General features: G+C 40.2%; 6 protein-coding genes across 11 annotated transcripts; 1 reads left to right on the forward strand and 5 right to left on the reverse strand.

Annotated features, from left to right (window-relative positions):
- Window positions 1–2,627: 2,627 nt before the first annotated feature.
- fyna (FYN proto-oncogene, Src family tyrosine kinase a) lies at window positions 2,628–45,646 on the reverse strand. 2 transcript variants are annotated; one of them, XM_041812780.1, is made up of 15 exons: window positions 45,595–45,646; window positions 44,797–45,013; window positions 37,701–37,836; window positions 35,643–35,840; window positions 19,807–20,066; window positions 14,756–14,852; window positions 13,164–13,262; window positions 12,853–12,956; window positions 12,343–12,492; window positions 10,033–10,197; window positions 8,679–8,858; window positions 8,303–8,379; window positions 7,693–7,846; window positions 5,018–5,149; window positions 2,628–4,129 (listed from the first exon to the last, which is right to left on the reverse strand). In XM_041812780.1, exons 5-15 carry the CDS (start codon window positions 20,054–20,056, stop codon window positions 3,921–3,923), a joined length of 1,617 nt encoding a protein of 538 aa, XP_041668714.1. In that variant the 5' UTR covers window positions 20,057–20,066; window positions 35,643–35,840; window positions 37,701–37,836; window positions 44,797–45,013; window positions 45,595–45,646; the 3' UTR covers window positions 2,628–3,920. The 2 variants fall into 2 exon arrangements, with proteins under 2 accessions (XP_041668714.1, XP_041668713.1); XM_041812779.1 differs by lacking the exon at window positions 45,595–45,646 and having other exon boundaries at window positions 44,797–45,076.
- A 106-nt stretch (window positions 45,647–45,752) lies between these two features.
- marcksb (myristoylated alanine-rich protein kinase C substrate b) lies at window positions 45,753–48,626 on the forward strand. The gene is made up of 2 exons (XM_041811946.1): window positions 45,753–46,139; window positions 47,125–48,626. The coding sequence occupies exons 1-2, from the start codon at window positions 46,044–46,046 to the stop codon at window positions 47,692–47,694; spliced, it is 666 nt and encodes a 221-aa protein (XP_041667880.1). The 5' UTR covers window positions 45,753–46,043; the 3' UTR covers window positions 47,695–48,626.
- Window positions 48,627–56,786: 8,160 nt separating this feature from the next.
- col10a1a (collagen, type X, alpha 1a) lies at window positions 56,787–60,727 on the reverse strand. The gene is made up of 2 exons (XM_041813318.1): window positions 60,548–60,727; window positions 56,787–58,621 (listed from the first exon to the last, which is right to left on the reverse strand). The coding sequence occupies exons 1-2, from the start codon at window positions 60,672–60,674 to the stop codon at window positions 56,787–56,789; spliced, it is 1,962 nt and encodes a 653-aa protein (XP_041669252.1). The 5' UTR covers window positions 60,675–60,727.
- Window positions 60,728–95,282: 34,555 nt separating this feature from the next.
- Window positions 95,283–101,510, reverse strand: si:ch211-266g18.9 (transforming growth factor-beta receptor-associated protein 1). The gene is made up of 11 exons (XM_041812285.1): window positions 100,800–101,510; window positions 100,459–100,653; window positions 100,115–100,269; window positions 97,416–97,498; window positions 96,963–97,310; window positions 96,770–96,827; window positions 96,551–96,694; window positions 96,242–96,376; window positions 96,012–96,156; window positions 95,521–95,942; window positions 95,283–95,440 (listed from the first exon to the last, which is right to left on the reverse strand). The coding sequence occupies exons 1-11, from the start codon at window positions 101,461–101,463 to the stop codon at window positions 95,297–95,299; spliced, it is 2,493 nt and encodes an 830-aa protein (XP_041668219.1). The 5' UTR covers window positions 101,464–101,510; the 3' UTR covers window positions 95,283–95,296.
- Window positions 101,511–104,146: 2,636 nt separating this feature from the next.
- On the reverse strand, window positions 104,147–110,357 carry fhl5 (four and a half LIM domains 5). The gene is made up of 5 exons (XM_041812293.1): window positions 109,985–110,357; window positions 109,617–109,791; window positions 105,243–105,412; window positions 104,909–105,095; window positions 104,147–104,771 (listed from the first exon to the last, which is right to left on the reverse strand). The coding sequence occupies exons 1-5, from the start codon at window positions 110,144–110,146 to the stop codon at window positions 104,620–104,622; spliced, it is 846 nt and encodes a 281-aa protein (XP_041668227.1). The 5' UTR covers window positions 110,147–110,357; the 3' UTR covers window positions 104,147–104,619.
- Window positions 110,358–126,254: 15,897 nt separating this feature from the next.
- On the reverse strand, window positions 126,255–142,760 carry fut9a (fucosyltransferase 9a). Of its 5 annotated transcripts, none has more exons than XM_041812290.1 (4): window positions 142,614–142,760; window positions 142,213–142,299; window positions 130,897–131,126; window positions 126,255–128,926 (listed from the first exon to the last, which is right to left on the reverse strand). In XM_041812290.1, exon 4 carries the CDS (start codon window positions 128,916–128,918, stop codon window positions 127,836–127,838), a length of 1,083 nt encoding a protein of 360 aa, XP_041668224.1. In that variant the 5' UTR covers window positions 128,919–128,926; window positions 130,897–131,126; window positions 142,213–142,299; window positions 142,614–142,760; the 3' UTR covers window positions 126,255–127,835. The 5 variants fall into 5 exon arrangements, with proteins under 5 accessions (XP_041668224.1, XP_041668225.1, XP_041668223.1 ...); XM_041812291.1 differs by lacking the exons at window positions 142,213–142,299; window positions 142,614–142,760 and adding exons at window positions 136,352–136,384; window positions 137,220–137,704; XM_041812289.1 differs by lacking the exons at window positions 142,213–142,299; window positions 142,614–142,760 and adding exons at window positions 136,352–136,411; window positions 137,220–137,704.
- Between the last annotated feature and the right edge of the window lie 558 nt (window positions 142,761–143,318).

Raw genomic sequence — 143,318 nt, forward strand, 5'->3', positions numbered from 1 at the left:
AATCTTTGGGGATTTTTCTTGATTGATTTGATTTGATTTGATTTGATTTGGAAATGCTTTAGATTTTATCTGGTATTTTTCCCAGTAACTTTAAGAAATCTTTTTTGATACATTGCTGGAAATTTAACCAGGCCCCTCTGGCATAAGGAGTATTTACTTAACAGGAAACTCTGGATATGGTTCCAGGGTGCACTCTAGTGTCGCTTTGAGCGCAAACCCTGGAAGTACCTTTTACAGAGCATTTCTCCCTCATTACAAGAAATACATTTATGTAACCAAGCGTTGGTTTTCTGTTAAGTAAGTACCCCTTATGAGGTGACGTCTTTTTTGAAGAGTCCTCAGTTCAAAACTAGAAGTAGATTAGGCCGTGGAGGTGAGCACTGGAAATACCAAGTGTGGGGGTTTCCATGTTACAGAGGTGAGTTTGGGCGATTTAACTCACAACCTAAGGCCATGGGTGTATTTTTTCTTAGTCATCAGTGTCACTTTTGAACCAAAAAAGTGGGGCCCTGGGGGGCCCTGCTCCTCCCTTAAAAATGTCTAAATGGTGTAGTCCAGCGTTGCGAAATAATGCAAGCAAATTTAATTTAGCCACAAGTTTTCTCCAGAGGGTTTCTGGGCTCAGTGAGACAGGGTGAGGAGTTCAGAAAGTTGAGATGGTTCGAGCATCTGATCAGGATGATCAGGAGGTTGCAGTTGTGCGAGCCGAACCACAGCCAGAGAATGAAGGCTAAGGAAACGTCTGCAAATTAAACTTTTCCACTATAATCTAACATTTTAACATAGTAGATATGAGATGTTTTATGAGCTGTAAGCCATAATCATCAAGATTAAAACAGAGTCTTGTAATAGTTTCCTTCAGTTCATACTATACGGAAGCAAACTGACACATAATCACTCTCAGAACAAACAAGGGCAAGAGAGAGAGAGTAACAATGACCTACCTGTTGTCTGCTGGATTCTTCACACTCCTGTGGGTGCAGAGGCTTGTGCAGGTTAGCCTGCTGTATGCAAATTCTTCACACTTCAGCGTCATCCAATCAGAGTGAAGAATGCAGAGTGTGTGCTGCTCAGCCAGACTGTCGTGGAAGGGCGAGCTGCTGAGGAGGAGAGGACTGAAAAGTGGAGTACTGCAAGGATTCAGCCTGAAGAGAGATTAAATAATCGGCACAAAGCACAAGCATTTCTTTGTCCTGACAATAATCTTATACTGTTGTAAAGCCAGTTTATTTCCCTTCTAAATGGTGCCACAATTGTTAGGAACATGCATTTGGGGGATGAGCAGCAGAGCTGAGTATGTTGGATATATTAGCAATTTAACAATTAATTTAACAATTAGCAGCCTCAGTAGCATGTGGAAGAACCATAGCATCAACAGCCTGGAACCTCATCCTCATGCTGGTCACAAGCTGCTGTGGAATGGCATCCCATTCTTCAACCAGCATTTGTCAGCAGTCAGCCAGTGTGGTTGTGTTGGTCACTGGCATGATCAAGCTGATCCCACAAGTGTTCAATGGGGTTAAGGTCAGGACCGCTGGCAGGCTGTTCCATTCTCTCCTCTCCCAGATTCTGGAGGTAGTCTCTGATAAACCCCGCTCTGTGGGGGTCATCTTGGAGGATAGAGTTCCGTCCCTGACAGTGGAGATATGGGATATCAGTGGTTGCAGAATCTCATCTCCATATCTCTCTGCATTGAGATTTCCTCCAGTGAAGGAGATGCCACTCCACACCATCACACTGCCTCCACCAAAAGATGTTACTCTACTGGTGCAGAAATCAGCATAGTGTTCTCCACTTCTTCTCCACACTTTGACCCTACGATCCAACTGCTGTAGGAAGAATTTGGAGTTATCACTGGACATAATGTTGCTCCACAAGTTCAGGTTCCAGTGCACGTGTTGCCTAACCTTGCAAAGCCATGAATTTGCCAGACTCCATCTCTGTCATCAGGCAAATCCATCTTGAAAAGCTCCAATCCATGTTTATGAACACAGTTCAGACCAATCAGGGTCATTTGAGGAGAACCAGGCGGTAGCTACGGGCCGATAGCAATGGCTTTCGCTTAGTGTAGCTTTAGTATAGCAGCAGTTTCATCAGATCTGGACAACATTTCTTTAGGAAATAAAGGGCAAGGAATAGCGCTGAAAGCTTTTCATGATGTTGAAGATGCTTTCAATCTTCTGCCAAGCTGCTTCGGCATGAGTTTGCAATCATTACGGGTGAAAGGGGGCTAGTACAGAAAGATGGTAGTGTTCAGCTTGGATGTAGCATTAGGAAAGCAGCAGATTAATCAGACCTCAGCCCTATTTCTTTATTAAAAAGAGAGCAAAGAGTCACACTGTATGTAGTATGACAGTATGTAGATTTAAAGATGGCTTCATTCTCCTGTGTGCTGCCAGGTAGACACCCCATAATGATTTGCATATATTCTGAGTTCAGTCATGTTGTCTTTGCATCAAGTTTAGCCTGAGGTGAACTACTCTTAATACCTCTCACAAACACTATGCTCATTTAACATGTGATTGATCCCTGCTGTCAGCGCTGTTGTCTGCAGGTGAAGCCTCCGGTGCTGGAGGAAGATCCTGACATGCTCACTGCTAATTACTAAGTCAACAGGACCATGATGGCAAGATTGTTTATTTCAAAACCAGTTGTGTACAAGTAACAGACAGAGACAATAAATAATGCAGACACCAGGAACATTTTCTGTATATCTACAGAATTCGGGAACACAAAGTGATGCAAAAACAACATTTTTGCTCACCTTTCTGCCCATGAAAAGAAACTTAAAACACACACAGAGAAATGGAATTGTCCTGGAATGCACCCTCTCATTCACAGAGAGAAGTTTGACACTTGAGGAAGATAAATTTCATCCATAGCTGCAGAAAAATACACTATTATGTTAATTAAACGACATAGAAGACTCAGGCAAAAATAAGACAGAGAAATAAACATGTTTGGTCTCGTAAACAACATGTTCTTTCCACATTATGGAGGGACAAACACAGGTATGCATCCTTCATTCCCGTCATGTGAGTGGCAGTTTGTCTGAAGCAGAAAGACAGAATTCTTACACAGCCTGCTGCCATACAGTAATGCAACATACATTTTAAAATATTGCCGTTATATAAGCAGTCAGGCCGCAATCGGAGAGGATGTCTGCCTCCTCTGCAACTACAAAAAAGCGAAAGTAAAAGTTTCTCGAAGCCGATCTTAAACTCATTGGCTGAAGCTGAAATGCAATGAAAGCACTTAATATTAGTGCAGGGGGCGTATAAGTTTGGCTGGAAGAGTCCATGATTCACTAAGTTAGTGTGTAGAAAGCATGAAGGCATTCCTTTACATTATAAGAATATTACTAAACATGAAAAGGCAAGAACAGGTGTTATAGTACATCTAAGTTCCTTGAGAAGAGGAGAGCAGTTTTGTATAATAACCTTGTAAAAAAGGTCGCTGGGCTTCCAGAAAATCTTCTGAGATACTTCAGTCCACAATTTTCTAACTATTCCTACAATTATGTCACCAGCTGTGAGCCGCACACGGTTTTCTACGAGCCGTAAATCTGAAATAACTTTGGATTAAAAAAAAAAAATCCACACATTTCCAAAATATCAAAAGTAATATAAAGGAAACAAAAAGAGATAAGTAAACAAGCAATTTATATTTACATTACATACAAGTTAAACAACACGACTTGTCTGGTTCATCCATGGCAGTCAGTTTAAAGTCTTCAGTCACCTCATCTCCCCGTCCTCCTCAACATCCACTCATTTATGTCAAAGAGGCAGCTGTTGCTGTCTGAATCAAGCTTGAAGTCAGTCGATGAGAGAGCCACAGGATGAGAGAGAGAAGAGGTGGCGGTCTGGCTCCCCCTGGTGGAGACATGGTGAAATGACATGACATGAAGGCAGCAGTGCTCAGAGGTTGTCCCCCGGCTGATACTGAGGCTCTGTGGCAGTGAAGTAGTCCTCCAAAAAGGCCTGCAGGTACTCGAAGGTGGGCCTCTCCTCTGGGTCTTTCTTCCAGCACTGCACCATCAGCTCGTGCAGCGACGACGGGCAATCCTGCGGGCACGGCATCCGGTAACCTCGCTCCACCTGCTCCAATACCTCGCGGTTGTTCATGCCTGAAGAGAGAGAGGAGGAAAAGACGTAGTTAAGAATGGACTTCTCTGACATCTCAGGTTTTTAAATAAAGGTAATTCAAGAAATTTAAACACATTCAGAGAGAGAAAGAGAGAGAGAGAGAGAGAGCATACTGGCAAAAAATAAATCACGCTTAGAGTCATGCATATCAGTCTACACACTTCTGGTGAATAAAAAGGTAGCACCTTTAACAGAGCTTTGAGTGTTAAGTTCTAATAGTTTCATATTAAGATATTATTATTAACTTATTAACATTAAAATCTTATTTAAAGCAATTATTAAGCAATTATTTCAGAAATTCAACTATCATAGCATTATAAATGAATTTGAATTATTGATCTTAAAAACAGCTGTGAGACAGAGACTCTCCATAGTATGATTGTTTTAGATTGATCTTGTGACAACAGACTCTGAGGATCATGTGGGCGATACAGAATGTGTTTCACTCTCTATAGCTCTGTCAGTAACATATATTATTTTTATTGCATACACTTTGGTGGAATTGTGATTCCCTTTACGGCTTTAATCAGTCAAAATAATCCCAAAACTTACATATTCCTGAATACAAAGCTGAATTTTGAAAGCTGATACTTCCCATTCTGTTTAGGTTTTATCATAAATCTTAAATGGTTTTAGCTGATGAGAAGGAAGCCTGTCATTTCACATGTTCACACATCCATCTGGGAACACTGCTCTGCATAATGCACAGTGTTATGTACATTATGCAACACGCCACTCTTTTTTTAGCGACCGTGGCTAAGGTCTCAGAAGGCTCAGATGCTCTTAAATGCAATCTGCATTAATGAAACACGAGCAATCATCCAGAATTGATTAGGATTACATAACCAGCAGGGGTTTATCACTCTCACCTGGATATGGCACTCTGCCTTTTGTCACCAGCTCTGTGAGCAGGATGCCAAACGACCACACATCCGACTTGATGGTGAATTTCCCGTAGAGAGCGGCCTCAGGAGCGGTCCACTTTATGGGAAACTTTGCACCTAAAATAAAGTTACAAACATCAGTTTTAGTTTTGGTTAAGTAGGGCAAACTCCGTGCATTTGCATTCCCTTCATGTGTGATTTCATGAGGACAAGATAACATCCACCAGTAAAAAAAAAAAGGACTAATCCCTCTCTCTTCTTAGTTTAAACTTGGCCGAGTTGAACGAGTAAACATCTAAATTGCTTACAAGTGAGGTAGTGATTATGTTGACACAGTGACTAACAGAGTCTGGAAGTCATCCTGATGTAGTCCACGTCTGCCAACTAAGTCAGGGAGGAACCCTCAAACCAGAGTCTGATTTTAGTGTCAAACATGTGCTCTGATAGACGTTAGGATTCCTCTAAAATCTGATATTGTGCTGTCTTTGCTTAACCACATGTGCTCCTGTTTTCCACTCCTGTCACAGAGACACATTCCTGCTCTTTCACTGCGCTTGTATTGAAAAGAAATGTGTTGGTATGAAACGGTTCTTGGAATCGACAAAATGGAACAAGATATTTGCCAGTTCACCAACTTTTTCCTCTGACAGAGAGGTTTTTAGAAGAAGCTGTGGTTGGGGCATGAAGAGGATACTACAAAAACATTGAAGTTAGACAGCAGACATGCACAGAAGTGACAACAACATAACACAACATTTGTTTTAATAAGGAAAATGTATTTCCAAAGCAGAACTAAAATATTTTCACTGCCTGCTACTGGAGCTGCAAGTTTCCTTTAAGCCTGGTTAGATGGTGCCACTAAAAAGACACAGAGACACCATGACATTTCATTTCAACAGCTCAGCACACGTAATGCTGCCATAATTTTCATTTCAAGATCCATCTACATTTGAATGCATAAATTCTACTGCCAGGAGCCCTCAATCAAAACAACAAAAGACTGCGGACTGAGAGGTGCTGATCAGCTGCACCCACATCCGTTGCTTACTTCTTCTTAAAATCTGCTCACCGTATTGGGTTTTGACAAAAGAGTAAACCACTGTTTTGGTTTAATAGATGAATTTCACATAATGAGGAAGAAAAGCTGTTAAAAGTGGCCTATCTCCAAGTGTGAGTGATGCCACAATGATTTGCAAGCAGCAGCAGCGGTGGGTAGAGCTGAGCATCTCTGTACTCGACTTGGAAATTTCAAGTGGGACCACAATGAATGGAGGTCAGGGGTGAGGGGGTGCTTGGATTATTGGCAAATTATCGTGGTTCTTCACAAGTAACCAAAACAAAAAATGAACAGTATAAAAACAACACAACTGCAGCTTCCAATAGCAGCTTATGCATGCTTATGTAGCAGTCTGGCCGGACCGACATCAAGCGCAATAAATGTGAGGATAAGTAGATGGGACTTCAGCCCAGACTGGATTAAAAACTAACCTTGCAAAGCAGATGGATTTGTCAGATTTCATGTCTGTCATCAGGCAAATCCATCATGCAAAGCTCCAGTCTGAAACGATTGCACCGGGACTGAGTACAGACCTGAACAATCAGCATAATTTGAGGAGAATGAGGCGGTAGCTACAGGCGGGGCTTAGTTGTGCTGGAAGCCGACAGCAATGGCTGCCTCAGGCGTAGCATTTACCTTGGATGTAGCTTTCATGTAGCAGCAGTTTCATAAAAAGTGGAACACATTTCCTCATTAAAACAAAAGCAAAAATCCATAGTGAAAGAATGTCTTTGCAACAATGTTTTTGCATTTCTTGCGACTGGCCTCAGCACGTGTTTAATCCAACAAGCTCGGCTGATCATAGCCAGTGACAGCAACTTTCTGTTGAGCTCAGACAACTCCTGGAGCTTCACTTGTCTACTAACTTGTTTTGCCCTGTCTCTCTGATTGGCCTGTTATGAATTATACAGAAAGAAAGCTCATCCAATCACGTTCTGAGAATTTTCTGAAAGCGCTTTATGGGAGGTTTCCCAGATAGACTGTTTCATATATCCATGTGATGGGCGTATGAAACAGTCAGTTCATGTTTTATTAAATGTGGCGGAGGGTTTGGGGCACAGGTGGCCTGGTGGTTTGAGGCACGCCCGCCCCATGTATGCGGCCGGCTTGTGGCACTTTCCCGCACATCTCTCCCCAGCTCTCTCATCCCTGTTTCCTATTCTATCCACTATCCTCTGCTGTTATTAAAGGCATAAAAAAGCCCAAAAGTAAAGCTTACAAACAAACAAAAAAATGTGGTGTGGACAGGTAAAGCTCCACATTGCTATAGTTTTGTGTTCTATTCTATGGCTTCATCTGAGCTATTTGCTACAGCACTGGCTTACAAAACCCCACCTGTAACGAGCAGGTCAGGAGAAGAACAAAAACATCTCTCTCATCATGAAAACTTCTGGTGTGGCATTTTGCTCGTTTTAATATGTGGTCAAGTTCTGATAAAACTGCCACTGTGGCTACATCCAAGCTAATTTCTACACTGCTGACAGCCATTTCTATCAGCTTCCACTATAACTAAACCACCAGGGAACAAGGAAGGCTTTTAAAGAAGCTCAGCTAACAATATATGCCGAATGATGTGACTGAATCCAGCAGGTCTTGGCCGTACCTTGTCTTGCTGTGTATTCGTTGTCCTCGATGAGTCTGGCCAGACCGAAGTCAGCAATCTTACACACCAAACTCTCTCCAACGAGGATGTTTGCAGAGCGCAGGTCTCTGTGGATGTAGTTCATCCTCTCAATGTATGCCATGCCCGCTGCAACCTAAAAATGGAGTCGTTTTCTTTTCAGTCAACCTTATAAACTGAGCGTGGTGTTTTCATCCGTGCTTAGCATGAAAGATTTTTACTCAGATAAACTGGCATTTCATTTCCTAAAGAAAGAGGAGCTGCAGTAAAGAAGAGTCTGTAAAACAAACGGGTAGGTTTGGTTATCAATCCATGAGAGGGGATAAATCAGAGCTTTAAAGGAGAGTGCTTCAAACACTAATTTAAAGCTTCAGTGAAGGAAGGAAATCACTAACTTCAGAAAATATCGTTAGTTTTTGGACCTTATTTTGAGCATCTGACCAAAAACTCTGACTTTGAGCTGATGGAACAGGAAGAGCTAAAATGCAAACACATGACTCATGACTATTGAAAACTACAAACAGCTGGAGATTATTAAAACATCTGAAAGCCTGCAGCATCAGCAGTATTTGCATGAAAATCATCTGCATACCTGAGCTGCCATGTCCACTAGATTTGGCAGTTTGAGGCCTCGTCCTTCTCCGTCTTTTAGGAAATCAAGCAAACTCCCTGAAAAGAAACAGATGATGAATTAGTCACTGGCTATTTTCTTCTGCTGCAAACTCAGCTTGTATTAAAACTAATACTCAATCCTGGGATTATTGCAGAGGGACTCTTGGAGTTGTTTGTGTTTTGACTGTGAACCTTGTAATCTGTCACAGTTTAACTATGTAGACATGAGATTCCATACTTTAAAGTAGGACAAATACTACCCTGTCCATACAGATGCATTAATTATGCAAACACTGCATAAGTGTTGCATGTATGATACATGTAAAATTTATGGTGTTTCTTTAAACAGCCTCTACCTTTGCTCATGTACTCAGTGACAATATAGATGGGTTCTTCAGACACCACTGCATATAGCTGCACCAGCTTGTCATGTCGGAGCTTCTTCATGATCTGAGCCTCCTCCAGGAACGACTCAGGCGACATGGTGCCGGGCTTCAGAGTCTTTACTGCCACCTTGGTGGTGCCGTTCCATGTTCCTGAGAAGAAGAAGAACTTCTTTCAGAGGGATACACAAGGTAGTCAGTGGGTTAGAAACCAGCATTTTAGTGGGCTTTTATTTTGAAAGGGGAAAGAACAGGTTGTTAACTTGTAAATAAAGGACATAGAGGTCATTTAGATTGATCCGTGGGCTGCAGTTGTACTTTGAACCACCCTGATTTAACCCATTCAGATGACTCTGATATTAGGAGAATGACAAAATACAACCACATTTCATAAAAGTTGCTGCTGCTAATTAACCCAATCAGTCAGTTTGCATTAGCACCACTTAATTTTGAAGCCTTTGTTGCCCTGTTCCTACTTTTTTGAGATGTGTTGCTGCCATCAAATTTAAAATTAGCTTATATTTTTCATAAAATGGTAAAATGTCTCATTTTCAACATCTGATATATTGTTTATGTTCCATTGTGGATAAAATACGAGTTTATCAGATTTGAAAATCATTGACTTTTGTTTTTTATTTTATATTTTACACAGCACCCCAACTTTTTTGGAACTTACAATACCCTGATCATTTTGGTCAAGCAATAGACCAACAAATGCCGACTTATTAAGATCTTTTCCATGATTATAAGAGGCAGACTTTGATCCAAAATAAAGGTTGGGGGGGGGGATAAAGTTTGTAAAGAGCAAATAAGAGGAGCAAGTGTGACTAAAGGTTAGAAAATGCTAAATCCTGCAGCTTCATAAGGCAGGATGTGGCGTAATAGAACTATCTAATGATAAGTGAAGGGATATTTGGACTAAAATCATGTTTGTGGGACCAATAACATGTTTATTTCTAAGGAAATTAAACACACATGCAGCATTTCACAGTTCCAGTCAAAAAACTAAAACAGTGTCTGAAGTGAGACAAATACTCCCCGGTGATCCTTATTTGACCAAACAATTATAATGTTTACCAAACTTTAACTTCTCTAAAGCTGAGAGTATTTTTCCCAGTGAGAAAGGACACTGAGATTACGGAGAGATAATTCATGTAAAAGTCTGAATTCCTGAGTGAAATCACTGCGAGCAAACACTCCACCCTGTGAGAAACATGAGCTCAGTGTTAGTTTAAAATGATCCAACACATACAGTATGTTTTGCTCACAACTGTTCAGCTTCTCCTTAGTGTCAAAAGAAGACAAACACAGAGAAATAGACACGCACCCATCCAAACTTCTCCAAACTGGCCGTTTCCGAGACGTTTGATGAGCTGCAGCGACTCCCGCGGGATCTCCCACACGTCTTTGGTTTTGACGGACAGGTCGGTCAGGCGGGGCATGCCTTTGTGGCACGGCACGATGAGGCGGCAGCACAGCCCTGCAGCCCTAGCTGGAGCAACAGAAGAGTCCGAATATCAGGGAAGAACTAAACACTCAGACCTCTTGTCTTTGATAGAAACGTATGTATTATACAGCTTTACTAAACCTGCTTCCATCATATATGTGCGATTTTAATCATGTGAAAAGTGCTGGATGCTACAGTCTTTGCTCTGTGACTCTGTCACATGACTTATTTTTGCAATCTGTTCCCAAAGTTGTTCTGTTAATGGGGTAAAAGGAGTTACAGGTACGTTGCTCCTGCAGCCTGGAATCTGCTGCAGGAACATTTGTGTCTAGGTGAGCTGATCTCTGTAAATCTTTTTAAAAGCAGATCAAAGTAGTTGGAGGAAGAAGCATCAATGGCTGAGGCCACCCACTTATTCTTCACCTCAAACAAAAGATACTTGTTTTTTTCTGTGCTCTCAAACAGAGCTGCTACTACAGCAGCTAAGATGGACAAAACACATGTTCTCTTAGAAAAACACCTTGATGGGAACAGAGCAGTGGTGTGGAGTGTCGTAAGGCAAACATGTGCATCCCGGTCGCCACCACTGTAGGTTAGGTCATAGAAAACAATAACGGGGGTGATTGTTTGGACATGCATCGGTGTGTTTTGGGCTTAACACCTCCTCTCAAAATAGTACAACCTTTTTTTGGAAACAAAAAAACAGTTAACATAACAACAGTTAAGGCTCATGAAACGTGACTAAGAGTTAAATCTGTATAGTCGTGAAAAGAAAGGATAAGAAAATGACCCCATTGCTAAATTGTTGACTAACTTTTTTCTACTTCAGTTTCAGAGCTGAATGTTGAGAAGGAAGGTGAATGTTAGCCAGGAGGCTAGTGCTAATGCTGCTGATCCATGCTTTGATATTATTAACCCTCCGGGGACCCTGGGACCCAACTGGGTCCTTTCAGCCACTTTAAATCTTAATAGGTGATATTTTTGCCTGCGTTAACGCTAATGGCATGAGATTTTCCAAACGTTAATGGTTTGGATCAAGGTTAAAAACTGCAGCCCCACTTCCTTTCATTTAAAAGTTACACGTACAGGACCCTCGTTGACGGCCATTCAAACCACTTTTTTAATATACTCTAATTTGGCAATCACATAAGGTGATACCTGTGACTGTTGTTTCAATCTGAGCCTCTGGGTGAAAATTGATTTTCTGTTTTACATTTTTCATAAAAATACATATTTAACCACTAGTTGGCAGCAGAGCTAATGCAGGGGTCTAAATGTAGCCCCTCTAATGTATTTTGTTGTATTATTGCATGAAAATAAAATATATCATCGCAACAAAAAAAAGTCCAAATGAGTTGGTCGTGTGCTAAAGCTGTGCTATAAATGTGTTTGAGAAATTATTTTGTGTGTATGTGTGAGTGTGTCCAAAGTCATGCCAACAGAAATGATTCATGATGACATTTTGATTCATCTACCACCACTGTAAAATGTAAAAAATATTATAAAAATAAATAAAAACATCATAGTTCTAATTAGGACTGAAACTTATTTAAAGAGTAAAGCTTTGAAATTGGAAAAAATATCAATTTATATCAGGGGGGGGGGGCTTTTTCCTGCTCGGACCCGTTTGGGTCCAAAGGGTCCTAAGTGTGAGTATATACACCTATACTGCTCATCATTAATATTTTCTGTTTTTCTAGTTAAAATAGGAGGTGTTATTATGATAAAATATTTTTTTAAAAATCTCAAAAATGAGTAAAAAATTTTGAGCTCTGATTAGGGTGATTAAAAGATTAACCTTTGAAAGGGGAAAATGTTTTAATGTATATGATTTTTATAGCACTTTTTCTGAAAGGACCTGTTTGGGTCCCAAGGGTCCTAAATGTGAATTTTCTAGGGTTAAATTACATCTGAGGAGAGGCTCTTTAATGTGGTCTATAAAGGGCCCAGAAATTTCTATGGGCAGGCCTGGGGACAGCACAAAGGAGTGAGAGAGTAAGTCTTTTCCCTCCCCCTCCAAGCACTGGCCATGATGTTTTAAAATTCCAGAGTAGATACACCTCAGCTGAAACTCTAACGTTCAGTGACTCTTTGAATGAAGTAGTATAAAACCACCGGACTGTATGATTTTAATAGAAAGAGAGTAGACTTAGATCTGTCCTGACAGGATCGGCCATACTGGAGTCTCACCAGAGTAGTGCTGCACCAGCTGCTGCAGCGTCTCAAACTGCGCCCTGGTGGTGATGTAGTAGCCTCCGCTGTCCAGCTTACGAATCTTGTAATGTTTGACGTGGTCTCCCTTGATGTCATCCCAGTCCTGGATGGAGAGGGAGTAGGCCCCTTGGAACAGAAACAAAATAATAACAATAAGAAAAACCTGACTGATCTGAGCAGGCAAGAAGAGAACCTCTGGTTAACTAAGTTTGTTTTCATAAGAGCACATTTGGAGCTGCATGACTGCACATAATGCACAGCTTAAGGGCAATGAATATAGAGCAGCTGCATATTAAACATGAGAAATAAATGAATTTTAAGTGGATGCTCTTGTCTGAAATTTTAATTTCTCAAGCTTGCCTATAAATAAAAACCTACTATCACCACATTAACTACATCTTTATTTATTCACAAACACTTCTGCTTGTGTCCTTAACTAGAAGCATCCAGCATGTCTGCATGTGAGCTGCTGCTGGGTTGGAGTACCTTTGGTTGTTTCACTCTCACGGATGAGGAAAGTGCCTCTGGCATTGCCGTTGGAAAGAAGCTGCCTCTCTGCATCCTTTCGGCCTAATTTACCAAAATACCAGCTGCAGGAGAAGAGAGGGATAAAGCTTTGAAGTGTTTTACCACTGTAATGTGTCTCAGATATACTGTCTTGTATTGTTAGTGTTTGTGCCACATTTTAACAAGAGGTAGTGAGATGAGCTCTCAAATATTCATGATACACCCTCGGCTGATGGAGCTGCCGCGCCTCAGAGAGGGAAACTCTGCATGTGAGTGAAGTTTTTACTCACTCCTCAGCTTGGATGGAGTCCACTGGAGCGACGTAATTGCTGGGAATGTAACCGGTTCCACCTGTAGTGAGGGAGCGAGCCTCCCACCAGTCGCCCTCGCTGTGGAGGACAGGAGAAGGAGAGACGGAGCGATGAGGGACGGATGGAGGCAGGTTGGAATAAACAGATCAACAGTCACACATAAACACTCAGAGAATCGCTGGTTGTCTCATCTCACAAAAAAAAGCAGAGCTTTCTCATGCGTGGGCCCCTCAAGCTTCAGTGAATCATCTTGTTAATGTCCAACTGAAATCACAGTTTGTCATCTCTGTTTTTGACTCAAAATTATGTTTTAATTTACTGTCAGTTACTTCTTAGAAGACAAAAAGGTCCCTAGGGGAATATAAAAAAATCCTCCTTTAAGCTGGGCTGGCTGGAGGGGCGTGTTCGTGTTTGACTGACAGCAGCAGGCAGACCGCCAGAGTATCTGTGCTACAGCAAGAGACTAAGTAAATAAACTGAAGCCACAAATGGTCACACAGATTGTCTTTGGATGTGAGTAAAAACTGCATCATCATGTAGGCACTGAGGGGAATTCTGCAGGTATTTACACTCTGTTGTTGTAGCTTAATCTCCAAATGACCAGCATAACACCATAAACAGGACAAACTCCACAGCAGGTGGCGCTAAATACACTATATGGACAAAAGTTTTCGGCCGCCTGCCCATTACACCAATGGGGACTTTAATGATACATTCAAATGCATGTACTTTAATATGGAGTTGGCCCCCTTCTGCAACTACAACAGCCTCCACTCTTACAATATCAAACAACCAAATACTTTTGTCCATGCTGCCACTACTGGTAGCAAGCATTTAGCACATTATATTAGCTTGAGGACAAAGGATTAATCTAAATCCACTGCATAACTACTTCTAAGTTTAAGTGTACATAAAATCTACTGTCATTTCATGTTTTTTTTTTTGCTGAATTTTGTTGATTGATTGAATATATCAGAGATCCTTTGTAGTAATACATTAAATTTACCACCTGAAAATCCCTCTTTTGTCAACTCAACACCTAGAGAATCCTTGGTTGATATTTTCCTTCACAAAAACTACAAACTTTAGTTTAAGTCTCAGCTTAAAACACGGTCATGGAGCTGTTTTTAAACTGGCTGTAAATGTGTGCCTGGAAAAAATGAGGCAGAAAGTCTAATGTATGGGAGCCCCAAGCAGACACACCAGAATTTAAATGCTATCATGGGAAAATCTATAATTAAATGCATGCTTGTGTTTCTTCCCAGCTTTTCTGTAATGATGGGCGTTTGTTTAGTCCCATCTTGATCAGTCATCTGTTTGAGGAGGTGGTGGGTCTAGGGACTTGACCAGTTCAGAACCACCAATCTACATGGTCATTAAAACCTCTGCAGACTGGAGATGTAGCCAACCCCTCATAAACATGGTCAGATCTTTAAAACAGAGCGGTTGTCTTCATGTGCATCTGTTCAACAACATCCCAGCATTCAAACATTAACTACTGATGTAAAACAGAGGAGGAAACCTCGCCGCCACCCCCCACCCTTCTGTCATCCACATGTTTTCACACTTACGTGCTGTTGAGGATCTGGAACCTCTCCCCCTTTCTGAAGCTGAGGTCATCCTCAGTCCGGGCCTCGTAGTCGTACAGAGCAACAAACAGAGTCACTCCTGGAGGGAGACACAACGGGGCATGTGGTGGTTAGAGATGAGGTTAGACGGAAAATGAGTGGGGGATTTTAATGTTGGTTTAATTGTTGAGTTCTGGGCTTCATTAGCGACTTTGTTTTTGAACAACATCTGCCAGTAATTCTAAAAACATCAAAAATAGTTAATGAGGTTTCTGATTTTCTTTCATTGACTTTAAAAACACAACACACAAAGGACCCAAGAATTTACTTTTTATTTCTATTCAATTATTTACTAAATCAAACATGTAATCTTGATCATTCCCGGTTAAGAAGATCAGAGGAAATGGCAAACCTAAAAAGATAAGATATTTAGAAAACTGTATCCAAATAAACCAACAGACATAAGGTTGCAGTTTCACTGAAACCTTTAACATAGTGGCCAAGAGTGGCCAAGTTTCTGTTTGAATCGTATTTAGAAAATTAAGACAGAAAGAAACAGTAGAAACCCAGGGTGAACCCAAGAAGTCAAATATTTACTGGTTTGTTTGAAAAAAAGCCTCATTTAACAGACATTAACAGACAATCTCAGTCAAATAGCTGCTTATGACACAAGGATCATAATCGAGTAATTTGCCTGAAATGTTGGAAGAATATAATATTACATTTTAGGATTTTTTAATGGACATTGGAGGTTATTTTAAATATATATTTCGAGTATTTACTAGGAAATTTTCAGTTGTTTTCATGGAAATTTTGGGGATATTAAAATAATAAAATTTGCTTTGCATTGTTTTTGGCATTTTCATTGAAATTTATATGGATGTTTGGGGGAATTTGATTTGAAAATTTTCAGGGCGCCTTAATGGAAATTCTGTAATGTATTTGTAATTGGATTTTTTTTTTGGGGGGGGGTTGCATTGTATTTTAAAAAAATATAAAATATTTTCATGGCAATTTGGGGAAGTTATTTGCAATTTTTGGGGAATGTGGTAAGGATTTGGAATTTTCAAGAATTTTCATGGAAGTTGTAGAGAATTTGTTAAGATGTTTTGGGTTAACTGGAGTATTTGATTGGATGTTTGGAGGGAAATTTGCAACAGATTTTTATTTGGCATTTTCATGGAGATTTGGGGATAGTTTTTGGAAGTTCTGACTGAATTTGTTTGGAAATTTTCAGGCATCCTCATAGAAATTTGTTTTTTTTTTTAAATTTTGGGGAATTTGCTTTGAAATGTTGAAATGTTTAGGTCTTTTGAGGAAAACTACTTTCACATTTTTGGGAAGTTGTGAGGGGGTCCTTTGAAATTTTCAAGAATTTTCACTGAAATGTCAGGGTCTTTTGATGTTTGGGGGAATTTTCCATCATTTTCACTGAAATTTTGGGGAATTCATTTGTAAATTTTGGGAAATATGGCAAGAGATTTTGGAGGGAATTTGCTTTAAAATTTTGGGGAACTTGCTTGAAAGTTTTAAGGAATAAACAGGAATTTTGGGGGGTATTTTTTTATCAGAATGTTAAGCTTTATTATTAAAGTTATCTGATTCTTCAAAAATAGTTCATAATATTTCTGACTTTTTTGATTTACTTTTATATCATAATTAAGACCTCAGAACCTCTAAGACTTCTTATTTCTATTCAATCATCTCCTAAACCAGACGTTTAATCTTCATCTTTTCCAGTGAAGAAACCGAGAAAATTAGAGAAAATAGCAAACATAAAAGTTGATAAGTTTGTAAATCTTAATACAAATAAAGCAAATTACCCCCAAATTTCAAAATCGAATTCCCCAAAATTACAAATACATTTTCCAAATTTCCATGAAGAAGCCTAAAAATTTTCTGCCAAAAATTCCCCTGAACATCCAGATGAATTTCCCAAATGTCACTGAAAATGCCCCCATGAAACTTTCCAAAATATACAAAAAAATCTCCCAAATTTGCATGAAAATACTTACAAATGTCAAAAGAAATTCTCCACAATTTCCAAGAAAAATTCCTGAAAATTTTTACTGCTATTTTGAACAAATTACCCAGACTTTAAAGATTTATTTTTTTGGGCCTTTTCATGCCTTTATTTGATAGAGGAAAGACAGTGGATAGACCCAGAAACAGGGAAGAGAGTGGGGAGAGACATGTGGTGAAGGGCCACAGGCCAGATTCGAACCCGGGCCGCCTGCATACATGGGTAGAGCCTTAAACCACTTGGCCATCTGCGCTCCAAATTACCCAAACTTTAATGGGCTTTGACGACAATTATCTCCAAAAATTGTGAACACCAACAAAGATGTAGAAACAGTCTCTTTGGTGTCTTTCAGCTCTAGTTTTCTTGAAAAGCCCCATTTTTGGACTGCTCCATACTCTCAGCGTGTCACCTTCTTGACACAAAGCCTTGGACAGATAGACGCTGTAGTTGGTAACCAGATGGTTCAGATATTACAAGGTTAAAGGGCACCTATGATCAAATTAACTGGATCAAAACTCAGCTCTATCACGGTGAATATTGGGCTCACATTTACTGGCTGTCTGTATCTACTGGATATGTAATTTGGCATTTGTTTGCTGAAACATTTATTAAAAAACAAATGGATGCTAGCAGTATATTGATGTAGTGATAAAAGCTTAAAGCATTCTCTCAACAATCAATAAGAAAACGGACAAAAACCCAATATTTTGGGGTTTAAAATGCACATAAATGAAGCCTACTGTTTTGCATACTAAAATAATCTTCCTCTAAGTCTAATCAGACAGAACATCCTCCAGGAGTGCTGCAGCCAAACCCATTTATCAGACGGCCCCGGAGTCCCTGTATCTCCTAATAAGCCTGAAACTGTTAAAATGATTTCATTTTCTGATCTGATCTGAATCGTCCCGGGACAGTCAGTGCCATGGCACTGGAGTAAATCTTTGTGCATTTCCCTGTCAATGACGTGACCTCCAAACAAGCCTGACTGACCAGAACTGGCCTCGGTTTCAGTTTTCTAACAGAGTTCTGATGAGGTTCCTCCTGTCTTTAAGTCTTCTCTTTACTCAGATATGACTGTAGCTCTCTGCTGAGCTCTTCCAGTAATCTCTTATTCATATATGCTGCTGGTGCTGACTCCACAAATGCAAAGTGTTTATCCGTGCTGAGGAAATAAAACTAAGTAGTTGACATCAAAGCCAGAAAATTCAGTTAATTTAAAAGTGTCGTCACATCGTATGAATCTTTGAGACTGAACAGCAAGCTTCTCCACCACAGGACAGAAAAAACATGTTTGCTCTATTCAGCAAAACGTCTGATCTTTACAGTCAGGGCTTATGGTTTAAATTAGGTCACTCTGTTTTTCATTAACTTGAGGCCCGTGGACATTTATCCACTGTAGGAGCATAAAATCATCACAGCAACACAACATCAACACAAGCTGGGGGAAATAATTTCCTATGTCAGTTAAATACTGTAAAACTAGACGGAAAGTGGACTTACTAAACTGAAATTCACATTTTTACTGAAACTGAATAAACACAGAGTAGTTCTCTGAGATGTTTACAGCTTATCAACCAAAGACTTCACTTCACTTTGATTCTTTCTGTATAGAAACATAAAACAGAGTTTAGGAGAAAGCCCTAACCTGAGCAGAAAGAACTTCTTTGAAACTATTAGGGAAATCTGTGAGTCAAGGCAGTCTGTGTGAAGATATTTAAATGCACCATTTTATTGTAACTTTTGTATATGTTCCTGCATGGTCTCCTTTATAAAATAGATCAATTTTTCAAGCAGTTTAAGCCTTGTAAAACTTGGTCAATGTATTCATTTTATTACTATAAAACCCAGATTATAGCTTGCACCGGTATATAAGCAGCAGCCGGTTTTTGGGTCTCTCCCAGAAGGAAAAAAAAACAAATCGTTCTTCCTGTGTTCAGCAAAGTCCACACCTTTCAGATTCTGTGCAGCTGTGTAGCTCTTCTAGTCCTATTCATGGAGAGTCTTCACCTCTGCTAACTAAAAGTATGGGGGTTGTGCAGCATCTACGCATGGTTGGAGAACCCAGTGAAGTTTGAGAAACCTCCTGGCGTTAATAACACCCTGGACACCGAGATTGTCCCAAAGTCTGACACTAAGGAGGAGGAGACTCACATTACAATAGGCAGACTCAAACAGCTTTTGAAGCCAATCCGCGGTGGCTTCCATATTGAAATTAATAATTGATAATCCCTTCAAAAACGCAACTGATATCAAATTTGCAATATGAGCGAAAATAACTAGTTCATCCTATCTAATATTGATGAAGTTTAGGATTAGTTCATGAAAATCGAACCTCCAGCTGTGGTCAGCTTATAGCCAGCTTCACCTCCTCCACCCCAGCTACCTCCTTTATAGCTTAAAGCTTGTTGCACCCTCATATTCAGATTCATGCTACTATTTATTAATTGCTTCTGAAATAACTTAATTGTCTTCCATACACATTGTTATATCTGTATGGGGGTTTCTAGCCATGCACTCCCTGGAAAGTCACGTCTGGTCCATCTATTTGAAACACAAGAGCATCAGCAGTAACAGTGATAGTTGTGAGGTACTGACCCTCAGCTAATGAGTGACTCTGCCCACCTCTTCTTGCTACTTTTTTATTCTAGCCATTTAAATAGTGCTTCAGGTGCTGTTAAAGGGACACTACAACAAAAATAAACTAAACGCTACAGGAACACGCTAGAACCTGCAGCTATTGCTCTTCTAAACAAAATTAGCACAAGATAAAGCACATCAACTTACATGTACCTGTGCACATTTCAGGTATTATTTTAGAGTGGATGTCTTCAAAGCACTTTATCATGACTAATTTTTAATCATTAACAGTAGTTTTTTATGTACTTTGTCTAAATGTGTCTCAAATTTACACGCATTTGGCCAAGGCCTGTTGCTAATTTCCCACCCTGTCCTCAGGTAATAGTAATCCTGTGTGCTTTACACACCAAATGTTACTAGATCTATATTTTTCAACATATTCAGAAGACCTCACCTGTTCCCCCTCGAGACCGCAGCGTCCCAGACTGCGAGGACGTGTGGACTCCCCCAAACACGGTCACTCCTTGTGTGGCAGCGGTGCTGTGGAAGTTGTTGTAGTTGGGGATCGTGGTGACCCCGAAGCTGGGGTAGTGCTGCGGCGTGGGGTCGGACCCATAGCGGTACCCCGAGTTGTGTGAGAGGCTGGTCTCCCGGTCATCAGTGAGTTTTGCTGCTTCTTTATCCTTACATTGGACACAGCCCATCCTCTACTCTCTGTGGGGGGAGAGAGACAGAAAAAGGAGGAAATTATGTAAAATAATAGCTCAACAGATGGCTCCACTGGGGACATTATGATTCAACATTCCATTATTTCAGCGTTTCCTCTGAGAGTTAAACAGAGTCGGTGAAATATCTGTCGAATTAGGTTGAAATTAAACAGCATCCTTTAAAGTCTAACACCAGTTAGATAGACCCTAATGTGGCGGAGCTACTAGAGTAATCATCCTGCGAATGTACGTACGTGTTGATGATGCTTATGATACTTTAGACTGAGAAAGCTTGGGAATAACAGCACTACTTAACAAGCTTTACTTTCCTGTCTTATTGCCCAGCCACACTAGTGAGAAGATTTTACACCCAGCCACTGCATTTACAAGCTGGCATGCCCTTTATTTTTGTTTTCTTTACAAGGAGCCACACACCCATCAATAGATTTACAACCCAGAGAGAGAAACTTAACAGCAACGCTCCCTGCCTTTACTTTGAGACTCATAGAGGAGCATTTGGCCTCACTACACCAAAGCTACACCAGCCTCTCCTGTAAGTATGTCAATCTGCTTTTCCTATAAAAAAGGGCCAAACCATCTTAAAAGACCCAGTCATACTAATGCACATTTGGTCTCACGGTGTGCCCCTTTAAGCCAGTTCAACGGGACTACGCAGAGACCGCTGTCAGCACGGTTGTCTTTCATTAGCTTTAGCAGCCAGCTGACTTTGGAGACGGTTAATTGGAAACAGACTTGTTTTCGGATGGAGAGAGGTGGCGCTGGGAGCAAAGCCCAGGGCTACAGCAGATGGAAGAAGAGGGAAAGCTATCAGACCACTTTCCACCTCAGATAAATCCACATTACTGGGAGAGATGGTCACAGGTGGGGCCTCTTTTCTGTCCAGGGTAAATTAACATATCAAGAAGAAGAGTAAGGGGTCATGGAAAAATGTTAATGCTAATAAAAAGACAAAATAACAGGTCAAGAAAGGTGAAAATGACCATTTTTACCCCATTTCTTGAAATATCCATTAATTTTTTTGGCAGTTTTTGAGATCTTGACCTATTTCTGTAGTTATTTAGAGACAACATTGATAGTTTTCTTATGATAACAAGTTACTTTCTTGAGATCTTGACAACTCGCAGATAGCAGTGGGGGTTTCACAGTCACAGTCTTGCCATTGAGAGGGGACGCCAGAGACAAATCTGGATCCCTAGACTGTGTGTACCAGATACAGCCAACAGGAGTTGAAAACAGAGCTGCACTTTCTATCCACCTGTCCTTTATACAAGGACATCAGATACAAGATCTTTACACTTATCGCCAGCAAACAAGAAGTATTCAAGCATTAACAATGATCAGAAATTTCCATATTTGCAAGCAATGAGGTCAAAGGAATGGCCTGCAGAGCTCAGAGACAGCATTGTTGACAGGGACAGATCTGGGGCTAGACAGAAGCCTAACCTCACTGCAAAACACATGAAAGCCTGATTTGAATTTGCAAAAAAAGCACCTGAAGGACTCTCAGACTGTGAGAAACAAGATTCTCTGGTCTAATGAAACCAAGATTGAATGTTAAGACTGGAGGAAACCAGGCACCGCTCATCAGCTGTCCAATATCATCCCTACAGGGAAGCATGGTGGTGGCAGCATCATGCTGTGGGGTCGTTTTTCAGCAGCAGGGACTGGCGGACTGGTCAGGGTTGAGGGAAAGCTGAATGAAGCAGAGATATACTGAACAGAAAACTTTTTCCGTAGTGCTAAGGACCTCAGACTAGGCTGAAAGTTCACCTTCCAACATGACAAAGACCCTAAGACCACAGCCGAGGCAACACAGAAGTGGCTTAACGACGACTCTGTGAATGTCCTAGAGGGGCCCAGTCTGAGCCATGACTTGAACCCTACCTCTAAAGAGACCTGAAAATGGCTGTCCACTGACGGCCCCATCCAACCTGACTGAGCCTGAGAGGATTTGCAAAGAGGAATGGCAGAAAATCCCCCAATCCAGGTGTGTAAGGCTTGTTACATCATATTCAAAAAGAGTCGAGGGTGTAATTGCTGCCAAAGGTGCTTCAACCACATACTGAGTAGAAGGTCTGAATACTTGCAAAAGATTCACAGAATATCAGCAAAAATCCAATATCACACATCTCTAGAACAAAGGCCAAAGAGTGATCCCTTTCAGCTTCTTAAAAGTGGAAATGCTTTGTTTTTCATTTATATTCTATGACATAAAATATCATTTAAAATATTCAGGCAATAATCTGACATTTAAGGCATTTCAATATTCTCTTAACTTGGCTCATCTTCATTGATAAGTAGAATAAACTTGTAGAACGATCCTTTCTTTGGGAGCCTCTTCTCAGCTTAAACTGAGCTTTTCTCAGAGGTCTGTACTGGAGCTTAATGGTTACAAGGAACTCTACGGAGTAAACGACTAAATTCTTTCAGGTCCTGTTTTACATTTACCAGCACGAAACCTCAATGTCTACTTTGAAAAAAAAAGTGCAAACAGATGTGTCACTTGCTGCACGCTGCAAGTCAAGAACAGTTAAGAAGAGCACTCAGAGGGATCAGTATTTAGCTGTCACGTCCTGGAGGAGTCACTTTCTGACACTAAGAATGGCACATTCATAAATCATTGTGTTTTTTTGTAATGGATTGATCTGCAGATCTGAAACTTTTATTGGAAACCTCATTAAACCAGACTCTGTGAAATGCATCAAAAAGGCTTTGGTGGCAGGAAAAGACACAAAACAGATAGATAAATGCACTATCAATGTCCTAATATTCATTAAGAGGGAGATAAGGTCAATCCAGATATGACTGTGCCTCTAAAAGGCCCAGAGAGTGGACCCTCCCTGGATCAGATATAATAATACCAACACGTTTACACTGGATAAGAAGCATTAGCATTAGCATTAGCATCTTGGCTAACCACCAGTCTCCTTGACCTGGCTTGGATCAGCTTTTGGATCCGGCTGATTAAGTTTGTAACTGTTAAGGTCAAATGTCTGATCCAGCTCCCTTCCTTTCTTCTCGTTTGTTTTCTAGGATCCAGACTTTAGTGCCGGTCCTGGCATGGCTGGACACAGCCTGACTCTGCTGGCAAAAAAAAAAAAAAAGATTCAAGCTGTTTTAAAGCTACAATACATTGAATTTTCACACTGAAATGAAATGAAATGTCTACTATAATAAAAAAGACTACTATCTAATATATACCTACATAGATTTTAGGTGAGTTCTTATATTTCCTCTCATAATTCAAAACAGTTTTCCAAGATAGAGAGAGTCAATTTTTTTATTGTTAAGGGGACGTGTCCTCTTACAGCAGCTGCCCCTTAATGTGAAACCTGATCCCTTGTTACACTGCAGCCCTACTGGGCAATTCCAGGTCAAGTTAGGGCCAGGCCTACTGCTAAACTGGCATTACATATGCTATATGTACTAAAGTAAACCAATGTTTTGGTTTCATGGAGAAATTTCTCCTAATGAGGGAGAAAAGCTGCCAAAAGTGGCCTTCCTGGTTCATGCTGTGAGCAATCCCAGAATGCTCTGCAAACCAGGAAGGCCACTTTAAACAGCTTTTCCCCCCTCATTTAAGCCAAAACGTTCTCATGGAGAAGATCTCATGGAGTGTGGTTTTTGTTTTTCCTTGGAAAATTTAAGCCCTCCAGAACTGACATGAAAATTATAGTGATGCATTGTGGTCAAAATGATCATTTTGCATAATAGCCCTAAACACAAATCTTCTTACCCAAACCCACTGTATGAATTTATTTATAAGAGTTGTATTAGATTTTATTCCATATGCGCAAATCTAATATTAACAACCTCAGAGCAGACTGAGCCTTATGAGTGTATAGCCAGGGGGGGCAGACAAAAGAGATGCCATTGAGCTTGACCTAGACTGCCAAGTGATACTCTGGCCACCGTCCCCTACTCAAGCCCTGGGTTGTGAGCCATGGGGCCTAATAATAAATCCTGAGCATCACATGAATAGAACTTATGCACATGACTGTATTTTGTTATTATTTTGACTGAGAGCTTCCTAGAGGAGGAATTTACATACCAAGTGCTTAAAAAGAAGGGTATATATTTTGAAACGAGCACATAAGTAAATAAAAATATGTTTTTTGCTTAAGTAAGTAATGTTATGTTTTTCAGTTCAAAATAAAATGTAATGGGGCACTGTTATCCTGGTGGCTGTGCCCCATTTGTGGAGGCTGTTGTCCTCAAGGTGGGCAGCCCAGGTTTGGGTCTCACCTGTGACTCATATCCTGCTCTGTCTCTTCCTAGTTTTCTGCTCTGTCCACTGTCGCTTTAGGGCATAAAAAGCACCCAAAATAAACCCTGAATATATAAATGAACAAAACTCAGCTATGATTGCTTTAATTTTTGATGTGCCATACTTTTGTTAACCTCTTCAGTCCCACACCCTGCTGGGGCCTAGAAAGCTGTGACAGTCACTTATCTCTGCTGTGCAATCTGCAGTCAAAAAGTACATTCAAGAAAAAATGTATGCAGACTTGATGCTCCGTCCTGCACCTGCATTTCCATCTCTTTTTGTCCATATTTGCTCCACATGCTTAACTAAAAGAAGAACAACCCCGCTGCAAAGAGAAGATGATCATACTGATTTATTACAGCCAATAAAAACCACATTAAATAGCCAGAAAGGAACAAGCCCGGTGATAGCATTACAGTATAAATCCAGACCACAGACTGAAATATAAGACAAGGAGGAGGAGGACTGCTGCTTCACCAGTAAATCAAATAATCCTACTTGACATTTATATCTACATCTCCTTTCTCTTGGTATTTACAGCACTCCCTTTCCAGAACAGGTATATTTAAGGGAAAAACAAGCACTCAGTTTCCATTCTAGGAGGGGTGCAAAAACCTGCAAAACTGCAGGAATTAGTCTTTTTATTGTCATTGTGGTAGGTCATAAAATCTGCTTTTCTTACGTGTTTGGGTAAAAAAGCAATTGCAAGACATTACTAGAGACTCTTGGGACACTTTGATAGGCATTTATGTGATTTTTTTGACTGTTTATGGGATGCACAGCTATTAACTAAAAAGCTGCAATTCAACAATTAACTAGTGTTTTAAAATGGTACCAGTCAAACCACTTTTAGTAAACATGCAGGGAAATTTTAAGGTAAGAGACTGCGAATCACAGGTGAAGTGTGTTTTCTGCTCTTGAAGCACAGTGATTGAAATAGCTTCCTCTCCTGTAAATGAGGGGAAATCTCACGTCTTCGTCCTGCTGCCTGTGAGGGATTATAGGAGAGAAAAACTCGTCCTTCCCTTGAGGTAAAAGGCCAGGGACTGCTGCAGTTTTAACATGTCTGTAAGCATTCTGCTGCACTGAAAAAACTAGGCCATGTTGTTTTGTTTAGACATACGCTCCCTTTGTGAAGTCTTTTTTGGCAGTGTTAGCTCGGTAAACATTTGCATATGAATTGTGTTTGTGTGCACTTTGTGTCACTGCTATTAGTGAATGGGAGCTATTTTGATTTATTGACTTTAGCTTAAGTGCGTTTGCAGCAACAGGCAGATTTATGCAATTTTCAGACAGAATAGTCTAACAGGAGCGTTCGTCACATGATCCAAGGGATGACTCCTCTCTGTTATTCAATTACACGCATGAATCAACACTATGGATCATATCAGAATGTCACGACGACACTGCAGTGAGATGATTTCTGTCTGGGATAGTAACTAGACTCAACTTTCTACCCTTAAAACAGCACACGATGGCATCATAGCCGCTGGGGTTTTTTCTTCTTTTCGTGGCATTGCCTGGGTATCGCATGACCACCTCAGCCTGCGAGAACGCTCGTCACGCTATTTTCAGACCCAAATGAACAGCTTGCCTCCGAGAGGACTACACTGGCGTGATAAAGAGGTCCAGTGGGGATGGAGCTGTTGCTTTGTGTTGTAACAGTTAATCACAAAAGGAAGAGATGGAGGAAGAGATGGGACACAGAAACACAGAGACAGACTGGGGTTTTCACACTAAAGCCCATCCTGATGGCCTCTGGATGCAGACTGAAATCTCCCTTTCAAGTCTGGCCAGATGAGCTTAACTGTATTTGTCAACTCTGACTATGGTTGCGCAATAAATACAGTTCTAAAGATGGAGCCATGTATTTCTAACAAGATAATGAGTAGGATATTTGGGTCACTTAGATTTGTTTTAGTTTATGTTGTGTTACAAAAGCATTTCTACTGACTTCGTCTGACCACTGATGAGTGCAATGAGGATGGATATTACCATTAGTAAAATTTCACTTGATACTGATACCTGTTTGATACCACAGCAAAAAAAAAAAAAAAAAATCCAAGTCTAAGACACCCAAAACTGGTCAATTTAATGTTTTTAATTTGCAAAAAATGCAGGCAAACTCCTGCACACTATTTGAATAGCACTAATTTGATGGAAACATTAGGAAAAGTGGTTGAAACTGGCAAGAAGCGAGGGAAACCCTTGTGCCATCCACTTGCAAATGTTCACTATATGGACAAAAGTATTTAGCCACACCTGTTAATGACTGAATATAGTTGTTTCAATCAGACCTGTTGCCACTGGTGTGTTATTAGAAACTGGAAGCATTTACGAACAACAGCAACCCAGCCATGGAATGGAGGACCACGAAAAATCACAGAGCAGGGTCAACAACTGCTAAGGTGCATGATGGGTCTCCAATGTTCTGCTGATTCCATAGCTAAAGAGTTCTGGCCCTTTTCTATTCCAACATGACTGTGCCCCAGTGGGTCTCTAAAGACATGGTTTGATGAGTTTGGTGTGGAAGACCCCTGACCTCAACCCCATCAAGTACCTTTTGGATGAACTGGAATGGAGATAGCAAGCCAGGCCTCCACCATCATAAATGCTCTACAGAATGAATAGGCACAGATTCCCACGGAAACACTCCAAAAGCTTGTTGAAAGCCTTCCAAGAAGAGTGGAGGCTGTTATAGCTGCAGAAGGGGCGCCAACTCCATATCAAAGTACATGTATTTGAATACAATGGCCTTACAGTCCATGCTGGTGGAATGGTCAAGCAGCCAAATACTTTTGTCTATATTGTGAATTTATGCAAATTTAAACAGTGCTTTTATCCATTTGTTAAAAATATATAATGCCTGAAGATTATAAAGTTTCTGCACTTTTAAAACCAGCAATCATTACATTAATGGAGATTTTGTCATTTAAAAACATATTCAAAAGGACAGAAACCATTGACAAACTGAATTTACAATAATGTTGCCAATTTGTTTGAACAATTTAGACACTGATTAAAGATTCTGTAAACGAAAAATATATTGATACCTGTTTGATATCACAGCAGCTAAAGAAAATGTCTGAGACATCTATTGCACACTTGTTCCTTTTTGATAATCAAAATTGCAGAAAAAAATGCCGGCAAGAAATCCTTCCACTTTTTCACATGTTGCCAACATATTTGTGCAATTTAGACAGTGCTCCTTCTTTCTCTCTCTTGGTTAAAATATGAGGTTTAATCATTCACAAACACATAGCAGGATGGAAAACAGAAATGTTGTCAATGTATTTGTACAATTTAGACAGTGTGTAGGAGTTTGCCTGCTATTTTTGATGTTTGTTATTAAACTAAATTAGAAGCCAAAGACACTTAATACTAAGAACTTTGTACTTTTAATTACCAGGCAAAATCACTGACTAAAAAGCGGCTGGAATTGACAACAAGCTTCGAAGTCAACAATTTTTCCAAATATTGCCAACTGATTTGTGCAATTACAGTTCTTCCCCTCTCTCGGTTCAAAATATGTCTAGAGATCCTTACACTTCTGTGGTTTTTGATAACACTGATCATCAGACAATGGATATTTTATCACTTTAACATATTTAGGAGCAATTTAGACAACCTAGAAAATATGGAAATATGTCTCCAATGTTTTTGTTACTAGAATATCAAAATGAGATATATTTCATTTATGATCCAGCCCTATCTCTGCCTCAAACTTAAATATTTTTACCTGTTTTGAAATATTACAATCTTCATTGTTTTAATGATCAAGAGAATAAAAATGCATAACTTTTTTCTGCAACGTAGACAGCGATAAGGACTTTGTCTGCATTTTTCGGTAGGCTAATAAAGGATAAAGAAATGACCCATTATTTGTGCCTTGGACTTTATATCTGTAGTTGTCATTTATTTTTACTCGTATCATACTGAAGTATAAATTTATGCACTGTGACAGCCCTGACGGCAATATTATCTGAGCACAAAGTGTCAGTAAAGGGTCGTCCTGGCTCATACTGAAGTTAATTTCCTGGATCAAAGGCTTTTATTTTGAAGCTTTAGAGCTTGATCATCTCTGGTAACTCTGAGAGCCGGGGGCCATAACGACATCCTCAGACATTTATAGTAAAGCTGCCTGATCAATACTGTAAATTAAAAGGACAGACGTGTCAGGGTCACACAGCATGACTGATGGATTTAACAGACGACAGTTGGACAGCCTGAGAAACACACATATGTGCAGTTGGAGAGAAAAACAATGGTTTGGGTACAAATGGAAATTTAAAGAGTGCACGCATTTATATATTTATTTTACTCCCATTTTCCCTCGATCTTGAGAAATTAAATATTTATCACAGTTTGTTATTTCAAGTCAAGTATCTATAAAAACAACCTAAAATGACATTATAACAGAAAAACAGTCAAATATGATGCATAGGTGAATGCCCACTTCAGGCTTCCATAAGTACAATATAAAGAAGATATTCTTGGTTCATTAAAGACTTTCCTAAGAGTAAAGTTTGTCTTATAGGAATTTAATTTGAGTCAAATAATTCTTAGTGTTATTGTTAGTCAACAGCACACAGTATATCAAACATTGGTGTTGCTCTGACCTGTGCTTTTTCACTGTGATAATTTGCATCTCTTTGCTGCTTAATTTGCAGTAAATTTAACATTTTTTTGGTTTTAGACTATAATAATTAATTTCAGGTTGCAACCTTGCACTTTAGTTAATCATTTATGAACATATTTCAAACTTTGATATGATACTAGTGAAAACAAAGCAATATAATTCCTTCACTTCCAGTACAGCCCTAACTCCGAGGTGCAACTTAACACTTGTTTTGCTAACGTGGCAACAAAACTAGAAATCCTCAGTCTCCTCTATTGAGTCATTTCTTGTTTTCAATCATCAAACATTGCAGGAAGCTCTTGCAAACAGCATATCTTTTGCACTGGTTCAACTCATAATACACATCTTTCTTAGGACATTTTTGTAGAGAAAGTACAAATATTTCAAAAGAAGTTGAACGCCAAGGTACTTTTTGCTACTATTTATCTTTAGAACAGAAGACAGTATTGTTTCAACAAAAGGTGTAGTAGAAGTATCAAAGTATGGAACACTGGTATCTTATTGCGGCATGTCATTTCATGATGTTGGCCAATTTATTGAGAAAGAAAAACATTTTTAGTTGTTTCTCTGTTCTCAAAATAAACCATTAAATAATAATCATTTACAAGTACAATGGTCCAGTTCTTTTTCTCCTTAGCCCAGGTGAGATGCTGGTGACAATGTATGTGGTTCAGGATTGACTCCACACTGAGAACACCACACTTGTAGTCCATTTCCTGGACTCGTCTGTGTGCTGGCTCTCTATCCACTGACTCCAGCCTCAGTCCACTCCTTATGCTCCCCTAAGTTCTTGAATCTGCTTTGTTTGACAGTCCTCTGAAGGCAGAGCTCATCCCTGCTGATTGCGCTCCTCTTCAGTCAACTTTCCATGAATGTGCTTTGATACAGACTCTGACAACAGCAGTTGTGTGTACTGAACCAGAGTGGGAGAAAGAAGGCTGAGGAGACCTTTGTAAATGGAACTTTTCCACGTTATTTTAATATTTTGCGATAGTGGATTTTAAGTTTTGTGAGATGTAAGCTTTAATCATCAGGATTAAAACAAAAAAAAGGTCTAAAATATTTCCCTTTGTATGAGATGAATCTAGAATATATAAAGGTTTAATTTTTTGAAGTCAATCATGAGGGAAAAAACAAAACTTTGACATGATATTCTAATTTTTCTAGATGCAGTAGTCCCAGTGGTCCAAAGTCTTGTTTTCAGATGAGAGTAAAGTTTGAACTTCATTTGAAAATCAAGGTCCCAGAGTCTAGAGGAAGATCAGAGAGGCCCACATCTGAGGTCTTGAAGTCCAGTGTTTCCAGTCTCCAGAGTCAGTGATGGTTTTGGGCGCCATGTCATCTGCTGCTGTTGGTCCACCAGTCTTTATCAAGTCCAGAATCAACGCTGTCAGCCATCTACCAGGAGATTTAAGAGAACTTCAAGCTTCTATCAGGAAGCTTTATGGAGATACTCATTTCCTTTCACCTGACCACAGTGAAGCCAAAACTACCAGAAACTGGTTTACTGAAGTGTTACTGTGTTTGATTGGCCAGCCAACTGGTCTGGCCTGAACCCCATAGAGAATCTCTGGACTCAACAATCCAGACGTGCTGAAGGCTGCTATCAGAGCGATCTGGGCTTCATAACATCCCTGCAGGACCACAGACAGATCGGCTCCATGACACGAGCAGAGATGCAGGAATTGAGTGGAATTTTCCAGAAGGTCATCATTTCTGTATTATAAATCCTTTCATGACATTGTAATATTCTAAGATAGTGGATTTTTGAGCTGTATGCAGGTGAAATATTTAACTTTGTATGACATGAATCTAGAATATATAAACTTTTTCAAGCTATTCTTATGTTTTGAGATGCACATCTAAGCTCCATGGTTTGATGGATGCAGTCTTTAACAAGTCTGCTCTGTCTGATTTGAAGTCTCTTTATCATTTTAATGACATGACAGAAAACAGGGTCAAACCTCCCACACCCCTCCCACTGAAGTCACACTGCCATCGACCTTATTAATCTCCAAAATAAAACCCTCTCTTCATTCAGACACAAAGCTGACATAAAAGAGGATCGTTAGCGGTTTGTGTTGCAGATTTCGATACGTCAGAATCCTGCTCTTGTGTCTGCTGGACTCGGTACAACTGGGACAATCTCCTCCTTATGGCCACCATTCTCTGGATAGTTACAATATTTGCTTGTGTCGGACAACTGAGTTCATTCAGTGTATCAACAACAGCACAATGGGCACATTTCACTCCGCTACGAGATTATCAGCACAATGAGACGCAGTGTTAAGGCTCTCAAAGCATTCTTCACTTTCTCAATGAGCTTGTTATATAAAGCCCACAGCTGAGCTTCATACGTATGGGTTAATGCCTAACTGTGCTTTGGTGTCACAGTGTTCACAGATCATGTTGAGTCATGTTGTTGGGAAAATGACCATTCAGTCGCTGAGATTTGAGTCTGGTGGATGAAGATTTTCCAAATGGGAAACAACAACAACCTCTTCTTCTTCTCCCTGTCAGTCCGCACTCAGGGTTTAAGTGGTTCTTTCCAGTTGTGGTGCCAGTGGAGGGTAATGTTCAATGTAAGAATGCACTGGAAATAATGATGTGGTGGGTCTGCAGTGATGGAGGATGGAGGTTTTCTGCTAGATCTGAGTAATAAACCTCCAACTGTATCGGTCCTGTACATAAAGGGTTCATTTTTAAGCTACAAAGCACATATTCCCTAAATATGAAGCTCTGCTACCTGTTTATTCTGCTTTGTTGTATGATTAACACAAAGTCGTTGTGTTGTGGACCGCTTGGCACTCAAAACATCTGAAATTTCGAACATTTAACATTCAAGTATGACTCACAAGGAAAGCAACTAATGAGGCACATGATGCTATTAATTCATAATAGTCTTTTAAAAGTCACTGCATTATTCATGCTGATTGAAAAGTCCAAAACCAAGGAGACATTCTGGAATCTGGGCCATGGTCTTCTGCCCTAAAATGGCAGATTGCCTCCTCTGGTTGGTGAGTGAGTCTTTGCCCCAGGTATCTCAGGGTTTTGTTCATGAGTGAGGGTAGAATGGACCGTGAGGGATTGGTGCAGCGCTGAAGAGGGAGCTGAGTCAGAAGGCAAAGCTCGATCTTCATTCCAACCTTCACCTGTGGTCATGAACTCTGGGTAATGACTGAAAGAATGAAAGGGGTTCAAGCAGTGGAAATGAGATTCCTCATGAGGGTGTGCTCAGCCTTAGAGATAGGGTGAGGAGCTCAGACATTCGGTGGAAGCTCAAAGCAGAGCCGCTGCCCCTCATTGCAAAAGGTTGACGTGGTTCTGACATCTGATCAGGATGCCTCCTGGTTGCCTCCCCGTGGAGGTCTTCCAGGTGCGTCCAACTGGGAGGAGACCCCGGGGTGGACTCAGGATTTGCTGGAGGGACTATGCATCTCATCTGCCTTGGAATACCCCAGGAGGAGCTGGAAAATGTTGCTGAGGAAAGGAATGTATGGGCTGACTTGCCTCACCAACTGCCACTGCAACAAGGCCCCGGATAAGTGAAAGAAAACAGACGAATGGGTGATCAACTAAATGATTGATCTCTAAAGTAGGAATCTCACAAGACCAGAATTTGATAAATAGTAAAAAATCAAACTCTACTGATACCTGTTTTAGCAATAATAGCAAACAGAGGCAGATCTCCTAGGCATCAATATTTGGTCATTTCTTTATGAGAAAATAGTTGCAGGGAACCTTCTGAACACTAGTAGGAATTCTACAAATACATTGGCAACATTTGGAACTAGTGAGGAGCAAACAAAGCCAGTGTATATGGTTGATTCAGCCCTGTCTCCCTTCTGGAATAAGACTAAAGCTGTTAAAAGTTTATGCAGTTTTTATCACCAATGGTCATTAAAAAATATAGATATTATCCCCTTCAAACATAGGGTATTTGTGAGCAAAGACAATTTGACAGCCTCAGAAATACTGGCAAAGTTTTTGTAAAATTTAGACCATGTGTGTAAGAGGAGTTTGTCTGCAATGTTTGACAATTATAAACAAAAAAAAATGCCGGATTGGGTGTCTGTAGACTCTATTTTTGTTGCTGTGGTATCAAACAGGTGTTGGTATGGTTCGGTTTTTACTAGAATCATATCACGGGTAATAATGTGACAACCATTTATTATCCCACTCTGTCTCATTTTGTAGCTTACTTTCTGAGTGTTTCTACTCTTCACAGTATTCATTAGCGGTACAGTGTATAAAGATGCCCTTGCCTTTTGAGACGCCTCAGTTGAAGTCAGATAATTATTGCAGGTGAGTTGCATGTGTGATGTTTGATGAGGTAGTACAATATTGCAACCATCATCTTAGAGTGCAGGAGTACAGGATAATACCAGCAGCAAGCAGCTGCAGGAAAATGCTAAAATGATGGCATTAGATACTAAATTTTAACATGAGATGTCCTTAAACAGTGTGTTTATTGGAGGGTTGTACTAGTGAAAGCCTCTCTTCTGTGCATAGATGGTGATTATGTATGGATTAAAAAAAAGAAGAAGAAGAAAAGGGGGTCAACAAATACACTTGGGGGACCATAAATATAGCTGGGTGGCTCGGCCAAGTATGGTTAGGACTGAAATTTGTTAATTTGTTTATCACCAAATTTTAAATTTATGTTTTAAGGGTGAAGTTTTGGGTCTGAACTATATTTATATATCAGTATCAGCTTAAATTATTTTTCAAATATCTGCATATCGGATGTTGAAGTTCACCTAAAATGGGCCTTTCATATTGGCACACTTTTATTTAATTTCAAATTTTTAAAATATATTTTGCAAACATAAAATGTGAATCAAGTACCTGCTTGAATCTTATTTCCCACAGTTCGTGACCCCTACATACAAAACAACAACAACAAAACCCATAGTCAAGCCAACAGAGCAACACAATATATTTAATGTTAAAATTTTGTAAGTCAAAGTCCATACTAGACTGCCATACAAGTCTGAGGTTCTTTATTCTTACAATACATTTGGTATAAGACAAGGCAGCTTCAAAGTTAACTCCATTAGAGGGGTTTTGCTGGGGATGTTGATGCCTTCCAGTATGACGATATGTATTTCCTTGCTGCTATTAAGGCAAGATCTACATATCTATATTCATACTTATCCCATTTGTCTGACATATTTGTTCCAAGTAGACATAAACGGGGTGAAAAGGGAGTAAAGACATGTAAATACTAAGATGATAGCAGAGGTCCAACATGCTAAGAGAATGTCACATGACCAAATTATGAAAGGCAGTACTTTTGTGTTTCTTATAATGCCAACAGAGAAATTTCATCTCGCTGTTCATTTTGATAAGTTTCCCTTGAGTATAACAAACTCAGTAGATTACCTTAAACAGAGTTAGTTTATACTCTATTGATACTTAATTCCTACTGCTTCAGGAGGTAAGGATTATTGTTAAATTAGCAGCCAAAGAAGGGCAGATTCTATAATCATCACTGGCCCTGCAGGCTGGGATATCCAGTGCACTACACAATATTCCTCAGCAATGTTTGGGTTAATGCAGTAATGCATTACAAAGCAACAAACTAGAGTACCTTTATGTAGCATTTGCATCCGATAGGAGGGGATTTACCTGCATATACCCTGAAAATAACTCAGGTTATATTGCTTCTTAACATATGGTTTCAAAATAATCGACAACTTCATTCTTTTAGTGCAGCCCACTGTTAATGGGACATCTGCTGGCTAACACAACACACACGTATACCATATATCTTGTAAATAAACATTCTGCTTTAATATTAACCCATTTCTGTGCTTCATTTCTTCTTTTTCGTTTGGCATGTTTTATGTACTTGCAGTAAAGCCTTGTGTGCCAGCTCGTCTGATCAACAGAGAGCACCTGAGGAGAAATGAACATGGTTCATGAACCGTAATATGCAGCTCTTTTCTTCCCATTTGAACGATATCACGCTAACTGTGAAGTCATTCATGGACCAATAGGAGGCTGAAAAGAGCTTCAGGGTGCTGGGTGCATGTTTGTAAATCTGGCTAACTTAACTGATGCTTTAGCCCCCCCCCCTCCACCCCCACCCGCTACACACTCCCTTGTCAACCCCGGTGTTTTCCAACAAGATGGATGGCTGCAGCTCAAGACTCATCAGATAACCCGATTAGCACAGCTTTAATTGGATATTTAACGAGGTGGCAATGCAATTACCCTGTAGCATATGACAATTATTTAGAGATGAATCAATAGGAGGGAGTCTGCAGGCCTTTGTGGCGTTCATCATGTGTTTGCATGGCCTCAGTGGTCAGCACAGTTCTGCAGCGCATCCATCCCTGCTGCTGCTGCTGCAACACAAGAGGAGCCCCCTCTTCACAATCACAGCACTGCAAAACACCAAGCACAAATACGAGACCACCACCAACACTCCTCTGTTTTTACGCCTTCTTACCCAGTCAAATATGGCCCTACATCTGCAGAGAGACTGGGGTGAGTGCTGCCTTGACACAATGAGTTATTTATCTCCTCTGCTCCCTCTTTCTCTCTCTCTCCGGAGATGAATTCATCTCGCAGCCCACAGCGCAGAATAGGGGACAAGGCGGGTGCACCAATTGAAATTCAGCACAAGAGGGAAAAATAAGGGTGCTTACCGGAGAAAAATCAGACTAATCCATCGGAGTTTCCAGAGGGGCTTTCGTGAGGGGGAGCCGCCGATGGTTTTCTACTCTCTGTCACTGTTTTTTTCCTCGCATTGGTGGAGAATAGCGGTGGGATACCCGTCCCTGCCGATTCAGGAGCTCCTGTCGCCGCCGTGCGTACAGATGATGACGATGGCGACTGGAGCGAAGCTAACAACAATAGCACACACGGTTTCCGGTTAAGCCTGTCACAATAAAGGTCTTACACGTTGAAAGCTGGAACATGTCATTTCAAGGTAAGCTACTTATAAAAAAGAAAAAGGGACTATTTTATCAAGCAGTTTATATTTTATAAAAGTAAATAATTCACCCATAATGTAAGGACGATTTTACTATTATGCAACGTTAGGCCCCTATCAAGGGCCTCAAGGCATAAGGGCATAACCAAAAGTCTGCATATAATGTGAGGTATACGTCAAAAAATGTTTTTCTAATTAAATATCTTTATCATAGACGGAGCAGGGTGGCTTATGGGACTTACACCTTGAATGTTTTCTTAAAAGCCCCGAATCTTTCAAGTTGGTTAAAAGTATGTGGCTTACAAACAACTGGGATGATAACAGAAAACAAATTCTTAGAGCCAACTTAATTTCTAAAAAATCTCATTTTTACTATGAAGAACTTAAGTACTCCCTGCAGCATTAAAAGTAGTTTTAAAATTATTCTAAAAATACAATTTTCTGCATTTTTGTGAATAAATCAGTATCTGTAACCCCATGTCTTGCTTTTTATTTTCTTTAAAAATACAGTAGCAATTGTACACCATTACACCACCTCCTACTCTACCTATGGGGTGTAAATTTAAAAATAAACAAGACATTTCTAAGAGGTAGAAGTGAATATTACACTACTTCTTCATATTATTTAATAATAATGATTCTATTTTAGAATGTCAATGACACTTTTTGAAATTAGATTAAGAAAAAAAGACATTCTTTTTAAGTTGAACTGCATATTTTTTGCCCATATGATGTATAGATCTGTTGGTATTTTAAATCTAAATTTGTGTTTAAAATTGCATATAAAATAGAGCATAATTGCCCAATAAGAAAAAAATCTGGGAAAGCAGCCCCATGGACTTTTCTTTGTTTGGGCTTAGCCCCTTCTGACTCCACCCATGTCTATACCATAAATAAGATGGCCAGAGGGCATCAAATTGCATCCAAATAGAAACTGATAGACCATAATTATTCCCTGAGAAGGGCCCCTGGACCTCCTACTGAGTTCAAGCCCTTCAAAACCCCCACCATTTCATATGAATTGCAAAGGTATATTCATAGAAATGTTAAATCAGTAAATGTTGGATTTCTGTGTGGCACAATGGCATAGAAATAAGTCTTGATTTACGGCAGGGTAACTTATATTATACCAGTGATCATTTTGTCGACTGAAACTATGGCTTAAAATATTTGCATCTATTTTCCATAAGGAACAGTCTATTAATATGAGTCTTTTATACTGATTTTAATTTAACGATATGACTTACTAAATTAGTATGAGAAAAAATAAAAACTTGACTAAAAGACGACTAAAATGTAAGGACTTTTTACTGACTAAAACTGTGCTTAAGTGTTGAGTTATGTTGACTAACGCTAAAGAGAGGAAAAATAATTTAAATCTGACTAAAAACAAAAACATTTTAATCTAGAAACTAAGACTTTATTTACAATTAACACTAATAATGTGCAAATATTATTTTCCTTATGTCACATCTTAACTGAAATGTTAAATTTTGCTCTAAATGTAACTTCCAGCGATGTTTTTTACTCAAAAGATGAAGAGCAAATACTAAAAGCTAACATCTGTATCCGAAGTTATGAAGGTTAGTCATGTAGCTTTGAAAATAAATGCCTCAAATAAGGCAAAGGGGAGAGGGCCTCGTATTGTTCAAAATGAATAAACCCACCCTCGTGCTTCACTACGTTAAATACGACAAGAAAAACGTTTATACATTTCTAGCGCCACGTACTTTTATTTTACTCTGGTCTCGCTGTTTGCATTTCCGGTTACCTGCGTGCGTCTTGACGTAGCTGTTGTTGCGTACGCCTGATGCGGATCCACACCGACCAGTAGCGATGATTGACAGCTCTCTCCTCCAATAAGAGGTTACAATGTGTACTGGGTCACCTCCTCGTCTGTGGAGTGACTGAAAAACAGGGCAAGGTTGGCAGATTGTCTGTGTTTGTTCAAGTGATCAGAGCTCTGTACTATTTCTGTGTTCCAATGTGGAAAAGAAACAAAGAGCACATACAGCCTTGAACAGGAGGAGAAACAAATAATAACTCTTAAATTCTAATTTACATTTTTTAATCAACTATGGCATTTTCAATTGACCCCCAGGCAGATTTAGTCATTTGGAGGCCCCAGGCAAAGACCAATAAGAGACCCTTCCCAATTACAGCATGTGAACAAATTCTATTCAGTTAACAACCCAGAGAACTATAGAACAGTCCCCAATATGAAATATAAATACCAAACAGTTCATGCCCATCACCTTGTAGGAGAGCATGTGTCCATGGGTTTCTATTTAAGTATAATTTGCTTCACATGAAAACATGTTGGGGCCTTTTGAGAGGCTTGCACCAAACTGTTGAAGCCAGGGGTCCTCCTCAGGGGCATTTATGGATGATCAAAATCTGTTCTGGTGCTGTTTTATTCACTCTAGGTCCCTTGTTTACAGTCGAAAAAAATCTTTTAATAATCAGAATTCTTTAGGAGATATTCATGTGATAAAATGTTCTCACTTAACTTGAAAATATCTGAACCTTGAAAACACAGGCTCTTTCTCACACATGTATAACTTCCATCCACTAAGAGGGAAGTCTGGGTGCAAAATGCAACATGATGCTTAGGGAAAACAATTCTCGGTGAGTCTTTTTGATACTTTCCAAAGATTTGCAGCATTTCAAACCTGCTCAGGAAAGTAATTATGAACACAATGCTGACCTCTGACCACTATGTGCTTAAGAATTCTCTGCTAATGCTCTCCAGGATTGTTTGGTTGACTGAATAAGCTTCTTAAGAGCAAAAAAACATGATGACTAAAACAGACAATTAAAGAGGTAGAAGGTAGTATTCATTCTTTAGAGTTTATTCTGTTTTACATGTTTGTAAGAGCAGGGATACACAGTAGTGCAGTGGTAAAAATGTTCTTGGTTTGAATCCCAGTTGATTTAGGCCTCACTATGTGGAGTTTGCATGCTTTCTCTATGCATGCATGTACTCTTGCTTCCCCTGACAGAGCAAAAACATGCCCTTTAGGTTAAATGGCGATTCTTAATGTGAATGTGCCTGGCTGTCTGTCTATGTCAGCACAGTATTGACTAGTGTCCAGTCCAGGGGTGTACACCACCTCTCACCTCAAGGCAGCTGGGATTTGTCCAGCCCCAGTGACCTCGAATGGCACAAGCAGTATAGATAATAGATGAGTAAGTGTTTGCAGTAGGAATAAGGAATTAAACTACCAATCCTACTATTAATAGCCAACCTACTTTCCCACCTTAGACCCCATGACTGGCTGCTGATCAGACTGGAACTTAATCAGAATAAACAACTGGTTATTAAGCTGCTGAACTCTTTAAATGCTTTGTCCATACAACATTAGGAAATAGTACCAAAGCGGGTCGCTTTCAGGATAGTTTAAACTGTCCAAAGCCTTAAGACAGTAAATGACATCATTATATTTCACAATAAGATACTAAACTTTACATTAAACACTCTACAAGAAGTTTATGTATATATTTTAATGTGCAAATGATACAACAATTAACCAAGGATCAGTATTGTCTAGCCTTTATTTGACAGGACAGCTTAAGAGAGACAGGAAACATGGGGAGTGGGGAAGACATGCACCAACATGCACCAAGACTGGGACTTGGCCCTGTGACCAGTGCATTGAGGATTATAGCCTCTGCTTATGGCACCTTCTCTACTAACTTAGCAACACCACCGCCCTCAATTAAGACTTTTCAAGACCTTAATAGACTAAAACCAAGAAAAAAATCGAAACTGTTTTGCACTGTGGAGCAGCCACGCTTTTCTGGTTATCTGTGGTACTCAACAGCATAGGCGGAGTGTGGGGGCGGCTCACAGGGCTTTAGATCCAAGTGTTTCAAAACGGTCTGGCTGCAGAGCACAGGTCTCTGATGGCCGCTTAAACAGACGGTTCATCTGAAATGCTGTAACTTGCTTTTGCAATGTTTTAGACTTTATAAATTAAACTTTATTCATAAACAAAGTCTGGCAGTTACATCATGAAATAACTACATTGCAAACACTACAGACTAAGAGACATTTCATAAATAAAAACAGAAGTTCAGAGGCCTAATCTGGGATTAAATTATGAATGGACCTTTTATAGAAGTAGTTACATGAACAGTGGCTCGCTTTAGCTTTGTTAGCTTTAGCTAAAGCCAACATAGCTACATTAGCTCACCAGACTTTGTTAGCTTTAGCTAAATCCAACTTAGCTACACTAGCTCGCTTTAGCTTTGTTACCTTTAGCTAAATTGAACATGGCAACACTAGCCTGCTTTAGCTTTATTAATACAAGTTAACCTGGACATTTTGATATGCATCTTTGCTACATCATTATGTTTGTGTGAGTCATTTATTGTGCTTTTATTGTTTCATCGAAACCTGTAAAGCAACTACGGTTGTTTTGTAAAAGTGCTATATAAATAAACTTTGACTTGCCTTGACTATCTTAACTTCAGCTAAAGCTAACATAGCTACACTAGCTCGCTTTAGCTTTACTAGCTTTAACTAAAGCTAACATAGCTACACTAGCTACGTAATTAACAATACTGCATATGCCAATGCAGCCAAGTTAGCTTTAACAATGTGAGCTTTGGCAACTGTAGCTAAAGCTAACACAGCCATGTAGAGAACATATCTATGTTCTATGTAGCTACTTAGCTAACATAGGTTACAAAGCTAACGTTGTTACGTTAGTTACACTTGCTATGTCAGAGTGTTTTCACGGAGGCTGAGCTTTTTTCCTGTTTGCAGACGGTTTACCTGGCTCTTAAATGTTTTATGATCAGGTTTTGTAGGTCATGTTTTTAACTTTTGGTATCTTAACCCTTACCTGTGCCCTAAATGGGGGTTTAATCCAGTTTTACTTTGAAATATTTGGATGGTATTTCCGTTCTAAAAGAGACGGTGTCTCAGATGAACGGTCTGCAGCTGAACCCCTTGAAAATATTTTCCCAGAATCCCTGAATCTTGTAGGTTGGTAATTTTAGTAATTTTCTGCTGACTTGCAAAGAGAAATAGATGATGACAAACAAATGAACCTCGTTGGTCAAAAAATCAAAATCTCATTCTTGTAGCTGAATTAACCTTTTTTTTAACACCTTCTACACATACTACAGAGAGAAGACTTCATTTGAACTTTATCTGCATTTTCATTAATACACCTTTTCTGGAATCACACAACTTGCTTGTTTTTTTCTTCTCAAGTGCCATTTTTAAAATGCTGAACTTAATTCCTTAACCTTTGTTAAATACCATTAAAATAAATAGTTTCTGCCGTTTTTGGGGGGGCAGAAGTGGAAATTATTGATCATCAAAGTGTTGGTTTTAAAGGATTACAACACTTTGATCTACATTTGTGTTTAAGATAGCTTAAAACAGTGCATTCAACTGCCTGATGAGCAATTTCTAGGTTGCTTTCCCAAGTTGATGTTTTTTGCATCTCCCCTCATAATCATTGTTTGCCCCCTGAAAAACTCAGTTTTTTCCTGTCAAAGCAAAATTTTCTTGAACTTGCCTTTCCCATCTTCTCCTTTTTGCCCTGAATTGTCACCTTAACAAGCAAATCAGCACAACTAAAGACTCCTCACTGGCAAAAACAAGACTTTTTAAGATGTTTAATAGCCGCATATTTAAAACAAAAACACAATTCAAGACATTTAAAGACATTTAAGGATCTCCAGGAATGCTGATGGTTGTGTATTAATCCTCGCTCTCATCTTCTATGTGACTGTGTCAGGACAGTGGCTAACATTATTTTATTAAGATTAGGGCTGTAAAAAGAAATATTTAATCCTTAAGATTCCACTATTTTGCAATTAAAATAGTTCTTTGTTTCATTTTGAAAAAATGACTCACAGTGATTCACTTCCTGTTTGGAAACAGACAATGACATGAACTTAACCTCAGAAAAAGGATCTTGTTCTGGACTGAAAATTAAATATGTGAACAGTAACAAAAAATGCAGACGGTTCAGATGTCACCTGACTTATCCACTGACCTGCTGTGACTTTTTAAATGAAATGAGACAATAAGGAGCAGTGGCAGACTTATTTTACATCACTGTGGCTGCAGGGATACGCTGATGTGGCTTAACCAAAGTGTGCTGAAAGGAATAAATCATGTGATTAATTGAAACTAATAATAAACAATGCACTCATTATAGATCTAAATTAATCGTGATTAATCTAACAGCCCTTGCTAATAAATAAATATGCTCAAAAGTATATTAGAAATAATCAAGGAATTTTAAGATTCTTTAATCTTTGCTGTTGTTTCCAGTTTGAGTTTTCTCTAATTTCTACTCTTTCCCCACAGACATGACTGAACCATTTTTTTCAAGCAGGTCTGCCCACAAAAATAGGCAACGGCCCTCCGCTGATGGGATTTATTGATATCAGTGCATGTATGTTGGATAAGTAGAGTCAGTGCTAGCCTCCAGGCTAACATGCGCCTTCTTTAGGTGATGAAAAGTATCTTTATATATTAGTTTTGGGATCAAAAGTTCCCTAGAAAGTTTCTTCTCCTTTGCTATAAAGTTGTATATTACTTCAGTTTGCACATCCACTTTGTTAACACTTCCAAAAAAAGGGGTTTCTCTTTGAAATAGGCTAAGTTCTCTGGAGGCAGCAATAAAAATGTGCTTTTGTAGTATTAATAAGAATGGAAAGTATTTAGGTGGAAATAATACGGTCATCACAGCTTAACTTTGCAGTGGACTATGTTTTTGCTGACCTCCATGGATCCCATGGACCCTAAAAATCAGATTAAATTTGATATTTTGGGATGATTTTCAGAAATGTAAATTAAAGTTGAAGCAATTTGCTTGAAATGATGGGACAATTTGCTATGATAATTTCAGAAATTTTCCTGAAAGTTTTAGGGAATTTATTTGGATTTTTGGGGTGAAATTTGCTTGGAAATTTTCAGGTATTTTCACAGAAATGTCTGTACATTTTGGAGCATTTTATTGGAAGTTTTGGGGGAAATTTTCTTTGAATTTTTGGGGGGAATTTTCATGTGACTTTGGAAAAATTTTTTGTGATTTTTGAGAACTGCTCTGAAATTTTTACATATTTATGAAGATTTGGGAAATGTATTCTTAAAATTTTGGAAATTTTATTTTTTAGGGGAGTTGTCCTTTGAAATATTTGAGAATATTAATGGAAATTTCAGGGAATTTTTTTAGGATGTTTGGGGTAATCTATCATTTTCAAGGAATTTTGTGGAATGCATTTGGAACCTTTTAGGATTCAAATTTTTTGGAGGAATTTTATGTAAAATGTTCAAGAATTTACATGAAATTTGGGTGATTTTTTTAATTGGATGTTCAGGCTTTATGTTAGTATGAACTTAACTGTTAACTTAAGGCAGGCATGGCAAACTCAAGACCAGACCAGGGGGCCAAATCTGGCCTGTGGTACAGTTATACAATGTCTACAAGATCATATCATATTTTTAGTCTAACTGGCCCATCAGTATGAGGTCTGCAAATTTCCAGCAGTATAAAAATGTAAATCTAACCTTGATGTAAAATAACCTTGTTAAGTCATAAAAAATGGATAAAGAGTAAAATAAATTAGATGAAAAGTCAAGATATGAAAAAGAACCTCATTTCATATTTTTGAATTTGCATCATACAGTTATGACTTTAACTTATGATTTTGACCTTTTTATCTCATGTTTTGACCTTTTCAACTCCTAACTTTGACTTTTAATCTCATATTTTGACCTTTTGGGCTTGCGATGTAAAATTTTATCTCATTTTTTTTTACCTTTAACACATAATTGTGACTCTCTTTCATATATTTGCCTTTAGTAAAAACATTTTTTGACATTTAATTTCATATTTTGACCTGTTTAACTGTTAAGTTTGTCTTTGAATCTCAGATTTTGAGCCTATAAACTTCTTTTTGGCTCTCAGGTTAAAACTAAATTCAGAATCTGGGCCCACGTTAAGACTGAGTTTGACTTAAGGCATTAAGGGGTGTAACTGTGAACCGTTACACCTCAATTGAACATGCAGAAAGCCTCATAATATCTGCTATACAAGCATGAAAAAAATCTAGGATTTGCTTTTATTATTCTTATATGTGAAGATATTAGACATAAAATTCATTAATTGCTCTAAAAAATGTTTATGTGCATCATTAAATGCAGGAAAAAGGCAGCTAAAGTATTAGATACTAAAATAACCTGATTAATGTCAAAGCATTCAACAACAGTTTACATTGGCTTAAGTTCAGCTGATTAAATTAGGCACTGCTACTTGCATTTGAGTTAAAAATACAAATGTTTTAAAAACTGTAAAATTATAGGCATGTAATTATCAAATTGAGAGTATCCTGTATTCTGTACAAATTAGGCCCTCTGTCAATGAGAAAAAAAAATCATGTTGGCCTTTTAGTTACTAAAGTCACCCATCCTCGAACCATATGGTGGATGTATTACTTATATCTTATTCTGTTTTGCACTTTTACCCTTCTATTTGACATTATTTCCCATGAAGACAAGAAGAAACCTGCCTGTTTAAGATGCACCGACGTGTGCCACATTTCTACCTTGCTGACACACAAACACGCTCCACCTGGGGTGCAGCATCTTCCTGACAGATGAAGTCTTTATGTCTGCATGTCTGGATTGCAGGGTGTTTGTTGAAAAACACTTCATGCCCTCCAGGCTTTGTCCCCTGGCTTACATATTCATGGCGGCCCTCCATAATAATCACAGCTTTGCATGTAATCAGAATATCACAACAATGAGCGTGGCCTAGTTAGCCTGATGAAGGGAGGGCGGCTGAAAGACATTTAATCCTCAAACTGTCGTCTGTGCTGCTCGGCACCACTCTCACCCTACTTTCTTCTCCTCCATCACCAGGAGTCATGATCGCCAACATGCAGCTCTTTCTTCCTCGGAGCCATTTTGGACTGGTAACCATGGAGATGTGGGTCATGCAGTGATGGCTGAGAAGAGGAGACTTGTGGCTGGTGGTGGAGTCGGAGCACTGCAGGCTGCTGGAGCAGAGGGCCATAAACTCTGATTATATCTGGGTCATCGGGATGCTCCAGCTGCAACAGGCAGACAAGACGCTATTATGCAAGTGGAGGGATGAGGGAAGAAGTGGGTACGAGGGCTTATCGATGTAAGGGGACGTCTGTTTACAGAGAGAGACATATGTCAGGAGGGTGCCTGGTGATATTACACAAGGCCAGCTGAGCAGAGATTTCTCATGCTGTTGTTTTTTACCCTTTACTGTACCAGTCAAACTAATGTGACCCACATTAGTGCAGCTTTCCATCCATGCATGTATTAAACTCAGGAAGGTGCGGGATATTTAACATTTTTAAAGGTTTAATCATTGCAGAAAGCTCTCTGGGTGTTTAGAAACCAATGAGGATCAAATATATCAGGCAGTAGAGGATGAATGTTTCAATAAAGCAATGCCAAAGCAGCATTTACATCTACGAGCCAAATGTTGGCCATTTTGCCCCCTTTTAGAGCATGCTTCAAACGTGTTGTTTGTTATCATATTCCGTCTCTATCACAGATTTCCCGCCTCTAAATCATTTCCTGTTTGATGCATTTGGTCCTCGTGCAGCCAAGTGAAGCTTTAGTGGTAGTTTCAGTCCAAAACAGATCAAGTTCTTACCCCTGAAGTGATTTTAAAAACAAGTTGCTGGCCATGTTGTTGTGGCTCTCCCATTGTCCACAGCCCCCCGACTCCATGACCCCCTCCTCCTCGCTGGATCGGCGACTTGTGATTGGTGGAGACGAGGTGGCTTTGTCGTCATAGCCCCTGCGCCCATTCATCAGTGGACTTGGGCGTTGTACTCCGCATCTCATTTGCGGCGGGGGCCAATTTCTCCATTTACAAACTCCGCTCGAGAAAAAATTGAAAGAATTCGCGTTTCTTTTGCGTCTTTTGCCACATTTTTGCGAGCTCTCACGCGTCCCTTTGCGGTCATTTCGGTTTCGGGCTGATTCCTGGGCTTCGGTCGGAGAAGGAGGTGTCGGCGCTTGACTGGGAATTTTGGGAGGAAGCTTGCGGTCTTTGTTCATTCATTTTGATCGGTTGGGTTCCTTTGTTGTACCAAAAGCATGGGAGCACAAATCTCCAAAACCGCTGGAAAAGACGAGGCTGCGGTGGAAAAGCCAGCGGAAGGCGCAGCTGTTGCGGCAAAGTCAAACGGACAGGTAAATGAAGTTTGAATTATTTAAACCTGTAAGACTCGGGCTGGGTTTTGTCTTATTTTAGGAATGTGTTGCGTCAATGGCGTGCTCCTTGTTCATCCCCACGCTCACCGGCGTTTCAGGGAAAGTGGCCACATGTTAAATTTCACCCACGAGGCTTTTCTTTCAATTTTATGTCTTTTGCATAGAAATCTCACGGAATATGTGCGCCCTTTTACTGGTGCTTCCAATTTAAACGTGTTAATTTTTAATCCATCTTTTGAATATGAATGAGGCCAGCCTGCACAACTAATCCTATCAATATTTTAAAATGAAAAAATCCCTTAAATGTCAGTTTTATGCATTTTTGCACCATTTTCCTGCGCCATCTTCTTAAATTTGGCGTCTTTTTGCGCATAAATGGTTGAAATGTGTGCAAACGGGTGTGCGGCCGCTCTCACTGATGGTGGCATGGCCATTTTAAAAAAACGATACCACCACGCCTTTGTTGCCAGATTCAAGAAAGGAGCCATGTTTTTGCACACACATCACTCAAAAAAACCCAGAAAATGCACAAGGAATGTGAAGTTCGTCGAGGGGGGAATATGAACATTTAAATAAAACTCATGTTTTGATTGCAAAGGTCGTTAAAAAACGAAGAAAAACATCCCAAAATTCCTCTGCTATCCAAAATCCCCATTAAACGCCCCCTGGCGGATCCTGGCGGCACCACAGTCTCCCCATCTAGCCTACTGCTGAGGGCCACAGATCTGTCGTCACTCTCCTAGTAACAGATGCTGCTGCAGTTTTAGGACTATTTTCCCATTGGTTACCACTCGAGGCTGAAATTGATTAAATACCAAAGCACGCCAGATTTTTCATGGCCTAGTCTTGCAGCCACATGTTCAAATGTAGGCCAGTGCTGGCCTAGGATGCATGATTACAGGTTCCAAAACTCATTTATATTTATATGCATCACCAAAACTGACATCTCTATTCTCTTTTCCAGGAGAATGGACATGCTAAGACCAATGGGGATGCCTCTCCAGCTGCAGAAGAAGCCAACAAAGCTGATGTCCAGGCCAATGGAAGCACTCCTACTGAGGAGGCACCAAAGGAAGCTGGCGAGAAAGCAGAGGGGGCTGAGGCCAATGGAGAGAAGGATGCTGCTACAAATGGAGAAGCCTCTGCCAAGCCAGAGGAAGGCACTCCATCCACCAGTGAGGATGGCAAGCAGAAGAAAAAGCGCTTCTCCTTCAAGAAACCCTCCTTCAAGCTCAGCGGCTTCTCCTTTAAGAAGACCAAGAAGGAGTCCGAGGAGGGAGCAGAGGAGGGAGCAGCAGCGGCGGCGGCAGGAGGAGAGGAGAAGCCAGCTGAAGGAGAGAAGGCTGAGGAAGCCCCCGCCGAGGAGGCCAAGCCTGCCGAGGCCGCGGAGGGAGCCAAGGAGGCCGCGGCCGAGGAGCCAAAAGCTGAGGAGGTGAAGGCAGAGGAGCCGGCGGCAGCAGGAGAGGAGAAACCAGCTGAAGCTTCACCTACTGAGCCAGAGACGGCAGCTAGTCCAGAGGCGGCTGCTGAGTAATCCCGGACGCCCGGAGTGAAGGAGGGGTTGGAGCCCGTGTGAAGGAAATGCGAGGACTTGTCTAAAACCAGGGATTTTTTTTCTTTTTGTTCATTTTTTTTGTTGGTGTTTGTTTACTATTCTACAACCATCTCATCCATAATGACTGCAACGTCCTTGGCAGTGGTGGACAGAAGGTGTACTGGAGAGTGTGCTGCTTCCTCACTGCTCATTGGTGCTTGCATTTGTGACGTGGGTGAGTGTGAAGGTGTGAATGTGAGTGTGAATGCTTTTCTACATGAAACCATGACTGTGTTGACACATACCTGAATTTGACATATTTTATCCAAGTATTTGGTGCTGGGCAATTGGATGTAGCAGCTAAAGCTGTGTCTGCAAGAATTGACACATTGTGATATTTAAAGGGAAAGTCCTAAACCAAGTCTTAAATGTTGTCTTTGCAGTGCACAGTTGTTTACAACTCCTAAACTCAATGCTCCTGTGGACACAACCATTCCTGAATGACCTAGATTTAGTGAACTGTCAAAACTATAGGTGCTCATCACTTCCCATTATTAGCTCCCACCATTTCAAATCTCTGTAGTAATGCACGTTGTATAGACTTTGATATTACTGGTTTTATGACTGAGATGTACCTAAATGACTGAAGTTTTTAACAGATTACCCATTGTAAATGAAGTTTTCTTGTTTTTCACCATTTGTAAGATTGAATAAAATTGGGAGATGTTTTAAGCAAATTTTGTATCGCACTGTGATGACTGAAACACAACTTAAAACACAAAATTAGGGGTCAGGGGTGTAATGTTTGAACAGCATCTTTCTGTAAATAACTAGGCTTCACCTTATTCAATTTAAAATGTACATCACAAACTGGTTATAGGTGTTATGTTTATTATGTGTGAACACTACAGAATAAAGGAATTAAGTTTGAATTGGCACTCTGCTCTCATTTACTGTCCTACTTATTTTTTCTGGGTAACGCTTTCTCTGTTTTTGTGATAAATATGCACATCAGTACACTACTCTACAGCACCCTCATGTGTTCCATTTAAAAAGATGGATTTTGCATCAATAAGGGCATAGACAGCACTGAGCTGAATGAGGGAGACTCCATTTTAAAGATGGCTGAACATCACATTTTTATGATAATGAAGCAATAGATCCAACTGTAAGGAGAAGGACTCATCTAGAGAGGGTTTTTCCACAATAAAAGGCTGAAGTTAAAGCAGAAATGATCAACATCCTCAGAAGCAGCCTCATTAGCTTTTAGACATGATCAGCCACCCTCTGGAAATTTAAGAACTATTTTGACTTTTGCTACAGTAATTTAAATGAATTTGCATGGAAACATTGGAATATATTTAGTCATTTAGGAGAATTTACTTAATTTAAAGTATTTTCATGGAAATTCTAGGGAATTAACTTAAATATTTTGGTTTGAATCTTTCAGGTATTTTCATGGAAATTTTAGGAAATATTTTTAAATATCTCTGAGAATTTGCTTGGACTATTAAAGGAATTTCATGGACATATTAGGGAATATATTCAGATACTTTACAGAAATTGATTTGGATTTTTTCCAAGTATTTTCATGAACATTTTAGGATATTCACTCAGATATATTTGAGAACTAGCTTGGAATCTTTTAAGTATTTTGCATGGAAATGTTAGGTAATTAAGATATTTTTGAGAATTTGCTTTGAATCTTTGAAGTATTTTGCATGAAAATAAAAGGAATTGATACTTTGGAGAATTTGCTTGGATTCTATCAAGTGTTTTGTAGACATTTTAGGGAATTAATTTAGATATATTTGAGAAGTAGCTCAGAATCCTTTATGTGTTTTGTATGGAAATTTTAGGTAATTAATATTTTGGAGAGTTTGCTTGGCAGCTTTCAAGTATTTGCAAGGAAATTTTAGGGAATTAATGTAGATATTTTGGAGAATTAGCTTGGATTCTATCAAGTATTTTGTATAGACATTTTTGGGAATTAATGTACATATTTTGGAGAATTTGCTTGGGAATTTTCAATGATTTTCATGGAAATGTGGATATATTTTCATATTTTGAATTTTTTTTATTGGAAGGTGGTGGGAAATTTGCTCTGAAATTTATTTATTGCATTTTTCATGGGAATATGATAAATGTATTTGTAATTTCTTGGACTATGATTTGAAATTTGGGACATTTATAAGTAACATTTGTGAAGCTTGATTGGGAATGGGTTTCTTTTCACATTTCAAGTCTTCATGTAAATTTCAGGGAATTAATCTGGATGTTTGGAGGACTCTTTCCATATTAATGAAATTTGGGGGATGTATTTGTAAATATTTGGGTGATTGATAAGACATTTTGCAGGTAATTTTCTTTGAGAATTTGGAGAAATTGCTGAAAAGAATTTTGGAGGAAATTATTTTGGGATATTAAGACTTTATGATGAAGTGTCACTCAAATATTATGGGAATATTTAAAGAAATTTTGGGTCTCTTTTTATGAGACGCTTTAAAAATAAGTAAGAATTTTCACCGAGATTTTGGGTTATTTCTTAGTAAGTTAGGAATTGTTTGTACCTTTTGGAAAGGAAGATTTCCAAGAATCTAAGAACTTTTGGTAGAAATTTTGCTCATACTTGGCTTTAACCAGTCCTTGTGGTCCATCCCTCTCTCAGTGACAGACACCATTCTGACTGCCTGAAGACCTCAAACAGCTGACAGCATTGAGCTGAATGAAGATGACTCTTTTAAAGATGGCAGAAGATCACATTTAGATGATTTTAAAGCAACAGATCAGACTGTAATGAGAATGACACATCTATAGAGGTTTTTCACAATAAAAGGCTCAAGTTAAAGCAGAAATGATGACCAACATCCCCCAAAGCAGCTTCATTTGCTTGCAGACATGTTCAGCCGCCCTCCAGTATTTTTAGGAAATTACTGACTCACTCGTAGAACAGCCGCAGGCCAATTATGTGACGAGGTTCGAGGTAAGTTGTGTTTGTTTCAATGACAGAGCTCCAGCTTTTGCAGCCTAAATGATAGCGTTTGAAACAAACATTTTTACAGTGTCTAGAGTTTTAGTATCTGCAGCACAGATCTCTGATTGATGCCTCAGCTCGCTGTCAACATGTTGGGATTCCTTTGACAAAACCCCAAACCCCCATATAAACGCCAGTGTCTTTTTAAGAGTAGTAAGGGTGTTTTCAACCACCCACAGCTGAATCCAAACCCTCTATTTCCTTTTACCCAGTTTAACCCTCTCTACTGCTGCTTTGGCCGCCACAAGAAGGGTGTGTTTTACACATAATATTTCTATTCCTGTGTCCTGGTCAGCATGTCCATCCTGGTCATTCTGCATCTATGTCTGTCTCAAGTGCCATAAAGTACACATCATGCTGCTATGCCCTAAAAGTTGTGAGCTTCCTTTTCAAAAAAAAACTATACATGTGAGTGAAAACATCCTTAAAAAGTTAAAAAATTCCTTTAACTGCTGCAGATATTTTGGAGTGTGGCTTGTGGAGCTGACCGAGGGCAGTGCTGCCTGTCTGTCCCACCTCGTGCATCAACCGCAGGCTGTCTCTGAATGGCGGTCCCCCTCAGATGGCAGTCCTCGGTGGTTTCCTGCAGCCAGCCTCCTCTCCGTCCTGTCCCTCAGGCCTCTCACCTAACCACCGCTCTGCTCTCTCTCTACCAGGAAAGATCAAACAGCTGCGGCCCTGCCATCCCTGTCCCCCATCCCACAAGCTCCCTATTTTCAGTCTACCCACACTCAGACTCACATGGTGAAGTAGCTCTTGTAAACTCAGGCTGCAAAACAGGCAACCATATGGGGAGAAACTCTAAGTTTATGGTCCTTGTCCAACCCAGCATCTATCCACTGACTAGAGGAGTGGACTCATGGGCTTTATCCTTAATGCTCCTTCATTCTTTAACTACACTACCTTTATTTTACGGGTAATCGAACAGCCTTATTTTCTGATTAAGTTGATATTTCCTAAACATAAATGAGCTGAGAAAATAGATCTTCCATTAAAAATATGGGACCATGCATCTGACCTACAGGTATCTGATGCATACCTTTTTGGTGTTTTAGGGTTAGGGTTAGGGTAACCCTCCACTCCTTAAATAGACCTTTGCATGTTGAGACATACTGGCCTCATTAAATTAGCATTCATGTCTTTTATATGCATGATGAACAAGGAAAAACTACATTTTGGAGAAAAATTCGAAAGAAATGGGTGCAACTGTAGGCTTCCATTATTTGTCTGCATTGTCCTATGGAGTGTCACTCTCAAAACCTTTTCTTAAATTTACACCTGAGTTAGCCTTGCAAAGCAGATGGATACGCCCATTTCCTTGTTTTTCACTGGCGAATCCATCTTGCAAAGCTCCCATCTGAACCGTTTGGGCCCGGTTAGAAAGTGACAGGACCAATCAGCGACGAGGGGCAGTACTTTCAGGCCAAGTGGCAACCTCCGGTCCTAAAAAATGAAGCCAATGAGGAAGTGCAAAAAATTGTTATACCGTGAGTGTCCACTTGAGGCTGGCTGCCGGAACACTGGTTCCGTCTGCACACGTTAAACAGCCGGTTTTGACACACAAAACAAACTGGTTTACATCCTGGTTCAAAACACCAAATGTGTCTCATTAGCTCATGTCTTATTGTGCTCTCACTGTATGGGGGGTGGATTTTTTTGTACCATGATTGTTTGGATTATATTTAGGATGAAAGCTGATTGGCACATCTCATTTGATTGACAGATAGCTCGGCAGGCAGAGGCTCCGTTTCAGTCAACTGGAATGCTAGCCAGCAGGCTGACAGGAAGTCACACTTAGTGGGCGGGCAGTTAGGTTGATCCAAAGTTAGGTTGAGACCGCGATTTCAATAAGGAAGCGTCCACGAATGGGCTTCAAGAACCGTTTGAGTCCACCTATCATAAGCAGACAACTGACGTCACACGGGGTTTGTCCAATTCTTTCTACAGTCTATGTTTCAGGCGCAGCAGAGTCGTGATGTAAACAAGCAGCAGCAAGAGCTGGTGCAGTTATGGAAGAAGAGACTAGCGTGGATGCTGCTAAAGCACCAGTTTTATCAGAACTTGACAACATTTCCTTGTTAAAAGAAGAACAAAGAACAGCAGTGAGTTGTTTTCTTTTCAAAAACGAAAAAAGTCGAGTACTCACATGTCTATAGTTGCCATGATTCACGTTATTCCTCAGTAGCTGCGCACGTGCAGCTCGATAGCATCTACGTTGTTTTGTTGCTCTTAGAGATGTGATAGAACGTTCATCCCATCACACTTGGAGTTTTTGCTTTTCTCAAACGTTTCTTATTGAAGCTGGATGGATGTGTGAAACAAATCCATCTGGCGTGTCAGATTACACCTGAGTACCATTTTAGAGGACAGAACGATGAGGAAAACGTCACTGCAATGTAGATCGAGGTAAGAATAAACAATCAAGAACAAAACAGGGGGTTAATGCCAGTTTTGTTATTATAATTCCAATCTGAATGATAAAAAATCACAAATATTGAATTACTATGTGAACTTATGAGGCTTACAATAAAAATTAAAAACTGATTTATTCCATTGAAGTATTAAAAAAAAGTTACAATGTTGTAAAACTAACTAAAATCACATGATTTTTAGTATTTATAGAATGAATTAATCTTTATGATTTAATCAGAAAACAAAAACAACAAATTCTAAATGTCTGCATTAATTTAAGCAGAAATGAGACTTACAGTAAAGTTGTTATAAGGGTAACAAACTGACCAATAATCACATCTATTTTATGAGTTCTACCTTGAAAATTTCTATGACTAAATAAAATTCACCACTGGTTTACTCCTCCATTTTTTTTACAAACCTGGGCAAACATGTTAAATATTGGTTTGAGAAGGGTGTATCTGCAGGTTCCCAGGCAACAGTTTCAGTTCCGCATATCTAGGACCCTGCTTGCACACAGTTGCATTGTTTATGGGTATTTCCATTCTTTTTACAGTCTATCTATTAAATACAGATTGCTATCTATTGCTATTGCTACCACTTAAGACACCGATGAACGACAATCAGGGCATAGTACTTTATGAGTTAAGTGCTTGTGCTTGTGTCCTTTAGGGTGAATTTTTTTGATTAAACAAAAAATACAGTTAGTAGAACAAAAACATGTTAAACCAAAACAAGAATTAAATAATTAAGGAACTTGAGAGTCAGTACCCAAAAAGATTCGTATTTAGCCTGTACTTAGCGAGCAGTCATAATGTCAGTGGAAAAAAATATGGCTTACACAACTAAACATGCATGAAACAGAATATAAAATTAAAGGAAAACAATAATAACTTGGAAAAAGTGCTTCAAGTAAACTTTAGATTTCTGCCAATCAAAGTTTTGCCAACTCAGGTGAAAAACACGAGTCCTAGATCTATGGTCCTAAATCTGCTGTCTATAAACTGCTGCAACTTGTTTAATTGCAATGCTCCTCCACTTCGCTGGGTTGCGCTGTTGCGGAAAGCACGGTTCCTAGAGCTGTGGTTCTGAAACTGCTGCCTGCGAGCCTGCGGATATGTACTATTGGGTTGGTTCCCAACCTGGGATCTGGGACCTCCTAAGGGGGGCACCAAAGATCACACACAGGGCAAGAGGCTGTGCCTGCTCTGAAGCTGCCAAAATTAGATCTGCCCATATCAAATAAAACCCCACAATGAAACAATTATTAAGTAGTTTATTTCAAAAAGGCCCTTTGGAGAGAAAAAAATACTTAGGCATATTTTCTTAAGTTTTCTAAAGTAAACAATTCAAATAAATTGTTGATAAAAAGCCAAGATGGCTAAGGAGTGCTGCTTTCACGTATTTGTAAATATCATGCCCTGATGAAGACTTTGTGAGTTGAAACGCGTAGGCGCTTTAGCCCATTTATTAAAGGCTTTTTAACCTTTTCAACACAGTGTGCCTTAGTTTTTTCTGGTTATGACTCTTTTTACCATACATAATACAAGTCTGACCTCCCCCCCTGTTTTTGGTATCAATTCAAATAAATGTTGAATTTGGGCAGAAATTTGTCATTCTTCTTTTCAGGTCAGTCTTGGGGGGGCGCTCAGGTTTTCTCAGGTACATGAAGGGGCAGCTCTTTGGAATAAAGGTTGTGAGACACTATCTGGTACTATTGTCCTTAGTTATTTTTCAATAATAATATATCTTAGTCTGGCCTACCAGATTAATTGGGTGTATGCCTTAATATGGACGTCATTTTACACCCCTAAACGGGCATATGATTAAATACGGTGCCCCCATTTTTCATGCTGATATTGCAGTAATTGCTTAAAATCCTATGCAAACTAAACCTCTCATGACGTAGTTCTACCATTCACCTACTTAATGTGAGTTTCATTAACTTACCAGAGATGTCAAACTACATTTTACAAGTTCTGGGGGAAACAGGAAGTTTATGAGGCTCTGAGCCACTGCTGATTGGTCGGATGGTATGATGTCACTTTCTGTGACGTTATGATCTCCGGAGACATGACACTAGTTCTACTGTCTGCAGAGAGTTGCAAGGAGGCCATGAAGGAAGTCAACCGAAGTGACCATAAAGGGTTAAAATATTAAGATATGGTGAGTTGGAGTTATGACGCTCTGATAAGAGATGATGAGTAAGTACTTTTGGGTATTGACATTTCAGATTCAGGTGTGTCCTGTAGTCGTCTGGCTTTGTTACCTGAAAAGAGATGCTTGAATGGAGAAGGGCCTCATACAGCTGAATGCCAGCTGATCATAACTGTCACCTCCTAGCTCCCACAGCCAATCACAGCTCTTTCTTACGACACAGTGTTGTATCTAAATATGACGTACTTCTCAATCCCCGCTTACATTAATGCTGATGCACCATGCTGCTGCTGCTGCTGGCAAAGCTTAGCCTCCTCCACCCCAGCCTCCTCCTTTATAGCATAAAACTTGTTGCACCCTCATATAGAGATTCATGCTACCATGGATGAATTACTTTTGCACTGATCTTACTGCATTCAGTACGCATTGTCATTAATGTATCTATCCACATGGAGGTTTTTTAACCATGCGCTCCCTGGAAAATCAAAGGAAGCTGCTTGATTAACCCAGGGAGAATCTTTTGAGCATAGCCTTCTCCGCCAAGTAAAACTTTACATCCATTTTACAATGAAACGGTTAAATGTATAACAAGAGAATTCCTGATTCAACAAGAGCTAAAGAGGCTATTTTGCATGGAAATAGATATAGGGTGCCTCTAGTTCAGTCAAATTACTTGGAAGGAACTCACCATTTTTCACCATATTATGAATCCAGTGCTACAGGCTTGTAGAAGGATTTTAAAATCATTGTTCTTGTATAGCACAAGATCAAATAGACTACTAGGTAATCTGCAGGAACATATTAAGAATAGTTATTATCAGAAGAATCACATCAAAAATGCTCCTGAGACAAAAACATTTGTTTAGACACCTTTATTTTGGTCATTATGCTTTACACGACATAATGCATGTTCGGGTATACAACCATGTTGCTGGTAATTTATGTTTGGCTTGACAGCATACTTTGACTTGTTTTATTATAATGATCAATTTGACCATTACCATTTCACAATATTCAAGTCACAGAAAGGATAACAGTTACAACATGTTGCACAGGAAGTATTTGTGTACTTTTAATAAGATTATTAATTACCCAAACAAAAACAAACTGGTACAAAAACAAACAAAAAACAGACAAACACTTAAGGATCACCAGTTGAAGTCAGTATAAAAGAGTGGAAAAGAAACTTTCAGGACACAACACAGTTATAACACCTGCATTTCACATGCTGCCTCCATTACAAAAGCTCACTGATCACTTTGTGGATTGCTTCCCCCATCCCTGATCACCTGTCTTTATAAATTAGTTTTCCTTCTTCTAAGCACCTTTATTTTCTTGTAGTTTTCAAGTCGCACTGCTACTACTCCTCAAAGAAGGGTGAACTTCCTGTCTGCTTGTTGAGGAAAAATGAACAGGGAGTTTACTTTAGTTTGAGAAATAGGTGGCAAATTTAGTTGGTTGGCTTTATTGGAACTACTGTATCAACGTATCACGTCGAAGCAATAAGGAAGCCAGAGAAAGAGCAGTGGACATTCTCAGCAGCAAAGACACCATTGGCCTCATCATCTGGGATCTGGACGTAGACTGTGTCCTGCTCATCGAGCAAGAGGACGGCGCTACCAGACATCTGGTCCAGGAAGCCCTTGTTGTACTCATCATAAGTGAACATAACAGGCTGGCCATTCTTGTACAGAGCCACCAGGGCATGAGCTCCATTCACATGGATGCTGTAGGAGAAGTAGTAAACTCCAGGGATCTGGCAGGTGAAGATGCCGGTCTCAGGGTCATAGTGATTCTCAGCATTGTACACAATCTGGTCAAACTTGATGGGGCTGCCAGCAGCAGGGTATGGAGTGGCCAGGGAGGCAGTGAAGGCAGACATGGGGGACTTAACCATAACCTCAGCCATACCCTTCCCCTTCTCAAACACAACCTCACCAGGAGGACCAGGGGGGCCGGGAGGACCAGCTGGGCCCTCTGCTCCATCAGCACCAGGCTCACCAGGCATACCAGGGGGACCCTGAGGGCCGGGAACACCCTTAGCTGCCAAACCAGCGGGTCCAGGTGCACCAGGAAGACCTGGGTGTCCCTTTGGACCAGTAGCACCAGCAGCACCTTGAGCCCCAGCAGGTCCTCTGGGACCTGGAGCACCATCAGCACCAGCAGCACCTGGCTCACCAGCACGGCCAGTATGACCCTTGGGTCCAGCAGGGCCTGGAATACCTGGGGCACCTGGGGTACCAGGAGCACCAACATTTCCCTTGTCACCTTGTGGTCCAGTAGCACCTCTGGGTCCGGGAGGACCAGCTGCACCTGGATAACCCTGTTTACCCGCAAAACCCTGAGCTCCCTGATCTCCCTTGTTTCCTTTAGGTCCCTGAGCGCCAGTTGGGCCTGTGTCACCTTTAGGGCCAGCAGGGCCGGCTTCACCTGTGAAACCTCTTGGACCCTGAGGTCCAGCAGGACCAGTGGGGCCAGTTGCACCTGTAGCACCAGTATATCCTGTTGGACCTTGCTCTCCCTTTGGACCTGTGGCACCTGTTGCACCTGTAGGACCCCTCTCTCCCTTCTCTCCATTAACACCTGGCTTTCCATATCCGGGGACTCCAGGAGCACCAGGGCCTCCAGCTGGTCCCATGTGACCTTTAGGACCGACTGGTCCGGGCATACCTGGGGCACCATTTTCACCTGGTTTACCTGGAACACCTACACCTGGGGCACCAGTATGTCCCTTGGGTCCCATTGGTCCCATGGGGCCTGTGGCACCATCTCTACCTGGGCTACCTCCCTTTCCTGGCTCACCGGGCATACCTGGTTTACCTGGCTTTCCAACTCCAGGCTCACCTGGTGCTCCAGTTGGGCCCATGGCTCCTACAGGTCCGGTTGCACCCTGAGGTCCAGGAGCTCCCACACCTGTGTCGCCTTTAGGACCAGGAAGTCCAGGGACACCTGGGTGTCCTTTCAGACCAGGCTCTCCTCTGGGTCCCATTGCTCCAGGCAGACCAGAAGGTCCAGGCTTGCCAGTGGCAGAAAGTCCAGCAGGTCCCGAGCTACCAGGAGCTCCACGAGGTCCCTGAGGTCCCTGAGGGCCAGTGGCTCCAGTGTCTCCCTTCTCACCAGGTGCGCCATCACTGCCAGGTTTTCCAGGTCCACCAGGAGATCCAGGTTTGCCAGCAATGGAGCGGCCAGGTGCTCCTGGAGAACCAGGGGGTCCTTGAGGTCCGGGGAGGCCTACAGCATCTTCACCTGGGGCGCCAGGTGGGCCAGCAGGTCCCTCAGGGCCGGGCTCACCTGGAGGACCAGGCTCACCTGCCACTGACACAACTGTGAAGAAAGAACCCAGAGAAACCCTCATCAGTGGAACCAGAAACAAACAACAAACAGGCAAAACAATAGATAAATAAATAGATTTAAAAAATGATAATAATAATGATAATGAAATAAATCCAGATACCTCCCTACATACACATATATCACCACCAAACCAAGACACAAATCAGGTTGTGAACAACAAAGTACCTGGAAGAGCTCCACTCATTTACTGTGTTGGATTTTTCATAGACAGAGACTGTCAGAGGAGCAAAATCCAAACAACTGTTTATATTGTGTACTCTTAGGCAGGGGTATTTCTATCTAGAGTTAAAACCCTCCAAATGACCCTAAAAATGCTTTCAGTGTCCATGCATGAGTCTGAAAAGTGTAAACATCCAACTTTACCAGTCAAATTCATAATACATTTTTTAATGTTAATTTTTGATCTACTATGTGTCCTATTGTACTTAAAATGATGGATGCGCAATGCAAGCATTTACTCATTGTTGCAATAAACTATAGATTTATACAAATCAATCTTGAGACCAGCAGGGGGCGCATGTCATATTTTCACAAGGCAGTATTGAGGTTTAACTTCAAAGATCAGATTAACAAGCAAATTTAGATTTTATTCTTTAACTTTTAAGCTTGAACCTTTTTACAACTTAAAACCCTAGATCCATTAGAAAAAATGCAAAAAAGAAGTCTGTCTTTGCTTTAAAAATAAATAACCTTATAATCAATTTAATTGTTCAGGCCTCATTGTAATTTAAAATTGTATGAATAAAAATAATCATCTCATGTAAGTTATAACAATTAAATTGAAATAACAATATAAAATATTCAATATAGATAATACAGAAACATCTCTACCATATGTCAAGGAGCTTAAAGAGACATCTTGAGTTGCTGAAAATGGCCCAAATTAGCAGTCTCTTTTTATTTGCTGCCTTCATGTGGTCACATGTGTCTGAGTGTAAAAGGCTCAGTGCCTGGCAAACAGCAGCCAAGTTTGGATAAAGCCAAACAGATGTTTCTACTTCTGAGTGAAACAGGCACACCCAAAACAAACCACACCGCTGGGTGACTGCACTGTAATTGTCAGTGTCAAAAACTAAAAATAATTCACTAACAGCTACTTTCCCAAATAAAAAAGCAGCACGCTGAAACAACATTTCATATTTTGTATTGCACTCAAGACCACAGCATAATTAATGCTTTACGGAGTAGTAAAATAAGCTTTTGCTGGAATCTTAAAATCCTTTAGACTAAAGAGAATAGACCAGAAAAATGAAACCCATAAAAAGAAAGGGGCTTAAATGATACTCTCAAAGTGTTACAGTTTTAGGACTAATTGCACATTGCAGCAAACGATATCAACATCAAACCAAGTCTTTAGCAATGCTGAAAAGCTTCTGAACATTTACAACCAGATACCAAAGCAAATAAAAATCCTTAAATTATTGAATTGAAAATGTATGCTCTAGCTGATTTAAAGAGAAAAAGGTTTAAAAACGTCTAAGAATATAAATCTATATTTTTGGGATGTCTATCAAATGAGAAAAACAGAAATCTGCATGGCAGTGCAAGGAGTAAATAAGCGTAAGCCTTAGTTTGAAAGGCTGGATTTGATTGGACAGCGGCGCGCACTGTTTCAGCCAATCAGAGCACGGAACTCTTCCAGCGCAAGGTGGAGACTTTTCAAAGTAAAGCGCCGCTGGCTGTGGCTAGCATCCGTCTGACTGCTTCTGCTGCTCGGTTTTACTACAGAAAATATGTTCATTTGTCGGTGAAAATTCAAAGGTAAGGCAATGAGGGAACAAACAGATGCTAGATATCATATCTAGAGAGGAATATTTAACTTTATAGGGCGGCAGAAGACGAAAGAAAGATGCTAGCAGTTGTGAAAATCAGATTGTAGCTATAAAGGCGTCTTACCGTGGCTCTTCACAGAGTAGGGCTGGTACTGAGGGGCCTTTACCATCTTCTTCACCACATAGCCTTTCCCATGGGCTGCTGCGGAGGCCACCACGAGGAGGAGGATGCTTGCTACTCGTATGTCCATCTTACAAAGTCAAACCTGCAGGAGAAAACGAGGAGAAAGTCAGCAAAACCACTCTTAAGGTACAAAGTTTCATCAAGCTTTCCCTTTACTTTTGAGCCACTTTACAGAGCATACAAAACTCTTTTAGTTAGCGTAAGGCTGTGTTTCTTTAAAGAAAGCCAGCCTTCAAAAATAAAAGGAAGAGTCAGGGTATGAGGCTTTAAGTTTTCAGTCAGAGCATCCTGAATCCTGCTCCAAAACATGAGCCAAATCTGCCTCCTTTTCCCAGCCTGCCATAGAAACACCACCAGGCCCAGAAAAGCCTGGATGTTGCCTACACTCCTCCAGAGTTAGAGCTCTTTGAATGGCAAGAGAAAACACGTACCAGCATCCAAGGGGAGGGAAAAATCAATCTCTTCAGCACCAGTGAGCTCCTGGTGCTGCTGTATATCCTTAGGGTAGGAGCACAACTGAGGATATGCTGCCCTCCAGTACAATGATGAGGGTATTTATACCATATCTACCCCTAGCATCATTAAGAAAAAAAAAAGAAAAGCCCCCACCACGCAAGTACCTCCCTCCTCAGAGCTAGGCTGTAATTAGCAGACAGATCTGCCCAAAGCAGGCATGTCACATCAGGGGTGCCTCTGTGTCGTGAATATCCAGACACATGATTATCACTTATTTCAATCTTTCTTCTGAACTAGAAAATAATCATGTTTGAAGCAACAGAATAAAGCCAAACAAAGAACACAACAAGCCAGCGTAATCCAATAACACCTTTACGCTTTCAGAGCACTTTTTTGTCAGCAAAATTCAACTTTTATTTTTGCCCAGGACATGTTTATACTCATGTCTGACTCATTTATGATATAAATATGAAAGCATCTTAAAATAGAGCTTGAAATGGCACCTGTGTTACTTGCACAAAGCTTGCATTGAGGATGTACAGCACCAGACTCATCTGCAAATTTACATCTTGTCCAGCTGGCTGCAAGAGGCTTGCCTTTACCTTTCCTGACTGTCTGGGCCTCTGCACGCTTGCCATGATAAGGTAAACAAGGGAAGTGGTGGGGAAAGGTTGTGCAGGGTGCCATGGATGAAAGGAAGAGTGGAGCTCAGATTGAAAGCAAATAAATATGTCTATTTCCGCCATTTTTTAAGGGATTTCCTGGGTATTATTTAGCCAGCTTGTCACTGTGGCTAATGGAGGACAAAACAGTCTTTATTTTAGGCGTTATTTTAGGATGAGTGCTTTAAAATTGTGTATTTTTCAAGTGTTTCACCCTTATAACAGCTAATGAAACTATATAAAGGGCTGCTGGAAAAGACATTTAGGCTCGCCTTTTCAATGCATCCCAGTGTGCAACAGTCCTCACTAGAAATATTTATATTTGGCCACCAGAGGGCAGGTTTTTACTGCTGCACAGGAGCAATATTAGATTGCTGCTGCAGAGAAGGGTGCCATGCCCCTGTGGTCACTTGTTATTTTTGGTCCTTTCTGTGCATATACATCATCAGAGGTTTTCAAACCTATTCCTACAATTACAGCCAGCTTCTGTCATGATGTTGTATTTCCTCAATCAGCGCTATCCTCCTGTATTATCCTCCTTCGCCCTCCACCTTGCCCTGCTTACTTTGAGATCCTCCAACTGTAATTTCTCAATTTCAGCCCAGCCACATCGGAAATGCATACACCCAAATAATCACATGTTCTCAAACACACAAGTGGCCATAAACGATGTGTAGGGTACTGTGTATTCTATCCTAGAATCCTCCTGAACAGGGCGACCATTTATGGTACATCCTGTGTTCCCATAATGCATAAACATACAGCTGATAACATGAGCAGAAAAGGTCCTCAGCGAGGCGTCTCTCTTTTTTAACAACACGTGACTCTGACAGCCGTCTTTCACCAGAGCTGTAATTAAAGATCCTAAAACATGGGACTCGTTTGAACCCTTTTTTTTTTTGTAAATTAGACCAAATTATCTGCAATTTTCATAAGTGGTACCTTCTCTGGTTTGAAGCACTTAATCATGTTTGGCAAGCATTGTTTATTCTTCAAATCAAATTTGTGATCTTCATTTCAAAATGTCTGAAATTCTCCTCGTAACCGAGACAGGTTTGACGGCTGAGAGCAAAAGGAGCAGACTCGCTACCTGGGGCTGTGCGGTGAGAGAGAAAAGCCACATTACAAGTGCAGGTGTCATGTGCAAGTCAAGGAAGAAGTAGATAAGTTTTGTATCATAAATGCGTGTCATATTTCTCACTTTAATTGCACGTGTTTGGTCTTGTTTTGTCAGCTGAGTGAGATCTTGTGTACCCACTTTTCTGCTACTGTTGTCTCTAATTTGATTCTCTCTTGCCACTGGTTTTGATACATCTTAGTTAAACTATGATATTTAAAATCCTCTTTATCCTCATTCCCTGAGAGGAGGCCCAGCTTCACCAGATTTGGTCAAATTTAGATGAAATGACAGAGAAGAGAGGGTGGAGTCGGGATTTATAGGTACCAATGATGCCAGTTTATTTGTGTTTTTTCTCAGCCGAACCGCTGCAAAAGAACAATGATTCATCTCTTTATGCATAGAAACAGAAGCCACTATCTGCATCTGCAACAGGGCTTGTGACAGAGCTCTAACTGTCCCGCTAGGCCTTGAAACCCAAAATATTCTTTGGCTCAAGGAAAACTTGAATTAACGGAGTACTTTGGATGTTGTTTATAACCTTTCAATGTTGTTACCAGGACTCTGCATTTGTTTGGGAAGGACTCTGAGTTCTTGTAGTCACATTAGAGGAATAGAGGGCTGTGAAAGTGCATGGCAGGGTGCTCTCTGCTCAGCTCATTACAGCGCCGCAGCAGCTTGATGTGGTCGACAGGCTTCATTGTAATAACCATTAGGAATTAGGTTAACAGCCTTCAAACTGACGTCGCTTTGCTCCCCTAATGTTAACAGACCGTCGCTGTTAAATATGCACATGCTTTCATTTTCATCTCACTTAATAAATGACATGAAGGCTTAACTGAGTTTAGAGTGAAAGGACTGTTATGAAGGAGACACACCCAGAGTCCATGAGATCTGCTCAGTCTCTTCAATCAGGATCAACTCAAAGGTTTGATGTCTGAATATCAGTCTCTGTAGATGCAGCTTGAAAAATTAGAATATATGAAAATTCATTTTTCCTGTGATTTAGTTAAAAAAGTCAAACTTTTTTTACATTCTAGATTCATCTTATACAAAGTGAAATATACCAAGACTTTGTTGTTCTTGAGGATTACGGCTCAAAGCTCACAAAAATATAAAGCCCAATAACTCAAAATATTGAGGAGTCCACTGCCCCGACCATAGACACCGATGCAACCCCATACCATCAGAGGCTTTAGAACTGTGCCAGGATAACGAGCTGGATTGCCCCTGTCCTCTTTAGTCTGCAGGTTACGTTGTCTGTGATTTCCAAAGGAATGTCCAATTTTTGATTTTGATTCATCTGACCACAGAACAGTGGTCTGAACATTTTGCCTCAGACAATTTTAAATGTGTTTGGTCCAGAGAAGATGGCAGCATTATTGGATTCTGTTCACATATGGCTTCTTCTTTCCATGATCCAGCTTTAACTGTTGTTTGTGCATGGCATGGTGTTGACAACAGTGATTTCTGGAAGTGTTCCTGAGCCCATGCAGTGATTCCAGTACAGAATCATACCTGTTCCCTTAGCCTTGTCCCTTGCTCAGAAATATCTCCAGCTTCTCTGAATTTTTTGATGATATTATTGACTGTAAATGGTGGGATATTCAAAGTCTATGCAATTTTATGTTTGACCTCTGCCCATCTTTACATCTGAGAGACTCCGCCTCTCTATAAATGCCTCTTTAATACCCAGTATACATAGTTGCAAAAAGCTCCTCCATTTGTTTTCATTAGCACCACTTACCTTTTTTAACAGCCATCCAATTCAGCTTATATGTTTAATGAAATGGTAAAATGTGTCATTGTCTTCATCTGATGTTGTTTACGTTCTATTGTGAACAAAGTTTGGGTTTGTGAGATTTGACAATCATTGACTTCTATTTGCATTTTACACAACATCCCAACTTTTTTGCAATTCGGTTTGTAAATAGTTTCAACAACATTCAACTCCCATCCTAAACGATGTAATTGTGTAATATTGGTTTCCCAATCCACTTTCCATTACTGCATTGCAGAGCGCTGAGAGAGGGCGTGAGAGGCGCCAAGTTTGAGCACACAGAGAGAACTCTGCAACTGTACAACTCTTATTAGAGGTTTACTAACTTTTTCAGGAGTCGAGTTTCAAATGCAGGCTTTTCACATGACTTCTACCAGTGGTATCGGCTTAAATGGATAAAACTGTACAAGCTTTTATGATTTCTGAAACAGATAAAAAAAAAACGATTGAAATAAGCATGGGAAGTAGTGACGCTGCAGATTTTCTTTGTCTGACCCTCTTTAGAGGACATGTTCTGGCTCCCTCAGGTCCTGCTTGTTGTTAAAGGCCTTCGACTGTATCCAAGAACAGCCCATAGATTTCACAGAAATCCCCGGAAAGCACTGCTGGACAGTGTTACTGGCAATGTCACTGATGTTTGTGCTTGTATTCTGCAATGATAACAGTGCTCGGAAGGAAAGGTTTTCGCATTTTGTCTGTTTTTGGTTGCTCCGCAGGCCAGGAGTTGATGTTTCTGGTTTCTCCGCCGTGCTGACCAAGGCTCAGCCCACACCCAAGAGGAGAACATAATTGGCGGTTGATGTAAGGGGACCCGAGTGAGCACGTGAGTTAAGCTACAGCTAAAGATAAACCATCACGGCTGGGATACAAATTTAATGTTTCAATAAACTCCACGGACCACTAAGAGCTACTTTAGACTTTATGAATGGCAGACTTGACGGGGGCCCTTGTGAGTGATTGGTGGGGAAATTACAGGGTCCTGAAAACAAACAGGGACCCAAATGGAGCCGGAAGTGTAAAAGTAACTGAAAATGGCGGTGGTAGCTGTAGGGTTGGGGCTAATGTCTGGGAGGTCACCAGTTTGAAACCCCAGAATTGTAGGGAGAAGATGAGGGAGGGATGAGAAAGTCACGGGTGGATGTTACTCAGCTTCTCTGAGGTGTGAACGCATGTAAATGTTTGGTGTGTTGCAAGCTCTCTTTAGGTTCAGCAAACAAAAAGAAACCAAAATAAGGGTAAAAACCTAGCTTGAGGAAGTTTTATATGTAAATGAAAGACACTGGGTTCCAAAAAGTTGCTGAAAATTTGCACTTTAAAGCTGCTTGTGATGTTATCACCCGTCTGCTGTCACACTCACTTCTGAACGTGAGAATTGCAAGTTGACCGCTTGAACCAAATGCTGCTTTATCTGGATTGTGAGATTAGACTGGTTCAGTTTGCTGTAGATTTATTTCTGGAAAGGTCTGACTCAGCAGCTGTTTATAAAGAAATCTGAGTTTCAGAGTTATAAGAGCCAGAAACTCAATTAACTCAGACCTTGGCCAGACACTTTATGAGGTGCTGAAAACAGCACTTGTGCACACAGTGTATAACAAAGGTAAAAAGTTCAGGGCAACATAAATGCTAATCCTCTTTCCAAAAAAGTTGGGACACATTAAAAAGGAATAAATAAGAAAATGGTGATGCATATCCTTTCTAACCTGCATTCAGGTGAATGCAACACAATGACAGGATATTCAGTGTTTAAACTGTTAAAATTTTTAAGAATATGCACACATTCTGAATCCAATTTCTACAGCAAGTACAAAAGGCTTGGGACAGGGGCAAGAGAAGACTGGAAAAGTTGTAGAATGCTCAAAAGCACTAGCCACACACAAGACATTTCAGATTTTTTTTTTGGAAACAACAGTTGAGTCACCTGGGTCTGGTCTCTGCCTCAGGTGAGTGAGTAGCTGAGCCAGAAGGCTAAACTTTTCACTGGCTGAGCTACCTCCTAACCCTCACCTATGGTCATGACTTCTGGATTACGACTGAATGAATGAGATCGCAGATACAGGCTGCTGCAATGAGTTTTCTCTGGACGGTGTCTGGGCTCCGCCTTACCTGCAGTTTCCACATGGTTTTGCTCTGGTTTTGCTTAGGAAGTTAGAAGGTTAATGTTTGCTTAAGGATGTGTGGTTTTATGTCAAATTATTTGGCTAAATGTCCATAAAAGTTAACTTTTCCTCGACAATGGCGCCATTGTAGCTCTTTGACCCACTGACCTCCCGGTGACCCTTTGCTGGCGCTGCAGGATGAGACCCAATGTTGATATGGTGATAATTTGTGATCAGGAGTTCATGCATTATGTTGTATTTTGAAAGAACTGGGTATTCTATGCTTTTGACTTCCTGTTTTTAGCTCTCTGATTGTCAGAAACTGATGTGGTTTGGCAGCGGCTGTTACTGGGACGTGCCGGTGCTAGACTGGAGCACAGGCAGTGGGACTGCTCTGATTGACTAGAGAGGGAGCAATTTGCTCCACAGTACGATTCGCAGGGCACAGACGCCGTATGTGGAAATTGCGGGTTAGAGACATGGTAAGTCCAGACATCCGGAGAGAACCAAGAGTCGAGCCGCTGCTCCTGCACATCGAAGAAGAGCCAGTTTGGGTGGATTGGGCATCTGATCTGGATGACTCCTGGACCTCCCTCTGCGGAGGTCTTCAAGTCATGTCCAGCTGGGAGGACAACCTTGGAAAGACCCAGAATGAGCTGAAGGGATTGTATATTCTGTCTGGCCTGGGAATACCTCAAGATCCCCAGAAAGAGTTGGAAAATGTTGCTGGGAAGACGGATATCTGTGTTGAGTCACTCAGCCTACTACAACCAAAACCTGGCCCTGGGTAAATGGAAGAAGATGGATCCCGTTCACTATTGAAATCCAGTCCTAACATAGTATTGGAACCATCACACCCGATACCTACTGCACCAAATTACAAGGCAGATTTCAGCACCTGGCCACCCTAATGAGATCTCCATCACTATAAATGAAAGGCAAAAAATACTCTATGCAAAGAAGTTAGACCTGTTTCCATTACTTATATGTTCAATTGGAATCTTATTTCTGAATTATTTATGATGCAGAGACAGCTTTTTATTCAGCTGAAACTTTTAAAACACTTTTTTCTTAAAAGTATGATGCTGTTGGGCACTGGCACCTTTTAAAAAACATCAATTTAGCACCAGTATCAGAGAAAACCCAAACAATTCCCAACCCTACTTTTCACCTAAAATGTGACCAATGCTGCAGACACTCACTGTTTTCTACAGCAGCTGTTCTCAACTGGTCAAGCTTCAGAACCCACCCCCATATCCTAAAAGGCAAATTGCACCCCAAAGTTCCTATGTTTTGCAGTCATATCTAAATGCTTTTTAATGGAACAGTGGTGCAGTATGGGTTAGAAATGAAACAAAAATAATGAAGCAAAAGGGGCTGAGACATGCCCTTCAAAATAAAAGCACATCACAGGCTTGTAGCTCAATGATTGTTTACTTTTGATTATCTTGTTTTTATGATCATAAGAAGCTAAAATCATAACCGTAATTGAAACTAAATCAGCCAGCTCTGCAGTTGTCCAGGCTAAAGAGGAAAAGGCCCATGCAGATCGTTATCCATGCATAGTTCAAAGCCAACATATGTGATGGAGTGGGGGGTGTATTAGTGCCCATGGCATGGGTCACCTGCACATCTGTGAAGCCACCATTTATACTGAGAGGTACATACAGGTTAAGGAGCAACATACTTCCTTTTAGCTGAGCCAGGTGCAGATGGCCTCGTGGTTTGAGGTGCACCTCATGTACGCAGGTGGCCTGGGTTCAAGTCTGGCCTGTGGCTGCTTTGTCTTTCTCCCACTCTCTCATGCCTGTTTCCAACTCTATCAAATTTTCATTCTCTATCAATAAAGTCATTAAAAAAAAGACAAAGAAATGAAAAAAGTTACAAACCCCGTTACAGCAGCATGGCTTCACAGTAAAAGAGGGCGGGGCCTAGACTTGCCTGCATGCAGTCCAGACCTGTTTCCCAGTCAAATTTTTTAATGCATAATGAAGCAGAAAATATGAAAATGGAGTCCCTACACTGCTGAACTTGAGACTGAGACTTACATCAAGCAATAACGGGAAATAATTTCACTTAATCACTGTCTTCAGTCCCCAGATATAACACCATGGCAAACATGCTGTTGTCCCAGGTTTTGTGGGATACATGCATATTTCCAAAAAACAATAAAATTACCACTTTAACATTATTTATCTTGTTTTTGTGCTGTATTTGACTTAATATAGATTGACAAGGATTTTCAGATTGCTGTATTCTGTTTTAATTCACATTTGAGGTTTTTTGCACATGTACATCTCTTTCCGTTAGTTTTCTCGTTTTTGTCCTGTACGTAGGGGAACAAACTTTTCCCAATAACTTTCCTCTGTTCTGTACATTTCTCCATCTTACTCCAAACCTCCGAAAAGAGGAGAAACTCCCTCAAACAGTCTACAGACTGCCTGATGCCGGCCCCATCTCTTTGATGTGGGATCATTTAGAGATATCAAAGTCAGATTAAACCACCTTAATGGGATTTTCAGCGTTAAATGTAGGTGGCAGAGTCCTGTATTTAGGGATAATGAATAATCCTCTACATCAAGCCTGTGAAAATATTGGGTTTCTCTGTCTGTATCAGGCAGCCTCAGACATTTCACAACAAGCTCCAAAAAAAGGAAAAACCTTGTTGGAGTGTGTGAAGAAGCCTAAGTGAAAGACAGGAGGATGAAAACGCCCTGCTCTGTTAATGCAGAGTAAACTGTACCAAAGCAGAGGTGGTTTTATATTTGACTTGTCTCATCGTAATTGTGTTTGACTTGAGCACATGCTGCAGTGGGAATGTGTTTGTGTGAAGGTTATGGTGCTGTCTTTGCTTTAAATGCAGAGCAACAACCAAGAAACATTGTTTTTACCGGCCATGTCACCTCACGTTTTGCAGCACATAGTTAGGGCTGCACCATAATGACCCTGGAACAACAAGACACGCGGTCTCTCTGTACGCTAAATTCAGTCCCAGGCATGTCTTAAAAATAAATGTACGAGCTAAACTGTAACGTGCACATTTGAGCTGCTGGTGTTTGTGTGTGGAGGCGTGACCACAGGAAGCTGAAACGAACAGTATGTCTGTAACAATGCCGGGGCCTCGTCTCAATCCGGTGCGGTTTGGAGGTTTGTTTTGCTGGCTGATACCCTGACCCAAGTCAGAAACAGTGACCCCTGCAGAGTCTATATTGGAATCATTCAAGCTTATAAAACATACACAAACAGGATCATCCTGTCTACTCCCCCCTAACAACACAGTGATAATAAATTCAGCATAAAGACCTCTTTGTCGACCTGATGCAGGACTTTTCCTTGTACCTCAGCATTTTTGCTTCTTAAAGCTCCTATAAGTACCCTTTTTGTGTTGATCTTGGTGCCCCCTTATGGAGAAACCTTTAAGCCCTTTCTGATGGCAATTTTTGTCATGGTGATTTTTGATCCTGCTTCATACTGTAAATTGTCTTAATTGACACCAACGATTACAGGCATTAAAATGACATTGAAATAGTTGTTCTGATGGTCTTGATTGGCTCTTGATGTCATGAGGATGCTTAACTAATAATATAATTTATTTTAATAACTGGTCAAAAACTCTTTACAGGAGCTATAACCTCCCTGCAGGAACATATTAGAACAATACATTGTGGCTCTCCTACAACATATTAATAATAATCTGCTTTAAGAATTCTGAGCCCGAATGTCCTTAAAAATTTAAGTAATTTACTTGAAATTTTGGAAAAATTCGTTAGGAAATTTTCCAGATTATGTTTTTTGAAGTCTACGTAATTTTGTTACAAAAATTTTAGGTATTTTCAAGGAAATTTTGGGAATATTTTTTGTGAATTTTGGAGAAATGTAGTTCTAATATTTGGGAATTTGATTTGCATTTATAAGGTAATTTTCTTTGAAAATTTTCCTTTTTAAATGGAAATTTTGGAGATTTGTTTGTAAAAATCAAACACTAAGCATCCCTTATGTTTTTGTGTGTTTTATAGAGTGTCATTGGAGGTAAGAGGGGAAATTTGCTTTGAAATTTTCTGGCATTTTCATGCAAATTTAGAAAATGCATTTTTATTTTTTGGAGTTAAATTTGCATTTTTGTGGTCATTTTTTTTCTCAGGTATGTTTAGTTTTTTATTGGAAATTTGGGAAAGTTATCTGAAAATTTTAGGGAATCTGTTTGGGAATTGGGGGCAAGATGTCCTTTGAAATTGTCAAGAATTTTCATGTAAATTTAAGGGATTTTGTTTGGATATTTTGGGGAATTTGCTTAGAATTTTTTTTGTATTTTCATGGAAATCTTGCGGATATTTTTAGGGATGCATAAAATTTTTGCATGATATCGGTGTCAGCGGAAATTGGAATTATTGCCGAGATTTACATCCAATATTTTGGCTATAAAAATCAGCTTTATCAGCTGTTAGTACTGGCCACACAAACAAGTAAGTTAGTGGAGTTTGAGGCTGGAGCCTTTTTTCTTAATTCATCATCATTTCTTAAACTTTAAAGTCTGCACAAAGGGCTGAAATTTGTTAATTTCTTCAACCTTAAACTTTGAATTGTGTTTTAAGGACTGAAGTTTTAGGTCTGAACTACATTTAAGAATCAGTGTTGGCAAAATTATCTTGTAAAAACTTACTTATCAGATATCAGCAAAAATCCAAATTTGCATCCCTGATACTTTTGTATATTTTGGAGAGTTTTATTGGGAGTTTGGAAAATTGGATATTTGCTTTCAGTTTTTGGGGGGTATTTTCATGGGGCTTTGGAAAATTTGTCTGGACATTTAAGGGGATTTTTTTGAAATTTTCAAGCATTTTTTTGGAAATATATTTGTAATTTCTGGGAATTTGATTTGCATATTTGGGGATGATTTTCTTGGAATTACTTTTACTTTTGTTTAATGAAAAAAATTTGGGAAAATTATTGGTGAATTTGACTGGGAATGGTCCATCTTTTCCTTGAATTTTAGGAGCGTATTTGTAAACATTTGGTAATTTGATATGAAATTTAAGGGGAAATTTGCTTTGAAATTTTAGGGAATTTGCCTGAAAGCTGAATTTACATGGAAATTTGGGGGGAATTGTAATAGCGTGTTTAGGCTTTTTAATAAAGTTTAACTGAAAAATTTGGGGAATATTTGAAGAAACTTTTGAGGTAATTTTGATGGGATATGTCTTAGAATTTTCACAGGATTTTTAGGTAGTTTCTTTGAAAGTTTCGGGACCTTGTATGGATTTTAGAAAGGAAGATTTCCAGGAACTTTGAACTTTAAGTGTAAATTTTGTTGATTCTGGGCCTTAACCAGTCCTTGTGATTGATTAAGGCCAAGCCTCAATGACTGACACCATTTCTTACTGACTGAAGACCCCCATAACTGACCAACAGGCCAACATTTGGCCAAAGATCTGTCCTAAAACTGAGCCAGTGCTGTATTTTCTGCAAAACCAGGACCTTTGAGAGATTTATGGACATTATCTTTGGTCAGAACGACTTCCTGTTCAAAGACAAGGCTGAGCTTTAAACTTATCAGATCCTACTCATCCTAAATAACTGGAAGAAACTAAAAACAACAACCTACACAGCCTTCAGAGACAGTATTTAAAGTTTTATTAACGTGGGCACAAATCTTTACTATGAAACTGTGGTAAACAACATTTAAAATGAGTCCGCTGCTGCAGCAGATCTTAATCTCTGAACCAGACCCTGGTTGCATACAAACAAATGCATCTCCGGCCTTTTTACTGGCGGTTTCATTCCTCTGTTTGCCCTGCGCCAGTTTACCTTTGTTCCTTCAATCACTCGTACCCTGGTTTTCCCGCCTGCGTGTGAAGTATATATGTTAGATATTGGAGAAAAATCAAAGCCACTGCTGAGCTAAACACTGCACAACTCTGCACAAATATAAAGCATCATAAAAATGGGAAGCATGCATTTAGCTCGTCAAAAGAATTCAGCTGTGACCAATAATGTCACAAACTGTACATTTGTTTTCCAAAATCTCAGAGAGGATTCAGCTGGCTTTCTATCAAAAGAAAGAATCCGAGAAAAAACCCCAGTCTTCAGACAAATGTCTGTCTGCAGATGTTTTGTAGTTTGTTGTTGGTAATCCACAAACTGAAGAACTTCTCAGAATAAATCTAGACACAAACACACAAAGTGAAGTCTCATTCCATATGGTTGGCATGCTGGTAGCTGGCTCCTTGTTGTGTTTGTTTTAAGGGTTTACCCGGTTTTATTTGCAGGATATTTTGAAGAGACGTGCCAAAGGTGGATCCCAAATTCAAAAACCCTTGTGAATTTATCCTGGGCCTCATGTGGTGAGTGATCGTGGAAATGGAAAGTTGTCGGACACAGCATGGGCCCTGGGTATTTCTTGCCTCTAGTGTGCCTTTTGAACACCCTCCATAAGGAAAACCATAGAGCATTAAACATGTCTAACCACAGGTCATTTGAGACTGTTGCTGACATTCAGACCAAACAAATCCAACGTGTAAAAATGCTCACAGACTATATTTGTCTGTCTCACGTTCAGTGGGCTTTGACTGAGAAATGTAACAGGAAGAGTGCTCTGCAGGAAGCTGCTAAATTACAAGTGATTTTAAGCTTTTGCACAAAGAAAAGTCCTGGTAGAGCGTGTCTTTAAAGGAGCTATTAGACCTGCGTTTAGATGAAATGAGGTGTTAAACCCTCCCTTTATTTTTAGCGGGAAACTCCAGTGTTCAGGATGAGGTAGAAGGAAAATGCAAGTTGTATTCCTCTAATTTTGAACATTTACATGCACTTGTTAAAAAGGCTTTTTTAGGCAAAGGAAAAGGCTGAGGTTTAATGGAGCGAGACCTGGCTGGGTGAAATGATGTATGCGAGCCAGCTGCACTGTATAGATGAAAGCTATGGAAATGTATTTTAAATATGAAAGCAAGAAAAGCATCTTGGTGGGACTTGATTTCTTATTTTTAGGGCAGCTTCCTGAATATGTTTGCATGGCTTGTTTTTACCTGAAGTGTAAAAGTCAGGGTTAAAAAAGGATGAAAAAACCTCTTTAATGTCGAAGTAAAAACAGATTTCTACATAGTAATGCCAGTTGAATTAAAATGATTATTTGGCTTGAATAAGGGCATAAAAATTCACCCCCTTCAAGTCAGTGTTTAGTAGAGTCACCTTTGGCTGTAATTACAGCTCTGAGTCTAGGGCTCAATCAGGCTTGCACATCTGGACTCTGCAGTTTTACTCAATTCCTCTTTGCAAAACTGCCCAAGCTCTGTCGGGTTGCACAGGGATCTTCCCTTTTCAAGTCCAGCCACAAATTCTCGTTTTAATTGAGGTCTGGGCTTTGACTCGACCACTCCAGAACATTCACCTCACTGTCTTTAAACTATTTCTGGTTAAATTCTTCTAAGCCGTAGTTCTCTTGCAGGCTGAGTCAGATTGTCCTGCAGGATTTTTCTATATTTTGCTGCATTAATTTTACCCTCTGCATTTACAAGCCTTCGAGGGGCCGGCTAATGAGAAACATCCCCGCAGCATGATGCTGCCACCACCGTGCTTCACAGTGATGTGTTTGTGGTGATGTGCAGTGTTTGGCGTCTTGTCTGATGGCCAAAAAGTTCCATTTTGCAGACCTGCCAACCTGTACGCATTTTGCGAAGTAGGTACACAATTTGACATGTACATACGCTGTTACAACTTGCCTCTCTAAACTACGCAAAAAGCTGCCGACATGTGAGTTCTGGGGGAAATGTGGAATAGAGCAGGAGTGATGAAGAACTGGAGGTCTGTGTCAGATTGTGACTTTTAGTGGATTAATTTTTAACATCCACCCCAATGTATGGTTCTATTTTCTTACATAAAGGGTGTATAAATGAGCCCTTAATAGACTGAGTCAATAGAAACACCTCTAGTCTTCATTTGTCAGCAGTTTAGTCCGTTTTGAAGGAACATGAATAACTGCTTCCAGATGAAATGCAGGATCAGTGTTACAGAGAAGAACAAAGAGTTTGTCAGACTGATGAGCTAACAGTTTCTGCATGTACGGCCTGTTTTACTGTAAGACCTGTTCCCAGTGTGAGCAGAGTCAAGTGGTCCTAAACACAGAGAGAGTGTGACTCATGGTGCTCTGTAATTTGGGCACAGAGCAGCTGCCTTAAGTGACCACGGCTGTAGACCTGTTAACCAGACAGATCCACATGTGAAACTTTCCCTTCCTCTTAACATAATAATTATAATGTCACATCCCAGAGACCTTTTCCCTCGGTTAGAGCATGTTTATGTTTAACGACAATGACAGCCTGCTGGAAGATCTTTCTTGGACAGGCCTGATGATTATTTTGGGTCTCTGACCTTCTTTCCCGACAAAGAGCCCCTGTTAATCTCTTCCATAATTCCTGTACCAAATCTTTTTTTTCCCCTGGGTAATGCAGCTACTGTAAATACCATTTTTCCGAGGGTATGGGCTTAGTTTTTGAAGCACAGCTGAAGCCTGTAAGTATACGTCTTTGTCTCTGCTGAGCTGGACAGTCGCGCCTGGATGGCACAGGGTGAACTGCTAATTCTGCTGAATGTCCCTTATGAGACTTTGAAGACTTTCCAATTGGTATTTTTCTCAGCTATTTACAGGCCTGTATTTCAAACAAAATCTCCAAATGTGGAAGTTTGAGGTCCTGTGGTGAAGGAAGAGAGAGTTACAGCGCTAATACCAGTGCTCTTTTCCTGCTCCACTGTTTACATTGGTCGAGTCACATTCTGGTCAGATTGCAACAGCTCGCGGTTGAATAAGACTGTGGTTGAAGCCGCTTTCTCGAATCTCATTGTACACCAGACAAACAGGTGGACTCAGACTGTGTCTGGAAACTCCTGCAGTAGCATTTATATGGCAGCAGCTTTCTCAAGTGGCTGTTAAAGAAGCAACAGAACATCTGATCAAACTTGTTTTTCAAGGTGGAAACAGACTTCGCTAACAGACGGTGTCCACCTGATTCAGTGAGCTAAACCAGACTAGAAAGGACTTTTCTAATCAAAGCCTTCTGTTTCTGTTCACCCTAATGACATATTTTAGAAGTGCAGCAGTGGAAAGCTCCACATGGAGGGCTAGAAGTTATTTCTGCATAGAGAAACTCTACCAAAGGGCATGTTTGAGCTGTTTACAACTTTGCCAAACATTCAAAGTGCAAAAATACTTAAAATACTTTTTGTCCTGGAAGTAATGAAATAGTCAGGCAAAACTAAAAAGTTTAAAAGCTTACTGAAAAATCGCAGCAGAAAGGAATTAAAAAAGCCTCCATCTAAAGACTTTACGAGAGATATCACATGACTATGGTCCATTTCCACAAGGCGATTTGGTTTGGTTCAGTCCAGTTTTGTCATGGTTGTGCTTATTAAACTCTGATCTTACCCATGTTTCCTCAGCTGATGTCTGTCCAGCCTTGCTTGTGACAGGAAATCTGTTTTCTTTTAGGTCGTTTTCACACCTGATAGTCGGGGGTACCCTGTTCAGTTCAGGGCTCTAATTGCGCTGTCATTGCCATTTCCTGTGTTTTGGTTTGCATTCACATCGCACTCACTCAAACGGACCAAACCATCTGGAAAACTTCAAGCCGTTATACATTTGTGGCGCTTCCCAACCAAAGAACAGTAAAGAAGAAAAGGAGATGTTGAAGAAGACAAAACCAGAAATCCATCTTCTTCCTTCAGTCTCTTTTTAACCACATCAACAATGAAACAACGCTGAATTTATCCTGTTTTGGGATTTTTACTTTCGCCTTTGGGCATTATGAGCAGCCAGCTGTCCAGCATATCATTCATGAACGACATAAATTGAATGTACGAAGAAGGTGAGCGCGAGAGCCTATGACGTATCACCATGGTTACACAAACACAGAGCGAGGTACTGACATGTATTAGAGTGTATTAGATGACATAACTATATCTGGAAATCATTAAACTTTATGCCTCTTCCTGCCTTTGGTTCACTTGTTAGTCTGCTTTGCTTTCACACCTCAAACAAACTGGACTATGTTTCTCTAAAGTGAATTAAAACCTCAGTTTTTAAGCAGATCAGAGTACACTTGTTTGGCCTGCTCCAGAGTTTGTATGATTTTTCACGCCACTCAAAATGATCCAGAATATCCAGGAAAACGGAGTTTGTTTATGTAAATGCTTATGCTTATGTAAATGTGACCTTAAAGATCCAGAGCATTTGGCTCAGCTCAGTAGAGCTGGTTGTTTGTCTCCCAAACGGCTCTTCATTTGGCACCAGTTTGGCTTTGTGAATGTGGACTAGATAACGACAAAGGATGGAGGGCAGTAACCCAGCCCAGTTGAGGTCAGTGTTCATGATTCACCAGTAAGAAAGAGACTGGACAAAAAATGGCATCCATGGGAGAGTTCCAAGACCAAAACCACTATTGACCAAAAAGAACACCAAGGCTCATCTGATATTTGACTAAAAACATCCTGATGATCCTCAAGACTTCAAATATTCTGTGGACTGACCAGACAAAAGTTTTGGAAGCTGTGTGTCCTGCTCTAAAGAACATCATACCGCCGGCCAAACATGGTGGTGGTAGTGTGATGGTCTGGGTCTTCTTTGCTGCTTCAGGACCTGGGCCACTTGCCGTAATTGATGGAACCATGGATTCTGTTCTCTACCATTCGTTCATGACCTCAAGCTCAAGCACACTTGGGTTATGCAGCAGGACAATAATCCAAAACACACCAGCAAGTCCACCTCTGCATGGCTGAATTAAAACAATGCTGCAAAGAAGAGTGGGACAGAATTCTCCACAGTGATGTCAAAGACTCATTGCCAACAATCACAAACAATTGCTTGCAGTTGTTACCACAAAGGATGGAACAACCAGTTATTATTTTTAAGGGACAATGATTTTTCCACATCGGGCCGGGTAGGTTTGGATCGCTTCACTGTTACAGAGAGCTTTGCTAATCTTTGACTGGTTAAAATCCCAAACTTTTGCCCAAGTAACATTACTTTTACCCTATATTATTCCTCACTAACATAGCCATTATCTTGATTATTAAATGTGCACTATTGCGTTGGCCTATCACTATCAAATTGGAGTTCTAGCTAGGTGTTTTTTTCCTACTGTGAGCTGTTTGAATGTTGGCTGCATCAAAAAGGGATTTCACACTGATGGAAAGTGTTTGTAGTCAGGTATTATCTCACCTGTCTCATCATCACAGAGTGTTCCTCTGCTCCTCTGTTGTTAAGTGTTAAATTGTACACATTCACTGTTCCCTATAGAGGAATGGAAAAAAACATAAATAAGATTCATGTTCCCACTCTCATTTAAACTCTTCACTTTCACTTTTTCAGCCACACAGTGTGAAACCCCTCTGGTGATTGCACATTTGATCCCATCTATACCTCACAGACACGCGGTTAGCTTCATTGAAATTAAGCTAATTATATTCCCCGCCTGTACACATGCAGCCACCATAAGCTATACTTTCACCAGTTATTATCTCCCTAAGGTTTCATGTCTGTGAAACACCCTCTCCTAATTAAAGGTCGGATATGTGCCAAAACCTGACATTAAAAACTGGGGAGTTTTTTTTTTTTTTTTTTTTTTGCCTTTTTCATAGGGAGTCAGAATCTTCCCAGTCCCTCCAAACAGTCAGTTTGTCCCAGTTTGACATCTAAGGCTGACTGGGAGCTGGGCATAAGCTCTTTGGAAACCAGTCTCCTTCCCCAGTCTGCAAAGTGATCCAATGGAACTGTGAAAAAAACCGTACATGTCAGAAATCATCCAGAGATGAGACAAACACACAGAGGTGCACAGACTTGTACACATTTAGTCAAACAGGTTCAAACAAACTGGCTTATGCTAGTGTAAATGACAATAAAGACAGAAATAAACAAAAACTGCTCCTGTTATTGAAGAAAAAACTGGATTAGTCCTGAAGGTTTCCCCACAGATTGACAAGAATTGGGTGGGTTGTCCTGGTATATTTAAAGCCACTCAAATATATAACTCATTTCCAAAAAAAAGGTGGGGCGCTATGTACAATGCAAAAAAAACAGAAAGCAATGGTTTCTGAGTTTCATAAACCTGTATTTTATTCACAATAGAACATAAACAACTTATCAGATGTTGAAATAGACATTTTACCATTTCATGAAAGATATCAGGTCATTCTGAATTTGATGGCAGCAACACATCTCAAAAAAGTAGGGACAAGTTTGCTATTGTGTAGCTGAAGTTTTGGGAGAGGAAAGTTGTCCCATTCCTGTCTGATGTAGGATTCTAGCTGCTCAACAGTTCTCGGTTTTCCTTTCCTGATGCTCCAAATGTTTTCTGGACTGCAGGAAGGCCAGTTCAGGACCTGGACTCTTCTACTGTGAAGCCATGCTGTTGTGGTGGATGTGGTTTAGCATTGTCTTGCTGAAATAGTCAAGACCTTCCCTGAAAGAGACGTTGTCTGGATGGAAGCATATATTGCTCTAAAATCTTTTATCTACTCTCCAGCATTGATAGTGTCTTTTCAGATGTGTAAGCTGCCCACGCCATAGGCACTAATGCAACTCCATACCATCAGAGATGCAGGCTTTTGAACTGTGTGCTGATAGCAAGCTGGATGGTCCTTCTCCTCTTTAGTCTGTAGTACTCAGCATTTGTGATTACCAAAAAGAACTATCGATTTTGATTCATCTGACCACAGAACAGTTTTCCATTTTGTCCCAGTCCATTTTAAATGAGCTTTGGCCCAGAGAAGACGGGGGTGTTTCTGCATTGTGTTCACATATGACTTCTTTTTTGCATGATCCAGCTTTGACTTTCATTTGTGAATGGCATGGCCAACTATGTTGTCATACAGTTATTTATGGAAGTGTTCCCGAGTCCATGCAGTGATTTCCAGCACAGAATCATGCCTGGTGGGACATGGTGGGATGTTTTGCAATCTTACATCGAGGAACATGTTTCTGAAATTGTTCCACAACTTCTAGATGCAGTTTTTGCACATTGGTGAACTTATGCCCATCTTTACTTGAGTATGCCTCTCTAAAATGTTCCTCTTACACCCAGTCATGTTGCTGAACTGTTGCCCATCAACCTAATTAGCTGCAAACTTCTCCAGTTTTTTTTTTCATTAGTAATTCTTCCTTTTCCAGTCTTTTTTTGCCCTGTCCCTACTTTTTTTTTAAGTGTTGCTGCCATCAAATTCAAAATGAGTTAATATTTTTCATGAAATGGTAAATTTTCTCAGTTTCTGATATGTAGTTTATGTTCTATTGTGGATAAAATATGGGTTTATGAGATCTGACATTCATTGCATTCTGTTTTCATTTTCATTTTATACAGTGCTCCAACTTTTTGGAACTGGGGTTGTATAATCACCATCTACACGTGAGAGGGACAGACATCCACTTGTGCAATCCCCCTGTAATGCATGAATTGAGGTGCAATGCCTCATAACTGCTTCATTTAGAAAGTCATATGCTGCCACTTTAACAGGGCACAAACATTAAACATACACAATAAGGAAAGGATAGAGAAATAAACATGATTGAGAAGGACAACACTAAAAGGAAAATAATTAAAGACACAGTTTTTCTCTGTAATGCATCTGTTAATATATACAGAACTTTACATGAGTATTTAAGGGCACATTTTGCCTCCGCTTTGAGAAAGACTTCCATTTCTACTTCCATTGGTTTTCGTAGACTTGGAGAAAATGCTCCCCCAGGTTTACTCATGTAATTGTTACTGTTGCCTTGGTTTTGTTGCTTCATTAATTTAGCATACACAATGCTATGTTATACAGCTTGGGATTGGTTTCTGTGTTTAGACAATGGAAAGCTGGAGAGCTTTATTTAGGAGGTCTGATTCAGTGTGCTGTCACCACAATAGGGCCTGCTTTCTGATTTATGTTTTATGTTGACGCAGAGAGTCTAAACATATGATTAAAAGGTGCCCAAAAACATCACTCAGCAAATAATTCATCATAGATAAAGCCATGTTTCAGTTAAAGGAAAGGACAAACAGCAGTGGAAGATATATTCAGAAACTCATCTGAGGAGAAACTCAAGTAAAAAAAAAAAAAATTGTAACTGCTCCTATGTCAGTAAAATCCTGCAGTTCTTGTCAAGAACTTTTAGGTTTTATTTGCAAAGTGTGTCACTGTCGGTACAAGGACCGTCCCATCCCTGGGGCTAATCCATAGCACAGAGTCAGACACATTCCTGAGTGTGCGCAGAGTGTGCAGACCTCCACCAGACCTGTCCATTGTCACTGATTCGGTTTGTGATCTTCATGGACATGATCTCACAGCTGGGAGATTCTGGATACCACAGACATTCATCTGTTTGCAGCAAATAATGTCTTTCTTTCACCTCCTTCAGGCATTCGGGCACTTTGCAGCCAAGTATGAACCAGCCAGGATGATTTTTGGCATCTGAAAATCTGAAGCCATGGCTCTCTTGCTATAAAATGATGGATTGACCCCTCTTGGTGAAAGGTGTGTCCCTGCCTCAAGATAGAAAGTTCAGGCATCTTCGATCTTGTGAGTGAGGGTAAGATAGATTATTATACTGATGGACTGGCGCAAAATCACAGACATGCTTACTCACAGTATCCACCCCTTAGTCCGCCCTAAAGGTGGGGACCATTTTTCCTAACAGATAATTTTCCATGCCCTTGGTAAAATGCAAGGACATCCAGAGCATGACTGGGGTTGTGTCTCAAGTTTTGGCCCAAACATGCCTAAAAGTTCTTCACAGTTCTAGACGTTCCAACCTTCCTTTGTGGTCATGAACTCTGGGTGACTGAAAGAATGAGAAGCTGCTGAGATAAGCTTCCTCTGAAGGCTGCTCGGTAAGGAGTTCAGACAGCCGCCGCTGTTTCGCACCAGAAGGAGACAGTTGGGGTGGTTTAGGCAATGATCAGGATGCCCCCTGGTCGCCTTCCTTTGGAGGTCCTCTTGGCTAGACCAACTGTGAGGGGACCTCAAGGTAGATCCAGAGCTTGCTGGAATGATTATACTGTATATACCTTCTGGCCTAGGAATGACTTGGATCCCCCATGAGGTGGAAAATGTTCCTGGAGAGAAGGATACTTGGGTCAACTGGCTTAGCCTGCTGCCACGGCAACCTCACGCTGGATAAATAGAAGAAAAGAGACAAATGGATAGATAATCTCATTATATGTCTTTAAAGTGAAGTAGAGGTATAAAGCTGATCTTAGTAGCTGCAGCTATTGCTGAGTCAAAATTTTCTCAACATTTTCTTCATCCTTGTTGAGCCCTATTGCACACCCAAATTGCACCTGTACCTAAAACAGTTTTAGAGCATCAGGTGTTTTTGCTTGCAGCATCAGTCCTCATAAAGAATACATAAGGTACAAGCTGTAGAGATCTGACAAGGTAGGTTGAATATGACTTGACCTTTGCACTTTCTAGCTCATACTGATGTAGCCTCAAGAGAAACCTGCCTAATCTTTGTCCACAAAACTTTTAAAAACCTGTTTAGAAAGCTAAATTCAACAGGGGAAGATATTTTTTTCTGGCTGTCTTTCATATTGTCAAACTGACTTGTCAAAGAACATCTTGTTCTCTTCGATTTTTTTCTTTGCCTTCCTGCACTCCTGAAATACCCACAAGTATGGGTATGTGTTGCCGCAAAAACCCACAAAGTGCAGAGATGTCGTGCAGCTTCACATCAGCTGAGAATCCCTCTATTCTTCTGCTCTCGGTTTTGGGTTCATGAGAGACTTAATGAAAGCCTTAAAATGCCGTTTGTTCGATGCCTCAAGAGATGTTCGATCCATAGAAATAGATTGTAATTCTATGGTAAAACACGATACACCTCTAATTTGTCTGAGCTCTGATTTGGGCTTTGATTGCTATATATACGTTTATGATAGTTTCTGCTTTAAAAAACAGATTCCTGAAGATTAAATGAGTAAACTTTTGGGTTTAGCGTTGGATTCATGCCTCTGTCTGCTCCACTTTTATTGCGTGGGTTACAGTAAGTTCAGTCGGAGATAGCGGATTGAGGGCGTTTTTGATGCCGGTGGTTGGTATCTAGGGGTGCTGGGACATTTTTAACTCCTTGGGCCATCAGTTGTGGTGAAGGGCGTATTCATGTGTGGGGAGGATGGCGCTAAATGTCTAATTATGCAGGATCCCACGTTGAACACTTTCCCAGGGTACAGTAACAGTAACTTATGGCCGCACTTGCTCTTTAATCAGAAATGTCAAACGACACATAAGGAATAGGCGCACAGATAAGCCTGGGGGCCGCGCGGTGCAGAACAAGCGTCCAGGGCTTTAATTATGTTTGTTTCACACAGGATGGGCCTCAGAGTGTGGCTGAATTCATCACATTGTTTGGACCAGCACATGAACCTTTGTCTTCCTCCTTTGCTAATCGCTCCTCCAGCTACTTCTGTTTTTAATCAGCAGCTTGTCATCAACAGTCTTTTCAGCATAGCTGCTAGCGTTCACCTGAACTTCCCTTTTCTGTATTTACCAGCACTTTTTAATGAACTAAACAGTTCTATAATATAACTAATAAATGCTTGGCTCATAAGCTATTTTAACTATGCTTTTAAAATGACTAAGTGCTCTTCGGTTGCTATTATACTGTGAAGTTTGCATTCTGGCTCTCCTTTTCTGTTGTTAAAATGGCCTGTTGCACCATCCTGACTTCTCTTCTTGTACTTGTTAGGCCTGTCTTCCTGTGGAGGCCCAATCTGCTTCTCTTTGTAAGGCCTGAAGTGCGACCGCAATTTAGGATGTTCTTGACAACCTGCAGCTCGCTGAATACACATCTCTGAATGTCAGCTACAGGATGCACTGAATTTAGGTGTACAGGAGAAGAAATATAAATCAGGCAAACTTGTAGGGAAGATACAGCCGTATTTATTGGCATTAAAATGCATGCAACCAACTCTAAATGAAGGATGTGATCATGATAAATTTCTGTCATTTTGCACAATAAAAAAACAGATCACTATATGGTAGACTTTATTTGTATTATCAGGGGGAACAGCAAAGCTATTAGTCCACCAGATTGCTGTTTCCACCCTGTCTCTTAATCCAACTCTGCAGTATGTTTGTTTCTGTTCCCAGAAACCCAGATGAACCAGAGATAAAAACATGCTAAACCTGGAAATGTGACACAAGCGTCCTGATTTTTAAAGTAACCTGCTGGCAGAGCCCCTCACTGTGCACCTGAAATTCACTCATTAGGAATGAGCAGTGTAAACACTCAAGGCTGCCAAAAGGCCCTCAACCTCCCTGAAACACTCTTATTCTTCATCCTTAATGGAGTCATTAGTTGTACACAGCACGGTTCATTAAGCTAATGCTACTCCAGTTGTTAAGGAAAATACACTATATGGACAAAAGTATTTGGCCACACCAGTTTATTATTGAATTCAGGTGTTTTAATCAGACCTAGTCATCAACTAGCCATGTAGTCTACATTTGTAAACATTTGTGATCCTAAATGGGTCATTGTGAAGAGCTCAGTGACTTCAAGCATGGTACTGTGATGGATGCCACACAGTGATCCTAAATGGGTCATTCTGAAGAGCTCAGTGACTCTAAGCGTGGTACTGTGATGGATGCCACCTTTGCAATAAGATGGTTGGTCATATTTCATCCCTGCTTGATTTTCCACAGTCAGCTGTAAGTGATATTATTAGGAAGTGGAAGAGTTTAGGAACAACAGAAACACAGCCTCAAAGTCAGAAGACCACGCAAAATCACAGGCTGAGTTCAGCGACTGCTGAGGCGCATGGTGTGTGAAAGTCGCCAACACTTTGCTGATTCCATAGCTGAAGAGCTCTGAACTTCCACTGGCATTAATGCAATCTTGATAATTGGCTAAGCAACTGCATGCAAGCCTCAAATCACCAAGTTCAATGACAAGTGTCAGAATGAGTGGTGTAAAGTACACTGACAGTGGACTGTGGAGCAGTCATCAGACTGCGGGGTGATGAACCATGCTTCTATGTTTACAGTAAGATGGATAAGTCTGGGTTTGGTGGATGCTGGGAGAACTTTACCTGCCCGATTGCACTGTGCCAGCTGTGAAGTTTTGTGGAGGAGGGATAATGGTAGGGGCTGTTTTCCAGGGTTGGGGCTAGGCCCCTTATCTCCAGTGAAGGCCAATCTTAATGCTTCAGCAAACCATGACATTTTGGACAATGCTACGCTTTCAACATTGTGGCAACAGTTTGAGGAAGGCCCTTTTCTATTCCAACATGACTGTGCACCAGTGTGGTTCTTGAAGTTTCATCCCTGCTGGATATTCCACCGTCCACTCAACTCTAAGTCTATAATTAGAAAGTGGAATGGTTCAGGAACAAGAGAAACTGATCCACAAAGGGGAAGACAATGTAAAATCACAGAGCATTGTCAACAAGTATTTTTCTCTTTAACTTGTGTCCATTTTGCAATAGTAAGCAAGACAGAAAATTGCTCAAAATTACAGCTGAGCGATATGGCCCAAAATTAGTATCACAGCAGTTTTGAGGCCACACACAATTTATGTATTATATATTAGATATTTAGAAATTTCCTCTACTATTGGTTTTTTTTAAATTTGCATGCAGAAGGGGTAAAATCAATATCAAGTAAACTTTTGCACACTTTTATTTTGAAGAAGACTTCACTCACAAGCTTTTACATATAAAATTAGTAATACCAAGTGCCAGTTTAGCTCCGTTGGGCAGATACCAATTTACAGAGGCTGCAGTCCTCAACACACTAGTTGAGTGGTGGATTCCTGGTATCAGTGCATGTTTGGGGCATGTCTTCCCTCATTTTCTCCCAGTATTTCCATCCTCTCTTCACTGTCCTACCAGATAAAGGCAAAAAGACCACCTTTTCTCTTACTGACAACTCTGGCTGATAGTTTCAGCAAAAACATCTAATCTAACATCTTTAAATCCTGGCTTTTCAACAACACTTACTGGGACCATGTCTTTGGTGCTATGTTATGTCACTGCCGCCGTAATCTCGGCATACCCCTGCAAAGTATTTCATAATTGTCTTTCATTTTAAATCCAAACCACTGCCAGATGACAAATACAGTACCGTTTCTTAACATCGCTAACTTGCCTTGGGGGTTTGTTTACTATCTCTGCTCAGTCATGCTCCTCCCTCTTCTGCTGATAGAAAAAACACTAACATGCAGAGGAGAGATTTTCTGGGAGTGTGCCGTCTGCTCTGAGAGAGACTTTCGGAGACAGTGGGAGAAGCGAAACTCCAAGGAGGATTGCACACTGATGGGTTAAAATTTCTATGTAAATTATACTTAATGGTTGTGATATAGTAATTTTATACATCTTGCGTCGCTTAAGCTGTAATACATCAATCATGCTCAATAAATTTTCCACCCCGACTTAAAACTGTAAATGAATTGTGTGTTTTTCCTGTTCATGAAACATTTGCCAAAAAATCAAATCAGCATTCATCTTAAAATTTAAATTTTTCTTTTAATAATTATTGCAGGTTTTGATCCAACTTAGTTAGTTAGTCAGTGAAGTTTATTTTGAACATGTAAAAAGTATAACAATGAAAAATGGTCATGTACCTTCAGAAGACACAAATGTTGAAGAGAGAGATGAAACAAAACAATTACAAGAACACTTAATGATCAAGATTACATGTTCGAAAAGGAGTGGGAAGAAGTGCAAACCTGTTTAATCCCACCCCTTCTTAATACATTATAACAGTTCAAATTGATTTCAACAATTATATCGTTCTACACAATATAGATAAGCTACTTAGAGCAACAACCTTTAAGTTGTGCCAAAAATCTTTCTGATTCAAGATATGACCTCTTATATGAGCTTCTTAGTACAAAAATAGAAGTGTTTATTAATCTGTAACAAAAATAATCATGGATAGGTTTATCTGTATCAAATAATAATAAATATTTTTCCCATTCATACATGTTTAGACAACCAAAAGATGATATTTTGGGAATTTTAACAGGTATTTACAGTATTTACAGAGAAATACAACACTAAACCTTAAGATCAACAAGAAAGAATAAATACCAAAACAAATAAATAAGCTGTAAGCACCTGGTGATAATCAGACTCTTTCCTCATCCCTGTACCTGGTGAAAATCACCCCCTTATACTGCTTTTTGAACTGATTTGTGTTTGGACATTCCTTTAGCTCCACATTCAAACTGTTCCATAGTCTCACACCACAAGCAGAAATACAGAAACTTTTTCTCGTTGTGCACACACTCCTTGTTTTAAAATGAAAATTTCCCCTTAAATAATAACCCCCTTCTCTTTCAGTGAACAACTTTTGAATATTTCGTGGTAATAAATTATTATTTGCTTTGAATAGTATTTGGGCTGTTCCACAACAAAAACTTCAGAATGAAAATATGACTTCAAAGCTCATGGTGAGTATTTAGCTCTATGACTGAAATCAATACTGATGCCTTTATATGACCTATAAAAGCTAATGAGACCATCAATGACGAGATTGATTATATCTGTATAGCTGTTTTTAACCACTGCTGCAGGTTAGGAGTGAAATGAAGTGAGAAATGTTTACATTTTCCACAATAAAGGTGGACACTAGCATGCATTTTAGACTAGCTACTTACATATGTACCAGCCAAATGAGCAGAGATAACGTGTACTTCTTTGATCACAGGGGGTGCCAAAAACTACTCAAATGAAGTGGTCTAAGAAAGGTTATTTATTGAAACACCTGAATTACACACATTTGTCCCTTTAGTCTATCAATATCATGGAGCAAAGAATAAGTAGAGCAAAAAACAGGGCTTTATATTTTTACTACACTCTGTGAGGTCAGGGTAAACAGTTCAAATCAGTACACAGGAGAGATATTTCTGTCTGTAATTGATGCTCTTTAAGTTCTGTTAAACAGGAAGACAAAAATAAAGGTGAAATACGAGGAAAGACATTAAAACTCCCTGGAAGAAGCAGACATTGCTATTTAAAGGAAAAATAAATCTATAGTACTTCTCTGACCACCCTTCTCCTCTAATAACTTTTATGCACTCCCTAAGCCACTTGGCCATATTTCTAATGATATAATTTAAGCCTTAGGGAAACCAAATCACAGGAAATTATGTTTTGGAGTGAGGATAATAATTCTGAAAGTGGTTAGATTAAAGTTTATCATATCTTCCTGAAAATATCCAGGTTAGAAAACAGGTTTGAGCCCTCAGAGAGGCACACAGTGAACAGTGTCAGGCCTGTAGAAAGGGTTTGACTCACTGTACCATAAAGCGTGATGTATATAGGGAAAGTCTCCATGCAGCAGGGCAGGGTGGGTGTCTGTGGTCACTGTCTCTGCCCTGTGTGTCTCCAGTGGGCCACCCTACACATTTTCTCCCAGTGGCACCCTGCCAAACCCCAAGGTAGCAAACCATGAAAATGAGAGCGTTGCCTTAGGAGTTAAAAAAGACCTGTTTTGATCATCCTCTTAGGCTATTTCTTCCCATACTTGTTCTGCTGTATCTATAGAATTAGTTTTGCTGAGAAAAGTGGAAATTAAAGTTCAATCGTTTTAGGTTTTCTGCTACCTTACTATTATTGCTACCAAAACAGCTGCAAATTAAGATTCTCCTCTGTCTCTGAGCGACCGCTGAGAGACAGAAAAATGCGTCATGAGGGACATGATACAGTAATTTGTGGCTTCAACTATAAATATAATGCATGATGCACAGAGGATTATTGTATATTCATTTTTTCTGTTGGTTAGATTTAATTTGGTACCTGCTTTGACTCTCTTAATCCTGAGACATTGTGAGTCCAATAGTCTGTGTAAATGTGCACTTCTTATCTTTATAACTAAATTTTTATGATTTTAAATGAATAATCGGAGGTATTAATGCTCCTGTGAGGATTTTTTTTAACTGGCAATGAAAAAGACTGAATATGAATAATACGGATACCTCTATGTGAATTAAAGTAGCAGACAAGATCATCAGTAACAAGATTGATTATTTCTATGCAGTTTTTTATGTCTGTCTCCTGCTGCAGGCTGTCTGACAAAGCTGATAAGAACAAACCTGCTAAACAGCCTTTTTGCCAGACTGAAGCCTTATTTGACATGCATGTAAGGCATGTAAGGCCTTTAGGTGAAGAAGGTAGAGATTTATACACACATACTGTAGCAGATCAAAGAAATAACTTTAATACTTTCCCTACGGGTGCCCAACAGCCACATAACCCAAAAATTCAAAAGAGCTTTAAGTTTAGAATAATTCTTAACACATTTTTTCTGCTGTTAACTAACAACTAAGCTACCAACCAGCCTGTCAACAGAGCAGCCAACCAGTCAATCAAATAGCCAAGGTGCTAGTCAACCAATAAACCAACCAACCAACTGACCTACCAATAGGTCCCTATGATTTCCACTTTAACGGAATCGCGGAATTGGCCAATAAAAATGGAATCTACTATTTAACATGCAAATTGAATGAATTTGACTGAAATGCTGGATTTTTTAGAAAGAGGAACGTATACCTGGGGAATATGTTCCGGGGAATCACTAAAGCGGGGCACAATTTGTGCTTCGAGTTATTTTACCTCACCACACCAGAGAGTCACAGAGGGAGAGAGTTGTGTCCGTGCGCAAGGCACACAGATGAAGTCACAACTATAAGACCTGCTCACCCCTTGGAGGCTTCAAACTCGAGTCGGACAGACTCGAGATTTTATGAAGTCCCGTGGTCTAAGTGATGTTACATTCGAGTAACAATTAGCTTAATAATTCCTCTGGTAGATTCTGTAGTTCCCTTTGGTTGCTTAATGAGCCCAATAGCGTAGCAGTCTGATATGATGCAGACGGAAAGACAGCAATGTAGGTGCAGCAAGGAGGTGAGGAGAGAACCGTTACAGTCAGGATAGGACACAATTCAGCATCAAACTGCATGGACTGTTACAGAGAGAGTGAGAGTAAAGAAAAGTTTAGATAACAGGTTTACTTTTAATCATTTAACTTTAATGTTACTTTTTTATTAAGTTACTGTCACTCTGTGTTTGAGAGAACATTTACATAATAAACATCAGTTAGGATGTGATTATACACGTGGATGTGTCTGAAAATGTTGGAAATATCTGACTGTTTCACTGGTTATAATTATTTTACGTCAGGGTTATCCAAATAACGGCTCCGTGGCCACCTGTGGCCCTTTTTCAATTAATTTAAGGTTATTTCTATTTAATTAGTGAACATGTTGTTTATTTATATAAACAGGACACTCTTTTTCATGGTAAAATTAGTGGAAATGTTAAAAAATGGAATTTCAAAAAATTTAAACAGGAAAAAAACGAATTTGGAAAAAATAAAACTGATTTCATTGGGCCCTATACCAACCAACCAGTCAACAGAAAAACCATCCTACCAGTCAACCAGCTAACCAAAGAATCAATTAAACAACAAGCCAAACAACCAACGTTTTAACCTACCAACTGCTAACCAGTTAACAGAACAATTAACCTACCCGTCAACCAACTAACCAACCTACTGACTAACCAACCACTAAACAACACAACCAACCAAACTGAAAACTGACCTACCACCCAACCAGTTAACAGAACAATGAACCTACCAGTCAACCAACTAACCAACCTACCATCTAACCAACCAGTAAACAACACAACCAACCAAACTGAAAACTAACCAACCAACCAAACAAACAATCAGTTAAACCACAAGCCAACCAACCAACCTTATAACAACCAACCAATCAACCAACTAAACTGACGACCAACAAAACAAAACAACTAACCAACCAACCAACCATCCAACCAAACAACCACCCACTGACCAACCAATCAAACAACCTAGCAAAGAAACAAACAAACAAAGCAACAACCAAACATCCAACCGACTTTGTAAGCAACCAACCAACCTTGTAACAAAACAATCACACACTAACCAACCAACCAACCAACCAAAAAAACAGCCAACCAACCATTTGTGTTGCGCCAATTCATAACCACAATTATCTGAAGACACTTTAAAAAGAGGGCAGGTCTAGACTGTATTGTCTTTTACATCATTAATAAATAAAGGCCCGATATTAATCTGCTAGGAGTACAGCACTAAGCAAAACTTTGCAAAGCTACAGTGACAAGGAAAAACTTGCTGTTAACAGGCAGAAACCTGGAGCAACACCAGATTCAAGTTGAGCAGCTACCAGCCCAAGCTATGTTGAGGTTGAGAGAAGATGGAGATGCAGAAAAAGAGAAAACAAGCAGAGCAACAGTAGTGGAAAAAAATTACACTTATGGCTGCTTAGCTATAAAGACAGCTTAAATTTATTTTCTTGGATATGGCTATAATTTCAGTAATGAAGGTATCAATATGTGAAGAATTAGTGGTGATGGCCTTGTTTGATAGAAGACTAAACGTTTTAGAATTGGCATCAGCAACTAAGATGAAAATGAAATGGATGGCGCAGAAATTTCTGACTATAGCAGTAACAGCTGCAAGGCTGATGGTGGTAGGTGAAGCAGTTGTTCATAATTGGCCATCAGAGTCCATGATCACTGTAACGATGTGTTTAGCATTACCACAGCTTAAAGCTACCATGAGATGCTTTTGGTTTTAGATCTTGACATCACTTGAGGACAGAGGGATACAAGTTATACCTTGGCAGGTCTTGTCCCATCTTGTCTTCATTTTAAAACATACATACTGTATCTCAGCTCACAGTGAAGATTCTGCATAGTAGATGTAAAAAAAGGCTGTTAGGTTGTGCATGCCTATCCTGCAGCAGGGGAAACAGGCTGTTAAAAATAACTGTATAATAATAAATAATCAATTATGTTTTGGATGGTCCACTTGCCTTTGTAGGTCATAAAGAGGCATCACTATTAAATTCAGTCTGTTTTATAACCAGTTAAAAAGTCCTTACAAAGGCTTTAAAATGCCCTGGTGTTTAGTTTGACATAAACAAAGCAAAAATATATGATAAGATTAAAAATACATACATGGACTTTAAGCAAAACTACTTAAAGAAGTGATTTTATCTTTTTGCTGCATGCACAATTGATGTATAAAAATGTAGTGTTTTGTTTGTGTGAGAACAGACAAATGAAAGTACAATAATTCATTTTCCAATTACTGTATTTAAGCTTGATTCCCTGGGGATATTCTGCAGTAAAACTGTGTAAAACTCAAAACAAGTCTGAAGCCATTTTTTGGGATTAAGGATCACTAGTCTTGTATGACAGTCTCCTTTATTTAATCATTTTTACAGCCAGAGTCCCCAAAAAAGGGGAAATGGGTCATCTGCCTTAGCAGATCTTGAAAACAGCTTAACTTACAGGCCATTGTCATAAGATAAGCAGAAGTCATAAAGTCGTCATCTTTTGTTGTGTCATGGCTCAGGCTCTCTGCTCAGTGAAATGTTAAATTCTTATACATGTCTATGTAAGTGTTTTCCATGTAAACATTCTACAGTCCAGACAGCAGACCTTTTTTCTTATATTTAGAAAAGCACTAGAAGAAAATGTTCTTGTTTTCCTTTACTGCACTGAGTCTGTGGCGACATGGGTATTTATAATGTGAGGCTGATGTCTGGATACTCCACCATACTTCCTCAGTGAATGCATCTTTTTGCAGCTGATAACAGCTTCAACAACAGGGGAATCCTTGTAAATTTAGGGCCAAAAAAGACATTTAAATGCATCAAACAGCCCCGCTGGATTCTTAAATTAGGCAGGAGAAGTTGTGCTTGGACTTGTTTGTGTGTATTTTTACCTGCTGGTCACTTTTGGCCGCAGCTCAGCATCAGACATGGGAGAAAGTTTACTGGAGGTGCAGCTTGACCTCAGGTGTTCAGAACATCATAATTGCTCCTAGAGGAGGCCAGAGAGAGGGGGGAGGAGTGGACACGATCATGACCTCAGGTCCACCCAGAAGTCACTGGTCATCTGGCACAGCCCAGAATTTAGCCAATCAGAGCAGCAGAACAGTCAGTCTATGTAAACAGCAACAACCCCAAAAACACATGAGGAAGATGATAATGTTTGTGTTTTTGTCTGCAGTGATGTCTTTAGATCTTATCCAAGAAGTTGAGAACTACAGACCAACATATTTGTATTTAATGTCAGGATTTAATAATTCAGTTCTACCTAAGTATTTGAGTTCTGCACTTTTTTATGTGATACATCTGAGGTTGTCCACATTTTTTACTCTTTTCAATACAGCGTTCTGAAATTATGCAGTCTCTGTGACTTCAATGGGCAATAGTATCAATGGATAGTAAGCACTGAAGCTTGAAAAGAACTTTGGATCTCTTGTTATAGTTTAACCAAAATAACAGTTTAAATTGCGCCAAAGTGTTGGCAATATTTTGTTTCCCAACTTGGGTGCCTTTCAACCTCAAAAACTTTCCCAGGACCTAGGTACCTAATGTGGAACTAGGTGCTTTTCCTGTGTCCTGTTATATTGCATTGCATTGACCAGAGTCAGTTTTACAATTGAAGAATTTTAGAAATTTTTAGCCCAGGTTCCTCCCATTTCTCTGGATCTTTGTTGAGATTGGAGTCTATAAACTGAGTGGACATGATTTGGAAAGGCGAACACCTCTCTATAGAAGGCCTATGGGTGAAGTAGAGGCCAAGGAGAGAGAGGAGAGACCCGAGAACAATAATAAACAGCAAACATCAATAAAATCAAATTCGAATAGTAACTTTAGCTTTCAAATATTAATTAGTTTTGAAATATTATACGAAATTTGTTCCAACAGCCTTAGACCCTAAGACCACAGCCAAGACAACACAGGAGTGGCTTAGGAACAACTCTGTGAATGTCATAGAGAGGCGTCTCTGGAACATCTCTGGAGAGGCCTGAAAAAGTCATCCACTGATGGTCTTCATCCAACCTGATCAGGCTTTAGAGAATTAGCAAAGAAGAATGGAATCCCTCACTCCAGTTTTGCAAACCCTATTGCATCATATTCAAAAAGACTTGAGGCTGTAATTGCTGCCAAAGGTGCTTCAACTTGACTGAGTAACAGGTCAGAATACTTGTCATTTCTTTCAATGTGATATTTCAGTTTTTTATTTGAATTTCCATGAACCCTAAAAATCTTTTTTCACTCTGTCATGATGGAGTACTCAGTGTAGATTGAGGAAAATAGGAATTTAAACAACTGTAGCATCAGGCTGTAATGTAATGGAACTGAAAAAAGAGAGAACTTTTTGTGCTATGTGTTTTTGCATTCTTGCATGAAATGACTACATCAGACTAAACTGAAAAAGGAGGCTCAGAGATATGGACATTCAGGAGTGGACGTGGCAATTGTCCTGTGACCACATTGAAAAGAAATCTTTGGTCAGTCTGGGATCTGATTCAGCTCATTTACATGAGTCACAGGTTAAATTTATGCAATCAAAGTGAGAAATTTGAAGTCAAAGCTTTAGTCAGGTGTAATCTTGTGGCCCATAATCCTAGTTTAAATCTAAAAAAGGGCTTCACGCCCAAACTGTGTATGAAACATTAACTGTAAAACACTCAGACCCTCAGTGAAAACTCCAACAAAACCCTCATTACTGCAGAAAACAGAAAAAAATGGCAAGGGCATCATTGAGTGATAATCCCTTCCAATGGGCTCATTATCAACTGTATCTACAGCACAATTAGTCACTCACCCAGGGCCAAACGCTTACACCGACTCCAGCCAAATGCTGCAACTACTCCGCTCAATTAGGCGTCTCCAGAATGCATCAGGATGAAGAAACACTAACAGTTATGGTTGGCCTTAGTGACTAAATTACAGCACAAATAAATACACTTTGAGTGTCATCAAACTTAATTATATGGTTTTGAGCTGATTTACCTGATTTATGTTGTACATGTGGACACACTGCAGTATTTGTGTGCAACTATTTGGAGTCTATGTCTAAGAATACAGGGAGGATGTCGGGTAAAATCGTCTGTTTTCATGTTCTGTACAAACATGTCATTTAAAAATTTACAAAAAAAAAAGAAAACCTCCCCCAGACTCTGCACCTCTCTTACCTGTTTGCTTTTCAGTTCTAAACCTGCACTTGTGATTATTTTCAGCGCTCATAAATGTATTTTAATGCATGAAAAAGTCTCTCACGTGCAGCCTCTCAGTGGACTTTCTATTCCTAGCTCCATGCAGATAAATATACACAGTCTGTGGAAACCAGGATGGCAGAGATGCATATATACAGCAGTGGATGATGGTCAAGTTCTCTGGGGTCATCAGGTTGACCACAGCTGGTTTCCATGTAAAAACGCCACCGTCTGATCAGTGAAGACATGCACCCGAGTGTCCTCCCCTATCCACTTTACAGCTATTGCTGTCCACAGCGTGTCTGAAGGAAACGACTCAGACATGCCACTGTGGAAAAGTGCACAGCTTGCTCTTTGCATCCTGAAACCTGTTATTTACACAATGTATTTTCTTTTTTCTAATTAAGGAAAGTGTCTGCTCCAAAGTGCATGAATTGAATCCTTGTACAGACTTTGCCAAGTCTAATCTGGAGAGTGTTGGAAGAAAGACACAAAACCCACATGTTTGCTTAGATTGTTTTATCTCTGACTTTACAGTGATGACTGTTTGGTGCATCTTATGTGCATCATTTCACCGCTAAGGTTACAGGCGAACTGGGGCTCTGCAAAGTCTTTCTGACAGACTTTGCACTTCTGCTCCTTGTCCAGCTGGAACTTTGTTTTTGCGGTTTGCATCTGCAGTGAAAAAAGAAAACAAAAAATACACATAATGCTCAACCGAGCGAAAAAAATGTCGAATATCTTGCCGGACTCACCCAAATGACCTTGTGCCGAACGAGCTCTGCCTGGCTCAGAGCCTCCTGCAGCTTCGCCATCCGCCTCTTGTGGAAGGTCGCTCTGAGGGATCCAATTAAGAACTGAGAGAGCAGCTGGATGGACCAGGACTCAGGCAGGAGCTGGATGACCTTTTCAGCCTCAAAGGCCTCCGTGCTGTCATTCAGCAGATCTACGGCAGCACTTGTAAGATCTTTGGAGCTCAGGTAGATTTGTAGCAGGGTGAGTAGGAGGGTCTGTTTGAACTGTGAGTCCCGGTCTTTGCTTGCCCTGCAGCAGAAAGCCTGTGCAGCCTGGAGGTCCCGCTCCTCATGAACAAGCACTTGCAGCGCCTGAGGATACTCACCTTTTCTACCTAACAGGATGGCTTTCTCTACATGCAGGGATGTAGACTTGATTCTCCCTGCAACGACAATAAAAAAGGCTTGTAATTTAGTCAAATGTAGCTCTTTCTCAAAAGAAGTGCACGCACCATACAGGGCAGAGATGTCAAAGAACTCAGATTCCCACAGCAGCTGCTGCAACTTCCCTCTGGTCTCCATCAAATCAGTTTCTTCTTCCTGCTGCAGCATCTGAGTAACATATGCCAGGGCCAGACGGCTGTGATGCCTCTCCTCCTGGGGTTGGATTACACCAATCATGTTTACATGCATTTAATAAAGGGGCCAAACGATTACATTAGGTAGAGGCGGCTGTACTCACCTGACTCTTCATTACATGGATTAAAAACTCAAGGTACAAAAGCAACGCCAGTGGGTAGTTCTCCAAGAAATCAAGGACATCCTGTATTTCTAATGAAGCGTCTGGCGGACGCCTGGTGAAAATATGCACACCTATCTATTTTGGAAGAAATGGAGGCTGTGATTGGTTATTTAATCACCTATTAAGCAAGGCAATGTAGTTCATAAATTTGGTGGCAATCTGCTTGTTTTATCTTCTAAACACATGGCTGTATTGTATTGCAACTCTGCCCTCTGCAGTAGGATGAGAGTATTAAAAATAAAAAGGCACCTTTTGGTTCTTTTGCATGGTCCAGTCTGCAAATTTCCACACAAGATCAGTGTTTTCAAGCTGACTGAGAGTTGTAACGATGTGTCCATACACATCAGAGCAGATGGGGTCTGTGTGTAAGCCATCAACAATTTTCATCCATGTCTAGAAGGAAAAAAAGACTCAAAAATGGGACTGTGGCTCAGAAATTAGTTATGCAAAATGTGTTGGAAATGATACCTCAAATGAACCAATAAGATTTCCATGACTCTTATAGAGGGAACCCAGCGCAAACAATCTGAAAATACAGAAAAGGAACCATCAGAAACGGTGCAAATTGGACCAAATGTCTCAAACTGGAACACTGAATTGAAGCATTTTCTTGCACCTGTTACATGTGATTACTGCCCCCTTTTCAACAACCCATTTATACCTGTTGTGTCGCTCCAAAACAGGGACACAGTGATCCAGCCTGCACTCACTGGGGAGAGCCACAAGCTGCTGCAGATTTCTATCATCTCCCAGTTCAACATACAGCCTCAGGAGGGCGCAGTCCACCTCCTTACTGCATGTCAGGCTCTGCTCGGTCCCTCTGACTGCTCTGAGAAAGTCTCCTAGGAAGAGCAGGTAATGATGAAATGTGTTTCTCTTCTCCTGCCAAACCACCTGCAGATCCCTGGCCTTGTTTGCTTGATCAAGCTGGGATTGAAAGTCCTCGCACAGACTGCACTGTATGTCAGGGTAGAGGCGGATGATTTCTCTGGGGTCCAGCTCACCTTTACTGTTGGAGTGAGTATTGATTTGTTAGACTTAAATGTAGGAAAGAGGAGACACAGAATTCACTCTGCTTATTGAGATTTACTTGTGTAACAGGTTTTATTCTTACATGAATAGATCTTTGGCCTCGGTAAAACCCTGCTGATAATAATGAACAAACCCAGCCAGGCGAGCGATGGCCTTCTGCAGCTCCTGCAGGTAAAAAACAGCCTCTTTAAACCAGGTACATACTTCAGGCTGCAATCTTTGAGGCAAAGAAAAGAAACGTGTTCATAAAACAGCATGAAAAACAACCAGTAATTAAGAAGTACTAACGACTCATCAGTGTGTTAAATCTAACATCATCACCTCTACGCTGTGACCTGTGATATGAGCCACAAACGACACTAAATCTCTCACACCATCTGCTGTCCTTGGTTGTAATCATCTGACTGCATGAAAGCTCACAGCTCACAACAGTCATGAAAAACTGAAATCAAATGCAACGTTTCAATGGCAGATGGAGTTATAATGTATGCATGTTATCTACATATCAGTGGTGTGGATGAAATTATTAAATAACACATGCAGTCAGCACTGCATGACAAAGACGGACAATACAAACAAGCTAAGTGGATTCTGTGAAGTTCACATAAGGCAGAGTGTGTGAAAGCTGTTTAAGTTTAATGAATGGTTTTATGTTTCTCTCCTTTTAGAGAAAAAATGGTCATGTAGCTGTAAGGTGTGCTCTGTCAGACTGTCTGGTAACCAGTCTATTACTTTGATCTATTTGTAAGTAATATCATGAAGGCCTTCTTAATTCATAATACCCAGAGAATGAAATCCAGTAGCTTTCATCTAAAGGTCACTGATGCTGTAAAATACCAGCACCTGCAATTCTCTGAAATAACATCCTTGATATGCAATTGTTGTTCCCTGGAAGTCATTCCTAAAAAAACAACATACCAGGATCCCCAGGCTTATTATAAGGAATAATAAGCCTAAATTTTGGGTTTTGGTTGAAATATCCAAAAACTACAGTATGAATAACTGTGAAATTTGGCAGGGACATGTGACTTGATACATTGTAATCATAGTATAGATCTCTACTCTGTGCTTTTGAAAGTTTGATATTTAATATTGGAGTTCAGCGTTGGCAAAGTAACCACAAAAAGCCATAACCAATGGAGCCCAAATACAACGATTCAGCAGGTCAACAGGTGACAACAAAAGTTCTAAACACTTTACCCTCTCAAACTAGAAATCCTCATGCAAACTGTATATATTCACTTATTGTTAGGAGAAAAAAATTACACATTTTATAGCACATTAACAACACCAAAAAAGTTCATCCTCTATGAAAACACTCTAGCACAGCTAATGTAGCTAAGGCTAATGCTAAAAAAGCTATGTTGTTAATGTAGCTATGTAGCTAAATTAACTCAAGCTATAGAAATTACAATTGCTATGTAAGCTACACGGGGAACATAGCTACGTTGCTAATGTAGTTAAAGCCAACAAAGTTGAATTGGCTACATTAGCCTTTGCTAAAGCTAGACCAGTTTTAGAAGCAGTTACTCAAGCAACTGCTTGCTTAAACTTTGTTAGATTTAGCAAAGGCTAATGTTGCTAGATAAGAGAGATAAAAGATAACAACACTATGTAAGCTAAGTAGTTTTGTTACCTACACAGCTAATGTAGCTACATTAGCTACGTTTGCCAAAGTTCACGTAAAGGTATGTGTATGTAGAGTATGTAGTAATGTTACGTCGTAACTGCATAGCTAGTATATTCATGTTACCTTTAGCTAAAGCTAACAAAGCTAAATTGACCCACTGTTTGTGCGACTTCTTCTCAAATGGGACTATACTTAATTTAATCCCATATTAAACCTCCGATTCTTTTATTTATAAAATATTTCTCAGTGCTCTGCAGCCAGACCCCCCCCATATATATATATATATATATATATACATGTTCCATCAGAACTGTAATGTACAGAGGCACCCAGGCTTTGTGTTTATTTAGATCATGACAACTTGTAAATCTTCAAACACTGGACATTCAGAATAAACCGTCTTAATGAAAGAAATCTGTAAATTTGCACATGAAGATAATTGCATGCTTTGGCCTATACTTTAATCTTTTAATCACAACTTAATCCTGTATATTTATGACTTTAATATAGTAAATTGACAGCTTTTATCTCACAAAATCAATACTTTGAAAGCAAAACCTTAGATTTTCTTTAAACTGGCACATCTAGTGTGTTAGTTTTATCCTCAGCATGAAGTTGGTTTCAAATGTAAATACTATCTAACCTTTATCCCATTTACTGACATTACTTCCTGCAGAGTGATGCAAACCCTTCAGCTATACTGGCTCACAAAAGTGTGTTATATTTGATTTAAAAAGGGTAGTCTAGTGTCTTTATTTTAATGGTTTTTCATTCAGAATAGCCCTGAACAGCATGCCAGATATAAACTGAATGAGTGAAAGAATGGGGGAATGAGACTGTGTTTATGGCTCTTTCAGAGAGAGGAGACGGGGAGAAACTATTGAAGAAAAATGCTCCTGCTTCACAGACTTGTTTACCACAGTAACTGACTCAGAGCTGAAGTTTCCTCTCCTTATGAAACAGGCTTTACTCAGCTCTCATTCTAGGATTTGAGTTTCCTCCTTCTATGAAACAAAAATCTCAGTTTCCCTCATTTCAGGGTTAACAGACTCAAGGTTTGAACTAAACTGGCTTTATGAAATGGGCCTCTAGATTTCAAAGGTCAGACATGTTTAGATGATGTTGTTTTATATTTCTTTGTTACGTTTCACCTTGTACTGGTCGAGTGGGTGACGTTCTTGAACTCCATCTAGTAGCATCAAGGCCTCCTCGACCCTCTCCAGCCTCACGAGTGTCTGGATCTGCTCCTCCAACGGCACCAGGCGCAGGCTGAAAATGTCCCTCTCTGTGAACACTAACATGCCATCTGAGGGGAGATTGGTTTCTGGTTTCAGTACACAGAGTCGAGGAACAGTGGGCGCAAGAATGATTGACTGAATCAGTGCAAGCTGAGACACACACAACGCTTTCTTTTCGAAACAAAAACCACAATTTGACAGCCTCTCTGTCTGCAATCTGGCAGGATTAGCTGATGAATGGATGCTGCCTGCTGTACCTGATGTTGAGAGCAGACCCTTGGCTCCGCTGAGGCTCACAGTCTGTTTGTGCTGCTGATCGAGGACGCTGTAGACAGACAGCATTCGAGGCTGCAGGGTTAGGGTGTAAGGGAAACACACTTGAGCTGCCAGCACCTCCTGAGGCCACTGCAGGGGAGGGCGCTGGCAGATCCCCGTCTTCATCACAAACATGCCTGAGGGATGAGGATGGAGAAATGATATCTCAGCAAAACAAATGTCCTCTGGCTAGATTGATAAACGGAGGAAGGAGACGAGATCGTTAACAGTGTGGAAAAGAAGCAGCTCATGGGAGCCTGCAGGATAAATTTTGTGCACTTACCCAAAGATTCAGGCCCGTTCAGGAGGAATTCTCCTTGTCCAGCAGATGTAACAAAGACGCGCTGTCTGCTGTGAGTGTGTGGGAAAAGCTCCTGGATGCTTTCTGTAGTAACGTCACAGAGGAGATACCTGTCACAGGTAGCTACACACAAACTAGTGCCATCTACTGCCAATGCCAGAGGATCCTGGAGGAGAGGGATTTCTTTTGCAACCTCCCAGTGGTCCACGCCCACCACATGGATCCGTATCACCTTCCTGCGACTAGAAGAAGTCACCATCTGTATGCACGCCATCTGGGATTCCAGCAGCGTGTCGCACATCTCAAACAAAGACACGTGCTGGATCTTCTTCAGAGCAGGAACCGGGTCCAAGGAGAACATGTTGAAGGCCATGATGCTGCGATCCCACAACACCAGCAAGTGGTTGAACAGTGGGACAGCCTTCAGTTTGACTACATGGCTGCTTGAGCCAAGTTTTCTCATCCTGCATTCTTTGGGTTTAATCTGGTCTCCATTTAAGATAAGATGCTGGACCGTGGCATCTTTAGTCCCTATGTACACATTTCTGTCATAGCACTCAATACACTGAATGCAGCTTTTGTCCTTTTCTTTTGGTCCTGCATACTTTTGATACAAATGTGTTTGTGTAAATGCATGAAAAGCCATTTCAAGAAATTATGGATTTAAAGAAAAAAAGGCTTAAAAAGCAACAGATCTTGTTAAATTTGCACGCCCCTACCTCTCTGCCGTTCCTCCTTGTATCCTGCACAAGTTTATGAAGTGAAAACTCTCACCTCCCATGTGACAGGAAACCTTTGTCAGCATTTTTCCCCACTCATCCTGCCATGTGAGGACACTTACACAACCAATCCAGCAGCCCTCCTAAAAAACATCTTTTACAAGTATCATAACAATAGGTATGGTGAGGAGGACAGATATTTTGAGGTGCCCACAGTTACAGTAGTCTGTTTTCTTGGCTTATGCATGAACCAAAGTTGTGGATTTTGGTTGGTGGATAATTGACAAGTAGAAGAGGAAGTGATCTGCTGATCAGACCATATATGGTCGCTCTAGGTTTGTTTACAATGTGAATGAGCTGGGTGTGACAGGTCAAGAGGCAACAGAAGCACATACAGAGGTTTATTCCGCACAATGATTGCCTGAAGGGTGAATGAGAGGGGACGATATGATACTATAAAAGATTTTAAACCAAACTCAGCTATCTTTGTGAGCCTGAGAAATCACTGCTCCTCAGTGCAGCAAAATAATATATTCAGAAGCCACAACAGGAGTCCTGGGAGACGACAACTTCAGCAGGATATTCCTAGAAAGGGCTTTATGGGAGTGTGTAATTTTACATGATAGAAGCATAAATCAGGAGTTGATTTCATCTCTTTTTATACATTTTCTATGCAGGAACTCATTGCCAAGATGCCCTTGCATAAATGAGAAATACATTTGGGATGAAATGCAAAAAATGAGGCTTCAACTTGTGATTGCCGTCATGAACAATTGAACCTATGTTTTTTATTTATGCATGGATATTTTTTGTCCAAAAATACTTGGAAAAAGCCCTATTCACACTTACACAAACAGACTCATGAAAAAAGTCATGTCCTGCATTGTCATGGAGAGCTGCATGCATGAGCACAAAACCCACCATTTCCTGGAAGGTAAACTGTAGGAAAACTTCCTGCTGTGATGTACTAGTGTGAACAAGTAAGTCAGAACATTTTCTTAGTTGGTTATCCTGAAAGGGTTGCATGTAGGGCTGGGCGATATATTGAGTAAACTCAATGTATCACAGCTTTTGCCATGCGCGATGTATAAAATGACTATATGGCGATCATCGGGTGTAAATTATGTATTATTAAGTTTTGAGCCGTCAGCGTGAATTTCTCGCTGGAGTTTCATTTCTCCCATTGTCCCTGAATGCATCTCTCACAGCAGAGAGCTCTCTCTCCCGTGTCCATCCAAAAAAAAACTCCTACGCACACACATGTTTTTGTATCAGTGACGAGAGAAGCAAGGGAGAGGAAGGTAAACAGAGCAGCGCGGCGAGTTAGCGGCGAGTTAGCTGCGTTCAGAGCAGATGGACAACAAGAAACAGGGCTGGATCTGCAATGTTGAGCAGTCGTTCAACTTTGAAAAGGGAAAGGTCGAACTCGCGCGGTATTCCTTAAAATACGCCGCACGATGACTCCGAGATAACGGCAGCAGTAACACAACACTTCACTCAAGACATGAGCCCAGTGTTGTTGAAAAGCCAGGATTTAAAAATCTCAAAGACATTCCACCCAGAATACATGATTTGCCTGGGTGCGAGCATTGTGCCAAAACTCCCTGCCAGAGTCGTACATGTCAGAGAGAAGACGGCCCAGCAACGGACAAATGTGATCCACTTCCCCACAACTACGGAGCCTTATCTCAGTCTAACAGTTCAAAACATGGACAACATGGAGTTAAAACAAGCTTTTTTCCCCCCATGATTACACAGGAGAGTTTCTTGAATACGGTCTAAAGATGCTACCGTGTTATGAACTTGTCAGAAAATGGTCCAGCGTTCATCAGCACAGATAACAGACAAATATAATCACAGCTGTGAGTCTGAATGGAGGACTAGACTGCAGGCTGCATGCAGGACTGGTGAGTTTTGCATAGGTTTGCATCATCCTTAATGAGGAAAATACTCATTTTATAATCAGCAATAGTGAACATAACACAGAAAACATTTCAGGACTGTCCATACACTGTAAAAGACAGAGTATTTCATGATTTATGTATTTTTGATTTATTAGTAAAAGATTGAATGAAGTACTTTTCAAAATAAAACTGCTAAACTTGACTTTATATTTGACTTTTACACCTTAGCAATCATTGATCCTGCTGTCTTTATGTGGTCTTCTGCTTCATGGCTGAGATGCTGTGGTTCCTTAACTGTTCCACTTTCAGTTGACTGTGGAACATCCAGCAGGGATGAAATTTCCTGGACCATCTTATCTCTATTGCAAAGGTGGCATCCATCACAGTGCCATGCTTGGAGTCACTAAGCTCTTCAGGATGACCTATTTTGTTTAACAAATGTTTGCAAATGTAGACTGCATGGCAGGTCTGATTGAAACACTTGATAAATGTAACTAACAGGTGTGGCTGAATGCTTTTGTCTATATAGTTTAAATTGAAACCTTGTCACTCAAGTTTGACATTTTACCTAATAAGCTAATAAGCCACTTTAAATGGAGAAAATGGTAAAAAATGACAACAATGTACAAAATTGACCTTCCAATTTTTTAATATGCAACAGCATTCATAACTTTATTCACAGATATGCTCTAAACTGACTCAGATGTGATGTCTCCAAGGCATTTCAACTTGTTCATGCTGTCTGAAGCTAATACTCTGAGACATACCACACTGGGGTCTCTCGTCATTACCCACTATTGCACAGGTGAAGCAGAGGGCAAGGTATGATTCGTCAAATGTTCTTGTCTTTGTCTCAGTTGTTGTGACATTTCATGAGGATTCATCAGGAGCAGCATCACATTCATTGGGCTGCCCTTTCACAGAACTGGCCATGCTTTGTAAGCAGTGCAGAACTGAGTTTATTGTTTTTATTCAGCCTCACCATGCCCCCTCCCCTTTTACATAACTGTGGGCGCCACTATCTCTGCTTTAAAGATGCATTTTTAACAGTAATTTATAAGCATTTGACATTCAATTTGTTTATGTACCAGGCATGCTATGGAGAAATATTCATGAATAACCCATATCTCTTTCAGAATAAGAGCTCTTGGGTGTTCCTGTGACCCCTTCATGGAAAGGTCACTTCTCCCTGCCGCAGTCAGTGCACAAGATGTTGTCACGCTGGGTGAGGAAGCCACGTCCCACCAGCGACACGGAGCACTGCATGCAGGTGAAACACTCGCTGTGCCACTGACGCTCCTCAAAGGAGATGTACTTGGCTCCTGCCAGACCTGCGCACATTAAACACAGCAGCATGCTTTTATATATTAAAAAAAACAACAACAGAAGCTTCACCTTGTTTGTTACACTGCTGCAAATGAGAGGCAGGTCACTGTGAATATAAACACAAGCTCTGCTGCTGACTCACTGGTGATTGCTTTGGTGCAGCCCACACACTTCTTTGCATACAGGTTGCTGAAGCACTCTAGGCAGTATGGGTAATTCTCCCTGGAGGTGAAGCGCTGACCTGACAGCTGCTTTCTGCAGCCGATACAAAGGAAACACTCACGGTGCCATGGCTTGTCTTGATAGGTCACTCCACCTGTTGTGATGGCCTTGGGAATGAACACAGAGAAAACACCCCGTGACACTCCTGTTACGATGCATCTTCTGATTATGCAGTTAGGTGTGATTAAAACATCAGAGTCAAGGGGATTTACTGTGCTGCAGCAGCCAATACATAAAAAAAACCTCAGCTGTACCTTCTTACAGGCGCTGCACTGGTAGGCAAACTGCTTCTCAAAGCAGGGCACACAGAAGTAGCCGGTGTCTTTAGGGATGAAGGACTTGGTTCCTATTGGCTGCTGGCAGCGGTGGCACAGGAAGCAGGTCTCATGCCAGCTGTTCCCCTTGTATTCCATTTTGCGGGAACCTGGCACAGAGGGAGAAGAGCAGCTTAGTCAGCATATGGTACCTCTACGACAAACACCATGGCCCAAAATAGTTGTCCCGTCTGTAGGGAGAGGACGGTGCAGTCTTAATCATCTAAGCAAGAAATGCCGTTTTTTGGGGCTTTTAAGCCTTCTCAAGGTTCACTGAGTTAATTTTTGGAATTTCTATTGTTGTACAAAAACTCCCTCTGCAGACTGACTTTGTTAGGTTGATATTTAAATGAGGCTTGTATTCAGTCAGAACTGTTGAGCAAACATGAATCAAAAGTCCTTGAAGTGCTCAGGAAACTTAAAGAACTCCATCTGCGATGTGTGATATGATTGAAAGACCCAAAAGAGCTGTTTAGTGGATGCTAATGTTTTGTTTTCAAGAGTAAACTTTTCCACACCTTGTAAAATAGTTTTATTTTGAACAACTTCTTACTTTTATCAGATTCATGACCTTAAATTCATAGCTCTAAGTACTGAAGCCTGGGGGGTGAAAGAGTGGCTGCTACCACTGAGATCTAAATAGAGCTGCATGGTGCATGTTTACATTAGAGGACAACTGCAGTAAAATGGGGATGTTTTTGTCACATTGGACACTTAAACCTGGCATGTCAGATAGACTCTTTCAAAACCATTGCATGCATATATTTCACATTTATGTGGGAAACCTCCCATACAAAGGGTTTGAGAAGGGCAGGACTTTTAAAAAAAACTCTGAGGGTGACTGGACAAATATTCTGTCATATTCATGTCAGGCCAATTGTAGCAACAAGACAAAACGTGGCAGTAGGTTAGTGCTACTGTAGTTTATGAATGGAGGAGCTTGTTGATGGATAAAAATCACGCCAAAGCCTATGGAGAGTCACATCTCTGCCAAGAGAAGCTTTCACTGTGGCTCTTTGCTCTTGTTTTAATAAAAAGATGTGGTCGAGGTCTGATCAAATTGGTGCTATACTAGAGCTAAAACCAAGCTAACTGTTACAACGGTGGCTGCCATTTTTACCAGCTTCCAGTACAACTAAACCAAACTGTTTTCAGTTCAGCACAGTTGTTTCAGACTGGAGTTTTGCAAGATGGAATCGCCTGATGACTAACACGGCTATAGTGCCTGTGTATTCCAGGAAAACATTAATATATTTATTTCTTTCAATTTTTAGATGCATTTGTGTCCATCACCAAGTGTTGGCAGTAAGCTATTAACTGGCTCACCTGTTCTTACCTTGTACCCATCAAATTTTAGGTTTTATTTTTCTGAGCATGATGGACATCTAGTAAATGTACAAATTAGAATTGTATTAATTTTAATAGCAAGCACAATATAATGTTTATGTATATAAATACAAACAGGTCATTGTTATTAATGTTAATAAACATCCTAGTAATACTAAAGACTGTCTATAGATTTTAAACATTTGTATTGTAAGTATTTAGAACCTGTAAGTGTCTTATAAGCTCTAATTTAAGTATTATTCTATTGTGTTATTTAACGTTATTAACACCTTGTTAATATTAGAAACTGGTATGTACAGTTTTCACAAACATATTGTAAGTAATAAGAGCCTTTAAGTGTCTGATAATCTCTAATTTAAGTGTTAAAATGCAGTGCCATTTATTATTGTAAACATCTTAATATTAAAATAAGTTTATTACTCAAAAATACAATATGCTGAGGGCGCAGGTGGCCAAGTGGTTAAGGTGCGCCCCATGTACGCAGACAGCCCAGGTTCGAATCCGGCCTGAGGCCCTTTACTGCATGTCTCTCCCTGCACTCATCCCTGTTTCCGACTCTATCCACTAGCCTCCTCTTTCAAATAAAGGCATGAAAACACCCAAAATAAACCTTTAAAAAAAAAAAAAAGGAAAATAATACAATATGCTGTAAGTTTAAAGTATCTTGTCAGCAGTAATTAAAGTGTAAATATACAGTGATAATGATAAAAAAAAAAAAAACATTGTTCAAATTAAAAACTGGTATATAGAGTTTCACAAGACAGTAAGTATTAAGAGTAGGGCTGTCAAGATAAATGGCATTATTTGCAATTATCTAAAATCATCAATTAGAAAACTTATTTTTTTTTAATTGCTTGCTCTATTGTCCCTTTCAAAAAACTTTGGTTAAGCCACGTCAGCGTCTCCCTGCAGCCATGGTGATATAAATATGTCCACCAGTACTTATTTCATTTTAAAAACTCACAGACAGCTCAGAGGACAAGTTAAGAGTCACCTGAACCATATGTTATAAAACATTCACCTTTACTTTTTCCTTTTTTCCTTTTCAGTCCATAGCAAGTTCCTTTTTCAGTGGTTAAGTTCGTTCTACCTATAAAAGCAGGTCTGTATCCAGTGTTTGTCAGTTACCATTAAAGCCAGTAGAAAGGTCCAAAAATGACACATAAACTTTTTTTTTTGCAAAATAGTGGAACTTTTGAATGTGGTTAAAAAGGTGAGATTAATTGTGATAAACAATTTTAATCTTCTGGCAGCCCTAATTAAGACCCTTTAAGTGTCTTTCAAGCTCTAATTGAAATGTGTATACAAAGTGTTTTTGGTGTTAATTAACATTGCATTAATGTGAAAGACGGTTTTATTATTCACAATATACATTAAGTAATGGTGCTGCTGTTTCTTAACCAAAGTGTGTTGAGAGAGACAAAGTGTGTGGTTAATAGTGTTTTTAAAAAAATAGTGCACTAATTGTTGACTTTAATAATGCCTGTTTACCTGAATAATCATGACAGCCCTAGTGTTAACGTATTATTTAAGCTAAAAACTGATACATTTTTACACGCATATATATGGACTATATGTGTCTTATAAGCTCTCATTAATAAAGTGTTATTAACATATTATTAATATTAAGACAGGATTTAATACTTAAAATATACTCTCACTTTTAGGAACCTATAAGTACCATATAAGCTCTAATTAAAGTGGAAATATACAGTGTTATTTGCCTTTAATAGCATCTAATTAATACTAAAAACTGGCATATAATTTTAAACATACAAATTGTAAGTATCAAGAGCCTTTAAGTTTCCACTAAACTCTTGTAAAAGTTTAAATACACACCGTGTATGTTAATTAACATCTTATTGATGGCAAAACAGGTGTCAAAGTTTTTAACATGTACTGTAAGTAATAGGGGTGGGTAAAAATATTGATTTATCGATGCATTGCAATATTCCCCCCCAATTCAATATCAATTCAGCAAATCCTCTGAATTGATTCACCTTCTGGCCAGTGGGGGTCGCTGTGCGTGTGATTCACATTGTATGGACGGAGGCCGCACTTAACCAAACAACAATCAACCATAACCATGTTATGTGAGGTTTATCACAATTTCCAAGAGGAAGGAAATATTATAAAAGTTTACATGCGCTTTACTTTTTAAGTGTTTATATAGAAGTGTCATGTTTTTTACTTTTGTACTCCATATGCAAAAATAAGTTATTATTATGCAAATTTCTATTTTCAGATGCTTTATTGCTAAGACAAATGTGAGGTGACTAACCATATATGTTCACAACGGCATGAAAATTATTATTAAAAAATTGTCAACAGTTTATTTGTGTATTTCTACTTCTTACTGAATCGACATCTTACTGAATCAATATCGAATTAAATCGATATCGAATCGAATTGCAACCTAAGGAATTTAAATCGAATCATATTGTGAGGTTCTTAACAATACATCCCTAGTGTGTAATAAGAGCCATTAAATATCGTATCACTAATTGAAGTGTTCATATACAGTGTTATTTATCTTCTATTAACTTCTAATTAATGTTAAAAACATGTTTATGAAATTTAAAAGTCTGTAATAATGGAAGTGGAATTCCCCCTTGTGGGATTAATAAAGGGATCTTGAGAGCTTTTTTAGCACCCATTAAAGTTTGACCACTTATTAATATATCTTAACAAATGTTTATGCATCACATATTAGAGCCTATATGGTTTATAAGCTATTACTGAACACTTATTTTTCTTTGATAGTAAAAGTTACACAGTGATAAGTAATAGTGATAGAGAGTGATAAAAATAGAATGGCTGTTACATAAGCCTTACAGTTAAATCAGCTGTTTCAAAGCTAATGTACACCAGCTTTTAATCTTTTTATACTCGTGACTAAATCAGTTCAAGTTGATTTGTAAACGTGTGTTCATGGTCATCATCATCATAACCAACTTCCTAACATACCTGGCATGATGGTCTTCTTGCAGGTGTTGCACTTGGAGGAGTAATCATGGGCATAGCATTCAGTGCAGAGCAACAGATCATCCTTGGCTGCAAAGGCCTTTTCCACCAGCGAGCGGCTGCATTTTGCACATTTGAAACACTGTTCATGCCAATGGCGATCCTTGTAGGACAGGTCCTGTAGATATTAACACATAACTTTGTACTTTTTTTGGTTTTCTTAAAGGTGTAATATTCAGAATATATGAGCTAAAACGTGACCAACTGTAGAAGAAATGAGTACTCCTACTTTACACCTTTACTTGGATAGAACACAGTCTGGCTTACTGGAATTAAATGTACAACTCTAAGAATAAAGTGTTTTTCCTTACCTTGCTGTTACATCCAATTGCTAAAGAGCAGCCCTCACAGCAGTTGGAGAACAGGTTCTCATAGCACTTAGTGCAGTACTGCGTGTCCTCTTTCATTATGTACTTCTTCCCCAACAGGGAGTCTTTGCAGTAATGGCAGTCAAAACGCTCGTTGGTCGACATTATTGTTTGCTTTTCTTAGCTGCGGGTCAAACGGAGCAGGAGGAGGAGGAAATCTGGACAATAAGAAGCGAAGGAAAGATGAAAAAATAGCCTAGAATGGTCCAAGAAATCTGTCCAAACAAATCTTTCTGCTGCTTTTTAAAAGAATCTGAAAGAAAGAAGAAGGAAAGAAGTCTCTACCTCAGCTCATAAGTTGAGAGGATGAAGTGAAGCCAGGGGCTGCAGAGAGTGAGCGGTCCAGGCTCAGGGATGGGGCAGGGATGAATAGGGGGTGAGGCAGGATTAGGGGGTATCAACTGGGGGGATCTTCTATAAATACTAGCCCTCTTATTAGTGATAATCTCCGGGGAGAATGGACATGCTCCACTGCATCATACTGCACCTTTTAAGGGAGCTGACAGCACAGAGATTGCTAAACCTTTGAAATTATTTACTCATTATTGCTTCATTCCAGAAGACATAAAAGCAATAAAGAGTGTAATCACAGGACTCAGATATTGATTATTGTTGAGGAGCATGACAACCCACTAAATGCAACTAACATCAACTGATCAACTTCTCATGAATACACATGAGACAGAGAGGAAATCTAAGAACCAAAAGGAGCAAAATCTCCTTATTTCCATCTCTGGTATCAGATTGTTTTCAGAGCCATAGCAGACGTACTCGGCTATTTGGATGCTGTGACGTGCCTGGACACACTCGTGGCCTTTGTCAGTGCCCGCTACACACACAAGCAGTTGCAGATGGCTTAAGAGAGGTAGGTGCCAGCAGCTTTGTGACTGCCAGGTACTGAACTGTAATGCCAGAACCTCTCGGTAGATATCGAGAGCCTTGGCAGCACTTCAGAAGAGGGAAGCTGTGGGCCTGTGGATGTGCAATATATCCGTGGCAAAATAAAGAAGGGGGAGTAGGAATTGCGGTTTGATAGTGACAGTCCGACTGATAACAATCCTCTTGTAGGCTCATTAAAAACACACTTTGGGTTTATTGCTTTGGAGCAAAGATAAATAGAATTACACTCAGAAATACAGTACCTCTGTGTTTAAGGCCAATCCAGTCTAGGTGAATATGCAGTAGCACCTGCTTGGAACTAGAATCAACAGAAGCTTTTTTACTGTCTTTCTTCCAAAAGCATTATTTCATATTATTAATTCATAAAGTACCCTGACAATAACATGTGCTAGTATTTATCATTGGGGCTTCACCATGCTCAAGATTAATTAATGTGTTTCTGCATTTCTTCTTAGCTGTTGAGAAAGATGTGGATTCAGGAAAATTGCAAAGCACAGTAGAACTGAACATTAGCAACGTAATAATCCAAGCATTGCAGATATTCAGTTCAACAGCACAACCCCAAGCTTAATATACTTTTACAGACTTTTAAGCACTATATTGTAGTAAACTGTGCTTTTGTCCTCTGTCTGCACTTCTGGAATACCTCTTGTCAAATCAACTTATGTTAAGTAGTGTGATACATTTCACCTAACAACTTTCTGTGTTTAATGCCAGCTGTGAAATAAGATGTACGCACTTGCAGAAAAATTGCAGAGTACATTTAATATTTAAGCAATACATGAGAGGAGGGACTCTACTGAATATGAGCATGGTTGACATAAAACATTGCATAGAATGCATTTAATGTATAAGCAGTTCATGTCTTTGTCCAGGCCTTTTCATTCCTGGTAATAGACCCGGACACCACCAATGGTTTTCAGGTCCTTGGGACATCCATAGCACGGCCAGGAGCTTCTGGCAACCCCACTACCTGCCCAGTCAGTATCTTCATTACTTCGCCCTAGAGGTGTGATCTTTATTATTTTTTCAACAAGTGGTCCAGGTCCTGAAGCAGCAAAGCAGCCCCAGACCATCGTTCTACCACCACTGTGTTTGACTGTTGGTCTGATGTTCTTTTGATGAAATACTGCATTAGTTTCCCTCCACTTACGCTCATTAGTTTCACCTGGGTCTCATTAGCCACACCTGTCTCTCCTTGTGCAATCACTCCCTGTGTATTTAGGTTTTGTGTTTCTTGCATGTCTTACATGTTTCTCCTCATGTTATTCCTAGTGATACTCCTCGTGCCTCCTGTGTATTTTGCCTTTTGCTGGATTTGTTTTTAAGTAAGTTTTGTTTTGTGGCTTTTCCCTTGTGGGCTCCTCAGTTGTTTTTCATTGTATTGGACTTTAGTTTTTTGGGTCACTTTCTTTTGTTTCTTTAAGTAAATCATTTTTGAGTTATCTGCACCTGGGCCCTCTTTTGAGTTTTTTTCCACATCCTGACATGGGGGTCATCAGGGTGTTTTTATTCAAATGTGAGATTAGCTTTTGTGTTCTTTGGCCTTGGAACTCTTCCCATGATGCAGTTTGTGCCCAGTCTCTTTCTTATTGTTGAATCATGAACACTGACCTTAACTGAGTCAAGTGAGGCCTGCAGGGCTTTAGATGTTGTTCTGGGTTCTTTTGTGACCCCCTGGATAATCTGAGGAGTCACTTTGGTAGTCCGGCCACTCCTGGGAAGGTTCACCACTGTTCCAAGTTTTCTCCATTTGTGGATAATGGTTCTTACCATGGTTGACTGGAGTCCCAAAGCCTTAAAATGTCTTTCTAACCCTTTCCAGACTGATAGCTGTCAATAACTTTCTTATCTGTTATTGAATTTCTGAAGATGGTGCCATGATGTGTTGCTTTTGAGATCTTTTAGCCTACTTCATTTTGTCAGACAGGTTCTCTTTATGAGATTTCTGGGTTTAACAGGTCTGGACGTAATCAGGTCTGGGTGCGGACAGTGAAGTTGAACTAAACTTCCCAAAAATGTGGTTAATTGCAGTGATCCCATGCTTTAAGAATAAAAGGGATTACTTCTTCACATAGGGCCAGGTAGATTTGGATGGCGTTTTATCCCTTAACAAATGAAATCATGATTTAAAAACTATATTTTGCATTTACTCAGGTCATCTTTGTGTAATTTTAGAATTTGTTTGGTGATCTGCAACATTTAAGTGTGGCAAACATGCAGGGACAACTAGGGACAAGTTGAGAAATAAAGCATATAGCGTTAGTTCAAGTAGGCCATGGAGTCCCATAATTGCTATCAGCTAATCTCACATAAGCCCTCATCAGCTGACAGTCAGCTGATGTGCTCTAAGTATGCTACTGGCTAATAGCTCTTATGCTGCCTTATTGAAACTGCTCTTTCCTGGCTCTGCTCTGCTGCTCCCTCTGCAAGCTGCTCTTGCAACCCTCCTCCACCCCAGCTACTTCTTTATTGTGTTCTGACTTAGGCCGGCCACACACTACATGATTTTCAAATCTGAAACCATTTTAAAACCGTGGGAGACCACAGGCATTAGGAAAATTTAAAAAGATTTTTCATCTTTAATCCTTTGAATGCACACACTAGACAACTCAGCCACACTGTCAGATCACTGGAGACCACACACCTTTAAACTTGCCAGCAACCTTGGTGATCATGTGACTTCAGAAGAAAAACACATGAACACAGATGTCTGTTGATACCCTCTTGCTGTTCACAATAGGCTGCCCTGGCATGTGTTACAGGTGCAGCAAAAATAATAAAAGGGAAAGACTCAGGATAAAATCCTGGTTGGAATTAAGTTACAGTTGTGTTTATGGTTGTAATCGGTAAAAGTATGTATGATCTAGCTGGTGATGCTACCCCGTCTGCTCGCTCTCATTGGTTATTTGGCACTACGACCTAGATTCGTAAATATCAAACATGTTTACGACGGGAATTGGAGCAGTAAAACAGTCTAGTTGACACCACACACAAGGATTATTCCGAAAAATTATCATTTGTGATGAGGCTCCACTCGGTATACACCCCCACGACTGTCGAGGGAGGCAAACCTTGCCTCAAATCAGGCTTAAAATCCTGTAATGTGTGGCTAGCCTTAATTAGTGTTATTCTGTTTCCATTGATGCCTGCTCTGCTCTGGGTTTTGCTGCTTCCCCTCCTGCCTTAGGCTTTCCTTATCGGCATAGGAACAGCAGGAATGTGTGCTATTCCTGCTTAATGCTTTCCACATAGGCTCGTGGAAGAGCAGGAGTGTCCCAGAAAAGCCGCACCGCCAAACATAAATAACAGCGATAAGTGCAAATTAATAAATACTAATAAAGAAATATATACAGACACTAATCCTGTGGTTCTTGACTAAGTGGTCATGACAGAAAAAAGACATTATAGGTTTTCATAACCAAACATCTTGAATTTTTCATAGTTTCATAATGTTTGCATTGCATAAAGAATAACAATACATAAAAATCAGTGTTTCTGAAAATAATTGGCGTATACTAGGCTCTGCTAACCATATTTTTTTTTTAACTTTGCATGCAGTATATTGAAAATAACTAATATCTTCATTTTTTCCCATCTAAATCACCAGGGATTTCCATGACAGAACCTAGGAAATAAGGGGTTAAATAATGTTCACACTTATGAATTTGTAATTTTTATTATTAGGGGAAAGGTCGGTTAAAATTTGACAAAAAACATTGGAAAAAATATTAATGTTTAACATTTTTACAGCCTAATGAACTGCATAAAAAATAAGAATGCACAAATTTTTGAGTTTCTTAAAATCATTGACATATACCAGGCTATGATAACCAGAATTTATTTGTTTATTTTTTTACTTATCATGAAGGATATTGAAAATAACTTATATCTTCATTTTTACCCATCTAAAACACCAGGGATTTTCATGACAGAACCTGGCAAGTAAGGGGTTAAATAATGTTCAAACTTATGATTTTTTCAATGTGTATTATTAGAGGAGAGGTTACTTATAAAGTTGAGAAAAACATTTGAAAAAATATTAATGTATAACATTTTTACAGCATAATGTTTGAAATGAGCCTTTTTGGTCCAAAGGACCTAAATGGGTGTAACATTTAAGGAAGTATGAAGGTTTAAAAAGCTTTTATTTTGTCAAAACTAGGTTTTTACGTGTGTGTTTTAGTAATTCTATCTGTGCATTATTGACCTTGTTTAACACACTCTGACTAAATCAATTAAAGAAACAGTGTGAATAAGTTTAACCTTATTGACAAGCACAGTTCTTCATCATCTTTGACTGATGGTCCTCTAATTACATTTGAATCTTGGAACATGTGCTCCTATCAGTTTTCCAAAAGGATCAGAAGGGGTGGACATCTTTTTAAAAATAGCTCTAGAAGACCACCAGCCCATCCCACAGGCCTGATCCCCGGTGCACACACAGGAAGGTCAACGACAGGGATGAGGCTGACAGGAATGCAATTCTGTCTACACAAAGCCTCTTCCCCTCTCTGTGTCCCCTCCTCTTCTCTCTGCATTCACTTCAGCACCGCTCCTTGTAAAGAAATTCATGTAGCATTACACTCTTGTAAATAGACAACATGCACTCCATTTTGGGATCAGTAAATGATGTCCGAACACAGGGCTGCGTTTGTACATGGGTGGTATTAACAAACCTCGGAGGAATAATGAAAGATTATGCTGACTTGGACCCTGTGTCTTATTTAAGGCTCTCAGAACAACATAACCACATCATGTCTGGATTTAAGGTGTGAGAAACATACAGGATTCTTCGTCGTGCCATCCTTAAGGTTCCGCGTATTTCTAAGTAGGTGGATCTGCCGGATTACACAGTCATCTGCTGCTTTGGATTAAATTGCCACTGTATTGTATTGCATCCTTCCATCCCTGCTGATGCCAAGATCAGCGGCTGTAAAACACAAAGCTGTTCAGACCTTAAAAACTTTATACCAACTGTGGGACAAATATAGTCTTTGTCTCACAAAAGCTTCTAATCTTGGTTGCTGCATGGTATGTCTGTCACGTGACATCAGCCAGCGTAGAGATGACCTATATTCAGTTGCAAACAAAAACCGTCATCTCCTCCAGTGTATTAAGTTAAAAGTCATGAAATAGGAAATTGCATGTCAGCATTAATAACAGGGTTTTAAAGCAGAGATTATCATATATTGTGTTTATATTGCGAGTGTTAATCTTCATCGTGCGAGTCTGTTCTGTCATAACCGCTCTGATTTATATCTGATAGATAACAGGTGCTTGTCTTTGTCGCTTGGATTATTAACTCCAGCACCAACTCTGCCGAGCAAAGAGCTTGATGATCTTGCGTTTTCCTTTTTGCCCGTCTAATCCTCTGAAGTCAGTTACTGAGCAGCTGCCAACAGATTTCGTACGTGGCCTGTCTCGCCCCAATAAAAAGGCCTTTTATTTGACCCGGACTCAGGTGTCCTCTTATCTTAATGTATTCAGTCTTTACAATAAGGAGGCAGTAGCTGCTCCCCCCTCTGCACCTCTTAATCGAGTGATCTCACAGAAGAGGAGCTGTTACTTTGGTGGCTCCTTTGAGGTGGTGACTGGTCGAAGACTGAGATGGATCAACGCCACACAGTCGGAGGACAAAAGACTCGATGCAGCACAGTTGACAGCGGGTTGGCATGGTGATGACAGCATAAGTGGGATCCATTAGGGTTGAGATGAGGGGCAGTTTTAGTTGTTAATGAGAGGACTCTCACAAATCTGGTCCTTTGAGCAGGCCTCTGCGACTTGGAAAGCTCGCTTTCAACGCAGCGTTTTTGACTAAACAGGATAGCCACACAGGGGGTTGGTGGGGGGCGAGGAGATACAATCTACTAAGTCTACTATCGCACAAAAACCTTACACCCCTTCAGGGGTAATGCCTCGGCTGAGTCCAACCCCCTCTCTCCAAAATGAGTCATGTTAGGTGTGGGCGACAAGGTCTGTGAAACAGTCAGACATATGATCCTAGCGCTAAGGAGGAGTGAAAGTTGTCTACTCCGAGGAATGCACAACCCATTAAAATGTCCTAAGTGATCCCTCGCCCCCTCCTGGCCTGCAGATTTGGTGGTATTTGGATTAACCATGCAGACGGAGCTGCAGATGATCTCCTTCGGGTGCCAGTGGCAGCAGCCCGCTACGGCATAAAACATTTAACATACAGTGCATTCAGGAAGTATTTGGACCCCTACACTTTTTTCATTTTTCTTGTGTTGCAGTCTCAATGTTTTTCCTCAATTCTAAATGCTTTGTCTGGAGGAAACCAGGCACTGCTGATCAATTGCCCTAAAGCATCCAAACAGTGAAGCATGGTGGTGGCAGCATCATGCTGTTGGGGTGTTTTTCAGCAGCAGGGACTGGGAGACTGGTCAGGGTTGAGGGAAAGCTGAGTGGAGCAAAAAACAGAGATGTCCTCAATGAAAACCTGTTCCACAGCGCTCAGGACCTCAGACTGGGTCGAAGGTTCACCTCAACATGACAATGACCCGAAGACCACAGCCAAGACTGAGTGTAGATTAATAAGAATTAAAATGAATTGAAACTACTGTAGCATCCGGCTAAAACATAACAGAACTGATCAAAGTGAAGGGTGTTTGAATACTTTCTGAATCCACGTTGTAAAAGGCCAAACTCAACCTTTAACAGGAAGAATTACAACCTTTCATGAACTTCAGACTATCTCTGAACTCACCGTGAATATTTACTCTAAACATATGCTGGAACACATTCTTTAAACAAATAACACTGCACAAATAAGCAGGCCTCAGTTTCCTGTGAATGTTCCAAGATGAACACGGGTCCAGAAAGAATCCGGTTGTAGAGTTGAGGGAATCTTTCCCAGGCTTCAGTTTCTGATTTTCCTGCCAGGATTCAAAAACAGGATTTAAATTCTTCAGGAGGTACATGTTTGTTGAGAAATGAAAATCGGTCATGTCCCAAAGTAGAAATAAGCCAAATTACCAATTTTTAGACGGTCGTCTCTATCAGCCCTTTAGCTAATGGCTGATGGCTAATGTGTTAGTTACAAATGCCAGATCTGTTAGCCAGGGAATTGGCATTAGCATTCATTTGAGTGTTTTTGGCAGCTTGATGAAGGTATAAGTCTAATAATAACAGGGTGACCAAATCAGCATCTAAGGAGGGACACTTTAATTCTACTGTGAACCCACATGAATAATTTCATCAGTGCCCCTTGCATTACAAAAATCAAGTCTTTCCAGATCAACCAAAACCTTCTGGACTGGGGCTGATGGACAAATCCATGTCGCAAGCATCTATGGTTCATTGTTTTTGTATTGCAGGCAGTTAAAATCAGGATGGGACTCTTCATAACCGGGACATATTTGTGTTTTGTGACTGGCCTACACATAGCCCTGACCTCAACCCCATCGAACATTGGTCATTGGTCAGGTGGACAAAAAATTTCATCCGTAAAGTGTAATTACCATCTTATAGTTCTAAGGTTTTACAGGCTTTGACAGAAATATCTGTCTCTTTAGTGTTTACTTTCTGTAATTTGGCTTACTTAGGTTCTGCAGTTTGGTGCTGACCAGGTAGCCTTCAGGATTTATCTGATTTTTTGTTTTAGTGTGAACAAAGAAAGTAAAGTTTAGCTACAAAATGCGCCAAAAGACATGATCAAGAGAAAACTTAAGTTGAGCTATCGTTCATTAACAACCAGACATACTTCTGAGGGTGCATGTTGTATTTTTCCCAGTGTTCTTATAAAAATATTGATTATATAATCGTAAAGATGTTTAACATCCTTAATGTAAAATCTATACAAGAAGACAACGCCGTCTCTAAGTCTCTTTTAAGTTTTTAAAAAAGCCAAAGAGAAAATCCTTCTCGCCACCTGAACTTTCACATTAATCCCCATCTGACATCACAGGATTATCTGTGCCACTGATCCGGCCCATACACACATTTATCACACACTTTGACCCACAGAGTCAAGCACAGGCAGTTAACAAAGATGTGTCGTCCCTGTGTGGTGGAGGAGGCGACTTTAAATACCAGAGTGCTCGCGAGGATATGGGGTAACCAACAACAGCCGGAGGACTGAGGCGTAACCAACACAACATGGTCTTCACGCTCACATTAATCACTTATCAAGGCTTTCAGATTGCTATTTATACGCTGGGCTGAATTACATGGCAAAGGAGAACAGTGAGGGCTAAATCTGTTGAAATTATATCTGATCTAGATGAAAGAAGTTTATATTTGGAGCTGCAACATCACGTGATACTCTATGAAAACCTCAATTTGATATGTTTGAAACACTTCAATATTAAAGGACGAGGACGGTTGAATTTGAAAGACTTGTATTTCCTTTTAGAAATTCACCCTTACCTGCTTTCTTGCAGAGATCAATATTTTGTCAAGTCTCAGTGTTGAACTTCAGCAAAAAGCTAGCTAGCTTAATTTACCAAAGCTTGTCATAGCAATGGCAAATAGTTGAGCTCTTACAGAAGGTTATCAGTTCCAAAAAATGCACATTAAAAACTTCCTTATAAGCACATTATCATTTGCCTTGCTGATTTTGCCTTATAGCTTAAGCTCAGGTCAGACTAGCATTTTTAAGCACTAATAAAGCCTAACTCGATGGTCATGTGTCATGAATAACAGTCAAGCCAAAGTCCAGGACACCTCACAACTTCCTGATAGAAAGTCCAACATGCAGGCGCGTAGATGGCCTAGCGGTCTACAGGGCTACCCATGTACGTGGGTGGCCCACTGTCCTCCTATCGATTAAAGGCATGGAAAGCCCAAAAAGAAATCTAAAAAATAACAAAACAAAAAGGAAGTCTAGCAAGCATGATTCTGCTGTCTGCCTTCACAGGTAAAGTTGACCATTGAGTGCAAGTGCTAAAGTCACAAATGTAAACAAACCAAATGGCACAGTGAAAGAAGAATGATGAAGCCTGTGTCGGGAGATGAAACTGTGAGACGGACAAAAAGTTCTGGCAACGACATCCCTGCCTTTATGGTGTGAGAGAGAAATATCAGACGTACTTCAGTGAGCAGCCCAGTGAGTAACGGATGTTAGCGTTAGCATCAACATAGTGCACCATTTATCATAACATTTGAATAGAACAAATGCATTAAACCTAACACACAAAAACAGGATTTATAGGTATAGTGCATATCTGCCAACACTTCCATTTTCATAGGTTTCTCCCACATTTTTGCCTCCCATATTTTTCATCTCCTGCCTACTTCCTGTTTTTTCAGGCATCTGTTGTGGCCACTTCCTTGCCTAGAAATAAAACTACATAAAAGGACATTTTTTGAGTGCTGACTCGGCTTTAGACAAAAAAGGTAACGCTTTACCACAAGTCTTAAGCTAGCATTTAGCTAGCTTAAGCTAAACATAGCTAGCTTATCATTAGCCTTATAGCATTATTGCCTACGTTTTTTGTCTGAATTGTGGTATTTGCCTAAGTCTACTCTCCTGATTCATTGTGCCTCATTGCCTATATCCTTAGCCAATCAGAGTTCTTGTTACAGCCCATAATCATTCTATGCCTCAGTCATCTATTAATTATTGTCTTTATTATCAATTAAGTCACTTTCATTTGTTATGTAGTCATTATTGTGGCTTTTTTGAAAGTGATAAGGTTCCCCCAAAATGTCAAAACTAATTATTTCATTCAAAACATTTTCTTTAAGTAATTTCAACAACCTTGGCAAAAACATAGCTACACTATATTGCCAAAAGTATTTGCTCACCTGCCTTGACTCGCATATGAACTTAAGTGACATCCTATTCTTAATCCATAGGGTTTAATATGATGTGGGTCCACACTTTGCAGCTATAACAGCTTCAACTCTTCTGGGAAGGCTTTCCACAAGGTTTAGGAGTGTGTTTATGGGAATTTTTGACCATTCTTACAGAATCGCATTTGTGAGGTCACACACTGATGTTGGACGAGAAGGCCTGGCTCTCAGTCTCCGCTCTAATCCATCCCAAAGGTGTTCTATTGGTTTGAGGTCAGGACTCTGAGCAGGCCAGTCAAGTCATCCACACCAAACTCTCTTATTCATGTCTTTATGGACCTTGCTTTGTCCACTGGTGCACAGTGATGTTGGAACAGGAAGGGGCCATCCCCAAACTGTTCCCACAAAGTAGGGAGCATGGAATTGTCCAAAATCTCTTGGTATGCTGAAGCATTCAGAGTTCCTTTCACTGGAACTAAGGGCCAAGCCCAGCTCCTGAAAAACAACCCCACACCATAATCCCCCCTCCACCAAACTTTACACTTGGCACAGTTCAGTCAGACAAGTACCATTCTCCTGGCAACTGCCAAACCCAGACTCGTCCATCAGATTGCCAGATGGAGAAGCGTGATTCGTCACTACAGCGAAGGCGTCTCCACTGCTCTAGAGTCCAGTGGAGGCATGCTTTACACCACTGCATCCGACACTTTGCATTGTACTTGTTGATGTATGGCTTGGATGCAGCTGCTCGGCCATGGAAACCCATTCCATGAAGCTCTCTACGCACTGTTCTTGAGTTAATCTGAAGGCCACGTGAAGTTCGGAGGTCTATAGCGATTGACTCTGCAGAAAGTTGGTGACCTCTGCAAACTATGTGCTTCAGCATCCACTGACCCCACTCCGTCATTTTACATGGCCTACCACTTCGTGGCTGAGTTGCTGTCATTCACAATCGCTTCCACTTTGTTATAATACCACTAAGAGTTGACTGTGGAATATTTAGGAGCAAGGAAATTTCACAACTGGACTTGTTGCACAGGTGGCATCCTATCACAGTACCACGCTGGAATTCACTGAGCTCCTGAGAGCGTCTCATTCTTTCACAAATGTTTGTTGAAACAGTCTGCATGCTTAGGTGCCTGATTTTATACACCTGTGTCCATGAAAGTGATTGGAACACCTGGTTTTGATTGTGTGGATTGGTGAGTGAATACTTTTGACAATAAAGTGTGTCTGTTCTACTGTTTTCTGCCCCTTATTTTAGAATTTAACAAGTGTCTGATCCTTGTTACATTTTGTGCATTATGAAGATAAAGACATTTCCTACTTAAAAAGACATTTATCAGGTTTTAAAGTTATTATATCAATATATAGTAAAAATGTAGACTAACAACATAATCTAGCTACACTATTCATCTGCCTGACCATTACACCAACAGGGACCCCCTTTTGCAGCCATAGCAGCTTCCACTCATCTTGGAAGGCTTTCCATAAGATGGGAATTTGTGCCCATCTTGTCCTTGATGGGGTTGAGGTCAGGGCTCTGTGCAAGTTCTGTGCAAGTTGGGGCACAGTACTGTTGGAGTTTAAAGGGGCCTTCCCCAAACTATTGCCAACCAGTTGGCACAAAATGTCTTGATATGCTGAAACATAAAGATTGTCTTTCACTGGAGATAAAGGGGCTAGCCCAAACCCTGAAAAACAGCCTAATACCATTATCCCTCCTTCAGCAAACCTTACAGTTGGAACAAAGCAGTCCGGCAGGTAACATTCTCCCAGCCTCCGCTAAACCTAGCCACACACATGTGACTGCTAACAGAGAAGAGTTAATTATTATTACTTGTTTTTCTTTCCCGAACAACTAATAAAATATGTGTATTTACCTTGACATGTTTTGACTGTTGCCTGTGCCATGTCCTTATTCGCTCTTTTTTCCCAGGTGTGGTCAACCTGGCAGACCTGACAGGTTTATCAGGCTGACCACGCCCCCTTCCACCTGATAATCTCTTGAGGAAACAGCGGAATATTCAGCATGGAGGAAATTTCCCAAAATGTCTTGAAGTCACTGAGCCCTTCAGAGTGACCCATTTAGTATCACAAATGTTTGCAAATCACACTCATAAAAGAAAGTGGTCTATACTTGTTTGTTCTTTTAACGATATCTTTATTTTCTTTGACACTATCAGACATCTACAGTTAAAACACAACATTTGGCAAAATACAATGATTTGGCAAAAAACTTGTACTGATTGACTCACTGATCATTTCAGCAAAGTGGCAGAAAAATGAGCATAACTGGAGAAATCCTGTTCAATCATACGCAAAGATTTTACCAGTCTTGATATTTTAAAGGACTCCAGCTAACTCTGAGCCAGGTCAGACAGTATTCAGACATCCTGATTCACTCTCTGGTGCTGTGACACACTCAGACAGGGTGCAGAGAAGACCAGGCTCCTCAGGTTTGTTTTTGTGCAAAAATCGAGAGAAAGGGAACAAGGATGAAAGAGACAAACAACACGGAAAAAATCAAATCTTTTGTTCCTTAAAGTCACCAACCACATCAGACGAGAAATCTTTGTTTTCATACATGAGATTGGACTGTACAGTATGAAACCATGGGTGGCAGTTTCATAAGTAATCCGCGGGGCAGCCGAGGCCTTGGATGACAGTTTTTTAGCTCACAACATCTCCATCTAAGACAGGCATCAGCACAGTGAGTCACAAAACTCCACATTAATAGAAGGAAGAGTCTCTGCTGCATTTTTGGCACGACTTTTTCAATTAAGTCATGCCAAAAGGATAACAACCACCCACTCCAGAAAACAAAAAACATCAGTGTAAAAGTGCCTGTCCACCTCACAACACCAAAGCCATTGTCTCTGACGCTGTAATCCTGTTTCTCTCCTCCATTCATGGCCTCTAGAAGCACCAACGTTACTCATAAAGATGCAGCAAAGTCACATTCACTGCATGACAACACTTGCATGTTATAAAGAGATTTGAACATTAAAAATATATACAACACGTTTTCTCTATTCTCATTGAAGCAAACAATGCTGGAGCTCCCTCAGTCTGGTGCACAAATAGGAATGACCTGTGAAACAGGGCTGGTTTGATCCAGGTGATGATTCAGTACACTACAAGGTTTATATACAGGTTTCAATGGAACCATATTCTGTAAGAAAAATAAGTGAATTCATCCTAATTTACATCAATGGTCCCTTTGAAAGTGGAGAAATATCAAAATGATAACCTGAAACATGTTAAGAGTACTTTGACCAAGAAAACGCCGGCTCATTTTGCATAAAATGTTGACATAGTTTTGCACAGTTCCTCTCTGTAAAAACGTAATTGTTGTGTAAATAGCTGCTGAGTGCTGTAGGGTGCATTGTTTGTGAATTGGCTTTTCTGACAACATTTAAAAGCGATGTGGTGTATCTACAGATGCTGAGTAGTGTGATCTTGAGTGGTGTACGTTGGCTGGTAAGCCACACAACTGTAAACAGGAGTGTAAACAGAAAATATTCACATGCAGCCTCGAACTCCATGAACAACGTTACTAAGTTATGATTCATAGAAAAATAAAAGGTGATTAGCAGAAACGCCATGTCATATTTTTCTTTTCGGCTCCTAAACACAGGAGGATTTCATCCTAATTCTGTTTAACACCCATATTACATTATATGCTTTAAATGACAGTATAAATAATCAAAAGATGCTTTTCCACCAAAAAGTACCAGGAACTTTTCTTTCCAGGAAGGAACTAAATGGTTCCTGTGGCCCAATGTTGTCTGCATTTTCACCAGGGTCTAAAGTTCTAGGAAGATTATGCAAACCGTACGTCCTGATCAGTGTTAATTTAGCAGCTATTTTAACTTTAGTCTTAGTCTTTAAATTGAAATATTCTTTAGTCTTAGTCACATTTTAATCATTGTCACTCTTTAAAGGTTGAGTCTAGTTTTAGTCTGCATAAACTAAAAACATGTTAACAGAGTTATAGTCAATAAAAAAGTCCTTACATTTGAGTGTTTACTTTAATGCTGGCCTTACACTGAAGCAGTGTTTCCCAAATGCTCTTCCTCACAACCAACTTTTTATCAAGATCCAACAACTTTGTTTTCCATGTTATTCCTTCTCAAGTCAGCCCTCTGTGATGTCCTCAGCTGGTTGGTTTAGCTAATGGCTAGTGCTAGCTCTGGTGATGTTAAATCGATCTGGACCTGACCTGGAAGGGGCCACTTTACCTCCGTCACAAAAACTCTTCTTTTTTAAGGCTGGAAAAAAGTTTTTTTTAATTTTTAGCCAAGCTGACAGTGACTTTGGTTTCTTTGCCATCCAGTGGTTGGTGAGTGAGTGTTAAAGGATGGTGCTCCCCCATGTGTCCATAATGTGTACTGCAGATATAAATGTCCCATTGAATACTATAACTAAGAAATCCTGAAAGCTAATTTGGTGACACACTTCATTCTCTACGTAGCTATGGTAGCTTAGCTACGTTTGCTAAAGCTTACCTTGCTGAAGCTAACATTAACTACATACCTGGGATAGCTATGTTAGCTTAACAAAGCTAAAGCAAGCCACTGTTTGTGGAACTACTTCTAAAATGGGTCTGTGCATAATTTCACCCTTGGCCTTTTACCTTTCTCTCTGTTTTATTTAAGAAATGCTTGTTAGTCTTTCATATTTGCAATGTGGTTATTTAGTGAATGTAACAGCCAGAATTTGTTAATGAATAAAGTTGAAATGAAAAAATATATATAAATCCGAAAATACAATCTGATGGCAAATTATGGCACTGCTGTTCTGAAAGAGACGGCGTCTCAGATGAACGGTCTGTGAGAGTGGCTTTCAGAAAATGTATCTGTAGTTTTAATTTTAACTAGATAGTTTGTGATTTGGCTGCTGCTGAGGTCAGTCCTACACATGGGTCTGTATGTGTCTGACTGTTACATATACACCTTCCTCACTTGGAAGGGTTGGCACATTAGTCACAGCTCCACTCGCCACCAACACTGGAGCACCCAGGGCTTCACACATCTATCCGGAAAACCTTCGATATACAGCGTTTGGCAAAAGGCAGAGCCTTTGAAAAAAAACGCGGAGGGTGATTGGATAAACATTCTGTCTGTCTGTCACATCTTTACAGGCCAATTAGAGCAACAAAACACGTGATGTCGTCGCCGCTACCGAGGTGCGCATGCTAAGCTACCGAGAAATAAACTCCATATAGAACTGCATAACATGAACCAGGGCGACTATAGACATGTCAGTACATGACTTTTGTCATTTTTGAAAAGAAAACAACTCACTGCTGTTCTTTTTTCTTCTTTTAACAAAGAAATGTCAAATTCTGATAAAACTGGTGCTTTAGCAGCATCCACCCTAATGTCTTCTGCCATAACTGCATCGGCCTCTTGTTGCTGCTTGCTTGCATCACGACTCTGCTGCACCTGAAAGTACTACCCCTCGTCGCTGATTGGTCCTGTCACTTTCTAACCGGGCCTGAACGGATCAGACAGGAGCTTTGCAAGATGAATTAGCCAGTGAGAAGCACGGAAACGGGCGTATCCATCTGCTTTGCAAGGTTAACTTTTCACTTGTGTTTGTTGAAAAATACACAAGATAAAAAACTAAAAAAAAAAAAAAATGAAACCCACAATTAGATTATTTTCCTAAATTGTTCTGCTCTATTCGGTTGTTGTAATGAAGAGTCTGGGTCAGGGGGAGATGTTCTCTAAAATCTATTACATATAATTTTAATCTTATCAAATGTCTGTGTAGGTTTTCAGTCATAATTACTGAAGTTTGATCTAAACAGGTGGCTGAACTTGGTTAAGATTTCTGAATTTATCTCCTCTGAAAGTCTTCACCTCTAAAACCAACAGTGGCATAAGTGAAGTATGAGCCTTTGTCAACCATTACAATGCTAATGATGTCGATGTAAGAGTCATTGACCTAGAAACCAATCAGAAACGTTCAGCACTGCAGCCCCAACCCCCATAGATCCTGGGCAGGGACTTTTCTACCCTAGAACCAGATTTAGATCCTGGTTCGAGATCCTGAAAAGCTCCCTAGTTCCTGGAGAGAGTCAAAAAGCACCTTAAGTCACATTATGAGTTGACAGTACAGTACACACAGTAAATTAGCTTAATCAAAGGTGTGATGGTGGTAATATTGTGCTCTCATATTCGACTCTAAATCACAGACTTCTAAGTTGAAATCATACTGCAACATAATGTGGTGTGGGAGTTTCATATTGCAGTATAAGGTTTCTGTGCTGTATTATCATCATCCACACGGGATCCTGCTGCTCCGTGACACATCACATGTGACAATGAACAATTCACAATATGATTAAAATAGAAACCTCCCTCTCAAGGAGTGGAGTCACATCTGCTGCCAGAGACTACCGTGGTAATGATCACCATATGCCATCTACAGCCACATGATGTGATGGCTCTTTGTATGTTAAAAAGAACAGGTAACAGTTGGCAGAGAAGTGCAAACTTAGAAAATATGGGACAGCTGCATATTTCCAAAAAATACACCATACAGTATGTACATGACACATTTGTACTACTTTCACAGTTCAGTAAACACTGCATAGGTGACTGCATCACTAGCACAGATGAGATTGTTTTATCTTATAATGCCTCACTTTAATAAATATTACATAAATATTTTATCTTTTAATGCCAGTCTTCTGCAGCCAACAGTATTCCTCTGTCTGCTGTGTGCCATTTCATAAAAAGGTGATATTTAAGAGTGAAACAAGAAAGAACCATTGCACCATGTATGATAGTCGTAACAGAAAAATATACCCTCCACACATTCATACCAATAAAATAAAGAATAGCAGCAAATGTGCGCTTTGAAGCAAAATAAAGGTTGAAACAATGATAAAAATGTAGTACATTTATAATCCTTCCAAAAAAACAATAAATGGAGAACACAAGGCAAAATAAGGCTTAGCAAAATTGGCTTGCAAATGAAAAAGAAAAACAAGACGATGTCTCAATGGGCCAAATAAAAATGATCTCAGAATGAACAGTAGTCAACTTTCTTGTTGAGTGAAGGTCAAAAATCTTAAAGCACTGCCTTCAATAACAAAACAAGCACTGCATAGCCCTTCAGAGCACTATCCACCCCAGTACCACTTGTCAAGGTTATTGATCGACTTGTACTCCTTGTGCCTACGCAGATGATCACAAGCCAGGCATGTGTGCTCTGCCCAGAAGTAGGCCTTCTTTACTTTAAAGTGCCGGCGCCACTCAAAGTACCTGAGGTACATCTCCTCGTTCTTGTCCAGGAGCAGCAGGTAATCAGCCAGCTCCTTTGGTGAGGTGAAGTCGTCCACATGGATGAAGGCGTCTGCCTGGATAAAGTTCTCGTAGTTCTGCCTCGGCGGGCCGAGAACCACGGGCACGGTCCCCACAGAGAGCGGGTTGTAGAATTTTTCGGTGATGTAGTCCTTGTGGATTGAGTTCTCGAAGGCCAGGTAGAACTTACAGCTGGCCATGGTGGGGAAGTAGTCTTGGTCAGGGATGTACTCCCCAAAGGCTTGTCCATATGCATGAACCTCGATGTGTTTGTACAGCTCATTGTAGTATTTCACCCGCACATGTTCCTGGTTCCAGTTGCTCACAATCCAGCAGATCAGCTTGTTTTTGCTTGGTGGGACAAAGTCCTCCTCACCCTCCGTTGCTACGATGGACCCATAAGGCACTTCAATGTCAGCATCCTGACGGTAGTTGAGAGTCAGATTGAACAAGTTCTCAATCCCAGGCAGCTGGGAGGAGTGAGACGGTGACTCCAAGTTCATCCATACCCACTTCTGGAAGGACGGTCGCTGCAGCGGCGGCAGGTTGGAGAGGTCGCTGCTGATGTCCCGGTGGTGGATGATGACCCCATCGGACTTGTTAAAGAGGTTCCTGTCCGCTGTGACGAAGCAGCCCTCGATGTTGAAGAGAGAGCTACACACGCCCAGGTCGTAGGTTTGTCCAAAAGGCCAGAGCCAGATCAGCACGGTGGTCACGTTCTTATCACTCCTGGTGGAGAAGAGGTTCTTGCCCGGGTCTGTGGATACTGTGGACTCTACAGAACCAGATAACCAGCTGGTGGATGGTTTAAAATACATCAAAAACACAGTCACAAAGCATCCCAGAACGAATGTGCCGAGTAGAAGGGGTCGTAGGATTCTGTGAAAAGGTGTTGATGACATACTCTGTCCTGAAAGGGAATTTTGAAAGAAAAGAAAGAGATTAAAGATGATACAACAACCATACTCCTCAATAACCTAACACACCAGATAGACAGTTTCATATATCTATTTTTTTTTTGGCTTTTTTGACCAAATAAAGGTTCTTTAATGTCAAAGTGAAAACAGATTTCTACAAAGTAATGTCAATTATATAAAAATATATAAAGTGAATGACCTAATTCTGCTGAGGTCTAGTCAATTGGTTAATCAGTAGTCCTGGCTACCATTACTCCATGAAGACAAAAAACCACCAAGAGAAGAATTTATTGAGAGGTATGATTTAGTAACCTTGCAAAAAGGATGGATACGCCCGTTTCCGTGCTTCTCACTGGCGAATACATCTTGCAAAGCTGCCGTCTGGGCACGGTGGAGTTGTGACGCAAGCAAGCAGCAACAACAGGCCGGTGCAATAATGGCGGAAGACATTAGTGTGGATGCTGCTAAAGTGCCAGTTTTATCAGAACATGGCGACATTTCTTCATTAAAAGAAGAACAAAGAACGGCAGTGACTTGTTTTCTTTTCAAAAACAACAAAAGCCGTGCACTGACATATCTACAGTCATCATGGTTTGCGATATGCAGTTCTATATGGAGTTTACTCCTTTGATAGGAGCCCAGCTCGGTAGTGGCTACGCCACGTGTGTTTGTTGCTCTGATTGGCCCGTAAAGATGTGACAGACAGAACGTTCTTCCAATCACCCTCTGAGTTTTTTTTTTCAAAGGCTCTGCCTTTTCCCAAACGCTGTCTATGAGAGGTTTTCCTGGCATTCCAGGTTAATAAATTAGGGGATGGAAACAAAAAACATTCCAAGGCTCTAAACATCCCCCAGAGTTCAGTTATATCTATCATTAAGAAATGGAAGGATTATGGCACATGTGTAAATCTGCCTAGATCAGGCCGTCCTCACAAACTGAGTGAGCGTGCAAGAAGGAGACAAGTGAGAAAGGCCACCAAGACACCTATGACTACTTTGAAGGAGTTACAAGCTTCAGCAGCTGAGATGGGAGAGACTCTGCATACAACAACTGTTGGCTGGGTCACCAGGAGAGTGTCAAAGAGAAAGTCACTGCTGAAAAAAAACTCAGATTAAATCTAGACTAGAGTTTACCAAAATGCATGTGGGGGACTCCATGGTCATGTGGAAGAAAGTTCTTTGGTCTTATGAGACCAAAATGGAGCAATGGAAAACTTCTGTTACATTTTGGCTCTCTGTCTACATGAGAACAGTGTTTTGGGTGTCTGAAAATGGAACAAATTGGAAACAAGCTCCAGAGTGAAACATTTTCTAACCATCCCCGTCTCTATCTCCAGGTAGACAGGCAAAACGCAACTTTCTGAAAATGCACATGCACTACAATTGTAGGCAAATGCCATGTGCAAAGTTGGGTTTTTACACATGTGCCAGTGGGTGCTCCAAGGAAGGATGGGTCTCCATGCATGCGCATCTTTTGTTCATTGCAAAATTACACTGCCAACTACTGGCCTGGCATATTTACTACAGTTTCCTGCAGTCTCATGTGCATGGAGGTTGTTGTTGTTGTCTCCACATGGAAGGAGCAATCCTTTTCTGGAAGAGAATCATGGCCTCTGCCTTGAAGGCAAAATAAAACTTCAAAACTAAACCACACCTGAAGCTACAGCCATGTTGTTTTCAAACAATGCTGACTGGTCCATCTGTTCTCAAACCAGGCTCTAACGTTTCAGATTAAACCTTTGCAAGATGAATCTGCCTGATGACAGACATGGAATCAGGCTGATAAATCAACTATGCACGGTTTACTCATCATCCAGCTATGTAAAGGTGTTTCACATCCACTATGGGTCTATAATGACTGTTGGGCTGCTTCATTGATCATGTGTTGCCCTGCAATGCTTGAATAACTCAATAAATTCTCACAAACCAAAATACATTGCGTCTGCAGATTCGTTGATACCAACCTGGTGGATTTGACTGAATGCTGAAATCCAAGCACGAATCAAGGCTGTGGGAATCGGAGGGAGCAGTTCCTACATGGGGTCGACAGTGGGATCAATCTTCTTTGTGATTCAGTGCTCATAGGCAGAGGAAATTTGCAGCTAAGAGAGGCTTCTTTGCTCTTAAGCAGAATAACAATGATCTAATGAGGTGTGTTTGATCTGGAATGTAGAGGTCTTCCTAACGATGCCTCCTTTATGAGAACAGAGAGAAAGATACGGTCAATTAGAGAAGGAGAGACACTCATCAGCAGTCTAAATCAACATGCAGAGATAGGGTTCATCTTCACTGACATATTCTGGAAATTAGAAGAAAAATAAAATGCAGTTATTGCAAATATTGCAGGTTAATCATGCATCAAATCTGCCAGTTGTGCATGGATGCAAGCTTGCAGCTGTGATTGGTTTGCCACATATGATGTACTGTAAGAGGATGCTGCCATCTTAAGGCTGAGGAGAGCAGAGGGACCTCCTGACTCTGTCGCTCTCTAGGGCTCTGCACACCTGCATGTTGCATAAAGATGACACAAAAGCAAACTAAAACAGACATGCAAGGGTGTTTTTTTTTTTTTTAAATATTTCTTTAACCAATATGACAATCTCTGATTTCTATTCTCCTGACATGATTCACAAATCTAGCATATGGCAACTAATTTTGGCCTTCGTCTCTCCCATCTGTGACTCCAGTGAACAGATCAGTGCACAAAGGCCACTCACAGTAAATCACAGCCAGATAAGTGCAACTCCTTTCAAAGGCTTATCGTATCAATACATTTCTATGTTGGCAAATCCTCTTACAGTGCTGAAACATGTTTCCTGTCTGCAGCAGGGTTAAGCTCTTTGCTTTACAGAGGATGCAGCCAGAGCATACCTTACGTTGGTGTAAAATATGCAGAGCATATTCATAAAGGCTTAAGTGTATCTATGGCAGTGCATGGATCAAGATGTATTAAATATGCAGTGTGTGGTAAAGTTATAGAGTCTCCATGGTGATGAAGCTGAGGTCAGTATTTAGCTTCAGAAGGGTAATGTTTTCCTCTCCTCTTTCTAACTCTGTAGGATAAAAATGAGACTTTAGGGATGCATGTGCATGCTCAAGCATTCATGCAGGTTTTTAATAGCATAGCTGGGGTTTTGTCAAATGCGTTGTGATGTATTTGGGACACAAGGAGAGAGAGAGAGAGGGATCACCGCATGGGTGAGTAGTCTGCAGAGAGACTATGTTTGAAAGGAGAGGAAGGGGGGAAAAAATGCAGTCACTGATTTTGGTAGCATCAGTCACAGACAAGCAGCAGATTCCTGGTGTGGTTTTGGTGACAAGTGGGCTCATGTGCTGCAAGAAAGGACATTTGTTGTATATTCTGTCAGAGATGAAGCTGTGGTAGTGAGTGCAAAAGGACACTTGATCCCAGCCAGGCAGGCCCGGAGTGGCTTATCTGGAGAACCTGGAGAATTCCCAATGGGCCGGGCTGCTTTCAGGGTTGCCGTACAGCAGCATTGTACAGGCTGCACGAGCTAGAATAGATACAAGCAGGAGCACTTATTGTGCAGGTTACATTTCCCCTCACAAACTCTCTCTCTCTCTCTGCGCTAGGTCAAGCGGAGCTGACCTCTGACCTATGACAGTAGAGGTGATGATAAAGAGAGAACGATGCATAATCAATAACTATTTGTAAATATGCAAATTAATTTTGTTATTACAAGCTCACAGCTCGCGCCACAGGGAGATGACACATGACAGTATAAACTGTGCAAACTAGGGTTCGAGCGATAATCAGTCTGGCCTAGTATCGGCACCATTATTTGGTATTTGGCTGATGATCGGTATCTGCATTTTATTCCACTGATCACCGATAAAATTAATTGAAAAGCCTGCTACTTTGGCTCTGCTGCATGTGTGTCTTCCCCTCTGGCTCAGTTGCCACACCCTCTCCATTACCAATGGCTCCGCCCACAACACAGTCTGATTGGCCAAAGACACAGCTCTGGCCAGACAACACTGCAGCCTGACAGAGTCAAAATAGATCAGGCAGGCAGATAATGTTTCAAAAAGTTAGTGCCAGTGCAGCAGGGACTTATTTAAGCGTCCTAACTGTAACTTTAGCATTATTAATCTGTTTAAAGCATCACATTAGCTGATCGATGATGCTTAATGTCACTTATAAAGCATTGAATCTGTCAGAAAACATCTTTTACTGGCTCATGATTTAACCAGATGACTAAACAATGACAAACTGTGCTGTTTTTTCTCATACGCTGCTGAAATGTCCTAAAGCTGTTTCAGAGTCTATCTAGAGTTGAGGTAAATTACTGTAACAGACTGTAATGCTGTATCCTAGACCTCTGTTAATCCAAGTGGTGGAATAATGAAGTATATTAACCCTTTGATGCATAAGTGGGTCAAAAATGACCCAACAATCAATGGTGAGATTGTTCTTGAACTATCTTCATAATGAGAAGTTATCATTTTATATTAAAACTTTTCCTCAAAAAATGTTATTAATATTATGCCATTTTAATGTTTTACTTAGCTGATATACATTTCACAGAATTCAGGTTTTTTTTTTTACTACCCCGAGCTTCCATAAGTGGGTCAAAAATGACCTGCATTCATTTACCTATGGAATTACATGGGAACCTGTGATTCTTATCAACTGTGACTGTCAGGAATATATATTTTGTGAACCACACAGACCATATCACAAGTGTTTCCCCTTAAGAAGAATATTTTACACAGCAGGATCTGATTCATGTATTGTCTTCACTTTCTACTTCAAAACTGTGTGTGCAGTGGTCATTCATGACTACTGTTCATATGCATCTTATTAGCATGTATTGACAAATTAACACCAGCTAGCTAAGAAAGTTAGCTTACTTTAACCCTTTAAAGCCTTAAAAAACAAATTATAGCCAGAAAATTCTAATTTTTTGAAACTGAAATGTTTATTTCACTTTCTGATGACATTCAAAAAAAATCTAAATTTCCATAAAATTTAAAATCTAGATTTTTTAAAATTTCATTTGATACATTAGGTGTGTTTTGTAACTGATAATCCACTTAAGGGCATTTTCTTTTTCATCATTTATTAGATTGTATTCGGAAGTTTTTTTCAGTCATTTATGACCATTTTGATTAGATAGAGGTATCATAAAAGTATGTATCAAATATGATACAACAGGCTTTATGGGGTTAATGTAGATACTGCGTCTATGATACACATGCACACAGTACATACAGTAAAATCTATCTATCTATCTATCTATCTATCTATCTATCTATCTATCTATCTATCAATCGTTAGCTAGCAAATTTGATGATAGATGATAAAAACCTACTTTTTCACACAATAGTCATGAATGAATTACACACACACCTGAGGCCTTTGCACACCGAGTCCGTTATTTTTGGATGGAATTTTTTTGGGTCCTTGATTAAAAAAAAAAAAAAAAAAAAAAAAAAACTCCTCATGCACTCGAACCCTGCACACTGAGTCCATTGCGTTTTATTTGTATTCACTGTGAAAATTCGTAGAATGTGGCTTGTTTCGTATTGCTATGAAAATAAACACTGAGGATGAGCCTGTGCGATGGCTGAAACGCAAAACATCCTATCTGAAAAATGCACTTTTTTGAGAAAGCTTTAACAAAAAAAACCTGATTTCTTGCAGAATGCTTATTGTTCAGGACACCATATACATAATACACTGTTAACATAGTACACAGCCTTCCTTATTCTCATCAACCAAAAGTGAAATAAGAAAATCCTGCAGATAGGAAGTGTTGTGCATTTGTCATCGTGTGGCTCCAACACTCCTTCAAAAAAACAATCCCCCTTGATCCATACATCCTGATTTAAAGCTCCATACCGCGCCCTCTCGTACGCCACAGCTGTGCCAAGTTGGAGAAAACGTATTTCTTTATCTGTCATGTTCCCGTGGTTGATCTCCACATCATACACATGCAAACGATGGTGTTTAAAGTGAGGTTAAGGTGCGAGGGTGGGCGAGAGAGACTGGCGCAGTATTAACTTAGTTAATTTTGACTAAAACTATGACTAAAATAGTTCGTCAACAGCCTTTTTTTCCCCTGAGAAAAACTAGACTTAGACTAGCCAAAAATAGATCTTTGCTGACTAAAACTAAGTTTAGTTTTCATCAAGATGACTAAAACTAGACTAAAATGTAATTTAGTTTTCGTCTGACATTAAAAATTCATCATATCCGTCAAACACAATGCATCTGTAGCTCCTATGTCTCAACTGGAGTAAGCAGGGACCCCAGCATGGAACACACTACAGTGGTTTGGTACCAGACTCAGGCAAAAGAATACATGCTTGGACTAAAAGTTAAGACTAAAATCTAATGACTTTTTCTGGACTAAAACTAGACTAAAATGTTTTTTTCATTTTGTCTTCTAAACCTAGACTAAAACTATAAAGGGTAGCAATGACAAAAATTTGACTAAAACTTAAGACATTTAATTTAAAGACTAAGACTAAGACTAAAATTAAAAACAGCTGTCAAAATTAACACTGGGCTGGAGGTGACGGGCAGGGGTGAGCGAGTGAGCAAGAAGGAAGCAGCAGATGCTTATCTGAATCATCAATCACCATTTAAATGACGTGAACGTTGGCATAAAATCGAACGTGTTCCCCAAAAAATAATTTATATGAAAAAACAGACTCAGGATGCACAGGCCTATACTCCCTTAAAAAGGCACGCACACGCACAAAATCAATGTTGACATTGTTGTGTAATTTTCTTTTTTTAATTTTCAAAATGTTTTAAAAATGTTAAAAAAGTTAAAAATATTAGAAACATTAAATCATTCTTGTGTGGACCAAAATAATACACAAAATAAAATACAAGTGATTATTCATAACAAAAACGACAAAAATGACATAAAAACACAGTGATTCTAACACATGTATGGTCCAGTCACTCGTACACCTAAGGGTTAAAGACTCTAGTGTACTGCGTATAACTTTAGTCAAACAAAACTTCATAAGCTTACAGTTTAAAAATATATAATTAAAACATTAATGTATCAGCATTATTAGTCAAATTTTACAACATATTATGAAATGTATACAAATTAAATGCGTATTTTTGAACTTAATTACATTTACTTCCATAAAATTTTGAGTGCACTCAAATTTGCATTACAGGAACTGTAAAAGGTGTACCATTTTCAGATATTCAAACTCACCATTATTGCTGTTGTCATCTATACCAATTGAAAACTAGAATTTCAGTATCAGGAAAAGAATATTGGTTTCATGAATACAGGTGCAAACCACCACCAAGATTATGAATCAAATCAATAAATTGTATAGCCTACATAAGAATGTATAAGTAGGTTTGCAACACAGATAAGCTCTATACAGATAGATATTTTAAAAGAACTGTTTAAAAAATACCTTTTCAGCAGCTGCAGCCCCTCAACCAGTTTGCTGCTAAGAGAAGAAGTGCCTTTACCACTAACAAGCACAGACATAAGAGTGGACAAGTATGAATCAGTCACTGTCGATGAAGTTAGAGTACAGCAGTAACCTGTTTAACCTCATTAAAAGGTACCAGGAAAAAAACAGGGATACAGAGGTATGCAAATGAAACCAACTTGACAAACAAATGCATGAAAAAACATGCCTACGAAGGGAGGACTACTTTGATACGCTCAGAAATTAATGAGGGGCATAGAAGGTCATAATAATGAAACAGTCAGAATTATAAAGTCAAAATATTGTTTTTTCTTTCAAATTGTGTGAATACCCTCACTGACTTGAAAAACTGATCTGCAGAATTTTTCAACTTGGTTATTGTGACAGTAGCTGTGCCAGGCCCCGGTATACCAATGAGTCCCACTCCGGCCCTGCAGCCAGGTGAGAATCAATTTCTAGCCACTACTGAGCACTGAAGGTCATTTTATAACGTGATGCTATATGGTGGAGTTTAAAATGGTTGTCGCTGCGTCTAACTTGATGAGGATTCTAGCGACTCGCTGGTGTATTTTGGTCTGTAACAGCACAGTTTTGCGCACCAAAAACGCGCAGAATATAAATATCAGCATGGAGGAGGGTGCTGATAAATGCTCAGTATAGCAGACTTGATGCAAACACATCTCCTGTCATATTTTGTGCATATTCCCATGGATGCCCTGCGCACTGAGTGACATTTTTTAGATGGTTTCTAATTAGCTGGAGGATTTGGCGTTAACAGCAGGTACTACTGCTCGTTCATGGGGTGCAGGGGAGAGAAAAAAAACACATAGCAATGCATTTCACTCACCATCTCGACAGGCGTGAGTCAAAATAGACCCTTCTTCTCATTTCCCCCAGTGGTCCGCCACGCTTTCAAAGACACCTTGCAACGTACGGAAGATGCGGATGCGTTTGGAATAAAAAATCGCGCCCGTCCGCCTTTTTTGCAGCAAAAGATCCGGATGAAGCCACATCCATCGTCTTGACTCCACAAACCGACGGTACCTACTGTAGCAATGTGCGCCGATTCTCCTCTCAGTGATGCACTCCGACGCAAAAAAGATGATGGTTGCAGAATGAAACGAGGGAAATGCGCGGCTACCTCGTCTGGCTGCACGGTAAATTCATGGCTCGGTGTTCGAGGACGCCATGTATGCTCAGGGATGTGATGCGATGTGGAATAATTCCCTGCTGGCTGCCCATGCGCTACCTTGCTCTGTTTACCGTCAATGCAGCTGCAGGCTGTGGCGGAGCTCCAGTGTGTGTGTGTGTGTGTGTTTGTGCGTGTGTGTGGGATGCTGAGACTCAGTGTTAGAGCATATTACACTTCAGTCATCTGCTGAAGGTTCTCATTGAACAAACAGGTGATTCACTGCTGCTGGGAGGAAACACAGACCTCAAGGTTTCCTCTCTCTCAGTCTGGATCGACTGTGTATCCAAACAGTGAGATAATACGAGCTAAATGTGGCTCTTAATAACGATGTAGCGGTGTTTAACCATAATGGCCAGAGTGCAACACAAGTCAGTCAAACCCCAGCTCATGAATTCATGCCAAATGATCCATTAATCACTGCTCTGGTCAACAGATAAATGTCCCCATACATAAAGAGGGTTCATTATTCTACAATGAGGCACTTGAGCTTTCAAATGTGGCCATAACAGTACCATTAAACACCCTATGACTATAAGCTCATTAATTAATCATTTAAAGGGCCACTCCAGCCATTCAGATCAGTACTTTGAGATGGTGAAGTTGAAAGAGGCAAGTTAAACCTTGAAAAAAAACAAAAACCAAAACAAAAAAACAATGAATGCAACTCAATCAGAAGATATACGAACATGAAGTAGTGCTACACTTGTAGCTTGATCAGGCTATCAAACTGGACTACTGTACTTGTCCTAATATACTGAGCATTCAGAGAGTATTCAGACCCCCTTCACTTTATTCAATTTTGTTATGATCAGCCTGATGGTACAGTCCATTAGATTCATTTTTATTCTCATAATGCCAAGGCTCCAACACTAGCCATTAGGCTAACCACCAGGAAGAGCCAAGGCTCCACCACTAGCCATCAGGCTAGCCACCAGGCAGAGTAAAGGCTCCTCCACTAGCCATCAGGCTAGCTCCCAGGCACAGCCATGGATCGACAACTGACCACTAGGCCCAACCAGGATGAGCCCATACTCCACTACTAGCCACAAAGCTAGCCACCAGACAGAGCAAAGGATCCACTAGCTTTAAGGCTAGCCACTTAACTGAGCCCCAGGCCCACCTAGCAATCATGCTAGTCACTAGGTTGAGCCCAGACTCCACCACTACCCATCAGGCTAGCCACTCAACCGAGTCCAGGCCCCACCTAGCCATCAGGCTACCCACTAGGCTGAGCCCAGGCCATCACAACGAGCGAGGCTCAGGGTTGGTGGGACAGACTTCAGCTGCAAGATCAGAGTTTATTGTACTGAACCAAACCAAACTGTTATGTGGAACCAGACTGGATTCATAAGCATTGTGTGACTTCACACATCCAGACTTTAGACAGAGGTTTTTGTAATTCCTCCCTGCTGCCGTTTCTCCATGGGTTTTCAAAACTGTTTTACCGATCTGATACATATGATCAGGATCAGGGCAACCCTGATGGAAACCCAAGAAGCAGCTTAGTTCCGATGTGATCCTGCCCCTGAAATTTTGCATGGAAGCGCACATAATGTAAAAGCCCTTTGAGTGGTTGCCACTAGTAATATACACTGGACAACTGTAGATCATTTGCTACTTACCATATTTTACTTCTATAACTGTCTGTGTTGGCTTGCACACCACACTGTTGCTCCAGTTGTCTTTGACACCTCTCAAAAAACTTCTTGGGTGTACTTGTTTGAAACTGGTATCATGAAAAAAATGATAAATATGAACAGATTTTATATAAAATCCTAAAATGTGTCTTTATGGCAACACATGATTTTAGCCCCTTAAGGCCTGTTGTATCATATTTGATAGACACTTTTATGAGACCTCCAGCTAATTAACATGATCAATAAATTACTATTGAATACAGTCAGATAAATTATGTAAATGACCTCCGGGATTATCAGTTGCCAAATGTATCAAAATATATGTGAAATTTTATGGCAGTTTTTCATTTGGGGGATTTTGGTAGAAGGTGAAATAAACATTTCAGTTCCAAAAAAACCCCAAGAATTTTCTGGGTATTATTCAAGTTGTCAGGCATTAAGGGGTTAAAGAGTCAGGGGTAATTGCAGGGGCAATTTCCAGTTCAATTGGACTACTGTATTGGAGCTGCTGCTCAGCAACTTGCAAGACATTTATCACTTTAATGACAAATCTCGAGTTTTCATTCTCATGAGATCTCTTTACACCTCTAGACAATGATAGAGGTATATAACTGTCTTTGCTTGGGTTTGTGGTTCAAACCTTTTTTTGGATATTAAAAGGGTGAGATGGCATTGTAATGCATTTCAGGAAGCCATCCACACTGACATCTTACTATTATGATTAGCAGTGTGTCCGTCTGTTTATGTTGATTTGCACGCTACACCGTTACTCTAATTGTCCTTGACACCTCTTAGAAAACTTCTTGGGTGTACTGGTTCAAAACAGGTGCCATGAAAAAAATCATAAATATGTACAGATTTTATGTAAAATCCCAAGCTCGTAAGACTAAATGACAGAGCTGGAAAACATTTGGACTTTGTTGAGAGACAACCACAAAAAAACGTATTTAGATGAGATGATACAAGCTCCAAGATCCTTGATCAGTGTAAGCTCTTCTCTTCTCTGTGTTCATATTAAACAAGATAATACAGGAGATGTGTGTAATTGATATGTCGTCTGCTGTAGTCGCCGCTGCTGGGTAAACATGTTTGAATATGGGTCTGTCTCCGTGAAGCCAGCATCACATGGCAAGCGGGCCATGTGATTCTTTGTCAAAATTGCATGCACTAAAACTTTGTAAATAAGTCAAAAGACACAGCTTTATGCCCCTCTCACTGTGTTGTTGGCCTATCACTGCATATACGCACTGGTGTGGAGAGACACTGAGCCATCATGCAGTTATTTAGGGAATCAACACCCTCTTACATGCATTAAGCATCTAATGATGAGGACACTAACAGCACAGCATAAAGATTAGTCTACTGTCTGTGATAGCCGGGATAGTTTCAAACAGAGCTATTTCCAGCTAGTACCAATTGTTTGTGTCTGCTAGTTTTAGCAATTCTCATCTCCATCCTATGATTTAACTAATTTATAAAATGAGCCTGTGTATTGGGTATATAGCTCTCACATTGGACAGTGTATGTGACGTGCTGTTTGACTTCCTGCAATGAACACATTCCTTACTCACCATCCACCCCATCAGTCAGGTGTTCAGCACTTGAGCTGGCCTCACTGTGATACAATTAAGAAGGCTATAGTGTAGATGTCAATCACCCTCCACACCTTACCCATCCCTGCTATGATGAAGTGGAATTTGTTACTATATGCTTTGCCCTCTCTTTACACTAAAGCAAGGGTGTCAAACTCATTTTGGGTCGGGGGCCAGATTTGCTCCAATGAGAATTTGAAGGCTAGGCTATTTTGTTAGCAACACATATTCACACCTAGCCAAACACAACAAGTGGCTGACATTAGGAAAACATACTAATGGCTGGAAAAGGCTAGACTCAGAGACAGCACAGAGGCGTTTATCATGGCTGCACAAGAACAGGCCCTCAACACAAGATCAATAGGGGCTGGGGTCTACCACACCAGGCAGGACCCCAGATGCAGACTGTGCAAAGACACCCCTGAAACAATGCAGCACATCACAGCAGGGTGTAAAGATGCTGGCAGGCAAGACATACATGGAACGGCATAACCAGGTAGCTGGTATTACGTACAGGAACATCTGTGCCAAGTATGGAGGAGGTCCCAGGGTCAAGATGGAAGACGCCTCTTAAGATGGTGGAGAATGAGCGAGCAAAAATCCTGTGGGACTTCCACATCCAGACTGACAAGATGGTAATGGCTAATTAGCCTGACAGTGCTGGTCAATAAGAATCAGAAGACAGCAGTAGTGATAGATGTGGTAATACTGAGCGATAGCAACATCAGGAAGAAGGAGCACAAGAAGCTTGAGAAATATCAAGGCCTGAAGGAAGAGCTAGAGAAGATGTGGGGTGTGGTTCCACTGGAGGTGCCACTAGTGATTAGGGCACTGGGGGCTGTAACCCCCAAGCTGGTTGGATGGCTCCAGCAGATACTGGGAACAACGTCTGAGATTTCTGTCCAGAAGTGCACACTCCTAGGAACAGCTAAGATCCTGCTCAGGCTCCCAGGCCTCTGGGAGGCAGGGCCGGCCCAATCAGTGTTACTGATGCAGTCAGTGCTAGATAATCTGCACATATACAGCTAACAACCCCAGTGGAGAAAAATGAGGTAACAGAACTTGAGATTTTGTTCATTTTATTTCAAATCACATGATATTGAGAGAAATTTAACATATAAATAACGTTGCATACATTACTTTAGTTAAACCTGAAGTGATTTGTCTCAGTTGATTCTTTAAATGAGTTAAACTAGACTCGTGTATTTGACCAGTGTGTATGAACTACTTAGTCCGCTGATGATCATCCCTGTACATAATGGTAGTGACTTTTAGATTCACACACTCTGGGCCCACTAGCATGCATGCAGTAAATTGAGCTGTGAGCTGGACTGTTGTGGATCTGGACAGGAATGTTCTTTCTGGGAGACCAGGAAGTCCTCCACTCTTCTGTCTCTGCTGGGATGTTCTGGGTTTTACCTTTATGCACACAGATGAAGAAAGTTTCCCGTCTCCCCTTGCTTTTCTGGACTGTCTGTTAGGAGATGGCTGTGTTGCTCCTGAAGTCTGTAGGAGTGGACACTTGTGAAGCAGATGGACTTCTTCCTCTAGTAGGCTAGTAGGTCATTCATTTTACATGCTTTGAACCTAAATCATAACAGTCAGCTTGTTTTATATAACAAGAATTTACTTTACTGCTCGTTCATGATCAGTATTATCATAAAATCCCCTCCTATAGTCAGATATTACACAGACTACTGACTTGACGCAAGCTTCGATTTCTTCATTAAACGCAAAAATAATAGGCTACAGCTCTACAAAGTCACATCATAACTCTATCATTATGTTAATCTGGATAAATTCATTGAACCGTGTCTTACCTGTAAAATATTTATGTATCCCTGTTGTCTGCAGATGCTGTCTGTGTGCATGGGGGCATGACAACGAATCTGCTAACTTTTATCCACTTCCTGTCCTTTCTTCCAGTCCATACAAAAACAATTAGACCCTACACAGCTCAGCTTCCCACTAAGAAGAGACTAAACTGTGTGTGGAGTAATTTGCTAACAGAAACTTAAGAACATCACAAGTTTAACGGGACTCTGGTTAATGTTTAGCATGCCTGTACTGCCAAGGTGCGTGCAGAGATGGTGTTTGACTGTTGTGTGGTGCATTCAAGAACATTACATTACATTCATTTTAAGTCCTCAGACTTGAGAAACAGCTTAAGAAAGCATTTTTCAAATCCCCCCAATCTAAAACATCGACTTAAACTATTGAATCTTAGTTGGGCCTAGGCCTGGACAATATGGCCTAAAAATCATATCATGGTATTTTTCTTGCCTTTGATGGTAACAGTATTATATCACGGTATTACAAAATTAAAAAGAGATAATGCTTTTTAATCCAAATTCAAGTGTAACTAACCCCTCCCATTAAAACAAGCCTTTGATGGCATACTCAATTTATCTCAAAGTATAGGAACACAGAAAACATGTTTAATTTTTTTTTTTAAGTCTCTCTAGGTTTACTTCTGTCTAACTGCACTCAAAGTTTCGCATTTCATCTCTAACCTGATGAGGTGT

This window comes from Cheilinus undulatus, linkage group 18 (genome assembly GCF_018320785.1).
Source record: "Cheilinus undulatus linkage group 18, ASM1832078v1, whole genome shotgun sequence".
Classification (NCBI taxonomy): domain Eukaryota; kingdom Metazoa; phylum Chordata; class Actinopteri; order Labriformes; family Labridae; genus Cheilinus; species Cheilinus undulatus.

Excerpts from the sequence above, each read along its gene's own strand:
- si:ch211-266g18.9 (XM_041812285.1), bottom strand. The coding sequence starts at position 101,463 with ATGGCTTTTCATGCATTTACACAAACACATTTGTATCAAAAGTATGCA. Across the intron at positions 100,654-100,799 it reads GAACGGGCCTGAATCTTTGG|GCATGTTTGTGATGAAGACG; the intron begins GTAAGTGCACAA and ends CTCATCCCTCAG. Across the intron at positions 96,377-96,550 it reads CCATGCAAAAGAACCAAAAG|ATAGGTGTGCATATTTTCAC; the intron begins GTGCCTTTTTAT and ends CTTCCAAAATAG.
- fut9a (XM_041812292.1), bottom strand. The coding sequence starts at position 128,918 with ATGTCATCAACACCTTTTCACAGAATCCTACGACCCCTTCTACTCGGC.
- marcksb (XM_041811946.1), top strand. The coding sequence starts at position 46,044 with ATGGGAGCACAAATCTCCAAAACCGCTGGAAAAGACGAGGCTGCGGTG. Across the intron at positions 46,140-47,124 it reads CGGCAAAGTCAAACGGACAG|GAGAATGGACATGCTAAGAC; the intron begins GTAAATGAAGTT and ends TCTCTTTTCCAG.
- fyna (XM_041812780.1), bottom strand. The coding sequence starts at position 20,056 with ATGGGCTGTGTCCAATGTAAGGATAAAGAAGCAGCAAAACTCACTGAT. Across the intron at positions 8,380-8,678 it reads CACTGAGTACATGAGCAAAG|GGAGTTTGCTTGATTTCCTA; the intron begins GTAGAGGCTGTT and ends GTTTCTTTTCAG. Across the intron at positions 7,847-8,302 it reads TAGTGGACATGGCAGCTCAG|GTTGCAGCGGGCATGGCATA; the intron begins GTATGCAGATGA and ends CTCCATTTTTAG.
- col10a1a (XM_041813318.1), bottom strand. The coding sequence starts at position 60,674 with ATGGACATACGAGTAGCAAGCATCCTCCTCCTCGTGGTGGCCTCCGCA. Across the intron at positions 58,622-60,547 it reads CTACTCTGTGAAGAGCCACG|TTGTGTCAGTGGCAGGTGAG; the intron begins GTAAGACGCCTT and ends CTTTCTTCACAG.
- fhl5 (XM_041812293.1), bottom strand. The coding sequence starts at position 110,146 with ATGTCGACCAACGAGCGTTTTGACTGCCATTACTGCAAAGACTCCCTG. Across the intron at positions 109,792-109,984 it reads CAATTGGATGTAACAGCAAG|GACCTGTCCTACAAGGATCG; the intron begins GTAAGGAAAAAC and ends TAATATCTACAG. Across the intron at positions 105,413-109,616 it reads CAAGAAGACCATCATGCCAG|GTTCCCGCAAAATGGAATAC; the intron begins GTATGTTAGGAA and ends CCTCTGTGCCAG.